A 135,559-nucleotide genomic window follows, 5' to 3' on the forward strand; every position below is an offset into this window, starting at 1 on the left:
GCTTTTGCAATCTTATCTTAACCACGTGCTGAGCAACATCCGAGAGGCCTGCTATCACACTACTGACACCATACATCACCATCTGCAGTAGCTAACAAAAAATTGTACCATGCATGGTACCAATGGCACCCTGCGGATGAAGTCAGCATTAAGCTACATTCATGAAATTTGGTAGAGATGTAGAGGCCAGCGCTATTTTTAAACTTGAAAAGGGTTTTTTTATCATCAAAACGTCTGCAAAACCAAATTATTGGTGTAACACTTAAAACCGCTCACTGTCACCTTGGTACCACAGAGCAAAATCACCGCAGGGGTTTATTCCCCCCAGCCAGCAGTGTCATACAGTGATACAAGTGGGAATATTCATAGGGACTATGAAATCATTTCTATATAAGATAAATATGTTAATACAATTAATAGATAGAAAAATGCTCACAGTAGCGTGGTGGGGATGTACTAAAGAACTTCAATTCCAGCTCCTCTGAACTGGTAATTGTTATTTTCACTAGTTCAGCTGAAGGCCACTCACAACATTCATCCATGGCAGATATCTGTACATTTCAACAGGCACAACTCAAGAGGAAATTCTTACTGAAGTTTCTCTCTCATAACTTCCTTTATTATGCACAGGATGTACTGAACACCAATTAACGGCTAATGCTCTGAGAAATCTGCCAACGTCTCACAGTCTTCAGTTTCTGCACAATCGTCTTTTTATCTTTTTTTTTTTTATCTTCGTGACCATAATCATTGGCTTATATTATATATTACATTGGCAGTCATATATAGCTAAGATCCCAATAGCAACAAGAGCAGAGTGTAAAAACACAATAAGTGACTTTTCTTTGGTATTCAGCCCCATTGTCTTCTATGAATAGCCATGGCAGAATACCATGTCTGCTGTCTGTCAGCGCTGGGTGTGATCTGGCCGTCTGGTGCCCAGTGAGTCAGATCCACAAGGCCAAGCCATGAGGAAGTTGAACTGACTTCCTCTGCCTCACGGCCGGACTTGTTTTGAACAAAGGAAGGTTGTGGTCAATAAAAAAAACTGAATATGATTCTTGTAGATATATTTCATTTGTACTATCAGCCCAATACTCCGCACTCCCCATACAGAAACGTTTTTACTGTACTGTCTACACGTACTGTAATTCAGTCGCAAGCACGTCTATTCATTTTTCTCTGTTAGCAGCGTAGTACGACTTTCCCAGACAAATCAGCGGACTGATTGGCAAAACTAAATGTGCAGGTAAACGTTCATACATGTGCCCCCACAGTGCATATCCTGTAGCAAAGATGGTAATACTCAAAAGGGCGGGAGTGATACAAAGGTGCGAAAACCACAGGATAACAGTTTGTGCACTGAACTTTAGCGTGAGATTAACAGCCACTGATTGAAATATTGTGAGCGGTTAAGCTACTTCCGGGTACACAACCTTTTCCCTAACGTAATGAAACATTTTCTAAAATCATCCGCTCATTCTGAAAGCGTAGCTGTTGGATTCACATTTTCTTTCTTCCATGTAATGTGTCAAGACTTGACCACATCTTACATTCAGGTGTTCTCTGATCTCTCACACCAAAGCGTATCTGTGCTTTGACAGCGTGCTGCTACTGCTGCACCTTAAACCGGCCCTTTCTCAGTAATTCTGAGCTCAAAAATCAAAACAAAGGTGTTTCTGGAATAAAGGGGGAGTTCCTCATTTCTGCCGTCACTCATTTGCATACTCTAAAGGGAAAATGATCTGAAACTGAGAAAGAGCCTGAATTTGAATAACATGGATTATCAGACAGTATTGCTACGTAATTACTGTGCCATAAAGAAAAGTCTCTTTATATCAATACAAGATAAGTGGATGGCAAAGACAACTGTGGATGGGCTCGTCCGCGCAGCTGAAGCCACATCCTCCCAAGAGTACACACATGGCATGCCATGCCGCATGAAACCTATCCTCTCCCAAAATATGTCACAGATGGCTCAACCCCCACAAATTTATCTACCTAAAAGGCCAAATGACATGTCCCATACGTCAGTTCAGCATCACGTGAGGTTGGAGCGATCAGTAGTTGTTTCAAAAGTGTGTTTCGAGAGACAGAACGTTTGAAAGGATTAGCAAAAAGGAAGAGAGTCACAGAGACAGACACAGACGAAGAGAGAGAGAGCAACAGGATATTTTGTCACTATGGTTACTGGCAGCAGATTGGGAGCTTGACTGCCGTCCTCATTCAGGGCAGAGTGCGGCTACAGTGCTCTCAGGACAGAACCGTATAACTGAGATAAACTTTGTACAAGGAGTGTCATGCTGTCTGGATCAATGTGGCTTCAGTAAATATCAAGAACAGCTTGTTCCATCTGTGAGGTGAGTTCCCTCTACAAACTCGGTGAACGGGTTGATCATTCATGGTTACATAGATGAGGCGTCATGCGGGATAACGTATGTGCATGGTGTACGCAGCTGTTTGAGTTTGCCAGTTTAACCTTTGATGGATTTGTGTTGTGAAAAATGTTTTATATTCCAGAGTCGGATATGTACTACATCTGAAACCTGCTCGTGCAAAACCAGTGAACGACAGAGTGGCACTTTCAAATGGCAAATCATCACACCTTTACGAACTCCATTTCAACAGTCAAACAAAATGAGTACTGGATAATGAAATAACATGGGTTTTCTAGGGGAATTCAGAACTAAAAGTACCCCTTTCTACCAGAATGAGAACAATCAATCACAGCTGGGACGCTCACAGTTAGAAGGGACTTTCACAGCAGTTTGAGCGCTAACAGAAAACTACAAAGTATACTCTTAAAACACAGATTTCTTTTCAAATAGCTACATTCTTGTATATAACTTTCTTTCTGATCATTTCGCAAGGCATTTGGAAAGTAGTGTTGCTGAATGTTTGCCCCAAATACCCTTTGAGTTGGGTTAATGGGCCAGGAAACGTGTTTCTCCGCTGCACCATGTGCTCGACCGGGTTATGATTTCGCCTCAAACAATACGGTTTTTCAGCTGCCTGCCATTCTGAGGCAGAGCGCCCTGGGGAAGCTGACTTCCTCATATGCATGGCCATCTCTCAACACCACATTTTTTTTGTGTGAAAGTGTTGCAGCTGCATTCAGAAACAGCAAAGACCTCTTATTGTTCACAGACTTCCTTCATGTCACTTTTTGGCGTAAATGGCATGAAGAAAACAGCCATGTCCTGTGAGTCAAATGCAACACATACACTAGTGGTTGAATGGGCTGTAATTGCGGAGGATGCTGACTGTATCCTTCCTAACTCCTGTTTTGTCATCTTGGTGTGTAAACAAGCTGAGAAATATACTCAGAATTATCTAAATGATGCCTTGGTGCTCAAATAATAAGCTTCATATGTCAAACTACAGAATGAAAAGCTGAAAAAGTATTTAAGTCAAAAGGCAGCAGAACATATCAGATCTATTTGACCTTTTACTTGACATTTCATTTTAGGAAACCTGAAGTCTTGATTATGTAAAGCTGTGGCTATTGAAACTGGGACAAGCAAAGGCAGAGGTTGGTCTCTGCTGGGCTCAAAAAGAACCACAAGGTGGCACTACACACCTCAAAAACAACTTCTACAGTATTTGACAGGACAGGTTGTCAGCTACTGATGATAAATCAGCTGAGAGTTCACCTGCTTGAAAGCCCAAATAGCTTCAAATAAATATAATTAAAAAAAATTAAAAAAAAATAAAAGTACAAATAAATTCATATCATCCTTGCACAGTTTAGCATATGGTGAAATCATCAATATCATGTTTTGTATGTTTTATAATTTATTACAATTGAAAGAAACCATCTCTGTTACCACAAGCAGACATTGTCAGTCATTTCCTTATGAAACTGGCAGTACGTGCCACCAGGAGTAATGAGAAATACTCTAAGTTCTTTCACTTCCTTCTTGAAATCACATTCTTATATTTCTAACTCTGCATGCTCTCTTGTACCGGCGCAGTCCTAGACAATAGATTTTCATTTCAACATAGACAGAGAGTCATTGTTTCATTGCTTTTTTAGGGACTCCCCACAATGTAAATCATTTGATTTGTATGGTGAAGACTTTGGTTTAGGTTAAGGTTAGGGTTAGGGTTGACCAACACATGTGATTGGTTTCCTTTAAATACACACATTTTTTGTATCAAATTTTTTGATAAGATGAGAAAGAAAATAAGAAAATGTACAAAGAAATGAAAATCATTCACACATTTTATTTTCCTTTCTGCAGTTATTGGTTCCTAAAACGTCAAGATGGGGTCAACCACTGTGCCTGTGACCTTTACCTCCACACACACCAGCAACGACTCTAAAAATTCTGCCTGTGACACCCTGTACGCCCACCGGGACTATGCCAGGGTCCTCATGCCTCTTTTCTATTGCGTTGTGTTCATCGTGGGACTGTTCGGTAACAGCCTCGCCCTCCACGTCATCCGTCCCAATCTGAAGAAGATGAACTCCACCACCTTGTACTCTCTTAACCTGGTCATTTCTGACATCCTCTTCACCCTGTCCCTGCCTGTGAGGATTGTCTACTATGCTCTGGGCTTCCACTGGCCTCTGGGTGAGGTGCTGTGCAAGACCTCAGGCCTCATCTTCTATATCAACACCTATGCAGGGGTCAATTTCATGACCTGCCTCAGTGTAGACCGCTTCATTGCTGTGGTCCTTCCTCTGCGCTTCGGCCGACTCAGGAAGGTCAGTAACGTGCGCTACATTTGTGTAGTTGTGTGGCTGGTGGTCCTGGCGCAGACCCTCCCCCTGCTGAGCATGGATATGGCCAACGAGGAACCTGATGGCTACATCACCTGTATGGAATACCCCAACTTTGAGAAGGTCGACCACATTGCCACGATCCTGATTGGTGCTGTCTTCCTTGGGTATGTCATCCCTGTGGTGACCATCCTTGTGTGTTACTCCATCTTGTGCTCCAAACTCCACTTCACAGCCAAGAACAACCACTTGACAGAAAAGTCTGGCCGGAGCCGCAAGGCCATCGGTGTGATCTGCTGTGTAGCCCTGGTGTTTGTTCTCTGCTTCAGCCCTTATCACATTAACCTCCTGCAGTACATGGTCCGCAAGCTGGTGTCGAGCCCCGACTGCACCGATCTCACCGCCTTTCAGGTGTCGCTGCACATCACTGTGTGTCTGATGAACCTCAACTCCTGTTTGGATCCTTTTATCTACTTCTTCGCCTGCAAAGGCTACAAGAGGAAAGTTCTGAAGCTGCTGAAGCTACAGGTCAGCATGTCCTTCTCCAGTGCGGTGAGGACGTCACCTGAAGGCTCCTCTAAGGATGTAATTGATGGCAACAAGTTCCAACTAGGTTCCACGATAGGTTCAACCAGTGAGAGACTCACAGAAAGGAGAGTACTGCGGCATGAGTAAATGAGAGAACTGAGGCACAACATGAAGAACCTTTTACACGTGGGCCTACTTTAATCAAGACCAGTCAAAAAATGTGACTCATGCCAACAGCTACTCCGCATCTGGATCTACAGAAATTCAGCTCTTTTGGACAGATTAATTTACACCAGGGAAAGTTTTTAAATGAACATTAACAGAATGACTCAGCCCTTATACTGTTCTGTATAGATTTTTTCTTATTGATATCAGTGAGTTACTCAGGAAAGCAGAGATTGTTGCAGCTAAGGAAAGAAAGGAGGATACTTCTTTATAAAGTGTGCTAGTCTCCTGCCCGTAGACCATAGTGTCGATGGAGTGGCGCATTAGCGCAGAAGTGGACAGTCAACTGATAGCGACTGAGAGTTGAAAGAGACATTGATGACCACCAGACATAAAGTATGTTACAGTATGTGTACTTATATCCCTAAATGCAGTATACTCGCCAGAAAGAAACATTTTTTGAAATATTTGCAACCGAATAATGACCTCACATCTAATCCCATCCTGCAGTGTTACCTTTACGAACTGGGATGTTAAGGTGCAAGTAGATATGAGTTTCACTTCAAAATGAAATCGGACTAATTTTTGTTTACCTAAAGTTTGAATTCAGCACACAGTTGTAGTATCTCAGGATCGAGAGGATTGATATTGACAAACTGTACACTCATCGTTTCAGCTGCCTGCCAACCGATTAACCTTATTTTGTTGAAGGGGCACCACGTTTGTCTGCATTCATTTGCTCATGATAAAAGTCATGATTTCTTGTAAACAGACAGAAGTTATGCTTAAAATCAGCGTTATTCATAATAACGCATGGTGCATATCCCTGAGGTCTAAACAACATGTCGAGTGTATTTCACTCCTCATAAAATATTTGCAAAGATGAATGTATTCATAATCCAGCACTGTTTACATCCATGTTTTCCAGCTTGCAGCCTTTGTCCTTGGCTTTTGCTGGCGCTGTGAGGAGAGGGTGTGTTACCGCCACCTGTAGATCAGTGGAATATATGACACCACTGGCAGGACTGTGAAATTGCATCATACATGCGTGCATGCTGACGAGATAAGTAAAACAGGGAACCTCTCTTCGTAGCACTACTAGAGGTCTAAAACGTCCTTGTATATTGTTGCTTTTGGAGTGCTACCAAAAGCATTTTTTGTTTTAATTGTAATTTTCTTGAGAGAGCTGTAGCAACACTCATGCTTATGAAAATCAGGTGTCATTTCATTGGTCCAGAAAGCTAAATCTGTCCACATATTTAAGTGTTCAGAAAATGAATCAAACAAGATATAGTAGGGGTCATTTTCAAAAACATGTATGCTTGTTCTGATTTATTTTCCTAAATTATGTCTTTTTGTGCAGTAAAGTTAATCACACTGGTGTTCGTCATGCCAAAAATGCCTTTTATCTGTTTTTGTAAATGAACTTTTTCAAATGTCACACTGCTTTTCAGTGTGCCTAAGGCCAGACAAACCTCAAACGCCGATTTGTCCATGCTGAACAACTTTGAGGAGGGTCTCAACATGTTATCCGAGCACATAAAGAGTCAAAACAACATAAGAAATAAACTCAAAGGAAGTTGATAATCATTTCTCTGCTTTTCTGTCCGGAAAAACTCCATTAGAGTCACATCTAACTGTTGAAAATACAAGTTCAGTTTGCATTAGACAACAAAAAGGGGCGTGGGGGCCGACTGGTGGAGGCCATAATCTGTAATGCATCAAAAACGTGTCCAGTATGATATTTAACAGGCGCCGCTGTTGTCGACTGTCTGATTGACACCTCCAAATCATAGTCTGCTCTTAGATCCTGTTTATCCTCCGGACGTCTCTCTCAGCTCTCTCAGTTGAAGATCGTCAGATAACTCTATTTTCACTTTCTCCTTTTCTGCTAAACATCGTGATAAAGGTAGCAAATGACTTTTTTTTTTCATTACATTTTACTTTTATCATCCGTCTTTAGATTCAGGTGGTGCAGATGATATCGTTTTATATTGTGTTGCTGATTTATCCGATCCAAGATGCTCTTTTTGGTGTAAAATTGGTACTTGCCTTTTGTGAGCTGTAGGAAGAGGATTGCTGGAACAGGTCTTCTTTCACTTCTGGATTTTGAAGAGGTTTTTCGTAGACATAGCTTCCACTCATAGGTTTAAAATTTGTTTAACATTTTGCTCTCAAGTACAGCTGGTAAATACAAGACTCAGCTCTGCACTCATTATGATTAGGCTGGTCGGTTTGACTGAGAGAGGAAACAACAGTGGAATGGCCTCACCACAAAATGTGACTTTGTTACATGTTTCGCTGCAAAAACTTCCAAAACATCAGGGGAAGAACAGCAGCATTCTTCTTGTTTCATCGCACTCAACAACAGATGGCACAAAGACAAGACATAGGTGGAGATACAGCCAGGAGAAAAGTTCAGCAGAGTTCATGTCACCATGTTGATGGTAAAGCTCATCATCCAGCATAACCACAGCCAAGGCTCCAACAAAACCACAGAAGAAAACATGCGCCTACCGTGAGCAAGATATCAGCCAGTACTTCCTGCTCATAAAACCCTATACTGAACAACAGAAGTTATTTTTCCCGAATGATTAGTGGGGTTTTTTTTTTTTTCTTTTTTTGCTGCATGATGGGAGGGTTATTAAAAATCAACCAAAATTGACTGAAATCTTCAATTCCGGGAACTGTTGATGTGAAGTTCGTAGAAACATGAGCACAACCACAGCACAAATACCAGTGAGGGAACTGGAGCACAAATGAGTCAATTAATTGATTAGTCAATCGACGGGAAATTAATCAGCAACTGTCTTGATAATCAATTCATTATTATTTAAGCAAAAGTGCGATTAACATTTTTCACTATTTTCTGACATTTGTTAGAGCAAACGGTTAATCGTAAAATTTATCAGCAGATTAATAAACACTGACAGTGATTGTTAGTTGCAGCACTTAAAGGGAAATTACAGAGTGATTATTAGCATCTTGACCTCTTCGTATGCTTTTTTCAGGTGAAACAGGTGCAATGAACACTGTATTTCACATATATAGTATGATTGCCATGCTTTATCACTCCTTTTGTTTCTGTCATGTGACTTCTTTAGGGATTAAAGGAAAGTGCCTGCTTTAAAGGGATGGGCTGGAAGCATCTGAGAACTTTACATAGTGCATGTACACATTTGAAAGATGGAAGAGGCGTAGATTCATTTGGATTATTTTAATAATCTCATTATGGCAACAATATGATTGTCCAGAAAGTGAGTTCTGCAGCTTTGATTTGACGTTAAGGCCAGTCCCTCTCAAAAGTTGTTCCTTCACTGTGCAGAATGATGACTGTGGTTGACACTACATTGTTGTTTTCACACTCATCAGCTGAACGTGGAACGTTTCTCTGTGCTCACCTTAGTGAGTTTAAGACAATGTGATACCACAAGTAGTTTCAAGACATTGTGGTTCAATATGTAACTTATGCAAGTGTGAAGCCTCCAGTGCACATATACTGAGAAGAGACTTCCACAGACAGAGGCCCCCACCCACACTAAATTGTTGAATCTTATCACACTAACCTCTGTAACGACTGAAGCTGCTTCTCTTTGGCGAGGCCTCTGATGTCAGTGATAGCAGTGGTTGTGATGATGATGATGATGATGATGATGATGATGATGCCACTCGCAGCTGGTTTTCCAGGTTTGACTCTGTCAGTCTTGAGAGGAACTGGGTCTTTGCAGCTGAGAAGCGGCTGGAGCTTGAGGTCCGGCTCTGAGAGGTTCTTGGTAATGTCCTCCATGAAGGCCAAAGCACACAGACTGACTGTCACTGAGTTTCCACATCAGGTTTTCCTTCATCTCTGTGAATTCTTCTGGACAGAAAGACACTCTGGAACTGTTCTGCTCTGTCTGGTATTAGCAGCATTCACAATGTCTCCTTCTGAATGAGGTTTTAGCTTCTTAGCTATTAGCTCGTTTGCTAAAGCTGCTTGTTGGGCATCCGAACTCTGCCAAGGACCGCTAACTTAATGCATGTTTGCAGCTGTACGGACTGTATGACGCTCGACATTAGCCTTCTCCTTCACTGTGAGCTTGTCTCCAAAAACTAACTTCAACACACTGGTTTGTTTCTTTCTTCAACAACAAAAAGCGCAACAGCTGACAGGCGCCATGACGCTTTGACGGGATATCAACCGCGACCAGTGTTGCGTTCAGGGACAGCTCAGAAAAATGAGTATCCTAGAAAAAAGTTGCTTTTTGTATTAATGAATTGTCTCGCGGGCCTGATGAAACGGTCTCGGGGAACCAGGAGGTTCCCCACCCCTGCTTTATAATGAAGATGGACACATCTTGTGTCCAACTTTTGAAATGAACACTGTTCACATAGTCATACTGTGGATTCTGGATTTTTCAATGAGGGAGAAGGACTGCATGTAATTTTAAGAGTGTTTAACTCTGTAAATGAAGTTTCTGTGGAATATCTATGCCACACACAGATTATTATTCAAAGAAGAATGTTTTTATTTCTGTTGAATTAAAACAACCAAGTTCAGTTACCAACTCTAATCAGTGATGGAGAGAAGGAAAAAGAGAAGATGGGCAGAAAGGAGATAACAGAACTACACATGAAATGATTGATTACATACATGTCTATTCTGTCTATATTTTGGACTATAAAAGGTTTGTTAAACTTTTTTTTTGCAATAATTGCCAGAGATAAAATTTTATTTAATGCATGATAATAGCTTTGTCTTACTTGCAGAAATAAAAAATTGATTATTCCAAGACTAAATCAATCATTAGGCACAGGCTGCCACCAAAACCTGTGTACTCTTGTAGTGATTATTTTCAGCCTCTAGAGGACAGTATGAAACAGAGCAAAGAGGTGATGTTAGAGGAAGTTAAATGGGCTTTTCACAGGCAACATACTGAACACCAAAACTAAATACTGACAGATGTAGGAAGAGTATCACTTCATCTTTTCTTCTTTTTTTTAATTGCACCTTTGCCTGTTTTATATTTAAGACGAATGTCAGAGTGTAAAATAAAACGATGTAAGGACATAACGAAAAGACAGAAGTGGATGTTGTCTAAACAGATATCTGTGCGTAAAAATGCACTTGTATAGTTTATGATGAAGGTGACAATAAACACTTGAATTTATGTGGAGGACTTGCCGAGGCAACCACATGACAAATATCAAAGAGAGGAAAACATCACACAGACTGTTGTCATAACAACATATTGCGATGAACACAAAGTACCATCTGGCATGAAATTTTTAAGACACATCGAGAGGACAAGCCGATAGATAATTATTTCCCAGGAATAAGAATTAGACTGAATGAGCAGCTTCCATATCAACAGTGTGACAAAAAAAAAAAAAGTGTAGTGAGCGTGGAAAGAAGTTGAGCATCAAAGCAGTCAGACAAAAGAGGAAATAGTATAAGTCATGGGAAAGTTTGATTTGCTCTCCGTTTTACAAGATCTCCTGCATAATGGGAATGGAAAGTACCAGTTACGAGAGAAAGGGAAGAAGTTTTGATTGCACTGTGTTCTTTGTGCCAAACGTCCTAATTCATAGTTGTTAGCAGCTCACACACACATTAATCACACACATTAATCTGTATTCAGCCCAGGTCCGGCCTGACCTTGAGCTTTTCACCTGAGGTATGCGCTTTGCATCCATTAAGTCGACGTGGTGTAAAACCATCTCACAGCATCAGCGTGAAGTGTCTATTACCACCGTCTTATTTCCTGTTTATATGGCAACTGCCTCAACATCCTGTTTTTAATTACTTCTCTCCAGCAGCAGATGCTTCTCACAGCAACCTGCTGTGGATTACTCCCCTGAGAACTAATGTGCTGTGACAGACCCCACTTTTCCAATCAATAACTCGCCCTAAATCTGCCATCTCTCTGCCTGCCAAACACACTCCCACTTCTAATGGCACATCATTTTCTTTAAGGGGGTGTAATTGCAGACGGTGGAAAGCTGTAGCCCTTTGTGTTCCAACTACGCAGATACTGTAAAGGAATCTAAAGTGCAGAAACTACAGCACAGGAAGTGATGGGGGCTTTACACTGTGCTCAGTCTCGCCACCATTTCCATCACAATACCCTCAGAGAAAGCGTTCACTTCCCTGTTTTGGCTGAGGGCTCAGATAAATCGCTGCGCCGCTTCATAAACCTGTTGGCGCAAGCTTGTCGAGATGTTTGTGTGATTTCCGTGGTAAGTGCAGTCTTTTATCGTTCAGGCGAGGCTAGCTGATCCGTCTGACCTTTCAGACGGAGAGGGGGAAGTCATTTTGGCAGACATGTTTTACAGTCACATGCCGCGTGGTTGTTTCGCTGCGAGTTTTGGGACAGGCTTATTTCAGTCACTCCGCGAATTTGTTTTACTCTGCAGCTTTGCATGAATCGGTTTCCTGATTTCAAATGATCAGCTACAATACACATAACAGACAGCTGAGCACAGTTCTGTGGTGAATAAGAATACTTCAGTGTGAAAGGTGGACATCACATGATTTACTATCAATCCACAGCATCAGTGTCTCAAGAATAAAAATCTCACTTCCTCATTGTTTAACCTGTCCAAAGGTTACATTAAGTTTTTTTAATAGTAAATTTTAATTATGGAACAACAAGTCTAGACTGACATGGTCTGTTTGTCTTTCTCCGTCTTTCAAAGCGCAGCTGCTCAGCTTTTAAAAATACGTATTCAAATGATGGAGCAGCAGGTTCTGCAAACTGTAAAACACAGATCTGAGCACATTCATGAGCAGCCGGTGGCTAATTCAAACCCAGTGTTTCTTCTGGAGACCTTGCCGTGCTACTACGGTTTTTCTCTCAAACGCAGAACATTTGTCTGTGCCTACACTTGTCATTTGTTTCTTGATTGCTTTTTTCCTTAGATCAAACTCAAGGACCAGTGAGGGAGTCTTCTACATAATGATCAAAAGTAAGTTGCATTGCCGAGTCTTCGCTCCTGGCATCGTTTAACACTTGAAATCTAACAGATTATTTTAGTCAAGATGGTGAACAATCAGAATCAGTAAATAAATCCTTATGGTTTCTCTAACATTTTTGTGGCTGACAGTAAATTACAGAACTACTCATCTTAGATTTAATCAGTTTTTGTACTTATTGTACATGTGATCAAAAGAAAGTAGTAGTATGTGACCTTAATTAATTATTCAACTAACATAATGCAAACAAATAGGCTAAAAGGGCAAAAAAGAATCTGAAAAGGGAATCAACACAGATATCCTGCTGTGCTCTGTAAGTTTCAGAATGAAACTGGATCTAAACTCCTCCAACATGTCTGTGGAGTCTGGTGCTGTCAGGCCGGAGCAGGGCCCGGTGGAGTACCGCATTGCAGGCCTGATCTTCTACTGCTTCGTCTTCATCATAGGCATCATAGTCAATGTCACAGCTTTATGGGTGTTCGCCCTCACCACCAAGAAGAGGAACTCTGTCACGGTCTACATGATAAACGTGGCGGTGGTGGACCTCACCTTCATCCTGCTGCTTCTCTTCAGGATGGTTTACCACCACCACGACTACTGGCCCTTTGGAGATCTTTTCTGCAGAATCAGTGCAGCTCTCACCATCTTCTACCCCTGCATGGCTCTGTGGCTGTTCGCTCTGATCAGCGCAGACCGCTACATGGCCATAGTCCAGCCGAAGCACGGCAAAGAGCTGAGGAACGTCCCGAAGGCCGTGGTGGCGAGTCTCGGGGTGTGGCTCATGACTCTCGGCTGCACTGTACCCCTGCTCTTCTCTGAGGAAGACCCCGATCGCATCTCCAACTTCACCACCTGCATCAAGATGCAAGACATCATCTACATGCGCCACGACAACCCCGTCAACTTTGTGCGGCTCATCTTCTTCTTCCTGGTTCCCATATGCATCATGATAGGCTGCTACATTGTCATTGTGGACAATCTGATGCATGGCCGCACCTCTAAACTCAAACCTAAAGTGAAGCAGAAGTCCATCCGGATTATCATCACACTGATTATCCAAGTGTTGGTGTGTTTTGTGCCTTTCCACGTGTGCCTGGTGCTCCGTTTGCTGGGGAAAGGCAAAGACGGGGGGTTTAGCACAGGGGCAGTCTTCACCACGTTCCTGATGAACATGAGCACAGTGTTAGATATCATTCTGTACTACATCGTCTCCAAGCAGTTCCAGGACAGGGTGATCAGCGTGATCCTGTACAGGAACTATCTGCGAAGTGTGAGACGCAAGAGCAGGCACACGCACACAGGCAGCGTCCGATCAATGAGCAACCTGACCAGCGCAATGATATGAAGCCGCCGTCAAACGTCCATGTAGAACAGTGCGCTGATATGCACTGTGCACGCTTTGGCACAATGTAACACTGAATGCATCACTGTGTACATGGTTCATTATCAAAAGGATCAAAACTTGCAATTAATTTCCAAGGTGTAATTTGCACTCACAGTATGGGAGTGCTGCTGTTGTGGCAAAAACATCTGTGTTCAGAGCTGATTGACTTGCCCATGAGACTTGAGATGTTTTCTGTGCATCTTTGCTCTGGCAGACAAAGCACGGGTGGCTCAGGTGTAATACATGAAGGCGTAAATAAAGCTCCTAATTATTAAAAACATAGCCCACAGTATCTCAGCGTTTGCTTTGTTACTATGTAGAAATACTGAAACCACTTTCAGCTTTGCCACTGCATCAACCAGCATCTATAAAGGGCCTGACTGCCTCCAAAACCTACAGGAAACAATGGTGGGTTTTTAAAGGGGGTTGCTGCTTTTGTTTGGTGCTGCACCACATTTGCAACGTCGCCTCTGTAGCACCTCGATGCAGCATCATGACTTAAATATAGCCATCAACGCATGCAGGACGTGATGAGGTGCAAATAAACCAGTTTATCTGACGGGCAACACTTCACAATGTCATATGTGTGGAGTCTCACTAGACATAGGACATAATTATAACACCCACAGGCGCCCTGGAAGCTGCTGTAAACGTATCGACCAGGTGATGGCAGCATGGCACAGCTAGAGCCCAGCCACCTGCCAGAGCAAGACAAAACAGTGCTCTCTTTACCTGTGAAGTGCATAGTAAAGATTTCCCATTCTCTGCTTTAGTTCTTTATACTCTTAATGTTTTTTTTATATATATATATGTGCATTTCATTGCATTTCAGCTGGCTTTATAAAAGCAAATATTTTCACTTCTAGTTCTGTGAAGTAATCATTCCACCTCATCACAGAGAAGCTGCAAACGACAGTCGTAACAGCCTCCTCGACCACGAATCAGACCGAAGTGTGTTTATGGCGCAATGCGAATCGTATTGATTAGATGTTAAATGATTCAGTCACTTAAAGTGCATTTACAGTAACATCCTCAAGAGATGTCAGCGAGGCTATTTACTAGATTTAAAGCAACCTTAACCTTAAAAGAGAAAACCTTTTCTGCACGGGGATGCTTTAATGTCAGGTCTCTGCTGCGAGTGTACATCCTGAAATTCATCATCAATTTATTCCTCAAATGACGGCCAAGTTAGAGGACAGCGAACGCAGTGACAGTTCCAGCTCCACGAAGACACTGTTTAATTTAAACGTGGGAGAAAATGTCAGGTTTGAATGTGACGGCTTTGATAGGTGTCCTGCACAAACACCACCAGAGCTGAGGATTGATTTGGTGTTGCCAGTCGCTAAAATAATCAAGTTAGTGTGTCTGTCACACAGCGCAGTCTTAACCGGATTAGACAGTGAGTCAGTGTAGCTGAGTAACTATGCAGTGTCTCATGCAATTAGACAGTCAAGGCACCCTGTGGTGTAACCGCATGTACCATAGCAGTTCTCAGAATGGTTATCTTATGGATGATCAATTGCAAACAAAATGAAATAAAGTGATTTACACTCTGCAAAGCTGCAAAGAGACGCTTTCTGTAGCCTGTTAATGTTTCCCACATCTCCACAAGCATGCCCAGTTAAACTCTCACTGAGATGTGTAAGACGGTGGTTAAAGGATAAACTGTACTGGGAGTCCATATGGTTCTTGGCTGGTTTGTCCAGTGCTCATAGGTCAAGCAGTGGTCAGGCCGTGGAGTACAGACGGGCGAGATTTACACTGTTTTAATAAGAGGAGGCAGACTACGAGATTTCCATCTCACGCGGAATTCTGGGAACTGCAGTTCATCACATGATGATAGGTTTATTGGCCGGTGGACTACAAGTGGATTTATAACCAAGGGGTCAAAGGTCAAATGAAACATCAGAGAGTCGTCTATCTGTCCCACCTGTTAGACATCAAAGAAAAACCAGCCACGCTGCTCACAGCAACTGGCATTTAAAACAATTAAGTTTCCTGTCAAGTCCCTGTGATGAATTATCCGGAAGCTTTGCCCGCTGTAATTCTAAATCTTCCCAACAAGTGCCTTTGTTGTAGAGAAATTAATGAAAACAAGATTGTCTTTCATAGGAGCTGATCTAACAGCGCGACAGCCAGCTGCTCTTCTTTGGGAATAAAAACAGTCAGCATTAAACACAGCTCACGCAAAATACTTTCTTTTTTTTTTTTTCTACCACTCGTGTGGAAAACAAATCAGGCGGCGAGCGCAGTGGCCATCTGTTTTGTTATTTGATATGTGTGAATACATGTTGTAATGACTTTGTTTGTGAATCACTCTCCGCGGCAGAACACACGAGAGCTCTCGAAGTGCTGGAGTGTTCAAAGCTAATCATATAATTGGACACAATAGTCGATGACAAATGGAGACGCTTGGAGCCAGCCAGCTGGGGAAGTGAATATGTAATCATTGTAAAATCATATCATTTTTGCATATTTGAAGACAGCTTAATAGAGTTTGCGTGTCAGCACACGATCAAGTGATGATCAGAGACAGTGTGGCTGTATTTGTTTTTCCAAATAGTGCTTTGGTAGACTATCCATCTTTATCACAATTAAAAGTGTTTCTCCGGAGTTTGCGTCTTACATATTCATTCATGCTCCGTGCAAACAGATTTGGGACAAATGACCAGTCTGAATATGAAGACAGAAATATGGCGCAGCAGCTTACAGCCTACAGCAGTGACTCAACGGAGGTACTTGTACCCCAGGGGTACTATCGCAGTTGCCAGGAGGTGTGTGCAAAGACTGTGGAATAGCTCAACTACTTTGAAAAAAGTTGAATTTACAATTACACATATTGAGTCAGCTGGAATACCTGGACAGGACATTGTTGACACTCGCCGTGCTCACAAACCAGCGGAGTCGAAACCATCGGCTAAAGTGAAACTGATATGTAGAAGTAATGAATAGATCGTTTAAATCGATAGCTAAAAGCAAAATATTTGCAATATTTAGATAAGAGAGTATTGCATAAAGGGTGAAAAGGCTAAAAGTGATTGATTTATGGTCGAAACAGCAAACAGTAAAGGATTAATGGTTGAAATAATGACTAAAAGTAAAGGATAAATTCCAGCTTCTGCATCTTCCAAAAGGGAGTGGTATGAATGCAATCAAACTAAGCTTAACACAGACAGTTACATTGTATGAAATAATGAAATAATGTAACATTTATTAAAACAATATACTCATAATAAATAATGTTTAAAAGCAATTCAAATGAACATATTTGGAATGACATGTGGTGTCAGCGGTCAACCCCGTCTATTTATATTCAACATTTCTCTTCGTAATGGCGTAAACATTTCTTTGAGTGAATGAAACACTACATTTCATGCACTTGGTCGGGTTGGACGTCAGCTGAAGTGCAGGACTGTGACACCAGGATCCAGACTTCATGTCCACGCTGCGGTCAGGTGCAGGCAACAACAGCGCTCTGGTGATGGATCCTGATTGCTACTGACTTTGTCTGCATTAGAACAGACCATGATGTTTCCCTACTATTCACCAAGCGCTGTCAGTGATTAAACACAACCCCCCAAAAAAAGATGAATAACGCTGCTGTCAGTACAAGAGGATAGTGCAATGCAAGCTCGCCTATTTTGAGGGAGGTCAAAATTAAACGTGTTGTCAGTAAACAAACGTTCAGAATCAGATTATGCCTTTCTGTTTCCTTCAAAACGTACTTCCTGTTGCTAATTAGTCGTAAATATACGTAATTTCTGGGGGACAGATTTCCAACAGAGGGAGCATGTGGGGGAATATCACAGAAAAAAGGAAGGAAGCACTAGATTTATAGTATAAGCTCAAAAACACAGAACTGCAGCAGCTTCTGTCACCCAAACGCGTTGTTGCTGCAGAAGCAGAATATGTCACAGTTTGGTTTGGAGCACTGTTCCGCACACTTTTACTCTCCCATTAGTCTTCATGTTGTTCCCATTAGAGAGCAGGAGGACATGAAAGAGAGCCCATAACGTTATATAGATACTGTACACATCCAGCCTCGCCTGGGCCTCCTCGTCTACTGTACAGCATTAGCAACAAGCAGCTGCCTGCATTTACATCGTTTAGCCTTTCTCTCAGGGCACTTTAATACACCGAACCTCTCCCCTGGTAAACTTTACAATAGGATGTTGAAGGATACTTCTGGACTGCCATAGGAAATGAGAGGCACATGTGCGTCTATGTAGCAGCGCAACAGCGGGTTCCCCCCTGTGATGCTCAGCTTAAGGGCTGCACAATAAGACTAATGGATTCCTTTTGTGGACAAAACTGGGTTAAGCACATGAGCTATTGTTCTTATCTGTGGTAGATGTACGACGATATCTAAAGTACGGCAGGAGCTGCGTGAGGTGTGCCTTTTGCGCACGTATTTACCCAGAATAGCTCCGCAGAGGTAATCTTTTCCTTCGGCGATCGCGGTCTGCTCCTGCATTGTCTTTCGTCTCCATTAAAAGGAGATAATCCACAGCGAGAGTTTGAAATGCTACTAAACTGACTCCAATTGACCCCGCAGTTAGCAGGGAACAGCAGGCGGAGAGGAAATGTATGGCCTTGATTACAGCTGTGTGTCTATTTTAGCAGATTGTTCTGTTGCTGATTCACACACAGACAGCCACCATTAGCACATATAAATAATGTAAGGCTCCTCAACTCTCTCTGTTTTTTTTTCCATCTCTCTACTCAGCTAAGTGCCTGCATGGAAACCTTGGCCTCCTCCTTGTCAGGTTCTCCATAGATTAGCATGAGATTTATTTTAAGTCAGTAAAGCAGCATGTTCTTGACAAGTGTTCCGCTCAATGCATGTGGGAATGTTTTTAATTGTATCACGTGAAGTGGAATGGGAGCTCCGGCGGGGACTGCGTCAGGCTGTGTTAATATTTAATCCGGTCTCACTTCAGGTTTCCTCATGATCCACGGTGTCGTAAGAGCAGAAGGAGAAAGAAACATTACAAGGCGGATAAAGAGACACGAGTAAAGACATCGGAGCTCCTCACTCAGGACGCGGCGCCGCGAAAAGCTCGTGAAGACGCCACTCGTGCCTCTCTCCTGCGCCCAGGCCTGGCCCTTTGTGCCCTGAACAGCGAGCGATATGATGGCAGCTAACGCTAATGCACTCATTTCAACTGTTGTGCATCTAAAGAGAGCTGACTGACAAATGCATTGTAAAAGCAGGTAGAGAGGAGGAGTTGTGTGTGCCCGGAGGGGGGGGCACAGCGTCAGCCTGTGGTTAGTGTGTGTGTGTGTGTGTGTGAGAGAGAGAGAGAGAAAGAGGGAAGGAGGGAGGGAGGGAAAGAGCAAGAGAGGCCTTTCACTTCCTCTGTGTGCACATCACGTCTCCTCTCCCTGAGCTCAATTACAGGATTGATACTCAGAGAGGAAACTTCATCATGTCGTACAGATGTCTTCACTGGGAGAAAGAGGGAGACGATGCATGTTGTCATTTAACGTGACATGGTCCGCGTCCATTCAAAACAAACAGAATGAGAAACAGTTGGACTATAGATTTCATTACAGGCTAATAATAAATACGGCGCACCGGCGAGGAGCGGGAACTCGCAGGAGGAGGAAGAGCAAATACTCACTGACGGCGGACTGAACCGGAGGTGGCCGTGCCTGTTAGACGGAGAATTTAACAATTCTGCTGAGTGAATTAATCTAAAACAATAACTTGTAAACAATAATACTCTTTCAGCAAGCCATTCAGCTCCATCACAGTAAACATTTTTTACAACCCAGACAGCTCTATAAAGTGCTTCAGGCATCATTGGGCACAGCCATCATTAGTCAGTGCCTGCGCGTAAATGTGAATAAAACCACTGTGTCGGTGATGCTGCGCAGACACGAGCCCGTATCCATTTTACACTGTTTCATTTCAAACATGACACAGGCAGAGAACACACTCCACAACAATGGCCGTGTTTTGCTTTAATTTGATTAGGTTTTGTCTCAGCAAATGCCAAGTCCTGTTTTGCCTCAAGAACATATCTCTTAATCACGTTCCATCCAGGCTGCGTCTTTCATCTAAATCTCACAGCCGTGGCTCACACCCAACTTTATTTCGCTGAAAGGTAGAGGAAAAAAAAAGAGCACACACATACACACACACACACACACAGGGAGAGAGAGACACACACGCAAGCATGTGCACACACACATCCAACAAGGGGGAATACAATGACAAAAGCCTAGCTCTCATCTCTGTCACATAAAGTGATGTGTTTAGCTGTGTGCAACTGAGGTGTGCGTGTGTGTGTGCGCGCGCGCATGTGTGTGTGTCTGTCTGCAGGGCTCAGATCCATGTTGTTTGGTTTGCTTCTCCATTAAGAGAGCTGTAAAGGAGAGGGAACAGATGGCTGCTGGCCCGCTCTGTCCTGCATCCTCTCACAACTGCCACACTTCCTGTGCGTCCATTAATCTTCTCTCACTACTCCTGCAGCACAACTTTATTAAAACAACTCAGGAGAGAGCGAACAACAAGCCCGCGCAGCTGTCAGGAGCGCGAGACAGAACCATCCGTCCACAGAAGAAACGGCCCCGGATTTCGAGACGCATCTGTAAAACAGCTCGGGTAGAATGGGGCCGGCTTTGAAGCGGGCTCGGCAAAGCGCTCGCCGCAGTAGAGACACAATAAATGCTCATTAGAACGCAGCTGGAGCTGCTGTTGTTGCGGAGTTCATGGGCATAGTTTGTCAGGCTTAAACATGTGAGGCCCGAGCTCCCTGCCTGGGACAGACTACTGTTTCCTCTTGCTGGGAACATGTGGGAAACGCTGCGTAATAGCAAAGTTTGGCCCGAGTGTTGGTTGCGAGTGCAGAGAAGCCCGTAAACACCAAATCTACAAGCATCAGTCTGAACTTTACTGTGATAGAACATGTCCGTTCTCAGAAATGAACAGAATGGTTCCCCTGGCTAATTAGCGCGGACCTATTAGAGATAACTTTTCCCGAACACGCCACGCAAAGTGAGAGATAGCCTACCCGAAGCTTTAATCACACGTGGTCTAAATGTGCTGTCCCGCCTGATTGTCCTCACAGGAGGAAATATATTGCTACTTCGGAGGCCTGCGCAGAGTCACATGTAGCGCGCCGTTATGACAAATATTCTGGGAGCGCAGCTCTATTTGGCCCATGTGCGTGTCCGTAGCAGTCAGTGGGTAAATTGAAAAATCAATTCCAATTTAAATTATTGGAATAAAGAACTCCAGGAGCCAGAGATAAAAAAAAGAAGAAGAAAGAAAAAAAAGTCTTCTTCTAGATCCCCTTTAATTGGAAAGTCATTTCTTCAGGGTATTCTAATGGTTCTGAGGGAAGATTGCAAAATAAAGTTGATGAGCTGGGGGGGGGGGGTTAATAGAACAGGCTCGTGTTTGTGTGTGTTCCACTGACCCTGTGTGTTTTCTTTGCTCGGCCACGCGGTGCTCAGTCTTCCCCTCCCTTATGACAGAGGAGCCAAATGAAGACTAATCCAGCGGGCTCACACACACTCAGACACACACCCCCCTCGCGCCCGTGGTCACTCGTCTCATCCATCTGCTATCTGGGGGAGTGTCGGGGGCTCTCGGGTCAAACTGAATTAACCATCCCTCGCTCACAATTGTAGAAATGTAATTGACTTAATACGAGCAACCCCGGTGATTTGGAAAGTCTGTGAGTAACGCTGTCAGAGCGTGCAGGCGCCGCTTCAGACGTGAAGCGTCCTCACGGGCTGCGGTGATCCATCGTGACAGCTGAGTGGCTGCTGAGAGAGTCTAAAACGAAGACTGCTGTGAGAGCCACCTAAGTTATTGATATTGGAACAATTCATTTATTGATGTTTACTGTGATGACAGACAATTCAAATGGTGACTCCAAACGCTGGAGAGGGATGCCCACACTTTTCCCTTTGGAGGGCCAAAAGCTGAAGCTTAATGGCGGGCCGCGGGCCAGAAGTTCCCTTAACTGAGTGACTTCCTGCGGCGGAGTCACTCTGTCTGCCGTGCTCACATTATGAAAAGAATCACAAATTAGGGATCTTACATATTTAAAGAGCATCTTTACGTCACGGAAGAAACCACAGCAAAAACAGCGATTTATGTTTTAATATTTTAAAATGAATTGGAAACATCTGGTGGGCCAAATCAAACCTCATGGTGAGCCCACTTTGCCCCGGGGGCCCCACTTTGAACGGCCGTGATTTAAATTCTTCTTATTTCAAGGTGTGGATGTTAGGAACTACTGAACGCTGCTGTAATCAATATCTGTATCTGAACAACTACCATCCAGTTCTTCCCCAGCTGCACTGACTTTTGTAGCATCTCTCTGCTCATATTTTGGATTTTATGAGGCACAACTTTGGTTCACTCTCATCTCTTTTCAACCTGAACAGGCAGCTTTTCTGCGAAAAACTGAAAAAGATCCCAGCTGTAAACGACCTCCCCAACACCGAACAACAGACAAAGCCAGCGACTGCCTGCTAAACGCAGCTACAAAGCCAGATCTTTCCTCCAGGAGCTGGTGATGACCAAAAACAGAGCTAAAAGAGAGCGACACGACTTTAAATGCATGTGTGAACACTTAAAATTCAGCTGCTTGCTAACAAGTTTGCCTGATCAACCTATAAGAGGATTATACTGTATGTCAATGTCGAATTTACAGCTTGTTTTTGCTGACCCCAAGTGGCCAAAAGAAGAAAAAAGGGTTATTGTATATATTATTACACATCCTGTACGCAGAAAAGTGATCTATTGTGCTGTTTGTATTGTTGCAGCAGTTAAAGGTCCTCACACCTCACCACACACCCGCCCTCCAAGCGTGTAGGTCCTACACATTGCTGCTAAAAAGGCAAAAAAACACTCTCTAGAGCCGGTGTTTGGTTTGTCCGTCCTGGGCTACTGTAGAAACACTCGGTGGAAGAGGATCAGCTCGCTCTGCAGATATGAAGAGCTCATTCCAAGGTAAAAAAAACCCCACAACAATTCCTATTTTGAGGCGATCGTGCACAAATAAAAACATGATTTTGAACATTTAATCAAATTTCTTCCAACATGCCCTCCTGAATCCTTCACACCGGAGCTTTAAAGTTTCTGGGAGCCATTAAAAGTGGAACAAGCTGGAGATGAGTAGCTGTTTCTGTGCGCTGGTTCACCAACAAACTGAAAAAAACTGAAATGAATGAACTTGTTTGACAACCTGTTAAACAGAAGGCAGAATTACGACATGCAGGAATATCGTGAGCCTGAATGAAATCCTTACCAAATCAGATGGAAATGATCATCTCTGCATATGTCTGTGCAAAGACCCTTATCACCTCCATCCTTCCCGCTGTTCAACCATTATCACATCAGTATAGCAGGAAGTGTAAGCCTTAAATTGGCATGTCACAATCCACAGAGATCAGCACTCCCAGCGTCTGCCCGGGGGAAAAAAAAACTTGTCTTTTATTATATCAACAAGGCATTATACTTCATACAATCTTGTGTAAATCAATCTACCTTTCTCTCTACCTTCTCCCCACCGCATGCCAACCTGGCCCGAGACCTTTCTGCGGCGCCTTGTTGACATTAAAGAAACGCCGTGCGGAGACATTTCCATTCAAGAAACTTGTTGACATAGTTATCACACATCAAAGAGCCTCGTGTCATTTTGAAAAGGCCTTACGAGAGTAATGGAGATGTTAAAGGGCGTGTTGGCCCCAAATATCACAAAAAGGATGAGAGGATATGAACACGCATTGACGGAGAGACTGAGAGGAGAGCGAGCACGGGAAAAAAGAAAAGCAGCGAGACGCGTTCTCCGGAGAGAGAGGGGGGAAGCGCTCGGCTCCATTTCCGCCTAAGAAGCGCAGAGTTAAAAGGTGGACCCTGTACAAATGAAACTCAATTTCACGCCACATTATCCCTCCCTGTTCTCTTTCCTGGCTTTCATTTTCATTAAGGCCAGAGACAATCATAAATTAATAATTACTGCCGAATGTCTAAGCGCAGGCCGCAGTCCTCGCCCTCCCCTCGCCTCTGTGGTCTTCCATGTTCACGCTTGCAAAATGTTAATTTAGGTAATGTGGCCTGGCCCTTGTCAGATAAAACTGTTTTGTAGTTTCGCTAATACATAATGGTCTATCTGATTAGGTGACATTAGTCCTATCTTTCAGACGATCAGTCTGCACCTTCCTAATGTCTCTCCGCAGACTCAGGGCACCGACGACTTATCAGGGGACGCGCAGTGAATGGCCGCCTCCTGCTCGCGATGATGAGCAAAGAATTAGCTCCGCCGGGGTTAACAACGCAGCGCTGAAGTATAAATGCAACTTCATGTCTACCTTGTGAAACTTTTTTTTCAATCCTCGTCAACAAATACGGCGTTTCTTACTCGCTACGTCACATCATCAGCAAAACAAGCAGTTTTGAAATTTGAAAACGGATTTGTGGCGACTTTCACTCATCCTGAGGACGCGGCGGGTGCGAGCTAACAGGTTGGCAAGCTCGCCTTTTATCCGCTGACTTTGAGCAATCCGCATCGAGCTAGATAACATTAGCCAACGTTAGCGTGCCAGGTTACGTGATGATTCGTGCCAAATGCTGACAGGACAAATTTCACAACTTGAGGGCGTTGACTAAGAAAGTTTGCGACTCAAAGGAGTTCGTCAGACGAGCTGCGAAATTATTCGATGGTTAAACTTGTTCTGATAATTCCGACAGAAAGTTTGCAAAGAATATACATAAAAGTTACCTGAATAAGGTGCTAGTATAGCGTTAGCAGGTAAGGTCGGGTTAATCAGGTGCATATTGAGGGCTTTCTGCCAGGAAGCGTTGTTTGTGTGCTTGATGAGCAGAGCTGAAGGTGAGCAAAGAGGCGGGGACTATTTAAATACATGCATATTGAACGCAGGTAAAGGTGTAGAGTTACATCCAAGCCATTTTAAGGCATGAGGGGTTTTTTTCATGGAAAAAAACTTCTAAAAATATCATTTTGATGAACAGAGATGAGTCTGTCGGGCGTTAATCAGCCCGGGGGGGAACTCCAAGTGTCAAAAAGTGTAAAAAATTCCGCCAGCAGTGTCAGGAAACGTGTTTCTTCAGCCGGTCGAGCGAGCGCAAAACAACAAGAAATTGTGCAACGTGACGTTCTGCAAACAGCGAAAAGCAGAGGCGGGATCATGCGGAATAATCAAGTCTGGATGATGTCTTCATGAGCACGTCTCCACGTCAAGCCGAGTAGATAAAGCGCACGACTCGCTTCCAGTGCTTTGAATATGCAGTCGGCACTGCTGCTTTCCTGTGAAGTGGAATGCAACACAGCTATAATGCACATTTGGTATTTAAAGTCTCCGTGCCTCATGGTCATATTTGTACTGAATTGAATTTATTACAAAATGTGCAGTGATATGAAACATGTAGCTGCGGGGCCTCTTCTCTCAAGACGCCCGTGCAGGAAAAGGCATCAGATAGAGAAATAAACAGAATATCTGAGTAACAGCTCCTAACAGACGATGTCTCACGAGCTCATTGGAGGCGAGCGGAGTGAAGCTTTCAGCGCCGCAGAGAGAGGGAAGGATCGAGCCATTAAATGCATGCAGCGGACGTGATGTCAGAGTTTCTGAGAGTCGGCGTGAGCTCGACGGGAAGCGTGGTTTCACAATTGATTGCCCATTGTGTGTCATATTGTTCTTTCAAGGCTGATTGAAACTTTAACCTCATTTTTAATAATAAGGACAAAAAAAAAAAAAGAAGCTTGAAATATTTCAGGCCTTGAATTTTCACAATGCAGCATTGAATTATGCAGCAATCAGTCAATTATTCATCTCCGTGGCTGTGTTACGGCCATGCTTTAAAAAGCATGCAAAATGGGAATGGGCCGAGCGTGCTGTGTCAACACATTTCACTCAGAATTGCTTACTAGAGAAATTTGTCTCTCAATGTCGATTTCTTATTTTTTTATGCGTCTTAAGAGCTGTACCTGTTACAGCTGCTCTGAAGTGATCCCTGCGGATGACTGTTGTGTCCCGGGAGGAGAAACAAATAACAACACTCAGGAACGGTCAGTACAGATCATCATAAAAAAAAAAAAAAACGGCGGAAAAACAGGTGACGTCAACATTTACAAACGTGAACAGCGTGAGCTTCATAATTTCTTAACGACTCCCCCCAAAGCTCGAGTGTTTTATATAAAGCAGATATTACGATGCATGACCCCGCAGAACGTACAGCTGCTTAGAGCAGCGCTGTTTATTTTATGGTGATATATCGTGAATTAGTGTCATACACTTGAAAGTACACATGAAATAATTTATTTACAGTGAGCTTGGTCACACCCTCATTTACATAGTTGAGCTAGGATTAGCCTGCGCATTTAAAACAAAACAAAAAAAAAAGAAGCAAAAAACACACACTCACACATGCAAAGGGTGCACACACACACACACACACACACTTGCATCCACACTCAGTGAAAAGAAAGGAAACCGTACACAAGATATTCTCATCATTTGATTACTCATACATTTTTTTTTCTGCTATACAAGGTGAAGAACAATATGCTCATTTATTTTTCTACAGCACAGTATACCTGCAATGTTTTTTAGGCCATTCATAATACACAGAAAAGGGTTAAAAGACCGAGGGCTGATTGGAAAAGTCTCAGCAACCAATACGCCAAAAACACAACAAAGATTCAGAATCTCAAAAAAAAAAAAAGAAAGAAAGAAAGAAAAAAAAAAAGAGCTGCCCCCAACACTCGCTCACATTTGCATCAGATCCTGATAAACTGTTACGATTGGCCGTCTCGGCGGCGACCGGCTACATGTTTGCGTGTTGGCGGCCTTTCCCGGTACAAAATCGGATCGGCGTGCGACTCGTCAGCAGCGAGACCCCGGGCAACACAGTTAACTCACATAGTTTATCATCAACATGTTAACTTTATTTGAATTTGAAGTACAATGAAGAGATGATTCGAGAAGCTATATAAGTTATCAGTGACAACAGACCTAGACACTCCATCGAGAACAAAAAGAACAAATACATCGTGAACATGGGACACTCCTCCTCTCCTGATTGTAACACATAAGCTCTAAACTGGTTTGCAGTTGAAGGACTGACATCAGCTCATGTCTAGAGAATATACACAGGTGTCTCTGCACCCAAATTCAAAAGTCTTCAGGGAAAGAAACAGGAGAACCAGAACTGAACTTTTTTTTTTCTCTCACCGGGATATCATGAAACACTCTAGAGTAAAGAAAAGTGTGTCTGTGGAGGTTCAACAGGGATTTGAGCGATGTAGTTAAAAGGCATTCAGTCGAAAAGTTGTGTCATGGCTGATTGTTTCTCGAGCTGACACGTGATCAGAATTAGCCTGCATCTTTTTTCTTTTCTTTTTTTAAAAAAAGCATTGAGAGGTGCTGATTTTGAGTGTGTCTCATGACAAAAATGTACAGTAAATTCCAAGAAATATTACCTCTGTTACAAAGATTACAGTACTATTGACAGCAAAAGTCTTCATTTTGAAAGTGAAATGTCTGATAGTTATGTTTTCAAAACCGTCTGGGCTCGAGTGAGTCAACCCTAGTATTTGTTCAGCACAATATAGGATTTATTAAATATCATAATTCCAGGACAAACATTTACATGCCTGCATGCTTTCTCACCAAAATGGCAGCTATAGGAAAGAATGATGGCTCAGAAATAGAACAAAACAAAACTGTAGGTTTATATAAATGGTGGTATTGTTTGCCTAATAGCTCTACTGCATACACAATACCTCTTAACGTTATATACACATACCTCATCAATCCGCTCGGGTTCGATAGAGTGAGTATCATCAGACCTTGTATATACAACAATGGTAAAAATGAAACTTGATTGTATTGTCATCTAATTTAGAAAACATGAAAATCAAACATCAGTCTCCTCTTTTTTGATGAACACGTGGATCATTCACATTTTGTTTGTTTTTTTTTTCTCTTCTGCACAAGGTTCATCTCCACGCGTCACTTTTAGCGTCTCGAAATTCAATTTGAAATACAAAACAGAACTTCAGTCGGATTTCTTTTTCGAAGCTTTCTCGCTGGCTGAGATACAGTATAAAAATCTTCAGTGCTGAGAATTTATGAGTTATTACCAACAGTGTACCACGGGTACATTTTTACTGTGCTCAATATATGTGTTTATCCTTCACGCTGGCCAACCCGCTACGTCAGAACCTGCTTTATCAAACTACTGAACACTGGCCTCTGTGAGAAAAAGACGTCTTATTCTAGATTCGGACTCAACCTCCTCCAGCATTTGGGTGAACACAGCATTTCCACTGAACTCCTACAAGCAGCTTGACTCCTTCCCTCTACTAAATCAGCCTGGATAAGGGCTCTTGAGAATCTTCATGGGTTTTCTTTTTCTTTCTCTCTCCCTTTTTTTTCTTTTTTTTTCAGAATTTTTTATTTCCTCCAGCTCCTCGCGGCCTTATCAGTACATCACTGTGGTTTTCAGGAACAGTCTCCCATCTGCAACAGAGGACACACAGGAGCCGAGAATTAGCCGACAGCGAACATCCTGCTGACGCACGCGCGCTGTTCAGGATGTGATTGTTGATGAAACGTAACTTCAAAATGTTGCCCTCTGGTCTCTCGGTTTCAGCAGCGACGCTGTGGACCCAGAAACCGATTCGAGGGTACGATTAAGTTAGCAACCGTGACAAATGTGGTTAAACATCATGTACAGTCATATACATTAATACTGGCAACGAACACTTATGACGCTTAATGATGCTGAAGTCAGGTAGAAGGAAAATACTTTTAGCTTCGTATTGAAACTCATGCACAGCACATCAGTCAGCACGTACAAATATAATTACATTGTTACATGCATATTTTATTACCAACCGGGCACACACTGTAAAAGCAGCTATGATAACCACACTCCAGGCATCAGAACTGTATGTCACATGTGTTTAAGACATCTCCACTGATACGCTTGTTTGAACATAATACTGCACTCGTGATGTAGAGCGCTCTCTAAGTGACATTTCCTGCGCGGGAATAGTGTTTATTGAAAACGGCAGACATTCCTGCGCCGCGTTATCTCCAGACACCTCCAACCTAACGAGCTTTGTCCATTTCCAGCGAAACACTCTTGTCTGAGTGTTCGCCTGAGCGAGCAGTGCTGCTCCGACGCTGAGCTGGTAAAAGCATCTGTTAGGCACAGCTCAGGAGCGTGTTTGACGTTTATTACCTTCACAGTTCCTCTGCCGGAGAACGCTACAGTAATGCCTTTAAGGAAGCACACCTCTCTATGGCAGCGCGCCTAAATAATTCAACGTTAAAGAGAAACGCACACAAAGACGTTTAGCAGCGCGAGTTGTCGGACATGACACAAGCCGCGCAGGACATCAGAGACGGCGATTGACTCCTATTGCTCAGAGACGTGGAGCATACGTCGGCTTACGCTGTCTGAAAGTGCATGTGTCTTTGATGGGAATCACACTTTAAGCATCAGGTTATTTTCTATAGTCAAAAACATCTTTCTTATTTAGGCAGAATTTAAAAGCTGCTCTCTTTACATTATCAATATTCTATCAATTACTGTTCTCCCTTTTAGCCTGTGTTTTATGCATTGTTGTGCATGGAGGGTGGAGACAACAAAGGCTTGTTGTGTGTGTGTGTGTGTGTGTGTGTGTGTGTGTGTTTACAGCATGTGTGTGTTGGGGGGGGGGGGCTGGGTGGCGTACAAACACACAGGCTAATTACCCAGCACTGCCGTAGGTCTCAAAGGCATTGCACTCTGGCTGCCTCTATTCAAGCAACAACCACCGAGTTCTGTGTAAAAGTCATTACAGCATGAATGCAGAGCTGCAGACAGACGGCCGAGGAGGGGGCCGCAGAGTGTGGGCCGGGATACGCAACTTGATACGCACATGCACGCCGTCCATAACGCGAGCAGCTGAAGCGTGGCACGCTCGCCTCACAGCCCGTCTACCTGCCCGCCCAGCTTCACACTTCGAGCGGTTTACAGGGGCGTTAATGAAAGCGAAGTCCCTCTGATTCCACGACGGGTGTCGCCGGAGCCTCGACGTCGCAGCGTTTTACCTCTAACAGATCGGATCGTCGCGAAAGACGGGGAACGAGCGAGGGGGTCTGATAAGCAAATCTCACCGAGTCAAACATCAGCGCGAACGCTGAAACATCTGCTCCGCGATACTTGACTGGAAAAAAAACAGTGACGTCCTGACACATTGTTCTCTGAAAGGCCGTCTCATTAAAATATGTTAAAACTTTAGTATTTTTATATTCAAATCAAGATGAAAAGTTCATTAAAGAGAATAAATATTTCATTAGATGCTAAATAAAACAAAGGGAATTTTTGGCTTCTCTCAGCATAAAATTCCTTTGAAAGATTAATTAATACATGTAAATTATGCAAATTATGCCCATGCAAATATTTTATGAAGACAATTAAGGGATCCATTAATTACAGTCTTTTTTGCTTCAGTGACATTCATTCATTTAATTTTAATTTCACTTTAACTGTTTTGATGTTTAATCTTGCAACAAAGAACTTTATCTCTGTGCACAGGGTCGTGTAAACTTGCCGAACACATCGAGTGGGAAGCGGCAGGGAACCAGAGAAGATACTGGGGGAAGATATTCACATGTGCACCGTTGCCAGGCAGTACTGGCGAGGTACGGTCCCAGTAGCTTGCCTGCCTGTGAAAAGAGCCACGTTCCCTCTTGGACCCGATTCAAAACACTGTAAAAGCAATTAATAAACACAGACTGTGTTAATATCGCAGAATTAGAGAAGTGTGACAAAAGACAAATAGAAATAATTAGTTCTCTAAAATTATGCCCTCATTATTTTTTTCCCCCTCTCTCTCTCTCTCTCTCTCCATTCGCCTCCCTTAGTTCGGAGTTGAGAATGTACCCACACATTTCTCTCGGCTTTCATGCGAGTGATAGGCTTGTTTTTTCCCCTTCTGCTTGTGTAATTTATCAACATCATTTTTTGCCATTTGAGGTTAATTATACAGTGAGGCTCGCAGAGTGGAGCAGAGGAGACATGGGTGGCAGACAAATGCTTCTCTAATTGAACAAAAACACAAAATGCAGCCTAGTTATTCAGTTTCCTCCTTCACTCCACTCTTCAAGGCAATGATCAGAGTGATGGAGAGACTGCAGACGTGTGCATGCTCTGTGGCTGCATCAAACTGCTCCTAACAGGGATTACATGAAGAAAAAAATCCTGTTTCAAGCCAGACTATACATTTGAGCAGGACAATGGCTGCTGTCACTGTAAGTGCAAAGCTTTAACACATTTAATTTGATGCAATTACACTACAAAAGGGCCAGCTCTTCATATAAGTGTAAAGAAATTTAAGTGGCTAAATATACTAATTTGGTATGAAATAGGGTACTATAATTATGCTGTATCTGGAAGTTATCTTTGTATTTAAATGATGACATATGGATTTCCTTTTTTTGGACATCAAACTGTTTCAGATCCCCGCAGTGACTGAATGACATTTAATTAAGGAGCAGTCATCATTTCTCTTAGTACATTTTCCTTCTTTTTGCCCTTTCACAAAATATCAGTTCAAGTAGACTAATCAAACATTAAAGAGTTAAAGGGACCCAACTTATTCTTGCATACAAAGATGAATATTTCCCACTTTTCACAGCAAATTACACGGAGCATTTTCCCGGATAAATTGGGACCTCTCCCACTGATAAGGGCGGTTCTGGGCAGACGCAGCCGAGGCGCATTAAAGGAAGACGTTCGAGTAATAATGAGGATATTCAACCTCTGCGAGGTGTCTTGTATCTGGGTAAACACAGATAGCAGACAGTCTACAGAGGTTATCACTAGAGCGCCCTTCCCCAAACACATACTGCACCCCCAAGGCTAACAAACAAACAAACCATTAAAAATGTACAAGGCTTATTCATAAAATGGATTGATTTGCCCCGTTTATTACTATCAAAGGGGGGATTCCACTGCTTTTTGTGGTTTTATGACTCATTAATGCTTCCTGAGCTGTAAACAAACCACTTCTTTCACTCCGTCTCAGCGACCTTCTTGCTTAGCTCTTTCACTATTTACAATACAATCCTGTATCGTGCGCAGTTCGGTTCCAGCAGAGATCTGTTTCTGAAAAGCGTCGCAGCCGCGAAAAGTCAAGTAAAAGAACAATATTATTTCTGCAGAAAACCAATGATCTTGACCTAGTGCTGTGGCCCAGATGGTGAGCTGTATGCCTGAACAGCAGGCAGAGGAACACTAATGTTCATAAACTGAAGCAGTGTGTGTGTGAGGGAGAGTGAGAGAGGAAGCGGGGTGGGGGGTGGGGGGTGGTGGGAGGTGGGTGTGTGGGGGGGGGGCAGCAGAGAGAAAGAGAGCAAGAGTGAGAGCCAGAGGAAGAGAGAGAGATTTATTGTCTCATCTGAGCCCCTGTACCTTGTATTGTCCTTTCAGCATCTGTTCTTCCACTGCTGCGGTCACTCTCCATCTCAGGGGTCAGAGAGTCTGAGAGAAGAGAGGGATCACCGCCGTTAAACATCCCTGACATCCACCTATCACAACGCCAGCTTCACAGCATCGTTCATTCAAAACAAGAGGCTAAGCCTTCGAGCTGCATCTCCCCCCGCGTGTAAGCGAACGTGCGCACTGGGCGAACTGCGCTCCTCCGTGTGATTGTTGTCAGGAGTGAAAAAGAAAACAAACATCGCCGAATCCTTGATTTAACAGTCTGGAATTATTATCCATTAAAAGTGTGACCCTGCACCATTTGCTTAAATAAAGACGTGTCAGCGATTAACTGTCAAAGGTAAACATGTACCAAATACTAACAGTGGTGTTTGTAACTGGTCTAATAGCTCCGCACTGTTGGTGGCAGACTGCACCAGTGAGCTGATGATGAAACAATCCCTACAAACGCAGACTGAACACATTTTATGTATACCAAAGATCTGCATTACTCACTGACATATTAAAATGACATTTTCTGACACACTGGCTGGTTTAAACTCCGACAGTAAATCACGTTTTATGAGCCCATCATGTTTTGTATGCAACACCTAAACTCTGCAACCTGGTAGCTCCTGTCAGATAAAAGTAATGAACGATAACTGTGTTTAAGTTTAGTGCGGGAAATATATGTGGCTAGTTACTTTCCATCTCTCCCAGCCACTGAAATGTCCCGTAAATGAGGATCACATGATTTAACTCTGGATGAGACATCTTGATGTTTTGACGATTTGACTTCCAATCGCTCTCCAGCTCCTGCTTCTGAAATAAATGCTTCTCTTCTCTGTCTTCTGTCATTGTTAAGTGAACTTTTTGGGGGTTTTGGTCTGTTGGTTGGACAAAACAAGGTGAGGATGTCACCGTGGGATTTGAGGAACTGTAATGAGCATTTTTATTTAAATATAAAATCATAATTAGCTGCAGCCCTAGTGGACGGGGTGTGAAATGTAACAGGACATAATGAGAAAAGAAAGCAAACATGCACATTTTAACAGCTGAGATGTTGCACTTTAGGTAAGATACAGTATTTATAGCATATTTTGCAGCTATAAATGTAAAGCTCAGAATGAGACTTGATTGATTTCATCAGTATTCATTTGGAATAATCTTGTTTTTAAGGATAGGCAACTTTCAGCTCCTGAACAATCACATCTCACGTTTCGGATTGGCACGCTCGCTTCTTGCCCCCCCGTTTGCCCTACTAGAAACCCCACTAAATGTCTGAAAGCTCTGCAAGTGAAATGTGTCTCGCTGTGGAGCGCCTGACCGTTGAGTGAGCGCATGCTGTCAGAGGGCGACGGCTGCTTCAGACTCTGCTCGACCTGCTCTCTCCTCTTGGATTCGTACTCCAGGGCTTCTTGGAGTTTCCTCTTGGCCTTCTTCTCCTTCTTCAGACGCTTCTGAATGATTGCTAAGACGGGGAAAGACCACAGTGACAACAAATGAGCTACGGGGCAAATTAGTGGAGCCTTATTTTAGACTGATATCTGATTATTGAGATAATAACCTCATTTTAAAATCTAGCATACCCTAATAGAAAACGGGAAATCAATTAAACCTAAATATTTTATAATATATTAAGATCTTCCTTAATAAAAGAAAATACTGACTGTGACTTAACAAACTGCTAGAGGGAATTAAAGCAAATTGAAAAATTTATTGGAATATTTTTCATAAATTTCTCTCATTAAACATAAACGACACAGTTAGCATATGAAGCTGATGCATTTAACATGAGGCTGAGAGTGAATTTCTCTAAGTTAATGTGTATTACCAATTATGTTAACTGACAAAGAGCAGGGAAACCGGAGCTAAGCAGATCACCGTGTGTAACCAAAGAGGCATGTCAGTGTTTCAATAAGAAACATTAAGCATGCATGTGTATGTATGTAACATGTCTGTATGAGCACACACACACGCACACACACGCACGCACGGGGCTGACAGGCAGGATTCAGTGCCAGGTAGTCGTCAGGCAGTACCTCTGTTCTTCTGCTCCATGGCGAGCTGCTTCTCCAGAGTCTCCCTGAGCTCCCTCTCTCTGAACAGCTCCATCTTCAGCTCCGTCTTCTCCAGCTGCACCTGCTTCTCCTGAGCCCGCGCGTTGTCAATCGCCACTTTGAGCAGGCCCTGCACGCACGCGCGCGCACACACACACACACACGGATATAGAGAAAAAAGGGAGAGCAGGGAGCAGAGAGAGAGAGTGATGTGGGCTATTTAAGAGCTTCAAGATGAAGTGACAGCAAACCACACTGAAAGTATGTCACAGCAGCTCTTTGTGCTGCCCACAGTAGTGAAGCAGAACACAGGGCCAAAAGCTGACTGCTGCTACATGATTCCTTTCAGGCGTATAACCACCTTTGTGGGTCCTTTTATCTGCGACGATGTCATTATCTTTTAGCTGCTCCACAGCTCCCTCAAGATCTACAAACCTGGACACAGATCCAGCAGATTTTTTGTAATAATGATTTGTTTTTAATAATGAATAACGATGGGTATTGCTGGGTATGTCTGACCCCTTTTGGTCAAAGCTGTGAAATACAAGCATAGATAGACGTTGCACTCCAGAGCGATCTGAACCGAACCAGTGAGAAGTTCGCTGGACTGAGGCGGCTGGAGGAGGAAACACTGTTCAGCACTGTCACACTAAAAGATAAGATGGAGCTCAAAGCTCCAGTCTACTAAGTAGATGGTAAAAGCTTTATAGGCGAGGTCAGCGTTTTTACTCTGCAGAGTTTCTTTCTATGCTTGTCTCACATCAGTACACAGCTGATTCGTAACTGGACTCATATAAATATACAGAATTAGTCTCTGCAGCACGTTTTCAAGCGCACACAGTGCAGCAGGAATGAATAATACGAATGACAAGTATCCCATCATGTATCAATTACATTACTGCCATTCCAAATATACTCCTGACAGCCCTGAAATGAACGACACCGCATCCTCACGTGGAAACAGTGCAGCACCGCGGCCATTTTCCTCACAATTATTCCCCGTCCACGCGCAATTATATCAAATGCACTGGGCTATATCTTACTAATTGTTGATTCTTCTGACCCCAATTTATTCTAAGTTGCTTTATCTTAATTTTCTGCTTGGTTTCATTTTGTTGATTTGTATATAAATATTCAAGGCGAAGATCATTATCAAAGATGACTTAGTGGAGTGTTGGGAGCTTGCGACGGGTTTACTTGTGGCTTTCTAATTACCACACAGAGCCAAAGGAGAGGCAGGACTCTGATGCCAACGGTACAAGTGCAATGAGAAGGGCAGCAGTGTGCACACATCATTACACTCAGACAGAAGGCAAATACATTCATCTTTCTGACTGAGGGTGTTGGAGCTGAAGCCTAAACGGCACGCTGGGTGGATGGGTATTGTTAAGGCATGCAGATTTACTGATGGGGGTATCTGTCGTCCTAATGTTAATGTTAACTCTTTTTTTTAAACTAATGATAATGTGACTCTAGCTTTCTTTTGTGTTAATAACGAGGTTCTCGGTGGAGAATTTCTGGTTTGGTCCTCAATCATTGATGAGGAAATAGATGTGGATTTCGAGTTGACCCACAGGAGCATTTTCAGTGATTCCGAGAAGCTGCGTGTGCTTAGTTGAAGCAACTAATACTGTTTGGCTGAGTATGAGAAAAAATCGTCTTGCTAGCTATTTCTGGAGCTTTCAGACGAACCTCACTATCTTTTACAGCAGATGGAGTTTGCTTAATTGTCAAAGACAGCAGCAGTTAAACCGTGTGGAACAGGCTGGTGGTGGACCTTGAGTTAAGGTATTTTGTCAAAGCACTGTTTCCAAGGTCTAGAATGAACTTTCATGTCCCTCTTGGGAAATGTTTGGAAAAGACTGCAGTGGTGGTTATATTAATGGAAAGTTTGCCTTCAGGGTTAAAGCAGCAATGCTGTCTGTAGATGACAGACATACACAAATCTCTATTGTCAAAGTCAATTACTCTGTTGGCCCAATTCTGCAATCCGATCTCAACGCTCTGCCTTGACGGGAGAAAGTCACACTACTTTCTGCTGATCGTAAACATGTTTTACGCTGTTTGTAGCTCTCATTTTTCTGGACAGTGACGAGCAAGAACAACAGTATTTTTACTCTACACCACAACGTATGGAACTTAACAACATTCCACTTTGGCGCCCTCCGGTGGTAGTTAAAGCAAAGAAACACAGGCTGCGCCGAGATTGTCTTCTTGTTCTATAACAAACTTTTCTCCATAACAAAAATATGCCACAATCACATTAAATATAAACTGAACACCTAGCAGCTTTAGACAACCAGTATTGTGCATTGTAAGTTGAAAGGTTAAAGGTACAGCGCAGCGATCGTTTACTGTCTAAACCCTCTGAAGACGCGGAAGCCCTAACAGTGTGTTTTTAAGCAAGTTGCATTAACTCTGTCTTATTATGAGGGCACAACTCCGTCAGTGGACAATACCTGTATGTTGGTGAGGAGAGTCTCTATTGACGACAGGCCATCTGGGAAGAGAAATGGTGAGGGGAAGCCAGGGGGCAGAGCCTGTCCGGCCAATGACAACCTCTCGTAGCTATCTCTTGCTGTTGGGGTGCACATCGAGTTGTCTTCTGCAAAGAAAAATAACAACATCGAAAACGGATTAAATCATTCATAGAATACTATCTGTGCAACTTACGAAACACGCTAAGTGGTAGAATGTATAAGCGTTTTTTTGGCTATGTTGACACATATTGATCGTGACTTAAATTGACCAGCAGCGATGACCGGGTCTGTATTGATCTCCAGCAACCAATCGCTGCTCTCCCCTCCTCGCAGAAATTTAGTGGACTGACCGGTCCCTTGGAGATTCCATTGTATTTCTTCTTCTCAAGGCCTGTGTGCGTGTGGGGTTAAACAATATCAACCAGGACATAAATCCAGCTTCCCCCATTTAAGAGATGTCATGTGGACTCCAAAATCAGGAGCAGGCCCGCAGTTCGACCCCAGAGGCTCGGGCTTCCTTTGTGTATGCACGCACGGGCGCCTGTCAAACCGAAGATGACATCATCCTCCATTCATCACCGGCAGAGGGGTAGGGCCCTGCCATCTGCTGTCCAGCCTCTCCACCAGGCCTCAGAGGAGGGAAGAGGAGCAGAGGAGGGGAGGGAGAGAAAGCAGGAGGCAAACCGGCGGCAGGCACATATACAGCCTGGTCAAACTAGAACAGTATGTCAGACGCTGCCGTTTGTTGCCCCATCAGATCTGACACATGTTTTTGTCCAGTGAGCTTTTACGAAGCCAACAATTTGTAAGTGCTACCATCTTGCAGAGAGAGAGTTTATTAAACGCATCCAGTCTAAAAAGGTCTCCACAGGAAGTCTGCACCATCAGCTGTTTAATTGTTAATTTAATGAAAGGGGGGAAAAACTTTTATTTGTAATGTGGAACCCTGGCTGTGTTGGGCACAGCACCTCTCTGCTCTCATCCAGTATTCATATCTGTTTATGTGGCAGGCTGAATCTTGTACAAACAGCGAGCGGAGCTGAACAGCCCTGCCTCTCCCTCCCATCAATATTCACCAACGCCAGCCAAGTGCTGGGAACAGCTGGTCTTACATTAATTAGTTTAAAGTATTTATTTCACCCATCCTCAGAGCAGATTGAGCAAAAACATTGGAGATTATTTCAAGCATCTGCAAATGCCCTGGAAACATCTCCGCGCCAAAAGTCGAGTGTTAGGATTCACAGTTTAGGTTTGCAATTTGAAGAACGATTTCTTTTTTTTTTTTTTTCTGAGTGGGGAAGATGGTGAAGTATGCACCGCTGGTCCGTGGAGAGAGTAAACAACCTTTCTCCTTTTTCAGATGGAGTTCACTCCTGTTGATTAATTAGAATGGATGGTTGCCTAATGGATTAAAATTTGTTTATAATTTGACTTCATAAAAATAATGAATTGCCTTCTTTTAAGAAGCCACTCCTGTGGTAATTTGTTTTGTTTGGTGCAGTCCTGTCTGCATTTCGAGGTGGGCGTCTGGGTGGAGATATAAAATGCACTCTCCTTATACAGTGGCACAACATGAAAGTCCCATTTTATCTCAATAAAATAACTAATCAAAGATCAAAAGCATTACAGTTGGCTCCAGCTCAGGTTGATATAGATGTATTGCATGCATTATATGCTTGCATCACCCACCTCCAATAAAATCACCATAACAACTAGAGACGTTAGTAGACCTCGGGGAAAGGTCTGCTGTTGTAGCTTTGTAATTGATTTGTACTGTAGGCACTTTGTCCCTTATTTAGTGTTGGCATTAATCATAAATCATTGCTTTAACAAACTCCGGCTTCCCACTCAGCAGGCCTCCCCTCCAACACAATGTTGGATCACACAGAATATTTGATGGCTTTGTTGCAGGGGAAACAACCTGTCATGCTCTGGGAAAAGCAAACAGCGTGTTTTGTTCGACAGACTCCTACTGCCGTACAGCACCCCTTGTCAGATAACATTTCCACCAGGAGCTATGCATAAATACAGGCATTTTCAAAGAAAGAAATGGGAAGCTAATAAGTGACTAATTTAATCAATATAATCAAAACTGGCTTAATGAAACTCAAATGTAAATTCCAGCGGAACACGATCTAGATCTGTGGTTTCTGTGCTTCTAATGTTATTGCCCCCGCTCCCCCTGAACCCCCTCTCTTTTTCTCTGTTCCTGGCTGCAAACGCTGGCATGTGTTTGCATGTTTATTTCTCACCATCGCTCCAGAATCATTGACTTCAACTTAATTACAGCGACAGGCGTTGGAGTGATGGGGGCCGGTGGAATGGAGTACTCTGTTTCCAGGTGATATTTCTCCACTAGCAAGGCTGCCAACAGCAGCTGTGACAGCCTCTTGTGCTTACCGTACGGTAAAGGTACAGTTAAGGCCCCCCCGACTATGAAATACTGTGTGGAAAAACACTCGCAGGTCACCCCTGTCACAAATAACATTTCATGCACAACTGTTTCGGCGGATAATAGGAGCCACAAATAAAAATGGGACGCTGTAAATACAATGCATTCTGAATGAAATGCCATAATTTAAAACAACACCCCCCCCTCTCCGTCCTCCTCCTCCACCCTGCTCTCAATAGCTGCAGAGGGAGTCCTTGACAGTGTGCTAGCAATGATGAATCACCTATCCAGTTAATTTTCTCACTCCTCATGTGTTGTGCTGCTAAAACAGGGGCCCAGGAATTGACTTGACAAACTATGAATGTAAAAAATATCACTTGGAGGGATCTGGGCTTATCTCCAATTTACATGTTATTAGATTTGTGTTGCAAGCGGCACTTGGACCTTGCAAAGCTGAGGCAAAAAAAAGATGGGGCACATGATAACCAGAGATAAAACATGTCTAAAACCCACTTGAAAGCCTTTGAAATATTTGATGGAAAGTCGCAGGGAGCGGAGAGAAGCAGAGGAAACTGGCCTGATTTAAAATGTGACAGACACACATTGCAATCTGTGGTAAATCTAGAAGAAACCTTGGGAAATTTAGCTGCAATCTCTGGATAAATAGCTGTAATTGACCTTGGGAGTTGAAAATGTGCCATATGTTTCTGGTTCCTGTGTTTGAAACTGGGTCCCTCAGGACATTTCAGCTGAGTCCTCACACGGAGGCAGTGCGAGCAGGAGGAGAGGAAGATACAGAAAGACACACAAAGAGAGCGAGAAAGAGGATGAGAAGGATGCCAGGAACGAGAGATAGATGGTTGAAGACAGAAGATGGATGGATGGATAGATAGGTGAGGCAGAGTCTGAGGAAGAGGAGGCTGGAATAGAATGGGTGTGCAGAGAGTGAAAGGCTGACAGAGAGGAAGAGGGATAGGGGAGAGAGGGGGAAAGAGAGAGGGAGAGCAGAGGTGCATTTGGCTGGCCAGTCAGTGTGATATATTGACAGGTGAAGCCTTTGTCCTTGCAAACCTGTGTTCCTCCCAGCAGGAGAAGTGAATGCTAAACCTGGAGGTTGTCAGCACAGCCAACACAAAGCAAGGCACTGCTTTTCACTGCACAATTACATTTGATTTGACCTGCCAGGGCTGCGGAGAAACCAGCCTCCTTCAAATGGAGTAGTTATGACCTCTCGGACAGCCATTAGCAGCTAACGCAGCATTATTCTACCTGCACTTAAAGCGCTGGATTTGGATAATCTTGTCAAGGGAAATATCTGTCTTCTGCTACACATGCAGTGATGCAGAGCTGGGCAGAAAAAGCGGTTGCATGCAATTTGAGCACTTTAAAAAAACATGAGCCTAAGCTTATCTTGCAAATGATTTCTACACTCTGGAGGGTCTTTCAGATAAAAATAAATTTGGCTTGAACTGCATGATAGTTTCAAACAGGTACAACCCTGATTCCAGAGAAGTTGGGACACTGCATAAAACGTAAATACAAACAGAATGCAATCATTAGCAAATCATTTTCGACTTATATTCAGTTGAACGCAGTACAAAGCCAATTCCATTGATTTTTGTAAATATACACTCATTCTGAATTTTAAAATCGGTTTGGTACAACCCTGATTTCCAAAAAGTGTTCACAGAGCGGTGAACCTCGCTCCACCCTTGCTTGTTTTCATACCCAATCGTGATATCCTGTTACCAATCAACCTGTTTACCTGTGGAATGATCCAAACAGGTGTTTTTGGAGCGTTCCACAACTTTCCCAGTCTCTTGTTGCTCCAGTCCCAACTTGTTAGAAACATATTGCTGCATCATATTAATAATAAGCAGATATTTACAAAAGCCAAAAAAGTTGATGAGGTAAAACATTAAATACATTGTCTTAGTACTGTTTTCAACTGAGTGTATGTCTGATGGGATTAGCAAATGATCAGATTCTGTTTTATTTATGTTTTACACAGTGTTCGATCATTCCTGGAATTGGGGTTGTACTATGACGTCAATAGACTTATTTTAAAAACTTTAAATATAACATTATGTCTCTTGTTTTTAAATTTTAATTTCTGCACACTTGCAAAAGCAGACGTCTAAGTGTTGAAAAGGTTGAAATTCATTCATCTGTACAGAAGAGTTACACATAAGAACATAATCCAACTACTGGAGGGTTCGCAGACTCACTTTTCTTCAAGTAAGTAAGAGCCTGCAGGAAATACTGAGAGGATATGTGTGATGATCCATACGAGACAAATTCCTTTAGAATGACTATCTCTTGCACATGTTGTGCACATGTGTGCGTAACGTGCTGTATACACTGAGAAGAAAGAGAAAACACGCGTACGCGGATGCATGCAAACAAAAACCCTCAAACACATACACATTCATTAGGCGCACGCACGACACACACACTAATGTGCCCTCATCACATTTAAGCTAATTTCCTTTTCATCACGGAGAGAGGAAAATGAGTGTTTGCCCCATCCCTGCTGGGGGACAAAGTCAAGAGCCCTGGTCGGTTTGGGCTAGATTAACAGGTAACATTTGGCTCCCACTCTCTTATCACAGCATGAAAATCAAACCGCGTGTTTTCCTCTATCGCTCTCTCTTTCTCCCCTCCCTAATGTTCCCTTCACTTAGAGATGAAATCGCTTGCTGCACAAACCCATTTGGAGAGAGGAGAGAAGGTGAGCGGGATAATCAGGCTGGCCACTGGGCCGTGTTTCCTAAATGCTCTCCAAAACATTACTGTGCACAGGCATAAAATTAGCGCCGGGACCTTAAAATGTTGACATTTAGCATGACTTTTTGGAGAGTGACACCCTCATATTTTCTTGTAGGATATCATTAAATTTCAACTGCCCTATGGCTGTGCCTTTCCATTAATAACCAATTCAGTGTGTCACTTCTCCCTCTCTCTCCCTCTCTCTCTTGCCACCTTTTTAAAGTAATGAGTCCATTGCTTTGCCTTAATAAATTGAATCGTATTCTCAAGGCCATATGACGATAGAGCCACAGATGGACAGGCTGCATGGAGGAAATAACCATAAATCCTTTACTGTCAGAGAGGCGGTCTGAGATGACAAAAGAAGACAATCGTGATGCTCAATTGGGATCACACCAAGATCACAAAAGACAGAGTGAAAGGTTGATTCTCTCTGTTAAAACCATCTTTTCCTGGCGTGGATAAAGAATATTTTTTATTGCTTTCATTGCTGAGAAAACACCCTCTTGTGATTAAATTTAAGAATCTAATCATGCATGGAGATTAGAATACTGACAGATGATTGTCCGTAATGTGCGGCAATGTACGTTCTGCAGAACACTACCACAGCAGAGAAAATTATGAACTACAAATGGTGCTTTTGGAGCATAGATTACAATATTATGGCGCAAACAATTAAAATTGATTTCATGATTTGTTTAACTGTTAGCTGCATAAAGAGGGAGAGAAAAAACTGCAAGAGAGAGAGAGAGAGAGAGAGGAAGAGAGATGGAAACAGTAAGAGCAAGAGGCAAGGGAGCAGAATCCGTGTTGACTTCCATTCAGGAGGAAGATATCTTGTCTTTTTATGCGGCCCATGTCATATTTATTGCATAAAGGTCAGAGTGTTCATTTGTTCAAAGTCAGCGTTTTCCCTCTCTCCTCTCCTCCATGTAATAAATGCAGGGGCTATGTCATTATCGGACCTCTGAGGATTACAGGCTTGGCTGACTGTGATGACTGCATAAAAGCATACAGGACTTTTGTTTCTGCCAGCGCACACCTTCAAATGAGCTCTTAAAGCGAACAGCAGCGGGGACAAAATGGCATTTTGTAGAGAGACGATTCGCAGAGCGGTCGACACGGGACGGGGCAAGGTGATTAAAGGTCAGAGATCACTGTGCTAAACCCACGGCCTTCGGTTTCAGTCAAAGCAGGAGGGTGAGGCTCAGGCTGGAGGAGCAAAAATAAACTTGTGGCTCAGAAAAGAAAATGACGGCCGGGCAGCTTGAATAGATTTCTGTAATTCACCTATCGACTACGAGCACAAACTGTCGAGAAGGTAATACTGGAAGAAGGACATTACGCTGAGGCACTTTGAAGGTGTTTAGATTGTCTTTGCATATTGACCTCCGTAGACCGGGTCCAGTTATTGACAGAAGAATCCCAGAGATTAAATTGGCCTAAACTATTGATCGAGTATTTTGCCTGAATCATTCCCATTTCAGAGGGGGATCATTTGTACTGTATACCCCACTAATCTCTCTGACCCACTAATCATCAAGCCATTTATTGCTCCCTCTTTGTTTAGTTCGCCTTTGTTTAGCATTTATTAATTCATTAGAGCAACTTCTCATGCAGCTTAACTTAGACAGTGACTGGGGAGTCCTGTTTGCACCCGATAGCCATGTGCATTCCAGTAAAATATGCCACCGAATATGCACCCAACATCACAATACACATGCCAATTACATATTGATAATTAAGCATTCAAACAAACAAACAGAGAGGAAATCCCCCGTAATCACCAGGTTTTAATGGAACAAGCATTAGCTTGGTGTGGTTGGCCAGATAGCCTGCTGCTAGATCAGAGCTTCGCTGGGTTTGGGAGGGGGGGGGGGGGGTGAGGGGGGAGGGCAGGGAGACACATTGGTGTCATTGCCTGGCATTGAAATCCTACAGGGAGAGGCGATGCCGTTCTGTTGCTGCTGAACGAGCGGCGACGGCGGCTGGCGCTAATCCAGACTGGATATACTGAGCTGCTTTTAAATGAAGATGAAAGAACAAAAGAGGAAATGGGAAATGTAAACTTTAAAAGGCCTGGCTTAGGAGCGCTTGCTCTATGGCTGCCTGGTGTAGAGGCTCAAAAATGGATGCAAATCCATTAGTAGTCCTGGTTTCACAGTTATAAAAATACTTAAGGGGTTTTAATAGGAGCAACGTGTTAAACGTGTGGAAATCTGTTTTGATAACATTATTCATAACACTGGCTTTGCGCTGTGTGAATTAATAACACTTCATTTGCAGACGGAAGAAAGCTGGCATGGTATTTCCAGTTAAAGAGATTAATTTTTAAACACCTAATTGACAGGCTGGGGTTAGGCAGGATAAGCAACAGACTATAAGGCTGCAGCTGCAAAGTCAAGGTGACTGGAATACTCAGAGAAAGGCTTTCAAACAGCAGAATAGAGAGCAGAGAGGGAGGGAGTGAAGAGAATTAGTCCTCAAGCACTTTTCCCTCCGCCCACCATTCTTCCTCTCTTTATTAGGAATGATTTACTTTCTCAGTGAAAGGATATAAAAGCTCAAGTATAGCGGCGTAATTATCGCAGAGTGAAAATTTAAAGGTTTGACTCACAATGTCCTCAAGTCAGCGAGTAGACTGCCAGACGATAAGAGTGACTGTGTTCAACACTCGCCGTCCAATTGGTGGTGTTTTATGGGCTTTGCCAGGGAAGAGCACACAAACAGCACTCGGCTCTGCAAGTCTGTAAACATGATGGACTATGGCAAACTACTAGGGCTGGTGTTTACCTTGGCAGAGCCTGGCCCTGGCATGTCGGTAGCATCACTTAATTACTGTTTACATGTAAAAACTAAATTATACAAACAACCCCACAGAATGTCTCCAAAAGTACAGAAATACATATTCAGGGTCAACCTTATCTGTCTGCAACAGTTGCCGCTGCGAAGAAATGGATTGTTTTGAATCACAAATTTTCTGCATTGTACATAATCTTCATAATTGTTAAACGCTGTTGTCCAAGGGCATTCGTGTAAATATGTTCCCATAATCTGCATAACAGCAGATGCTCAGATATGTAAAACGCACCTTGTGCTCTCCGAGAGGAGGAGAGAAAAAAGAAAAGAGAGAGGAAAAAAAAAGGTTATTGTTCAAAACAGTTTTATCAGGAACGAGGACTGTGATCATTAATGTCTCCAGTCAAGACCGAGAGATGATTGCTTTGATTACAGACCTGCTTTCCTGACAGTCCGGAGCAGCGTATATAGTGGAGCACTGGTGCCTACTGTGCATCTCTGGTATGGCTGAGTAAAGCACTTGTTCATTTGCAGTGAAGGGTAACATGAAACAGGCCTCAGCCTTCTGATGGACAGGGAGATTTCACCTTCGCCAGTGAATGATAATGCATTATTAAATTTGCCTCTCTGCTCACTAGATACACTTAGCTGACCACAGCATATTTATCTCCCCATCCGAGGCTCACGTCTTGGCAGGAGAAAGCATTCTGTCACTTTTGAGGCATTTCAAAGATTAAAAAGAACCTCTCTCTTTTCAACGTCCCTAAAAGCATTCCCCCTTTTCAGTGAAATGTGATTAGCGGGAGATGGTGTCACGCAATGGAACATTCATGAGGGGGAGAACAAATATCCAAATGAACTCCCATGTCCTCGAGGAATAGCCCCTCTCTGCACCATCAGCAATCTCTCTCACATGGGCTGGGGAAATTTGATTGATCCTCTATTGAATTATTTTTTTGCACTCTTTCATTTCAACAGGACGCACTGACAAGTTGTTTGATCATAAAGCATTATTGTCTGCCAAGTCACATTTCAGGGTTGTGATGGCTAATGATCTTGCCTCCTGACTTAGGGAAAGTCAGGTAGTCAGCATGTGTTTGAAGCTTGCAACGCCAAGGACATCGGGAGGACTGAGCAAAACACTATGCATTAAAGTCAGGAAGATGAAGAGAAGGAGCTTACACCGAACATATCCAACTTTTAATGATACTGTACGGATACCATCAATGTCAGTGAAATATTTACAGCGCGGAAGGCGCACAAAACCGAGGCCGAAACTTTTGCCGGGCCCAAAGTCCCCAAACTCCCTTTTTATCATTGCAAACGCTTATGCAAAGAAGCAACAGAACAGTGACTACAAAGGCTGGGAATCCCTTTTTTGTCTTTTTCATCTTTTTTTCAAACTACAATTCCCTCTCTACATGAGCCCATCAGTGTCCACAGGTCCTTGCCCAAAGCAGCTGCATGTAATAGACTGTGACACTGGTACCTGCTCCACTTCATCATTCAGACAGTAAACTGGGACTGCAGACGGTGCACAGTGCACCAGCACATCAACTGGACATCTAGGCAGCACCCTGACAAAGAAAAGGCGTGGCAGATCAGCTTTGTCCACTGTAGGCGCAGCGTTGCTCGATGCATCAACTGCTGTCCAGTTGATAGCAGGTATGAGGGGATGCACCTCGAGGTGACATAATACACCCCAAGCATCCATTTGTGCTGGGGAGGACACTATGAGTGCATTTCCTGTTGTGTCAACAAGGCTATATAACGCTTACCAGGTGAGTGCCAATATCATTTTACCAGTGAATCACCCACTTTTAAAATACGGTTTAGAGAATCAGTTTTCATACTGTAGTAGCCTCCAACTCTCCTGTCAGGCATTTAGCTCAGCGTAAAAGAGATGTGGCATGTTTAACTGCAGTGAGAGGGCTGAGGTAAAGTGGTGAAATTTGTTGCTGGCAAAATGCTTAAACTGCCACATGGTATTTACAGAAAACTCTTATACTTGGATGTACATACATATGGCTTGCGTTTCAAACACCTTTTCCCCGAGGAAATAAAATGATGTCAAGTGTTTGATGTCCAAAGTGAGTCTACAGCCAAAGGCTTCCGTACCTTTCAAATTTTCCCTTGTTTGTCAGCTACCTGCTGTTTCACGAGACAGAGGCTTGTCGGAAGCTATCGCCACAGACTTTCTGTTTGAAGCAATTCAATTAGTCACATGTGAGATAACACTTAGCTTTCTACTAGCCTTTTTTCTCACACATCATCTAATCTCCCCACTTTTTCTCCGGCAAAATTTGGACAAAAAATAATCAAGTTCAAACAACAGCCCAAAAAAAAAAAAAACAGAGCAACCATCTGGCTACTCTGCACTGGGTGACACAACTTTGGAAACTGTCTTTTTTAGACAACAAACAAGCCTTTGTCCTTCATCAGCAGAGCTGACATGAAAAAGATGAGACATGTTCATAGGATATGAGTGATGTGACATTAATAGTGGGTGTCTCTGAGGTGTCTGGCTATTTAAATAGCCTCCATATGAGCCGGAGCACTGCATCCTTCCACGGTGCCCACTGTGCTCTCTTCTAAGAGTGCATTGCAAGAGATTAATTTAATGCTCTGCCAGGATCATAAAGATCAAACAAGTGGAGAGATATCATTAAACCATTGGAATGTTATCTCATTTATCTAAACAAACTGATGCGATGAACAAGCCTAATTAAAAAGCTCACCATAAACAAAGCTTCGGATGGTGAGGCCTCTCCCCTCTTTAACAATGGAACACATTTATTTTATTAATCTAATGCATCATGTATCATATCATTACAGTTCAATATATCTATCATTAATTTTATTCCCTTCACTTAAAGCTTTTATTGGAATTACTTTGGTTATTAGTTGGTTCTAATGTATTGGTTACCTCTGAATCTGGCTGCTACAATCTCTCTTATCTCGCTGCATAAACCTGTGCATGTTATTCAAATTGCCTCATTTATTATGATAGCTTCCTCATGTAAATTGTGCTGACTGCTCGCCCTTGCACAGTCCTCATTAGACTAATGAAAACCTTCAAACGAAAAAACTAAACAACCTGCCAAATAAAGGTCTGGGGTTATTATGAAAATTACAACTGTGGGAGCCGGGAGAAGCTCTCTTCATTAATTCATGCTCAGCAAATTGGTAACTAATTTAGTTGCACTCCTCTGCATTAATGGGTTATTTTATAAAAATGTTTTCCACAGCCAGAGACCTCTGGTGCACACGCTGGAGAGCTCAGAATCCTAATCAAGTCCAGTGACATATTAGGAATTGACAATCTCAAAGATAATACAGCGTGTGTTTGCGGGTAGATGTGTGTGGGTCAACTAGCTAGAATTGGTGTGGATTGCTAGGTCATTTGCTTTCTCCTCTAATATTGCGGAGAAATTACAGTCCATTTATGTTGATTATCTGAGTATGGAGGAGGCACTTCAGTTAGGATGCAAGATTTCTGCTGCTGAGGAACAGTCAGATGATTTAGTATGTGGATACTTGGTTAATTCTCCTTCTTTCTCTGTTTGTGTTGCTCTGGATGCCTGACTCACTCACACACACACACACGCACGCTCACACGCGTGCATAGACAGTTAGACAGTTTGTGACCCATAAATTCAGCTCATGATCCTGCTAATTATTACTATTCACTGCTTCACACCCTGTGAGTGAAGGTCCAACACTGATCTTCACGTCAGCCTAGCCAACAGGGAACATACAGCCCAATGATTTCCATAGTGGTTTTAATATCATTATCAGCCTCACCCCACCCTGCACCACCCGGCACAGCACAGCTCAGCACAGCTCAGCACAGCTCAGCACCGCCTGCCCCTGCTCTGCTCAAAACCAACAGAGAATACTAAAATCTATTATTTGCTTCATTTTGTATTTAATCTGTCTTGCTTAGTAGATTTCTATCTTTTCTCTGTTCTTCTTTTTTTTTTTTTTAACAAGGACTGCTAAATCCTAATGAAATAATGCCAGCAATTAATAATACATGCATTTACTCTGTACAATGTGACTGAGGTTCAGTGTGTTATGACAGGAAATAGCACATGTGAGCAAGTCTATTGCTGTAAACAAAGAGCTCATTATTTTACATATTTATGCATAAACATCAGTATTAATTTGGGGTATTAAAAATACTTTTTTATCAGTAATGTAATATCTGTGTGCAATTGTGAACATCCAGTTGTCACACTGTTTAATGGTTTTCGGAGCAGCTCTTTTACTTTTTTCCACCCATTTTTTCCTGTTAACAGAGTTGTCCACATCTGTTTACTGCAACTGTTGTGAACAGTGTCCTGTTACAGCGGAGCACATAAGTGCATGGGAATGTAAAATCGACTAATATGAGCCTTTCAAAAAAAGGTTATTTTATTATAAGATGGCTAAAAACAATTCAGCTGATCTACAGTTTAAATGTCTTCGCATCATGTGTAATACAGCATAAATGTAAATGTAAAGCATTTAAACACAGTGACGCCAAAAAAAAAAAGAGATAGCTCCAGCAAGCAAAATGTGTGGCATTTCATTCAAACATTTTGACACATACACACACATACACACATCTTCACACTCACACACACTCGGAGGTAAATGCATATTTGATTTCTGGTCTCTAAAACTTCAGGAGTCTTGTCATAGTGACACAGTCAACAAATTGAAGGGTGACTGCAAATCCTGTCAAAGGCTTAACATTCATGAAATTGTATTATAAATATTCAAGGCCTTAAGTTTTAGCAGCCTTAAGTGTTCCTTTTGGGGAGAAAAAGCACGAGGCACGCAGGACATTTTCTGGCGGGTGTACGGTTAAATGTTATCTTCCGCTTCAGTTGGTACAAAAAAAGGAACTTTCTATCTACGCTGATTCCACTTGAAGGCAACCTGACCAACAATAGTCTCAGACAGCTGTTCTGCCTTTGGTGACACATTAACCTTGGCTCCTTGTCTCCAGTATTAGCTCAGCTGGTCCCTCTGCCTCCACTGATATTAACTTGGAGGTTCAGCTCTCCTGAAAGCCTTCGTCTTTGTCATCAGGCTTCCCAGAATTACAATATTAAAGGCTCTTGGAGTGGAGAATGTCATAAAATAATTTTCATACATTGTGAAGACTGAATTGAAGGAACTAAAAGCTAAATTATAAGTCCTGAACTTAAAATGCAACATTTTCTGATATTGAGTCAGTTAATTTTGTCAGGTGGATCAATTCAGCTGCACCACCTGATCAAACTTTTATTTTTCAAATGAAACCTGACTCACCTTTGTCAGTGTGCATCCTCTTGTGTGCAGCTGCTTCGTGGCTCATGTCGTGGGCCAGGTCTCCCTCTTTAGGTCCAGGGGGGATGTTGGGGGACAGGCCTAGCAGGGCGTGGTTCATGGACAGGCCATTGTGGTGTGCCGCTTAACAGAAGACGACAAAACAGGAGTGACTTTATAGACGTACTTCTCGTCTGTCTTAACACAGAACAAATATAAAGTCTGCACAGCACATTTGGCTTATCTTCGTCACCATTTATCTGTGCAGCTAAGTGCGTTGTGAGGTCATAAAGGGACGTACGTATCCTGTCTGAGGAGCTTTCTGTGTGGGCTGGGGAGCTGGACACACTGCTGCTGCGGTGGGACGATGGGTGACTGCCTGGCCTCCTGTGGTCTTCTAAGGAGGGAGCAGGGGAGGGACTGTCCGGCACACGTTCCTGCAACCCCAGCAGCGACAGAAACACACACGCACACACCCAAAATAAATATCCAGCGCAGACGGAAACATTGCACCACAGGAAGGGGGAAGTTACGTTTGAACCATTGTGACATTGCTGCTTTCTGTTTTAAAAGTTACCTTTATAACAGAGGTGACCATTCTGGAGGGCAGACTCTGGCCCTGTGCTGCTGCGGCCATGTTTGCGATGGTGCTGAGGTGGTTCATCTGGCTCATCGCCATAGTGACAGAGGCTGGGGGCAGGCTGACTGGGATCAGGGGGTGTGGCATCATCATGAAGGGGAGTTCCAGGCCTGAGACACATGAAGAGGTCGTTGGTTACTCAATGATGCATATTATGAGTGAGATATTCACAGGGGAAACTTCTGAGGGTCTGGCTGGAAACTCAAAACCTGCTGCTGTTAATTCAGCAATCAGCAATTCCCACCACTGAGATACCCTTTAAAATTGGTGCCCAATAACACTAAAGCTTTACACTGCCATCCATTAGAAAAAAAATGGAATAATTCAAATTAATCGCGTCTCTGGTATCTTTCCATGTTAACATAATACACATAAATGTTTTACAACACATGTTAATAATAGATACTACTGCAATAATAATAAAGAAAACGGGGATGATAACTATATACACAGTCATTCAAAGACCAAAGTTTACACAGCAATAAAGATGCATCAATTATTCTATGCTGAATAAAAAGGGCACATTATGGAAATTATCTCAATATTTACATATAAAAAATATCTCTGTAAAAACAAAGGCAATCTTGAAAGCCATTACCCAAATGACTAGTTAAATGTGCTAATGACAAACAAGTACCGTCAGACCACAGTATGGCAATGACTTTAGGCTAATTACAGCAGCCTATATTCCAGACCAGTGAGAGAGAAGAAGACGAAAGCGAGACCAAAAGGAGTAAAGTCACTTTCAGCTCGCGCAATAATGGGATTTTCATTTCTTTCTCTTTTATATGCACAGAAATTATTCCATTACAACATCAGAGATATCGTACAAATGTTTTAAATTATTCAATTGCTGTCTAGCAATAGACGCCTAATTGGGAAAATTGAACCATTAGTAGTCCGAAAATGTAAAGAATGTCTAATAAAGATACCATAGGGGGTTAGTAGTTAGTCAAACTGTGGCCCTGCACTGAGCTTCTGAATGGCTTAATGAAAACAAGCCAACTTTCAAAGGACAAGAGCGCAGACAGAAGGTCAAAGCTAGGTGTCTGTACCCCCCCGCCAACCGCGGCACCCCCTCCCTCCCCCTCTGCTCTATGGGGACTTTGAACTGGCAGGATCAAAAGTGACTGGGAACAGTTTGGTCTCATTCCTCCGCCACTCAGATGCTTTTCCTCAAATGCTTTAAAGAAAACCTCATAGACACTATTGGATCTGATTGAGCCTCTCTGTTGATTTTTCACTCCTTTTTTTTCTTCTCGCTTTTTCTTGGCAGCCCAGTTCAAGGTAAAAAAAAAAAAAAAAAAAAGCGTGAAAGAAAGAGGGAAAAAAGGATACTGCACTACAGAAAGCTGATCCACAAAACAACTCCACTCTTCTTTTCTGACAAAACATCAGTAGCCAAAGGGCAAGGAGATCTGCATGGCGAAGCCTCTAAAGAGAAGGACACTGGTTGAAAATGAAAGGACATGAGAAGTACTCCTCTCTGTCATTCCCCTCCTTCCAAAAGAAGCATTGATTTCCATAAGAAAGATGGCATGCAGTTTCTCAGTGGCGAGTATTCCCAAACAATATAAAGCAGGGGAGATTAAAGAAAGGCGGAAGCCAAGCAGCACCTTGTATCAGCGCCTCTGCTGTAGCTCAGACTGAATCAATTACCACTCAGCAGGCTAAGCTCAATTAAAAAACACCACAGAGGGCCTGATTGCAGGGGTACTTACTGTAGGACAACATGGAGAGGTTTAGGCTACCTATCAGCCTTTCAAGGCCACTCAAGGGCCAGAGTGAAGAGACTTATTCTGCCTTTGAGGTGGATACATTACACCCATCCAATCAAACACAGCCACATTCATAAAGACACATGGACTCAAAGCAGACAAATTTGCACCAGATCGATAATGAAGAAAAAGCGGAGGATCCGGGTGACTTGCATCTCTGCTACACCTTGTACATGCTGCTGTATGAATTTTGGTGATGTGTCTCCACCTGACAGGCAACCTGGTGGGGAAACACTGGGCCTCTGTTCGCTCTAAGGGGTATTAGTCTCGCTTTCGGTGCCTGTCCAGCCCCTTTCATGTCACCCCATCCCAAAGCGGTGTTTCTCCCATAAAGGCCCATTCAGGCCACTGTAGGGGAATGTGCCACAGACCAACAAGGGTCCACCAAATCCCTTTATTTGTTGCTGAAAGGAGCCAGGTGAGGAGGATATTGGTTTATTCAAGGAATCTGGCATTTTTGCCAGACAGTTAAGTGTTCTTCGCTTCATTCATATGCAATTTCTCCCCATTTGCTAGATTTAGTCTTGCTAAATAAAAGGATCTCGAGTAACTGTAGGTCACAATCCTGAACAATTTGCAACTTGGTAACAATAATACGCAGGGATTTTTGTGTTTTTCTTCTCCACAAAAACAGAATCAACAAGCATTAGTCAGACTCATTAATCACCTAGATATTGTTTAGATATTCCAGTGGGCAAAGCGTTAGCAACATATTTGTCAGTTTGTGTTTATCTCTGATACAGAAGTTCAGACTTGATGAGAGGTGAATTCCCACAAGCCCCCACCCTCCCCCTCCGAAGGGCATAAACAATGCATTTGGAGTAATTTACCTGAAGTAAGCCTAAGGGACCTGCAAAGGTGAACTCCTATTTACCATCATTAAAACTACAAATCACTTAATACCAATATAAACAGCTCAGCTATTATGTGCTGCAGTGCTTGGGAGTTCACGCATGGATAAGCAAAGATCTGAATCACGGAGGATGAATTGAAATGAATTAAAACAGCCCTTGGTAACAACATGATTAAAAAGCTGTTACATCAGAACCAAACGGCACGGCTGACGGTAGGTCAGACACTTAAAAGAATCACACCGAAAAAAGATTGAATGTTGAATGTTTTAAAATGATTAAAAACAGAGCAGTAATTTATTTTGATGACAGATATGATAACCTGCAGTGATTTGTGCAGCAGTTAATCTTCATCCAAACAGGACTTCAGCCTTTTCTGGCCGTCTAACCCTACAGAGGAAAATAAGAAAAAAGCAACTAAGCCATTGTCATTGAGAATGGTATGGAGGTAGCAGCCAGCCCCTTACCCTTAACTCTGTTGTGGACAGATTTCCCCTGACAAAAATTAAACTAGCTCCTACTTGGCACTTTATTATCTCTTCAACTGAATGATTTATTGTTTGTGGAGCAAAAGAACCAAAGAGAGGGGGAAGATTACATTTCCAGCCAAAGCTCAGGCCTGATCTCGTTTTTTACTCCCTCTGTCCAGGAAAAAAGCTCCCGACAAACAATAATGTCAGCTGTAATTGATCGGAGGTCGCCGGCTGGGCCTGCAGTAAAAGCGCACTATTTAAGCGACAATCGGCCCCGCGCTCTTCAGACGCTGGCTAATGAAGCTGTCTGTCTGGGCTATTTACCTTCTCTTAAATGGAAGGGGAGAGATGTACTGTAAGAGACAGGCTGGAGAGGATCTGCCTCTCGCTCCTGTGAAATAGGACCTGCACATGCCTCAGGAATGTATAATTGGTTGGCGCAGCCAAAGCTGGGGATCCGGTGCTAATTAAATGACTTGTTTAAAGCCTATCTGTCTTTGTTTGGGAGGCTCTGGGCTTCAGAACAATGCATTGTAAATGCTGTTGTCAAACAAACATTCCTGGTTATCCTTTGATTTGAATTGAACAAGACAAAGGGCTGATTTGCTCCGCGCTAAGCCTTTGGTTTTCATGGCGTTGAGATATTTTTTCCTCTTCTGATCCGTCAAACTGAACAGAACCATTCCAGTCGAGCAGCTAAATGAACTGACTCACTGCACAATGCATATGCAGCCCGCCGCTGCAAAACAATCTCGGTTTTCCTCCTAATTGCGCTTGTAAAATGCCCCCATGTCGTGTATGTATTTCTCCAACAAAGGTGAGACGGCGGCGCGCACACATGGAGAGTATTTGTTGTGGTCGTATCGAGGGTTTGCACACCAGTCCCAAAAGGAAATGAACGGCTCATGACAAAGTGTCTGTCATGCGGCAAGACATTCAGAGGTCTTTCCATAGCACTAATCAGCTATTTATCTTTACCATAACTGTTAATCTCCTCCAAAATCAGAAGCCACGTCTGCCATGTGAGATGGAGGGGAGCCTTATGGCCATTAGATCAAACATACGACACAGCCTCCATAAATATGTTGCCTGGCATCGCGGTGCCACTTTACACAACACAAGCACATGCTTACATATGCACGGAAACACAACTGCTCCCACATTCGCACACACACACACACACACACACATGCAAGCAAGAAAAAAACAGACACACGCAGATGGCAGGTTCAGTCAAGGCTGGTGAGTCCTGTTTCTCATTAAAATGGGGGGAGAGAGGAAGGTATTGAGCTTTGATGTAGCCACCCACAGCCCCTCAGTGTCATTGAATGAAACTTTGAAGCCTTTTGTGTTTACGCAGTTAATGTTGATAATAAAGCAAACATCTTGCCTTTGTTAAATACCTGCTGTACACTCTCATACGCGCATGCACCCCCCCCCCCCCCACACACACACACACACACAAGCAAGCGGACACATAAAAAGAATGCATTGCGCCGTAACAAGGACAGGCAAACATGAAAACACACTCAGCACACACTCAGACTATGGGACCGTATAGATAATGCTGCATAGGTACGCACACACGGAGTCAGCCAGACATAAAAACACATGCAAACAATATCTTTTTTACGTTCCAAGAGCCACGATGATTGGACACATTTCAATCTAATTCACATCAACAAACACAATGTGTTTAGCATGCCAGAGTAAAGAGATACTCTTTCCAGTGATTCAGGTGGGCAAAGATTTCCTGCCAAGATGCCTAATGTAATGTAATGTAGGAGAAACCATGATAAGAAAACATTTCTGGTTTGATGAGGTAACATAATTGCTTCCCTACCCAAACCACTGGAGTGTAACATGTGGTAGAAATTATCAAGGAGACAGACAGAGGTGTTTGTCCTTTAAGTGTACAAAATCTAAGCAAGGCAACTTTTATAGGATAATTTAAATCCTTGCCTCTAATGGCACGCATTCCTTATGAAAATTGAAAGATCAATCATCTCTGTGGCAGATCTGTTGTGGAAAAAAAGTTCTTCCTACCTTTGAAGAGAAAATGCTAAACACGTTTCGCAGTCCCCCCCTGCACCGGCCCCAGTTTTAGCTGTCTATTTGTCTCTTTGCTGAAAATGTTAACGAACAGGGCAATAATCAAGCCATATGCTTGCATGTGGCAAATCTCATTACAGTAAATGACCTTTACCAACCAATGCCAACATCCTTGTGCTTGATAACACAGAGCGTATAGAGCGGGGGGAGACAATGGTGGGCTTAGTTAACGCAATCATGCACATGGCTGGGGGTGGCCAGGACGGCCAGGCCTTCAGGACACATTAGCGGATGCCGTCCGCTTGTTTAATTTGGGTCGGAACCGGGCTCACTTCACATTTGTCACACATCACTCTTGATGAATGCGCAACATCGGCACGAGAGCACCGACATCTGATCGCTGACAATAAGCGGCACAGAAAGTGCTGCGAGCAGAAGAGGAGAGCAGAAGGAGAGGAGAGATATTACTAGCAGCTGTTACTACTGCGGGTGCAATATATTCAAGCCCAATCAATAAAGCTCCTACAGACAGTGACACCCAAGCAGACAGAGGAATCATTTTCATCTGATACTTAGCAAAGGCTCCCCTTTTAAAAAGATTGCTTTCAGTCAATGACAACCAGTTGTCATTTGACTAGGGCTTCTGAAATGAAATATATTGACGAGCGTTATCAATCACGGCCCACTCTGCCGTCATATCACTTCGGTTGGGGGCGGAGGGGCGGGGAGGGGGATCAGTTTGCATGTGGTCATCAGATCATCCGTTTTAATTACGAAATTAGCATCACTACCTCCCATGCTCTCGCTTCCTCCGTTACAATCACCTCTTGAGAGAAAATCAGTAATGCAGCCTATAGCTTACAGTTTACAGCAGTGCTAATGAGTTCAAGGTGAACTGACTGTAACATGTGAATTTTATTTCATCGCTGCAGTCCCAAACATGTCGTTAGCTTGGATTGAATTGGAACGTGGATAAAATCTAAAAATAAAAACATTACACTGGGGTTATTTCGATTGTTTTGTTAGGGATTCTAAACACAATTCATCAAGAAATACCTTCCTCTGTTTGTTTGCGCTATGAAGGACATGCTGAGATTGTGAAATTCCTTAACATTTGTTTGAACTTGCTCACTCTCTGCCGCTTTATCTTAGTCCCAGAGGAGAGGCTGTGCGATGGTGAAGATGTCTGGGCTCAGTGTGGCTGATAGCTCTATTTGGATGAGGGTTCCCATATCATAATTGAGAAGAAACACCTTTCGGTTCAGGCGACCGACAGAGTGCCTCCGTGGAACAGAACCAACAATTCGGATCAGGCAAACGCTCTTTGATTCTCCTCCCTGACTGCGGCGCAGTCGGCCAGTGGAGCATTTTTGCGGGGTAATCACAGTAAAAGAGCTCGTTTTGTTGTTCATCACTGCGCTGTCATTATGTTACTGTGTACACGGCAATATTATTACTCTATGCTAATGTTTCCTCTTAGATGTAATCATGGTGGAAAGAGAGCGCATGATATCCAGCCTCTAATGCTGCACCATCTTAGCTGTCTATGCGCAAACTACTCCACATTCTATGCAATTACACGCCGTGCATATTTCACATTACTCCAACCTGCGAAAGCTCATCATCACTGAAAGGTTGAATGTCATTTATTACACGTATCACATTTACACCAAGTGACATTGTCTTTTCAAATTGTGTTGATCTCTTCACTTTCAAAGGTCAGCCCCTTCCCGGGCTAAATTCAACCTGACAGAGAATAGTGAGGAGGGGACAGCCGAACGCATGCATCACCCCCGCATCAAAGCGCTCCAAATTAATCTATCCAATTAATGAAGAATGAGGCCTAATGTTGATGAGGGATGACAACTCGACTGGTCAGTTGTTTTTTATAGCTCTGCTCCTGCTATTGTGAAGTAACCGCAAGAGACAATCATACAAATATGTCCATGACAGTAGGTTTGTCTCTCCTTGTGTCTATCCCTCTCCATAAGGCTGCAACTCTGCTGCCACTCAAACATGATAGAACTTGATATGGATCATTACGGAAATAATGTTTAATCAATTCCCCCTGTTATTGTAATCTATTTCTGCAGTTGTCTGCGTTTGTGTATTTTGTAGCTACATCAGTGTGCCTCACAATTTCCCAATCATGCATATTCAAGTATTACGCTGATGCTTAACAGCCGACGCAACTGGAATTAGAACGAGGACATTAGACTTCATTAAAAAGAGAAATGATTATCAGGTTTATCTTTTGAAATGTCTATTAAAATGTGTGTGTCGTTCTTCACTTATCTGTCACCTGGCTCCCATGAGCCTGGCAGACTAATAGAGAGATGGTGAGGGCCAAAGCCCAAGAGAGAGACAGAGACCCATCAAGCTCTTTACTCAGGCTGGAAGGCTGTCTGTCTGCTCTGCCACTCTCTTGTCTAGCTCAGTGTGTCGGATTCAGTTACTCCCACTACTCCCCTCTTCCCCAGCAACTCGCAGCTCAAACGGACCCTATTTTGTCCAGCGCGGCCTTAATATCAGAATAAAGGAAATCCAAACAACCCACATTGTAATTGCATAAATCAGACAAGACAATAATCTGTCGCCGTGAAAGAGGTGTTATGATATGTTCGTGAAATGAATTCCATTCAGCCCATGGCTACAATCTAGTCTCTCTCTAGAGCTTCGGCTGACAAAGGCTCCCACAAGAGAGCTAGAGAGGAAGATGGATGAAGTTGCCCCTAGACACTCATATCAGGTCAGTATGTGCTTTATCCCCTAATGGTTAAGGTTAGGATTGAGTAGGGGGTGATACCAGATCTGAGCCTGAGGGCCATTGTTCTGTCTAGAGGAGCAGGAAGTAGCCACCATCCTCCATCATGGCCCACATTTAGCTGTGCTGGGCCACCAGCACTAGCACAGCTAGCAGGTTGGAGCACGCAGCTAGCTAGTTGGATGTGTCCTTCCACCCAGAGAGCTTTATTATTAGAAAGGACATAAACAGACTAATTAAATCGCAGCAGTGGAGCTGGGCTGACAGCTGGCGCAGAGAGTGTGACCAAACAGATCCCTATCAAAGTGCAGGAGCAGTGTCTCTATATGTGTCCTGCTTTTGTGTGCATGACTGTCTGTGTCTGCTGACACGCATGCCTGTGTGTTCTGTAAGTATACGTACGCGTGTGGCTGTACATTTTACCCATTTCAGACTCGTGTTTATTTCATAATTGATGACTATCATTTTTTCCACTGTAATTTCATTCATACACACTGTCATCTTAATGTCTTATTTATCTGTCTAGTGCAGAGCACATTGACTCACTGATATGATCCAAAATGGTACAAATGCTATCCAGCAGAGCAGTAAACACTCCAGTAATTAGTGCGTGGTCTCCAGGCTGACTCCACTCGGCTCTGCAGCATGGCCAAGCACAGACCCCATATAGAGAGGAGCCTAGTTATGCATTGATCTTAGGAAATTAAGGCTAACTGCCCCAGATTGCGGCGTCTTGATGTACCTTCTGGATAAGCAATGTACTATACTTGTATTGTTTGTAGAGTAAACAGGATGATTTGGACTCGCTGTGCTTTAAAATGAATACATCTTGAATAATTAATGACGGCCCCTTAAAGCGTTGTTATCTGTGTGACCGCAAACGCAAAACCACTGATGATGAGAAAATATGGTTTTAACAAGTCAATAATGGTGAGTGCAACAAGAACAGCCTAATCAATGAGGCTGCAACGTTTGCAAACAAGGACTTGAATTATAACGCCGATAATTGATCTCTTCCATTTTTCCCTCTCTCCTTCGCGTGATGTCATTGTTTATTGATTGCTTCCTGCCAGTGAAGGATGATGGGAAGTTTCAGAGTTTGTTTTTTCTATGACTTTTGCCTCCCCCTCCCCTTCCCCTCCACCTTTCCCTCCTTTCTGCCCCCCCCTCACACCCTCCTCCCTGTCTCCATTTGAAATTTGCAAGCTGTAGCACCAGCTTAACCAAAAAGGATTAAGTCCCATACCCAACTGAGAACACAGATAATGCTCAGTAATTGGTAAAAAATGAAGATGAATGGGACAGCTAGATAAGGACCAATTAGCTGCTGGGAGTGTACAGCTGTGGTCTCCTCACAGAGCGCTCTCAGGGGCCAAGGCCCCCTCTTTCCCTCTCACGCGAGCATGCACACACGCGCGCACGCTAACGCACACACGCAAACATACGAGCGTGAGGGTGGGGTTTGCAGAAATTAGCCTGATGACCCTGGGAAGAGAGAATGATGCCTCCTCATCATCTCACCCAGAACCTCTTCTCGCAGCTCTCAGTCAGGCAACACTCCAGGTACCTGTCACCATCCGTCCGGCCTCAGCCTAGCATGTGGCTCTCCACTCCCCGTTGGGCGCAGGCAGCCTGGACCGAAGCCACAGATGTGAGACAAAGGGCTTTCAGGTTTTGAAGTAATGCGTGTAGAAAAAAAACTGCTCTTATAGCTTAGGTGTGGTGTTGCAGGTTTAGGGCTGATTCAAAAATGCACAGCTGAATCCGACAGTTAGCAGTGGTTGTTGTGTCTCCTCCTTTCGCCGCGGCCCTGTCTGTCTGCGAGCTACTTGGTCGGCGTTGTCGTGGCATCATCTGGCTGATGACAGTGGAATTCCCATATCTAATTACAAACAGGATTTCGGCTCCATTAGAGTTGTGCGGTGAGGAGTCAGATGAGTGGCAGGGCAGCACCCAGTGGCCAAAGAGAGACAGAGGGCAAAAGACAGAGAAGCAAGTGAGACAAAAGTGAGCCGAAAAAAGAGACAGAGGAAAAAGAGGACAAGGGTGAACGGCGCCTTATCTTTTCTTCCCACACCTCTTCCGCGGGTCTAAGAAACACTTTATTTTCCTTCCTCGGCTGGAAAAAAAGCAATTCTTTCTCTTGAAATTGGCAGGTGTTTGTTAGTGGGCAGCTGACAATATTTTCTCTCCCAGTAATGAAGGTTGTGGCTGGGGTCAATGCACTGGGAGGGAATGGCGGGCTGTTTATCCCCCTCAAGGCCCAGCGCCACACGTGTTTTGCTTGGTCTGTGATCTGTAATTGTGGCATTTCCTGAGAGGCGCAGGAACAATCCACATTGTGCTTTGAGAGGGCTCCCTCTGCCCAACTAAAGAGCGTGAGGGAAAATCAAAGACACACAACTCCAACTCTTTCTCTTTTTACATTTTTCTGTCGCCCCGTCGTGAAGACTCCCTCTCATCTTTTCATCCGCCTCTCTCCGACAAACATATCTATTTCGTTCTCTCGCTCGGGATGTTTGGTTATTTTAGCTGAGAGTTGAACTGACTGTTTTTTCCCTCATAATTAATAACATTGATGCAAACAGGAAGGTCTAATTGTGATGAATATTTAATGCGAGGGAGAAATATTAGCCTGTTCAATTTACATCAACACAAAGACAGCGACAGGCAATCCGACTCTACAAACAGAACAGAGTGTCCTTCACTGGCTGCCTCCGCTTTGCTTTGCTTTGCTTTAAGCGCCTCACAAAGATCTGCTTCAGACAAACACTGAGATGAGGCACCTGTATTTTAGGCTGAGGAGGATTTTTTCAATGGGTTTATGTAGTAGCTCTTTCTGATTAAATGGATCCGTGTCCTTAGTGGTATTATCTGAAGCACGCTCATTATCATATCAATTCCTATCATGGTCGGTAACATCATTTGTGTGAGTAAACACATCTGTTTGTTGAGTCTTAGTTTAAGCTGGATGATTATAAAACTCCGGTCCATTTCCTCAGAGCAGCTGTGGTCTGAGTCTCTTAAAAAACAACATGAAGTCATAGCCTAGCAGCAGTGGGAACAACAGTCAGTCCAGTCCCAACAAAGCTACAGCCAAATACAGTTCCCCTTCTGCCCACTCCATGCTATATCAGTCAAGTGATTTATATGTTTGGATTCCTATTGGATAACAGGCTCGAGAGGTGGACATATTAGGCATTCACACTCTAAAATAGTTTGTGAGTGAGTGAGAGTGAGTGAGACGCTTTTGGAATGTTAAATAAATCTGCAATCGTGCTTTCTCTTAAGTCACTTCATGCTTTTTTGTGAAATTACAAAACGCTTTCATTAAAAATAAACACGCGAGCGGAATGAAGAGGAAGGCAGCATGCTGCTCGCCGTGTTTCATGGCCCCGCGCCGCCGAGCAGGCCATATTTCTCCGGCGTATTATCAGGATGACTCCTGCTGGCCACCCTGTCACAGGAGAGTGCTTGATATAAACAAGAGATTGCTGCGACACCCAGTAATCAATATTAGGATGGTTTCAGTACCAAACATCATTTGTCTCTGCGACCATTCCTTTGACCAAACGAAGCATTAATTCAAATCATAAATCTGAGCTGATTTAAATCCGAGGAGAGTGAGGGAGAGAGAGAGGCCCCTGTCTGACTGCCTGCCCCTAATGATTTATTTTCTACATTTCTGCGAGCGAGAGATTTGTCCATACTCACTGACAGGTCACCTTCAAACGCCAGTGGCAGACTGTTCATCACCATGCAGACGAGCATCTCATCGCTGCGAGTAAATATTAAAGGAAAAGAATCCAATTGATTGTGGATGGGGCCGAGAGGCGTCACTGCCATATATTTCACTCAGAGAGCTAATGCTGTGGCCCGTGCACCCACACCTAGAGCTGCTCCCCCTTGCCAGAATTATGATTCTACTGGGAGCCTGTGTGGCTGGCTGTGGGCTCAAGGTTACAATTTAAATTGTAAAAAGATAAAACAGTTTCTTATTAGCTCCACTGCCATAGCCTTGCTGTTGGTACTCACATTTATCTTTATTTCCGTGACCTCGTAGGCTCATATTCTTTTTTTTTTTTTTCTTAACGTACTCCATTCTCTTGGAGTGATGACCTCACACTTTATGCATTTTGCATTGTTAAATCTGCTTAGAAACACATCCTGTTTTCATCCCGCACACCATAAGCTCCATGGTGTCAAGTATTACTGATGAAATGTATTCAGGAGTCAAGCCATTTATTACAATAAGTGAATGAAAACCTCCGTTTAGAACCAAAGCTACAAGGATTACGTTTGGTTTATAATTTGGAAAGGGCTCATGAATCCGCACTAACATACATTATCATTCTCTTTAATGCACTAAGTGGTTCTTTGTGATATTATGAAAATCCTTCTGCATTTTCGGGCTAATAATTAATTGAAATGGCACATAGTGAAAAAACCAATGCTCTCAGAGCAATTCAATTAGACCTTGTTAAAAGCTGATAGCTTTGGGAAACTGTGTTCACAGTTTCTATTTAGAAGAAGTTACTAGAAGTTTTTTTTTCTTTCAACAAAAAAGTGGAACACTTCAAGACATTTACAGTTCGTACAAGCTGAACAAAAGCAATACTTCGCCGATTCATTAGGAAAACAGCAGTATAGTGGAGACAGTCATGCAGTCTTTGGTTTAAGTCAAGCTGTATGTATAATATCATTTATTACCTCTGGCAAAGAGGTTTTCCTTTGTTGGTCCTGTTACTTATTTGGCTGTTATTCAAGCAAGATATCAAAAAGTACTTAAAAAACACTTCAATGAAACTTGGTGGAAAGTCAGGGAATGCGTCAAGGAACGAGTGATAAGGTTTTTGATGTGACTCAGAGAAATAATGTGACCATGTGCCAATTTAAAAAAACACGTTTGCCTCAAAACTACTGAACCAACAGAAGCAAATATTTCTTTCTGGACCAATCTACGGGTACAGTCTACATGCACTGTCTCATAAATCAGTTGAAAAATCATTTTTTCCTAGTAGATGTTTAATCAACTGAAGTCACCAAAGTTAGTACTTAAACATTTGCATGGGAAAAAAAACAAACGTATTTGTTTTATGATACGTGCAACCATTTTCCAATTTCCAGTTTCCAGTTGCCAATTTCTTGTGAGGGAGGCAACAAATAAGTTGACAGGCACACACTAGCGGCCATGCATAATTTAATGGTATTCTGTCTATAGGTGGCGCTAACGATCATTTCCTCAACAAACCCCTAATTTTCATACAAGATTTAAGATTTGCTAACCGGTCAATCTGTACAATTCCAAATCAATAGGAGGTTTTTGTCGCAGATGCGGCTCTAGATGCAGATTTATAAGTGTCTAAACATTTTCTATCTATTATTAAAATAGCACATGGATGATTTGCAGTCTGGGAAGAGATCTGGGTGTGTCAAAATGGTGATGAAGTATGTAAATTGTAATGTGTGTGTGTGTGTGTCTGTGCAGGCACATAAAACATGCATTTGTCTTCCGTTCGCGTGAGTGTGAACGTGTTTGTGACAGCGCGTGTGAAGGGGATCCTCACCGACGCTGGAGCTGAGGTCTCCATTCTCTCCGTCGGCCCCATGGTGGTTGGCGTTGCTGTGGTAGCTGCTCATCGCCTCCAGCTTGATCTTCTTGACCTTCATGGCCTCTGCGATGGCTGCGTTGGCAGCTGCCGCCGCCGCTGCTGTCAGGCCTGGGGAGGGGAGGCAGAGGAGACAGAGCGCTTACAGACCACTACATGTCTGCTGGGGCTGAGCCACTGCACCTGCAAAACCTTTCAGAAACCTGCCCCGGTGAATGAAAAACAGCAAAGAAAAAAGACTTCTGAAATAATAAAACAATGAATAATTTTATACACTACGGGGAATAAGCGCCCATGAGATCACAGCTTGGTTTTTCATCTTCTGACAGGGGATATCTTCACAGCAGGTTATCACGCTGATGGGTTGGATCCCTGTGTGTGTGGCAGCATATGATTTTTATGAATGTTTCACTGACTCTGGTATTACTTGCCACTATATTGATGTATTTGTACCTTGATAGGAACAGATGCAGTCAAGATAATAGTGCATGATGCAAGCATTTTGTGTGTACAACTTACAATACACAGAGTATGTGTATATATAATAGAGGCATAGTGATACAGTGTGACACCAGATGGGTGAGGGGGAGAAAAAATGAGACAGAAGCTGAGGCAGGTTCAATATGTGACCAAACGCAGAAAGAACTGTGTCTTAAAAATCTTCTCATTGAGTGTATTTCAATGATGCCTTCTAATGTATTCAGCACATTTCATCGCCCTGAATAATGCCTAACATTGGTATTCAAATTCTTCACAGCTACTGTATGTACTGTAGTGTCACATAATAACAGGGCTCTTCTGAGAGTCAAGGCCAGTCATCAAACAGAATGGAAAACTACAAAACAATGCACCAAGGATTTAAGTTCTTTTTGTTCTTTAACACTTCTAAATGCCTTTGAGTGTATTAAATACTTGGTGGGTCACGTTTTTTTTTTACTGCTTTTTAGATACCAACAACGTGCTAGGATCTGCAGATGAAAGTTAGCCCATACGGCTAAATCTAGCACATTTATATGATGGACCTAAGAGCTTGTGTTAATTAATGTAAATTCTTCCTCTTAAATAAATAAACACAACATAGGGAATATGGTCCATGAAAATCGTGAAGGAATCTATGCAATTCAGTATAATCGCTATCACATTCTGAAAAAACCCCAACATACTCAGGACCTTTGATGTAGGAAATTAATGAGGCAATAGGCAAAAAGACCCTATTGGGCATATGGGCACCTAAAAAATCTCAGTAAAAATGAGGGCAGATTATAACATAATGCAATGCTTTTTGCTTTGTTGTATTTTCATGATATTAAAAGACTGGTGCTTTGTTTTTGCTGCCCAGAAAAAATGCAAAACAGAAAAAAAAAGATGGAAATAACGGTATAAAAAGTAATGTTTTACCTCTGCACTCTGAGATATAGGTTGCACAAACGATGGTACTTTTTCTTACAATACAGCATTTCTAACACATTTGTTTAGCATGCATATCACTAGCAAAATCCAACATGCCAAACATCTTTGAGAATTTGACATGGATTCGCCCCGAGCCCGAGGCAGCGGTTTTCATGAGCAGACTAAATGACTATTGACATCACATTTGAAATGATCATTCACATTTCCACTGCCATCTCTGACTATATACTGGAATAGCAATATTTGACATGGCCATCTGCCTCGATCAAAATGGGCTTGATATGATTGATATAGTAAGCCGGAGATTATAGACATACATATGCTGAGCACACTGCAGAGATCATAAAGCACTGGTTTGTCATTGTGGTATTTCCAGGGTTCTGGTGTGTTGAACGTGACTGAAATCTTTATTCATGAGGCTGGTCTCAAACAGCAGGGACAGATAGTGCTAAAGCTCCTCTAGGCCTGGCATGTCTCAGGAGAGTCCCACAACTCCTCTTGCCAACCCCAGCAACAAAATCAAAGATGCAAGGCGAGAAGACGATATGTACCTATTAGTGGAATCACTCACATCCACAATACGGTATATCACCTGCCCTTTTACAGAGGCTGCTTATACTGGATATGCAGGCTTGCCTTACGTTTGACGCAGAACAAGGCAACGTCTGCGTTTATCATCACTAAGCTGTCACATCGCCGTGATGGGACTCAAGAGCAGCTATTAGCCATGCATCTGAGGGGAGACACGAGTACAAGGAGAGGTAGAAATCGAACATGTGGCTCGAACAGATACATGCGAGCATGCGCACACACACAGACACAAACACACGCCGGCAAACGCGCACGCGAGAACATACCGGCCTGGGCACCCTCTCCTCTCATCCCCAGCTGATAGGCAGATGGCGAGAGTCACTCTGAGCCACTGACATGGAGGTGCATATAATTTAAAGCCTTGTTTGCATCTTAAAATACATCAGGACCATATTGACGTACAGTATACATCATGTCAGCGAGGGCCCTCTCGTTTGCAATGGGCCCTGGCTGCTGTTCAATATGCATGGGCAGAGCAGGGGGGGAAAAAAAAGCGCCACTGCCTCATAAGAAGGTGATACTTCTCCACATAATGAATGTGGCCTCTGCCCAGTCTGAAGGTCAGCCTTCATTTGTGTATAATGGGCAAGAGTCAACTGTTTTCCAAATGAGACGTATGCAGAACAGACTGCCGAGTAAATATTGAAATCACCTCTGGGCTGTTTGTGTGATAAATTCCCCCCACAAATCAGGTGCCGCTCAAAGGAGTGCCGCAGTGGTGCTTTCTGATGCTCTCTAACTTTGGTTGTGAGAACACTGTGGTTTATTGCACTGCAGCCTGCGTGTCCTAAAGCACTCCGGACTATGTAAGAACAAAAGAAAGAAAAAACAGGAAATGAATCCATGAAGAAGAAGGTGAAAGGTTTTGGTCAAATGTGCACTGAGTAAATAAAGGCTGAAAAATTGATTTGAAACAGATGAAATGATCACTTTTATAACATTTTTCATTTATCATTCTGCTCCAACCTCCACCCTGTCTTGACTAAGTGACACTCTCCATAAATCGAAATCTTTGTTCTGATAATTGTTTCATTTCACCAGATCAATTGTCATATCCACATAACACACACCTCAATAGAGTGGATGTAATAAGGAAGCCAGGGAGATGTTGGCGCCCAGCAACAAGTCTATTAAGCCACTAGAAGTCTAAACGTCAACAAGACCAATCCCGCTCAGTGCTAATCTGCATTCATTACTATGCAAACAAAACAATCCAGCCTCATATATTCTTTCAAAGTCACCTTTAGATTCAGACACTTTTCTTATATGGACGCACGGGCAAGTCACAATCCTCCTGAGCACCAAACAAACAGCGCATCACGGCCGCATGTAGAGAGTCGTACCAGTCAGAGAACAGAAAAGGGAACATTTCAACAAATAGAGAATAGCATGGCACTGTCACATGGGGAGCACAAAACAGCAAATAACAGAGACAAGGTCTGATGGTAGCCCTTGGAGCAGCTGTCATATTAAATAATAATGAAGGATCTATTAATATGCAAAGGAAGCAGCAGCCGACTGGCTTAACGCTGTCATGCCTCTGCATATTGTCAGGATCTTCATCATTAATTAACATGCTAGCTGCCCCATACCTGCGCCAATGTCAGAACATTCTTACAACAAACACCCCAATGCCTGTGCCCTCCGCAACTAACTCGTATAATTAAATTAAAATCAGATTAACTTCACATCAGTACACAAAAGACTGACTTTTACGACTTTCTCTAGCAGCGATTACTTAAAAAAAAAAAAAAAAAACAAAAAAACAGAGCTTATCTGTTGTGTTTCTGTTCGGTCTCTGTTAGGGACGGCACCATGGGCAACAATGAAAACACACTTTATTTATCGGGCGAGCGGGATAAGCAGGGAAGAGACACTCCATGTCAATGAGCATGGCCGCCTAATTTTATGCATGGACTGGTGGCAGCACAGCAATGACAAACTGGGGTTGGGAACAACGCGACTCTTAGGTACACTGCGCCACTTGAACTGTGCTATCCACATCATGACAAATTTAGTATCAATTACACAGCGCGCTAACCTTATGACAAGCAGCGGACTGGAAGAGGAGGGGCAGCGACACAAAGAACTGACACTAAATTACCTGGTGCATACTGGATCTATTTTAAAGCGGCTTGAAGTGCCACCGGATTAGATGATCCACTCTAGAAGCTGACGTGCTAATTGTACATCAAAAGAACATAAATATTGCAATGTGTCTCCACCTACAGTGCTCGTATGGAGAACCAGCTCTCTGAGGCACTGGGATCCACACACACACTCGGCCAGTAAGCCAGAGCCAGACAGCATTAGAAAATATTGTTTTTATCAGTAAAGTACAGGATGCACCCTGGTTAGATGTAGGTGACATTCATTTCTCTAATGGTAAATGCAGTACTCTTGCGTTATTCAAAAGGTTGAAGCCATATCCAGGACATAAATGAATTATATCGAAGCTGCTGCTTAAGTAGTGGCCAGAGTGTGAGTGGAGGCCCTCTCCACTTTAAAGGAGATGTCATCTCAGTGTGGTGTCAGTCCACAGCAAATAATCCGATTTGGGGGCCAATCTGCCTGTAATGCATCAGCAACTGGAAAGGCTCCAGCACAACCCCCCTCCCCTCGGGGGGGCATGGACGCATGCATTCAGACACTCGCACGTACACACATGTGCTTTCACACACATATGTGGGTATTTCCTTAAATGGAAACCTAAGCATGTTAAGATGTCCTTTTCTAAATGGAACTGGTGTCAAGGGCAAAGATACATATGTTAACAATGTGTTTCACATAGGCCTCCCTGGTCCTGTTAGAGTGTGAAGACGCCATCTTTCCACTGTGTTGAAAATGGGCATTGATTTGAATCTAATACGATTTGAGACGATGTCTAATGTCTAATATCTAAAAAAATTCCACTTCTGTAATCTAACTGACAACCCTGCCGGTGGTCACCTGGAGGGAGGGTGGGGGGTGGTGGTGGATGGGGGAAACGCTCATGTCCTGATTACTCCAGCATTCAGATATTTTGTACTGGTGTGATAAAAATATTTTAAAAAATGGCTGATTACATGAAGAAATCACAGCAAACAAAATCCTTAAAAGAGAGTAAATTGAGTGAAGAATTGGTTCCGTCACATCATGGTGCCCTCTAAGGCTGTGAGATTAGATAATTAAAAAACTTGCTGTATCTATCATAAGGTGAGACCTTTTGCCAATTCTGAGCTGCAATCAGCCACTCCTGAGCAATAAGGAGCTGGGGAAGAAGCACCAGCATAGAAAATTTGCAAATGTAACACCGGGAGAGAAATGACATGGTACTGTGTGAACAAAACATTTCACGGAGTGTTTCGCTTTCTCTCTGCAGCCCAAATTAAACGGCACAGTGGCTTTTTCGTGGAGTCTGGGAGGACTGGGGAAGCCTCGGGAAAAGCCGTCTGCCCACATTCTGCCTGTGTGTGCAGGCGCTAACTCATCTGAAAAATGAACTAATATGACATGACATGATAGTATAACTATTTAAGACAGTTTCTCAGTGTCGTTTTTATTTTTAATCATCAATCAGGATATTTGGACATGACAGGGGGATCAATTAGTCGCCTCCTTGGATGCTAACTTATGTGTGGTCAATTATACTTAATCACTAATCTGTCAAAATCTGTAAATTCCTTGACGTTTAATGCTTAATACCATAATCGAAACAATAAAGGGTTTAATCATAACGCAGAAACTGATGGGAAAGTTCTGTCTTGCCACAGTTAGGAGGCTTACGGCAGTTATGAGAAGACCAAAAACCTCAATTACTTTATCTCTGCCCCCTGAATACCCTGACTAAATGTCAAGATCATAGAGTCCCTCTGGGCTTAAAGGGGATGATATCAAAAGGCTTTTCTGTTGCTTTATGTTCCACTAAATAACACAGCTCTTTCTCATCATTGTCCTTCTCTGTGTTCACTTCGGCCTTTAAGTTCGCCTTCTGTACTATGGCGCAGATAGCCAGTGACCTCACCCCATTCCCAGGGTTCAAAGCACTAGCCTGTGAGCCTCTATTGTACTGAATCACACGGATGGCCCAATCTGTGTTTAATATTGAATTTCAAACACCTCACAGATGCTGCTGTGCTGCCTCTTGAAGAGAGAGGAAAAGAGAGAGAGACAGAAAAACACACTTCCAGACTGTTTTTACAGGCAGGATAATTATAAGTCTGTAAAAAATTGTTATACACTGAAGTTTAGCATGGAAAAACAGTTGTGGTGCTTTATCTCTTTGTGAAGTACTACAGTTAATAGTTGGTCAAATATAATGTGTACTGTACATTCAAAGAGCTCTGTTGGATGGTACAATATCATTAAAGACATACTATATCAAGAAGGAGAGCAAAATATGCAAATCAGAGCACTTAGAGCCACCGACATCAAAGCAGCCACAATGAAGCCAGCCACAAATAGAACAAAAGCATTAGTTGCAATAAGACTTGGCCCAGGGGTAAGTTAGGGCACAAACGGTTGTTGTTGATTCTTGTGGCGATAAGCTTGCTTTAGCATCACCACTGCCTATGTACATATACCAGTGGAGTGGATTTAATCGCACTAATTAGAATGCACTCAAGGCAAAATGCAACATCTACTGGAATAATCTGAGAGAAAAGATCTCCACTCCAATTTATTCTCCCCCTCTTGGTTTCCGGGCGTTGAGCAGAGGATCTGTTTTTGGTAAACGAGTGAGCGGCTGGTGTCTGGTGGTTGGGTGCATGTGTCACTTTGGACTGGCTGCCATTTCGAGGACAAGCTGCAGGGAGGCCACTGGTGGGGAGGTTTTGTGTGTGTGTGTGTGTGTGTGTGACAGAAAGAAAGAGAGACAGAAAGGACCCAGACCCAGAGTGAATCAGAGCCTTAGCAACAATGACAGAGCGCTGCAGACTAAGGCCAAACCATACCTGTGGGTGGGATCATGCCAGGGGACATGAGGCCAGGGACTGAGTGGGGCATGATGTGGGGGTTCTCCGGTGATGTCACGCTCTGGGTCCTCTTCGGGGGCCGGCCAGGTCTGGAGCTGAAACACCGGGCAGAGAGAAGGAGGAGAGCGCGGGTGAGAGACGAGGAGGAGATTGGCAGAGGGAGGAGGAGTGGTGTGGGTGGTGGTGGAGGTGGCGGGTGGGGGGTGTTAACATTTGAAGCACTCCAGAATGCAATTCCATTCCAAATAGCTAACATGTACTGTAAATAAATTTCTTTTCAAGGACAGTTGCTTTCTGCAGCTCAACATAATAGACTTCCATAACTAATTAGATTACACGGTGAATTCATTTCCTTTATTGAAGATCAACCACTTTTTGATGCATAATTCATAACCCGTACCTCGTTACCTGTTCCTCCGTATTAATATCCCCACACTATTTGAATTGCCTCGTTTGCATATGCTAAAATCCAGTGCGCGGCCCTCGGCCTGGAAATTACATGTTAACTTGTTATAATTATTGCAGTCAGGCCACTATTGATTTATGAGACTTTTAAAAACCAAATATGTGTAGTTCTGGTAATGAATGATATTTTAAGGTTCTTCAGGAAATTAAAAGGCAATGGCTGCCTTAGGAAATGTTCTGCTTGCTTGATTTAATGCGTGCCTTAGCTGGAAGGTGGTGTGACAGAGTGATTCAGACCTGTTGGACGGTTCTGATGGGGGAGTTTTATTACACCAAACGAGGGGCACAGATCCAGCCGTGATAAATGACTGTGCCACCTTACTGTGGAGGAGAAAAGGCCTTCAAAGCAGATACACCCCTGACTCGCCACACATCTTACTCATTCACTTATTAATACAGCTTTGAGTTGCAATCAATACCTACTTTGCTACCTTATAGTAACAAAGAAAAACCTACAGGGTGAAAAAAAAAATTCAATGAGCACATAATGAGGAGGCCAGAATCCTATATAGGTATATTCTTTATGAACAAGGAGCTGGATGTCTCAGCTGAAGATGAATTATGGTGACTTGACACAGGTGACATATTGGCTTCATACATTATTTCACATACATTTTTAAGCTTTACCAGGATACTAAGTTCTCTCTAATATGAACTGACGTTAATCCATCTTTAAAACACCAAAGGGTTTCCGTAGCGTGCTGGAACTACGGGAGGACAAACAGGACTCGGCTTTCCAAAGAGAGAACAGGGTCGGAAATCAAACCCGCGACGTGTTGGCTGAGCCTCTGTCCAGCTCTTTTTTATCTTCTGTTAATAAGGTCTGGGGGGTGTGCCAACATGCTCGCACTGTGATGTCAAGTTTGTTCAAAGGTGTAATTTCTTTTGTCTACTCTGGAGCAGAATGTCTCCACAAATATATCTTAATGCTAATTATGCTAATTATGCTGGTGGCATGATACGTTGCTGTGGTCACAACAATCACAAAATGGAAAATCAGTATCACTGCGTCATGACGGGAATCATTGTCAAACGATTGCCCATATGACTACTGACTCACGGGTTCATTTTAAAGTTTACGAGGTGTTTATGAACAACAAATGTTTAAAATTAAATCAATGTAACCAACTGATGAGCTGTTCAGATGTTTTGAAGGCTCATTCTGGACTTTATCAACCAGTACAGTATATGAGGCTGTTTGCGTTACAGTACATTTCACTACATTTCCCAAAGGCAGCATCTACAGAGTGATGCAGTGTTTTAGTTCAGATACTACACAGCCTTAGCAGTTGGATTTATTCAGCCGTGTCTTGTGAGGTTTATTTACCTCAGTCCTGCTAATAGAGTGCACTCGCTCTATCTGTCTGAATGTGCTGACTCTCTCATATACCGGCTCTGGAGGTTTTAGGACTAAAAGCAGACCTTCACCCAACTGTGTCCCTTCGGAGGGAAAATACAAACGTGATAGAAAGAAGTAGCAAGGGGGAGAGCGAATGACAGCTAGTGAGAGGAGGATCGGAGGGAGAGAGAGAGGGAGGCAGAAAGAGAAATGAGTGCCGGCTCAACCTAGGAACGTCTGGAAATGTAATTCCTATTTCTATAGAAGCACCTCTTTGATCTTATGAGAGGGAGAGATCGCACACAGTTTTGCTGTCATCACTTTCACTTGTACTCTGGCTGAATTATTTATGAAAGACCTCAATAGAGGGTATGTGATGGGTAAAAGGCTTTTTTACCAACAATACTAAAAGCAAAAAGGCCCTCGAATGGACAAAAAAATGTCACATCAACCTTAGATCATGTCAAAGGATGTGAACCCAGGTACAAAGACCCAGTTAAGTAAAGGTAATGTTTAGATAGGCTGCAAGGGAATCTGTCTGTGTGTTTAAAGGGATAGCATTTCAGCTACTCCCTGCACACAAATAACACTGACTCGCCATGAAAGCAATACGCCAACTGAACAGCAGCTTTGAACTGAGGAACCTCCGAGCAGCAGGAAAGCCTCTCAGAAATGAAGGCTATTGTCTCCTTTTCTTATGGCCGAGTCGGTGCCTAAATGTACAGAAACAGCAAGCGCTTTACGTGTGCCGTGCCTATTTTCCTCTTTTATTACACGTTTTCACAGCCTTGTCATTCGCTTAGTTTGCCCTTAATGTCTCTCAGCAATATGTAATTTAGTTCTTTGAAATGCCACAGCTGAGGCGTGCATGCTAACACCACTGCAGATCTGCTGTGGTCAGAGACATCCAGGCTAATACGCTGGGTCCAGAGAGGAACTCAACCTGGCCTCAAACAAAAGAGCCAGGCTATTTATCAAGCAGCAGATGCTGATTCCCTAAATAGCCTGGCACAGAAACTGCTCCAAACTAGGCCATTATTGCACAAAAAACACAGCACAACTGGATTTATGATTGGAATTTTGGTACTCCTCGTGTCTTATCCGCTGTTGTCTTTTCTAATCTCGCTCACCTTTTTTTTTCCATTTTCTCTTCTCCGCTTTAAAATGTTTAGGAAAATAAGAACCTCTGGGTTTTAAAGTTGGACTTATTTGGACAATATTATTTCTGTATTGGAGGTCAATCATGAAAGAATTTTATTCCCTGCTTTGTTTATATTTATACTAAAGACAGTCGGGGCCTTCATATCTCTGGCTTCAATTAAGGAAACAAAATAGGCCCCACCAGCTTTGGGCTGGGGCCACAAATATGTTACACATCTATTCTCTCTTTTTTGTTTCGCTACCATGGTGAAAAGAAAATAGCGGTGAACTTTCCCTGAACCAGACTTCCTTTAATGGCCCGGCCGTGTGTTGACCCAGCAGAGTCGGCTGGAACCTGATACTATCCAACACACTACACTGCGCAGGCAATCAGATTACATGGGGCCCAACAATACACTCCACACGAGTCCAATTTCAGCGGTACAATGCAATAAAAGCACAATAATTAAATTCACGTTCTCACCCCGTTTACAGGAAGCCAATGCGAGGTGATAGGTATAATAAGAGGTATAATATCGCATGAGATATCAGGACGGTTTTTGATCTCGTGGCAAAATTCTGACATCTCACTATCAGACTCTTTTCTGTCGACGGAAGCAGTGACTGAGATCTTATTACCCAGAACGCCGTTAATGCAGTGATTATGATCTGTTATAAATCAATTGAAACCACAAATGTAATGTTTAGCCCAAGTGAGCACACTCCCTCAGTGGATTCAGTTACACACAAAAATCATCTGCGCCTCCCATCTTCGGATATCTTTAGGAATTCAACCTGATTATGTCAATAGTGAGTCCAGTTTGCAGAGAAAGAGCATAATATTATTTCCCGGTGGTTATGATTGAGCCATTAACCTTTTATCTCGGTCTTTTGTTTGACGTTTCTAAAAGGTAAGGATGAAGATATTTATTCCATTTCCGCCCAGTCGGCCAAAACAAGCGAGTGAATCATTCCGTCTGGGGCTTGTGTAAACAAAAGGCCTCTCCAGGTCTCTGCCAATCAGGCCTTATAAAATATTAACCCAATGTCATTGCCCTTTTAAAATCTCTCACCTAGAATTCCCTAATTGTTCCTTTTCTTTATCTCTCCAGTGCAGAGAGTAAATAAATTAACAAAATAGCTTTTATCGCCCTGAGTAACCTTTTAACTGAAGGATTATCGGGGGTTTATTTTTCATTTCTCTCACAGCGATAGCAGAGCATGCCCCATTGATTGGTTTGCTGGGGTGGTGACCAGCCATGAAAACAAGGTCTTATTGATAAAACAAAGCAGCTCCTTACCTTTTAAGTGCCAGGTCAGGCAGAAATTCAGAGGCCTCAGACCATCAGGGGGCCTGAATATGCTGAGTTTATTCTTTTTTCTTTTCTTTTTTTAAAATTCGGTTCAATCAAACAGTTTAACAATATGCGTAAACCTCCCCTGAGAGGTTAACTGTGTTTGTGGAAAGACAGGGATAACATGGCTGTGGCGCATTACTACCAATTTAAAATCCCCACAGATAAGACAACGGGGCTGGTCGAGGCAAAAACACGAAATGTTTAACTGGAATCCAAGAAACGACTTATTCTAGAAACAAGCTCCGCTGTTTGTTTTCGCCACTTTGAAGAAAAAGCTGCCTTGTGGCAGGATGACGATGACTGATGCGCAAGTGTGAAAATGAAACTCAAGCTACGTTCAGAAATGAACTAATGCTGATGCCCCACTGTGGATTGGTGGTGATAACATATATGTCTAATTAATCATCAGCTGATTTGAATGTGATCTCAGTTCTCTGGGTCCCAGCTGCGTTTAGCTCTGCTATCGAGAACACAATAATGTCAGCAAACACAGAAGCACAGATAACATCCCTGCCCATGCAAACTAACAGAAGAGGAAACAAGAAGAGTTTTTTTAATTAACAACATGTTTCCTTTAGAAGAGGGCACCTTTTTTTTAAACGTCTTACAAAATTAAACGCCATTTAAAAACTAATCAGCAACTACTTGATGACTGATTTATCATTGAAGCTATTTCTCGAGCAAGGATGTCAAGCGTTCTCTGGTTTTTGCATCCTAAATGCTGCTTTTCTCTGCTTTTGTAAGAATGTAAACGAATATCTTTGAGTTTTAGTCTGAGCAGGCAAAACACACAATTTGAGGATGTCAGCTCGGGCTTTAGGGGCTCGGGCTGTAATTAAACTGAACAAAATAACAGAGGGGTTTTTTATAAACCAAACAGTCAACTTATTAAACAACTGTCAGATTAATTGATAATGAAAACAACTGTTGCATAATAGTAATGTGAAATAATAATCATAATAATGCCACAAAACAATAGCTGTGAGAACGACAGGAATATATGTTGCCTTCAACCAAAAGGGGGGAAAAAAAACATGATTTATACTTCCTGCTGACCTTGGCAGTCTATTGGTTGTGATGATCATAATCTCAGAGTCACAGTGTGATACATGGGAATGTATTCACTCATCCATCTTTTTCATGCATCCATCTATCCTCACCCTCATCTTGTATCTGTATTTGCATTGAACCTATTCTTGGATTATCTCAATCAGCTTCCCCTTGCACCTGTCAAACACCACCTCGCACAGGTAGCCCCATCATGCTTATCTGATCTAGATAGCTGGATTACAGCGAGTTTGTGAGTGCGAGGAGAGAGAAAAAAAAAACACACTTTTATTTATTAGGGGTAGGAACAGCTGCATCCGCCTGCAAACTGTGAACCTTTGTTACGGAACAATATATCACAGATCAAATGGTGTGAAATCAAAGGCGGGAGAGAGTTAGCATCAATCCCACTAAAACCCCTTTTAAAGTGCTGTCTGTGCTCTGATCCCTGTGTGGACTAATGTGCAGGGTTGAGATCAGTAGTAGTTGAGAGAGTGGGTGCCTTCCTGGTGCCTTTGTCTGGGCTCAGGCCTGATTAGAACCACGCTGGGAGAGACCATCGCAGAGTCTGATGGTACGGAGGAACCCGGAGCCAGTCGCAGTTTTTCCGCTGTCCTCGAGCCTATGTCATGAAACCACAGCCCGGGTCAGGAGAAAACCGCTGTTGCGGTTGCTACAAAGAGCTTACTCCTGTAATCACATTCTATTAGAGCTGTTTGAAGCCTCTCAGCTGTGAAATAGAATCTAAAAAAGATCTAAAACACGATAAATTGCTGATTATTCCCATGCATCATTAATGTTAAAAGCTGATTTCATAATTGTATGTCCCATAACTACAGAGTCCAAGATTGTTTAGTATCACATCAACAGACTGTGATAATGAGTAAGCAGACTTCCTACATCGCGGGAACTGATGAGGAAAGCCTAATTGGTTGACTTTTCCATGCCTAATGGATGATTCTCTTAATTAAAAAGATACTGTACCAAATGTTAGAAATCAGATAGTGCTTAAAGTAAATGCAGTTAATCAAATGTATGAGAATGAGCAGTTCCAGGAAAGCCTAAATGAGATTGGTAGATATGATTTTGCTCCAATATTTATTAATTGCAAGTGCCTTTGGTTAGCAAAACAGAACAGGTCTTATCTTCAAACCGCGAGGAAATTTCATCTAACCACTCTCACTGATCTCTCTTTTTCATGAACTGCGATGCATATGAAACAAGTCTTCAAAACAAGGCTTTAAAAACTTACCCAGTCAGGGTGCCTTTGAGGATATTTAATTAAAATCTAATCCTGCATTCATTAAGGCTCACATAAATTAAGCTGTCATTCATAAGATTTATGGATTCTCATTTGCATATTGCATACAATTCATCAATTACTCAAGTATGAAAGGAGCGCATTTCCCTTGGAGCTGCCTGCTAGCCTGCCAACATTTGAAATGAGAGAAAGAGCACGACTGTCAGGCATTCACTGCAAACTTTTCCCCACAATGTCTGTGCACTGATTAATCTCATTTTCTAGGCATCCCTTACAAGATTGTACACAGTCCAGCTGCACTTTTCAATTATTTCTCCTGTCCTCTCAACTAACTTTGAAAGCAGGACGGGCTAAATGTGGACTGGGGGCTACTTTAGTCTTTATGTATATAACATGTCTTTTTGCCAGGGTAATCATAAATTAGAGAGAGGGGTTTCAGAGATCCTAATGGAAAGGAAATGTAGTAATTTTATTGCAAATCCCATCAGGCAAATATTCTGCATGCTATAATAGCATATTTCCTGTCACATTTAGAGAGGAATACATCCAGCAGGCATTCTGACAGAGGGAGAAAGAGCAAGAGAAAGATAGAGGGGGAGGGTGGACAGACGAGAGAGCGGGAGAGTTGCAGAGAGAAAACAAAAGAGAGGGGGAGAATCTTAGTGCTAAACACATAAAAACTCCCTTTTTGGACGTGAGGCTATGGGAAACACAGTATGGTGTAAGTGCTTAAACCAAGCGAAGCGTGAACGCATCTAAGATAAAAGGTCAGGCAAAAACAAACAGACCACTCGCGAGGACGAATGGAATTAATTGACTCATTAATATGCATGGCTAATAAAGCTCAAAATCCTAAAACAAAAATCATTGTCAACCATTCCCTTTTAATGGCTCTTATTTTCAGCTTGAGAAGAGCTAGTCTACAGGGTGTATCAATCTTAGGAGGGGTGGAGTTCCTCCACCAAACAGGCTTGGGGTAACCTCGGTGTTGTATGCTCATGTCCTCCCCAGCAGACAAAGGCAGAGTTGTTCTGGTGGAGGGATTAATTGAGAATTAATCCCAGTTTCTGGCAGTGGAACAGACCAGCAGTTAGAAGTGAAAGTCATCCTGAAGGGTAGTTAATTGGTTCCCCATAGCAAAAGCTTTGGAGAACAGAAATCAAGCTGCATTTTCATTAATCCTCCCCATTGTTTTGTGAAATTGTTGTGGAGAGTGACTTCAGATAGAGTCAATAGTTAAGGCTTTTAATTTGCTTTTAATTCTGCCAGTGGGGTGACAATTAACAAACCCCAAAGAACAATAGCTGTGAAAATTATGCGTTCGATTGACTCTAAATGACTCTGAAATCAAAAACCGATAAGCAATTAATATACTGTACTCTACAAATGGTAAGTACCTCCAACATGCTTGATGCGCTCCATCTCGCCCCGTCTCTTCTCCCTGCAGCTCTCTCTCTCTCTCTCTCTCTCTCTATCACTCTCTCACCACTAAAGCTTTTGAACTTTGGGAATAGCACCACCAGATTGTCGGATGTGATTAATTTCAGGTCTAAATGGACACAACAGACAGAAAGGGTGATGTAATCATAACACGAGGAGACACGGTGACTAACAGCAGAGGTGGAGCAGGGAGGAAGAGCGAGGCAGAGCAAAAGATGAAGACAAGGGAGACAGCAGCGGCTCGCAAACACACTCCAAGTTCAAGCTAAACAGGAAGACCGTGGTGATTAGCATTAATTGCACTGAGGATTGGAATCCTGTGTGAAACATTAAACAAAAATTATCTACTGTTTATTCACTGTTTTTCCTGATTTTCCTTTTTTTCAATAATTAATGAAAAGTAAATACGTGGAGGAGTCCAAAAATGATCTAGGGAGGAAAAGAAATGTTTACATAATCGGGAAAAATGTTCCTGTCTTCCCTCTCTCTCTGTATACATGGAAAGGTTAGGGCTTGAGTCTGTTTCTCACTGTTTCCCCATCAGAAGTAACAGTGTCTGTTCCCCCGAGTGTCGACTGCTGTGAGAGTGTTTGCATATTTAGATACAAGCAGCCCTGTTTATGCAGCCCCACTCTCTGCTGCTCAAGTTCACTCCAACGCAAGCCCTGATCAATTTGGCCAGCTGTGCTTTAAATGCTGTTTACAACAATAACATCGCGGCTAACAGAGCAGAGCCTGGCGTGCAAACACACACACACACACACACATACTTCCCGGCGAGAGACAGAACTTCAGAGGAAGCCCCCAGCCTGCACGTTCCCAGACGAGCATTTGTACTGAGTTAAAGACGAATCAAAGTCTGACTCCTCTGCAAGACACGGAAGAATTGGATTCCGTCTGCGTACGTCTCTGTGATCCTCCCGGAAGAATCTCTGACTGCGAGCAAAGACAGGAAATAACAGGAACTCAAACTGGAGTCCCACCCTGAAGTGGGGCAAATTGAAGGTGGCACGTACCAGTTACAGGCTTTATTCCTGATGAGTGACTGGCGTTGAGCACAAAACATAATGTCAGGCTCGCTGAAATAGCCGCATACGAAACAATTGCTTTCGACAAGCTGTCGCACGATTCACAAATAACTCTGTTTGGGTGAGATACTACATTCCCTCAGACTTCAGATTTCTCTTAAAAGTTTCATGAGAGATAGGAAAAAAAAAACTCCATTTAAGCCTGGCAGGAGAGCAAATAGGCCTGCTCAGCAGATAGCAGTGAAGCTGCTGGTGTCCTCTTGCTTGATGATATAATTCTTAATGTACAGCCTGACTAGACATAAATCTTTACCCAAGCATCACCTCACCTGAATTCTTTTCTCTCTCCCTCTCTCTTTCTCTCTCTCTCATGATGAATTGTTTGCTACATCTCGGGGACTAAAACCCTTCAACCTCTTCAAACCCGGGTTTCTAATAACGCGTAGGTGTTGGGGAGAGGTGACAGCATGATGAATATCACAACAGACAGTTCCAATATGGGACAATTTTACCAGATCGATATCTCACTGCAATATCAGAGAAAAGGAGCTGATATTAGTCTACACAGTGTATTACAGATGGGGTACATTTCTTCTCCCTGCACTCCCAGTGAACCTAGGCTATATTTCATCCATGTCGGCAATGGTTTACACACTCACAAATGCTCTGGAAACTAATCATAGCATGGTAGCCACGCCAGATGCATCTGCTTAAAATTATCCATATGTGTGACGCGCCCATAACCCCCTGTTCAACACGGCAATGGACTTGCAAATAAACTGTGAATCACATTAGAGGATGTTACAGACCATTATTTCTGGTGAGAACAAATGTTTTGTCACATTCTAATAGAGAGATCACGGGTCTCATGTGGGAGAAAGGAAAAGCTGAGGCAAAAAGCTCTCCTCTCGTTCGAGAAGAAAAAAAAAACATGACACGTGCAGTCGGGCCACAGTCAAAGTTTGTTTGAGTAAAATGTTGAAATAAAGGAGAAAACACAGAACACAGCAGTTGCCGCAGATGTCACGAACTATTCGGCACATCAGTGACGATTTCACATTACAATGTCATTGTGAAGATCCATATCAGTTTTTTCAAATTGTGTTGGACAGCGACAGTGAGATTAATTAGGTCAACAGCCATCCAACACAAACAAAAGAAAAAAAGTTGGGTTAAAAATGTATCTATCTATAATTATATAATTAAATAAGCATGTCAATGTTGCACAAAATATTCTAAAATCTATATTTTCTGATGGGCTTTGGTGTGATTACAACTTTTTCTGCTTCATAAATCTTCTGAAAAGTGCTTTTTTTTTTTAAATCAAAAGGTTCATACATACATACCTGTGTATGTGTGTGTGTGTGTGTGTGTGTGCATGTGTGTGTGCGTGTGTGTGTGTGTGTGTGTGTGTCATTAGAGGGCTGAATTTAATTTGCAGTAAATTACGGTTCAGGGGATTCATCGCAGTACAAACATTTGTTGAGCCCTAGATGAATAAATCAATCACAAACACTCTCTGACAAATTAACTGACAGTTCTCTTTGTCAGGCTCCGTGCGAAACACCGTGGTCAAGTAACGTGTGCCTGAAGAAATAGAATGAGACACCTTTTACTTCCAAGGGAGACAGATGCATATTGGGAAGGAGGATGGGGGGGTGGGAGAAGGAGAGAAAGAGAGAGAGAGAGAGGGAATGACAAAGAGACTGAAGGAGAGAGTGCAGGCCTTGCTAATATCTTCCCTCTCCAGGGGGCTGGGGCTGAGGGCCCCTCTGCTGTCAGCTGCAATAGGACCAGTCTTTTTGTGAGTGCCCAAGGTTCCTTAAGGGCTATTAATGGAACACAGTATCCCTTGTGCAGAGAACTTGTCAGTGTTTCATTAGAGACTGATAAACATATAATACATAAGTGTCAAACAGTGTGTGTGCAGTGCGATGCCACGGCAGGAGGGGAACAGGATTTTGGGATTGCAGCACAACAGTCATTCCCATGCTCTACACTGACAATATTAATGATTCCACAAAGAGGGAGGAGTGCGGGGGACACATCAAGACCTGTGGAGCCTGCTGTTTGCATCACAGAGAGGAAGTCTATAACTGTGGCGCAGCTTGGCAAACACTGAACTGTATTATGGTCTTGAACAGTGATCTAAGTAAAGAAAAGTATTCTTGGGTCGACATCTAGCCAAGATAAGACAAGCTGGCATATCTCTGTTGTTCTCTTCTGGCAGACTGGGCCCAAAAGTACAAGAAAAAGAAATACATCATATTCAATTAAAGTTCTTTTTTCACCACTACTGAACAAATCAGCCCACAGCTGGGACTCTGGGTCTAGTTCACAAAGTCCTTTTGATCATTTTGTGGCAGTAAGAGAGTTTGGAGTCCCATGGAGTATGGGACCAAGCTGATCTTATTATGATAATTGGGATACATCAACTTCAGATAGCACTAATGGAGTGAGATTTCAGTGATCAAGAGCACATATTTGACTGTAGAAGCAAGTTCACTTTTATTATTATGCAATGCTCTGGTTGTGTTCCCAGTAGGCAGCTACTGAGACCGCCAGCACAACCGAGAGTATGCTTTTAGCTTCGGTGCTGGAAGCGATGCTACACTCTCTGACGTTTAGTGCTGGAGAGGAGTGTTACTGCGGTGAAGTTACATCTATTTCCCTGTGAGTGAGTAATTGGTTACCATGACCATTAATCAGTTAATCTTCTCTTTTTTACCCCCTCTCTTCAACAGAGAAATATCAGAGGTTCAATAATTAAAAACGTGTCAGGTGAAAGTCCAACGTGCTTCCTCACACTGTATGTTCTCACATTCCCTGCTTTGTTCATCTTATTAACCTCCTCTCCGCTCGCCGCGCCTTTAAATGAAATCTTTAGCCCCTTACATGTGAAATTAAAACTGCCCTCCCTTGAGCGCTTTTAATTATTCTTCTTCAGGAGAAACTTCCACTTCCACTTTTGTCAGGGCGGCCTTCTTTCTTCCCAGTCGCCCTTTCCTCACTCCCACTCACTGCCCAGGTCTGTCATGCTTCACTCCTCCCTCCAGCCCGTTGCTCCCCCCTTTTTTTTTTCCTTTTCTCTTCTTCTGCGGGTCTGTTTAATTCTCACCTTGCTCTGCCCTTGTCATCAAGCCGTTGAAGCACAAAGCCAGGAGCAAGGGAGTGTTTACTCATTTCCCCACTACATTACCCCTCCTATTAATCACCACATGGAAACTTCTGGACACTGAAACATCTCTGCAGTCGCTGCCCCAGCTGCCCCCGATGCTAACAGGGCCAACTTTAAATAACTGGCATTCTGAAAATCATTTCGGATTATTTTAAAGTCACTAACACGGTCGACGTGACCACCAAGTCCTGGACGACTTGTTTATCCAAGTAAACTCCCTCAAGCCAAGACTGTCACAACGTTGAAGGGTTCAGTATGTCAAATATTCCAAAGTCATTTTTTTCTGAAATGCCTCAAATGATGTCTTTGTGGAGACTAAAACACAATGATGGCTCCTGATAACACAAAGTTGAAGTAAATATGAGTTGGCTGACATTGAAATGCATGATACATTATTTGCACACAGGACGGGCAGAGGTTAGTGTCTCTAATTAATCAAATTTAATTGGATGTAAATTGTATTTTAAATGCAGATGAGGAAAAAAGGCAGTTTTTTTTTTGTGGAGGAGGAGAACGCACCCTCTTGTTACTCTTCACTTGTTTTATTTGCTGAGATCAGAGAGTAGAAAAATTAACAGTTGTTAAAAAATAAGCTACGTCTCCAGCTGCTCTCCAACATGAAGGCTTCTACAGAGAAATACTTTTTTCTGTTAGGTCTTTAAAAAAAAAGGGGGAAAAAACTAAATAATGAGAGCGAATGTGACTCAGAGCCCTACGTGTCCACGCTGGCCTGTGAGCGAGACAAAGCTGCTGCAAAGGATTCTTATGAAATTCAATTAACACACCACCAGCTTTCCTTTTCTCTCCTGCCCTAATTCCCACATTCCCACTGAAATGACTGCATTCCCAGCGATTATGCTAACCGCTTGGAGTGCGCCATAAATTCACAGGTCTGGGAAAGGCTGTAACGAGAGCTCCTTAAATATGGGAAGGAGACGTTTGAGAAGATGGATCGCCGTGGGCTAGCGGTGGACCGGCGGTGGGCAGGGGGAACTTGTTTGTGAAACACATGCTACTGGCTGCTATACTGCCTCTAATGAGGCTATGGACATAAGCAACATTATCATTAATGATTGAACCCCTCCTTTTCCGGCTTTTGCCTCATTCTTTTTTTTTTTTTTTTTTTCCTTTTTCTGCCACAGCCCCTGTCCTTTTGCAATTACTGTTTTACTGGATAGCCCAAGGCGTCAGGCTGCGTGTTTGTCGGCTATATATGGGCGAAAGAAAGAACCCAAAATATTTGAAATTCAAATAAATGAGTAATGTAAATAGTTTTGAGAGAGTTTACCCAGTGAACAATGGCCCCTTATGAGACACAAGTGCGACAGAGGGAGAGAGAACAGGACTGGCGGTGTGGGGATTGGAGTGGTGGGGGTTGGAGGGATGATCCAACACAATGTGGCCCTTCTCCTAAAGCAACTTGTTATCAGGCGCTACGCAGAGCCCCCCATTCAATCTGCATTTAAATACATTTCAGTCCACTCACTCATTTGCATTCATTTCTCCCATTATATTTGAAAATGGCCAAATGTCTAGCCAGCACAATGTGGGAGCCTATCACCAGGCAGGGGAAGCCCACACCTGATGCCAATTTAGCCCGCTTGGATCTATTCATTGCCATGGCCTGATCTGACAACTCCAGCTCTTCCCCATCCAGGAGACTTTTCAATTGGATCTGCTTGTGGTGACAAAATTGTTTTGCTCATTGAGTTTCTCTTTCTTCTTCTGCCCCCCCTCCCCTCCCGCCCCACCCTCCATCTCGCATCGTCACTCCCTCCGTCTGTGAGTCTGGGTGTCTATTTGGGAGCCATGGGAAAAGGAGAGGCAAATGATTCTCAGTGGCTTCTGATTTCCACTATTTGTTCAGCATTAGGCCCACTTATCTCTGAAAGAAAAAGCAACATGTGGAGAGAAAGTGACAGGCAGAAACTCAGCCTCGCTAACAGGCCTATTGTGTGCTGAAGATCTGCATTCAAACATGAGGGGCCCTCTAACTCTTTCTCTCTCTCGCTCACTCTCTCTCTCTCTCGCGCGCGCTATAAAACGCACACATACTTGTGCACAGACCTCTGTCGCAGTCAATTACTGCTGCTAATCTGTACTGCAATGGAGAGTAAATATTTCATTACTTTTTCAAATAAACAGTTGGTCTGAGCCCATGAAGTGTCCATCTATCCTGTGAAAGGAGCGGAGACGTTCACATTCAATTGCACCAAGAAAAACCGCCAAGCTTCTGAAGTGGAGTTTTTTGTGCTGAGAGCACACTACTTAAATCATTAGACTTGGTCGCAACATCTTGAGATGAAAAGCTGAGTGGAGAGCCCACCATTTACACTACGGCACCTTTTCTTTGGCCCAAAAACACTGTGTGAGCGCTGCCGCCACCTCCCCTTCCTCAATAATGCCCTCTTCCCTTGCTTTTATGCCTCACAGAAAAGTTCATCGGCGCTGGTGTCTACGCGGCTCGACAGAGACACGCAAAGCTGTTTTCTCCGCGACTAACTAAGTAGTGTTGTGTGAGATTAGCAGATGAAATAATGCAAGGAGCGGGGAGGGCAGGAGGGGAGGGGGACTGGCGGGGGGTTGACAGAGAGATCCCAGAGTCTACTGCTCATTAATCACTGCAGCGTCTTTGACCTTTCATTTGCCAAGGGCGCAAAAAGAGGAGGAGGAGGGTGGCCGCTGCTGCTAACGCTGCCCAGGAAAGAAGCAAGGCGAGCTCGAGCGAGGGAAACGGCTGGAGAAGAAGCAAAAAAGATGACCGGGGAGGCTGAGTGGTGGTAGAAAGATATGCTCAAGTCCAGAGAAGACATCACAACACATTCTTAATGAAGAGTGAAATTAATCAGCTTCACGGGCTGTTAGATGAATCAGGCATTTCCCAGCCCCTAGGTGGTATCAGCTGCTCTGCTTCGCTCGCCAGGCCTGATAAAGACCGATAGGCCCCTTGCCCATTTACACATGTTATTAAAAGAATTACAAAGATGTCTGCTCGGCCCCCTCCCTTCACACCAGCCCGGGCTTTGGGAAGCGGGTGCTGGAAATGGCAGGGGGATGTGACATTAGCGGCAGGCGTATTTTTAGCGTCTGGATGCTCAGCTCTTAGCCACCAGGTGGGATGAGATCACTGACAGCAGCCAGGCAGTAGTGGTGGTGGTGAGAAAAGCTTGACACACTCCAGCTATGGAAGGGACGCGAGCGTGTGTGTTTGTATGCGCATTGTCTGACAGCGAGAGAGTGAAAGAGAAGGGAGTAAGTGACAGAGAGAGAAGTTGTGCTGCTGTAAAAAGCTGGATTGTGACCCTGCTTTCGACACTTGTGTTGACAGATATGTAGAACGATGCCTGTTATACATCATTACATCTCCATTGTCTACTGTAACTTGGAAGCACACTCCTGTAATTAGATAATGAAGTCTCAATGTTTCACGACAAGAGTGCCATAAAGAATACTCCGGTCTAAATAATTAAGCTGAAAAGAAGCACGAGAGAAAATAACTGATAACGAGGGCTAATCAAGTGACAATAACGACACAGAATCAATACGAGAGAAATGAGTGATACAAGTGTAGTATAGTTCAGCATCAAATATGGTGGGCAGTTATTAAAATACATTTAAGCTTATTTTTAACCCTAATTGATGTTCAAGGTTAATCTAATCAGACCAATTGTACCTCTGAAGAGCCTGCTCCAATTTAATTGGCTATTTTTATTGCCTCAGCGAGATTTTAATTGAAACCAAAGGGGATCTAACAACAACTGTGACATGTTGATGTCTGGGGGATAGTTATAAATATGTGACAAAATATGTGCATTATTAATGTGATTTCTTAATGCATTATTGTAATGTGTCCCCAGAAACACAGCGATATTACTTCACGCAACAAGGAGGGGGGGGCAGAAAAATCATTTCATCCTGAATATGTCAACAAAATAATACAGAGACATTTTCCTCTGACTGCAGGCAAATCGAGGGATTTAAATCATTAACATCGCAAAGAAAATTTGAATTTGTCAAAAGCAAAGCTAGGGGTTATGCACGGTGCCACGAACACTGTGGAGGCACAAATCTTTAATGTACATCTCGAGACTGTTAAGAACGCCGGCCTTCATCAAGTTTGTACAACGCTGATTAAAGCGCTAACTCGGCTGTCAGCATTTTCAAAGCTTTTTCGAGGGCTTTAAGATCATGCGATTTAAGAATAGTGTTACCATCTGCGTCTGGAACGGAGATGAGACCATAAGAAAAAGTGTCAATGATTCAAAAGAAGAGATTACATTGTGACTGACACAGGTGCGAACATTAGCATGAGACTCCCGGATCAAATTCTGCACGGCAGCAGTCGCCATTGATGATATCGATCAGAATCCGCGGCTACTACGACTGTGCTCGGGCCATCAGCGCTATGGGAATGTGCTTCCTCTCCTCATTTGTGGAAATTTTTTCTCATATCTGTAGGAATGTCTCTTCATTTTTTTCCCACTTGGCAGAACTGTGATATTAGAGGTAAAAGGCTTATTAATTGCATGCCTGCTTCCTGCTGACAGATCCACTGAGAATTTAGAGCCGCGCAGGATTCAGTGCTGGTAGAGTGTTGTTATTTGTCCTCTAATGGATGATGGTTACTCTTTACCAGGGCTTTAAATACCAGACCTATTTCCAGACCTGCAATGACAGAGGCTAAGATAAGGAAAGACAAAGGGAGAGGCAAATGCACAGACTAAGAGTGAGAAAAATCTTAATATTGCTCTCTCCTCTCCGGTTGAAAAGGGAGTACAACGGGGCCCAAAGCCCCACAGAAAGAGTGGAAAACACCACCTACTCAAGCCTGACATCTGTATAAAAACAAAAATAATCTGCTGTCAGCAGAATGTTCAATGACTCCTATCACCCGGGTGCTGATAAAGACTCTGGCCGCTGTAAGGATTGGGCTGTTATGCGAGGGGCTCAGTGGATCGGAATGCATGCTAATTGCCATCAGAAATATGTGGTGAGCCTTACAATTTCTGGCACTGCTCCGCACCTTGGCGAAGGACATGCCAGAAGGGTTCTAGCAAAACAAAGATTAATGAACAGTGTTGAATCGCTGTAATGCCATGTCAACAGTACCATACATTTCATTACAGAGGTCACCAGTGCTTCTGTGTTAACGCCATGCGAAAAATTTTCACAGCACAAGTCTTAGTCCCTCCAACAAGCTGAAAACAGGAGATAAACATTTTACTTGTTGGATGATATTACACCGTTGATGTGATTACACGGACCCATTTACAGTGGCCAAATGCACATTCACTCAGCAAAAGGTAGAAAAAAAGGGTGTTGAAAATGGAAAAGTTCACAGCATCACTACAGTGGCTGCAGAGAAATATATTCACAGTGTCAGTATAATCCAGTGTGTCAGTAAAACCTGATGCTCTAAACAGGAGCAAACCTCCCCTTTTAAATAATTGATATTTTCTGATTAAATGTGGCAGTTTGGAGATAATGAATTCTTTATAGTGTGCCTTGAGCAACTCAACAGCTTTGCCCTGCATGACAGCTTTATGGGGCGTCTTTTTGCCCAAATTTTGAAAGTTTAACCTATGTAGATCAATGTGCTTCCTTAAAAGAGTTTAATAAATTAAAGTGCAGGGGGCTTTTTTTTCCTCAGTGAGCAGAAAAAGCTGATGAGACAGGTTTAGTTTAATCTCAGGCAATAGAAGTCATTAACCATTCTCCCAGGAATTAAAATATAGCTTGCCCTTTTCTTCTCTCACTTATCATTAGCATCACTTTAATCTCCCCGCGTTTCACACTGCTATTTTAATCATTACTTACTGCCTTTTGACAACTGAAGAACATGGCTTCTCCCCGCTCAGGCAATATCCTGATTTTAGCTGACAAAATGTAGGACATCATTTAAAAATATCTAAATTTCCTCTTCCTTTTTTATTCTTCTAACTTCCACTCTTCAGACCCCTGAATGTCTGTCTATTTATATCAAAGAAAGCACAAAAGACGAGAGGAGATTGAGTGGACGACATTCAAAATGTAATTTGAGTTAGCTGCAAGGGTAACGAAATGTATAATACAGTTTATTTGTGCCTATCATGTTATTTTAATGGATGGTGAACTGCACATATTGCTCTATGTGGGTCATGTAGGGTGTTGGGGGTATATTTGTCTGCCCTTGAATCAATGAACATTTACAACAGAAACCACATATCTCCAGAGCAGAATATAAATAAAGTATTACGGCCAGTCTCTCAATGACAATGACAGATGTAGGGCAAGCAATTTCTTGAACTTTTGTTTCTTTATTGTTACTGTTAACAGTAAAAGTGAACAATAGGAGTGGATCTGGAGCATGATTAATTTGGAAATGATGAAAAAAAAAGATACAATGGCTAACAACTGATTGCTTTATATTTCTAAATCTGGTATTGTGAGACATTTGTAGTTTGGGGGATTCCATGATGGAAATTCAGCACTCGTAATTTTATTTTTGGACAAAATTGTACATCACCATGGCTTCTGTTTTAATAGCTTTCCATGACACGGAAGCACAGTGCAGACAACCCACATAATTCCCATGATCCAGTTTTTGCTGTTAATTTGCAAAGACGAAGTTGAAACAGCTGCATGTTTATGCAAATATACATTTTTGCGTCATTACATTTCAATTCACTGATTCAACAGTAATCCATCTAAGCTAGTGTAGTTCTCCCCTAAAATACATGAAATTGAACTAATCTGCTTTTCCCTCAGTGACTGAGTACTTCACTGCCTTTTCTAAAACTGTGCCAAGATTAAAGGCATTACCAAAGAACAGAAACCTCAAGTCTTTTAGATTAGTGTTCAATTACTTAATCCTTTAATAGAATTTGAGTTTTGTCCAAAACAACAAAGTACCTCAAATGCACATTATTACTGCTGTCAAAAGCAACAAGCAGATTAAGTATAACTGTTACAGGAAGGTTTAACTCCTCAGATTCTGTGCACGTGCATGTCTTTTACAAGCGGGAAAACTAATATAGCCATCATTTAGTGAAACATATGGATGGCATATTGTCCTAACGAGCCACACAAGCAAATGTGGAGCTTGAGACTTTGGACTAACTTGAAATCTGCACATAAGAACTCTCCTCTTCTGAGGGGAATAAAAGCCGCTGTTTTCCTTCCCTTGTCATTGGGTGCACGTGAACATGAAACCAGCACCCTCCCTCCTTTCCTGTCTTCAAACCCCCGTGCCTCCCTCCCCTCCCCTCTCTCCTGCCTCAATTTAAAAATCAACACTGAACTTGTTCTCTAAACGGTTGGAAGCAGTTTACGAACATTTCAACAATAAAATCCCCTCCTCTTACATCAAAAAGAGGCTCAATTCATTTCTGATCTCTATCCAAGTTCAAAGGCTAAGTTAAAGTGATACTTCAAAGAAGCGTGTAATCAAAGACATGCAGCTGTTAAAACAATCTTTTGTTAGTTCATTGTCTTCAAACCAAACTCTTCACAAAATCCCCAAATGAAGGGAAGCAGAATCAAATAAGTTACATTCAATCATTCTGAGTGGGAGGCTTTGGTGTCATGCTAGAATAAATGCAACGCTAAAGATTTACTACTATTTACAGCAGCTGAAGCAGTACAATAAGGCTGGTATCCTGCCGCAGGAAAAACTACCACGGTCCTCTTAAATATGCCAAGGGCTCGAGGCACTGTAAAATATGCCCTAGACAAAAGAGAGGCATTTTGACAAATTAAGCAGCTAGTTATGAAGGCTACATTGTTATATTTGATGTTGTATCCTTGCCTCTCTACTGCAAGGCTCTGTGGCTGTGTGTGAGCAGTATAATGTCCTATCAGTCTTTTCCTCTGTGGCCTGCTGCACTGTGTCATTTGATTTCCTCCACAAGGGCAAGTTGCGACTGTATTAACAAGTCCCTATCACTACTTGATGCCATTGAAATTTTAATGTTAGACCATCCAAAAGGAGGTGCACGGAACAGAGGGGAAAAAGGGGGGAGAAAAAAAGGAGCTTTGCCAGTCCACTGGCTTGGCTTAATTTTTTAATATGCGTTAGCACCTTGCCTTAATCCGACTCTAATGTACATCGTCAGGGGTTACTGTTGAGATAGAGAAAGGGGCTGTCAATCAAGGCTTGGTCAAATTATACCCAGACTCCATTAGATTTAAAATAGAGCGATGAGGTCTAGCGTGAGTCAATCAAATCATTTAAGGATGGCTGTTAGGGTTATTACGTTCCACTTGTTATGGAACCTGCTCTTACCTTTATTACCATCGCTGGCAAGTGAAAGTGAACGACCACTGAATTGCACCTGTTGTTGTCATGTTAAAATGTTATTGTAAATTGGAAGTCCTGGAAGTGTGCTTTATATTCACTCTAATGCAGAGAAACTGAAACTGTGCACTGCCAAGCCATCTGTCTGGTCCAAACAGTCACAGGACATAATAGAAGTACTATGTCAGGAAATGAGTGGGGTTTTTTTTGTTTGCATTTGTTTATGCAGTGGCTTATGAAATAGTAGAAAGTGTGGAAAAGGTAGTCAGTTTAAAAACTGAGTGACATATAATATGGAAAATCAATATACTAAAAACATAAATAGTTAAATAATCATTTAAAAATGTAAGAATATAAAGTAATGATATATCAGAGGATTGGGTGTAGTTGTAATTAGGCGTACTTAGGTGTGCGTAGAGGCTACTTACCTGTACATCAGAGGATCCAACCAGGAACAGAGCAGGACGCCACATGGAAAAAGAGAGAAAAAGGGAAACAAACGAGAGAAAAAGTCAGTATAATGATGAAAGGGACCTATTTTTCGAAGCGTATAACTTAGTAACTGTATTTAGAGAGTGAAGGAGAGGGACCATAATGTGTTTCATCTCCAGAATAAAGAGTTCCACATTGCATTTTTGCTTTTTGGGCATAACTCCTTAGATGAGTGTAATTGCCAAATAAGACAAAGCCCGTGCATCTGTTCTGAGGAGCGTCCACAAATTTTTGGAGAGAAAATCTGTAAGTGAATAACAGACCAAGTGACAATATGTGTAAAATGAGAATGCTGTTGTGAAACACTTTCATTTGGACTGTTTGTAAACATGACATGAGCTGTATTACTGCCAGGCAGCTCTTTACAGCCACATTTCCAACCAATAGAAAAGTAGAGGAAAGACAAATTGCCAAAAATGACATTATCATTTCCGTATATGTCACAAGGCAAGGAGATCTATGTCAACCATTGAAAAGAAAGTGTGTGAACCTGCCTGTGAGTGTGTGTGTGTGAGTGTGTGTGTGTGTAAGTGAGCGAGTCTGTGTGTGTCTGACCTGCTCCATCTGGAGGATTCGAGCACTCTGGGGCTGTCACACAATAGGGAGACGAAAGCCCGCTGAAGGATAACAAATGACTTCATGGCAAAACAGCCATTGAAATTCTTTCAGTATGTGGCATTAAAAACAACTGAACAAATAGAGATAAGAAGGTGGGTAGGATTTGAAATGAGATTTTTTTTTTTCGCTCTCCCCTCTCCCTTCCTCTCCCTCAGCTTAAAAGCTAAACAAAACAAATGGGGCTTATTACTGCAGATTACCTTACACTGGACAGATTCACCGCATGAGGCCCAGTGTAAACAATGTCTTTCTCTCCGTGTACTAACTATGTACCATTTATAACAGTGAGCAATCATATCCACAGCGTCCATAGATAAAGCAAAATATATCCTGGCCAGCAGTTTAAAAATATAATTGTTTAAGAGGCTGTTTCCATGTATGTTACCATAGCAAACACTGATAAACCAATTAGAGGCTGTTATATTATTGCTTATATTACCTCTGCATAAACAGCGGCTGCCATAGGAGACTGACTGGGTGCCTATGAGCCAAGGGAAAAGCTGAGTCCTCTCTCACGGTGTCACTCAGAGGGTGTCAGGACACGTTGGCCAGGCCCAAAACAGCCTTTTCTATTTCCACTTACTAATTAATTTTATAAAAAAAAAGATAATAGCACTAAATGTGCTGCATTGTCCTTTTGGCGATTTTAACCATAACTTTTCTCGTTTCTCTGGTTAACTTTCCATGCAAATTTTCATCATCAAAAGAAAATGCAAATTAATGCGCGTTTCCATCCACTATTGCTATGTGAGTGTTACGAGGTTGGAGACATCAAACACACAGCTGGTGGCGCTAATTCTCCAGTCGGTTGACATTAAACAGTCGCAGGAGAAGAGGGCGCAACGAGATGACGTCATTTAAAGAGCGCGAGTCAAAGCTCAAACAAACGAACCAATGTGGAAAACATGATGAAAAAATGCCATTTCTGTTTTTTCAGTTGCCTATTGCAATTTGTTTGTCTCTTCAGTGGAGCCTCAGTGGATGTTTAAGTCACATGCTTCATGTACATCATGATTAATTCACAAAGCTTGTTTCCATTGCACTTGGTCGCATTTAGCTCTACCCGACACACCAACTTTTCTACCTCCGCCAAGCATAAAAACTTTTTCAATGTCTCAACTTTTAATGCAAAAATTTTAAATGTTCACGAAAACTGCAGGATGGAAACACAGTTTAAGACTGAAACACCACAATCTTTTTATTTCCTTTACATTTCTCCCATGAAATGATCTGTACATTGGGTGTAAATGGAAAGGAGTGGAGTTTAAAGGCAGTATGATTCACGTTAGGTACAGGGGGCAACAAACACACAGCCATTACACAGAAACAACCAGCTCAAAATTTATCATGCGACCTAGTCGGCCTAACAATCAGGCGTTAAAGAGAACAAAAGCCCATTCCAAATAAATTCCCACTGTATTTGTGCTGGGATTTGATTTACTGGCCTGTGGGGAGGCACCATTTGGTAGCACAAGAAGAGGCGGGGAGAGGTAGGTGGTGTCTGAGAAGAGAGTGTGTGTACATGTATGTGTGTTTGTGTGTATGTGTGTGAGGGGGCTGGGCACCAGGGGATGGTGGGTAGGGGGGTGCTCATGTGCCAGAAGTGTTTATTGTGTCATGGTGATTTATTGAGTGAGCTTCATTTCACTGAATGTTCTCAGATATTTATTTCCCTAAAGGCCCCACAAAGATATGAACAGGCCTGCATCCACATATGTCATCATTGCCCATTTTACAGCGTCAGGAGATTTCTCTCAAACTAAGAGGGGGAAGAAAAAGAGAGAGGGAGAGAAACAGCTAGTGGCGATCAGGGCACCTCTCCATCAAAGCCCTGTAAACAATGGTACCTCAGCAACACGGAAATGGCATTTTGGAATATGGCTGATGACTTTTCAGCGTTCATCCCTCCGCCTCTCCCCACTCTTTCCTGCCAAATACATACTTACAGAGCATACATAATTTAAATCAAGACTTTGAAGGTCTACTCAGCAAGACTGGTTCAATGTTAAAGAACTCCTTTAAGATTTAAGTTTTCATTGTGTTACAGTTTCTGGCTCCTTAAACAGAACTTCTGGCTTCACTAAAGTATCAAGGACAAAACCATCACTGATCCTCGGCATCACAGGTCAAGAAGTCACAGGTTGTGATTTCATTTGAGCACTGGCTTATTCAGATTTTTTTTGTTAATTGTCAGTAAATGTAATCAAAACTGATATATGGCTAGAAAAAATGAACATGCTGTTGTTCTCCATTTTGCAGCGTGAGGACAATGGGACAAACACCTTTATCCCAAAACTTTTCTGTGCATACTTCAAACATATCCTGCAGATCTGAAAAACAAACGTGCAAGCAGATGTGAGACGGATTCAAAACGCTAGTTGGAATTAGTAAATATTAAGTTTGGCAGTAGAGAGAGCATATGTTTATTTCAAAGTCGGATTTTAACGTATGATGGATTGACGAGTGAGGGTCAATCCTATCTCCCCATTGCTTAAAAAAAAAAAGAAGAAACGCCTGTTTTCTTTTACAGTGTTCACGAACGTTGACAGGCGTTATTTTTTTAACCCGAATGCAATTTTACCTGACTTTTTTTTTCCCCTCCAAAAGGCCAAGGAGTGTTATGGCAAAGCACTATCTGGTTGATTCTTATTCTGTGGGGGTAGAGAGTGGGTGAGGCAGCCAGATGGTAGGAGTCTTTGATTCTCCAGATGGCTGTTCTGTGTGGTGCTCAGTGACACTGGGCAGGCTCATTGACATGCTGCCTCCCTCCCCTCCATCTCTTCGCCTCCTCTTCCTTCACCTCCTCCTCCAACATAGTCACTGTTACGAAGATGGATACCAGCCCCCTGGCCTCTAGCTGCAGATCTTGAGAGGATGGGATGGGACTTTCCACTTAGCCCACCAAAGAAAATGTCAATGTTTGGGATCATATTGATGACACCCATTTGCCACTGTCAAATCTACCTAAATTGTCTATGGGAGGTGACTGCTATTGAAACTAGAATGATTTGAAGGATGAGCAAGCATTGATCTTAGGTCAGCTGCAGCATGTCTGCGGGGTAAGTTTTGTATTAGGGCATAAAGTACAGCTCTCGGTTCTGTAAATCTTCATTCTCACCTAGCAGCATGTCAAAGAACACATGTTCAGTGTCTCTGTTTTGACTCTGTCTTCTTGTTTTTAAAATTCTGAGTGATCTGGTGGTGTTTATGTGATTATTAATTCCGTGTAACAGTGCATGAAAATCTTTTAAATGAAAATAAAACACTATCACATTATTATTAGGTCATTTCGTCCGTGTGTATAAATTATCAGGCCTTGACTGCTGACATAAGAGAAAATTGTCATTGACCCTTATCATTATTTTTATGGGAGGACAAAACACACCCTAACCATACTCACTGCTGGAAATGAATCTATATTCATGCACATCTAAATTAGCCAGTTAAGAAAATCTTGGCCTAATTTGAATTGGACCAGTTAAGACCGTGTTTCTGCAGATCAGCCAAGCTCTGGCATTAAACGCTCCCTGCTTTTATTCCCTGACCCCTGGTGCACCTCTCCTTTTGGGGTCATATCATCATTACCATAGTGCAAGCTCAGAGACTGTGTTTCTGTGTGCCTTAATTAATGTGTGTTTATAGGGGGCCACAGGAGTGAGTGCACTTAATGAAACATTGCTACGGTAGCCTCCGGGGTCCAGAAGAGACAGCTTCTCTATTGTGCTGCTGATTCTTACAGGCTGTAAACACTTAATTGATCTGAGGAGCATATTTCACCGCACATTCTAGGGAAATCCTTTTCGAATTGGGACCGTTCATGATTACTTTTTAACGTCTCTTTAAGGGGGTTTGAAAAAAACATCATCACTGTCTGGTGCCTGTTTATTTGTGCAAAGCAAGGGTTAATTTGCAGTAACTCTGTACACAAACTGAAATCTAAATAAAAAATGATAAACAGTAAATTAAGACACAGAAACAAATCAGGGGAAAGAATGTGGGTATCTTTCTAAGCGTGCGTGTGGTTATGATGATACCGCTGAAAACGATCTCTGATTGTTGTGATGTCACGTCTGGGAGTCTGGCGGGGGGGGTAGTATTGGAGCTATAAAAAGGCCTGGAGGTCCCTCTCCTGTGGTGGATTGCTTTCCTCTTGCAAAGAGTGATCCCGTGTGTGTGTGTATGTCTGCGTGTGTGTGTGTCTGTGTGCACTGGGGCCGATGACAGGGGCCATGGCCTCCACACCCGGGGGACCGCCAATGAGAAAGAAGCATTTCCTCTAACATTCCATGGGTCACAAAAACAATTTGCCCAGAGAAAAGTGGCTAAACAGCCGCAATGCTACTCAGTGGAGCTGCGGGTGGAAAAAAAAAGCTAAAACTCACTGCCGGCGTTTTCTTTCACTCTTCAGCTTTAATGGGAAGAAACTGTGTGCAAGACCTCACAATTAAGCAGACAAAACATGACAGCATTTAAAAATATCATTCTGGTAGCTCAACAGCACAGTAATAATTAACAAGTTTGCCGTGTGTGTTCTGAAGCTGTTCTGCATTGGAAGAAACAAATTCATTTTTCACGCTTCAATTGCTTTGTGATTACTGTTAATCGAGAACACAGAATGATTCCCTACTTCATTACCCTGTACACATACCATGTCTGCTACAAAAACGTAACTACGTGACTAACCCCTCTGAAGTGTCCCCATCCCAGCAAATCCTATTCTAAATGTGTCCACTTCAGTTGGCCATATCATCTAAATATAAACGTAGATGATTAGCAGCTCGCACACATACACACGCACACACACACACACACACACACACGTGCATACACGTGATTATCTGCTGTCCTTTAATCAGCACAGAGTCTGGACCCCCAGAGAACGTTCGTGATGACATAACATCAGGTCAAGTGAAACCCGGAGAAGATATGCCAGGCTAGGCCCACCACAAATAAGCCGTGGTTGATAGAGACACAGCTTGAATGCTGCTGGAGCACACAGACCACTTTCTCTTTCGCTCTTACAACCCACATGAGCTGACTTCTGGGACAGGTGCAGAGAACAGAGCGGACATTCCTCAAAATACTCCCGATCTAGGACAAGTGAAAAACAGACAATGACAAGTGGCTGGCGCAGTGTTACGAGGACAGTAATCTGAGGACGGGAAAAAAATAAAATAAATAACCTCTGTCAAATGACCGCGAGGCCTGCCCATGATAAACTGCTGTGTTGTGGGACACTGTGTGTTTAGGGAAACAGCCCAGCTCGGCTTATCCTTTTCACTCATCCAGATAAAAGTTGGCCAGAGCGTGAAGAGGAGTTCTCTTTCTGGCTAAGTATGAAAATGTGTTTAGCAGCAGTCTTAAGAGGAGTTGATTGGGGGGGGGGGATTCTCCCTGAACACAGTGCTTTCCCTGGGAGAGTGAGGCCAGGTAGTTAATAGGGGTCAGAGCCAGGGCTGAAGTGTAAATTGGCAGGGGTGCATCAATTAGAGGGTGGCAGAGGCTAGGATAAGGAGAGGAGAGAAGAGCTAGATGGAGCAGGAGACAAGCATGTAATCTTTATCACCACTGTGAGATGCTGCAGGAGGTCTGTCCAAAGAAAAAAAAGAAGAAAAAAAAACTAAAATATTGCGCAAATGAATGGGACAAAGCACTGGCTTTATATTCGTGTCCAGAATAAGATTTGAGTAATCACTGTATAGCAAAAAGTAGCGTGTCAGGCTTAGACTGGTGAAATTATGCTTAGCTGTATCATGCATCTTTCTCCGAAGAAATACAAATGCTTTTTCTGCTTCTCGAGTGTCTGCTTTCTATTTGCATGAAAGGGAAAGAAGCGACCACCCTGCCCACCTAGATACAGAAGAAGCACTTCAACATATGTAGAACTGCACAGGCAGCCAGGAGAAAACAACTCAAGTAGGCTCTTTTTCTCTTGCACAAAGCAACTGAATGGGTCTGTTTGTGCGCATATGTATGTGCATGTGTATGTCAGTGTGCCCTCATGTCAGCTAACATACGTGTCCTTGTGCACACGTGCAGGAGTTATTCAAAAGGAGAGATATTTGATTATATTGTGTTCACCTATCCAAGTGATCCAAATGATTTGAACATTGAGCATTGGAGCAGACGGGCACTACGGAGCTTACATTTGCAATCTTATACCGTTTAAGTGTATATTGGAAAAAAGACAATCTCGCTTATTGAACACATTCACCCTGGAGGGCAAACTGCTACGGTAATGAACACCACACTCTCAGAGAATTACAGTGTCCTTTATCCCGCTGTAGTGGAGGATGAAAAAGGATCTGGCCGACACGTAGACACACAGACATGCACGCACGCTCGCGCAGAACGAGGGAGGGAGGAGAGAAGAAACGGCAGAAGAGAGCAAACACGCATTTCAAGACCCCATAAACCTGTAAACAAAATCTGTGGAGCAGATAAATTATAAACGCCACAATGCAATTAAAGCCAAATTCAATTTGAGCACACACTGTCCATCTGTCACGCTGAAACAAAAGCCGAGAACCTCCATTATTACCAAATCCCTGCTCCCGTTAATTTGCTTGCTGGGAGATTTTTAGTTTCTAGGAGCGGGCCGTACTTAAATGCCAGGGTTGCTCACTCAGGGCTATGTCCTCTGAAAACAGCCTCCAGATGCTCCCAATCAGCCTTCATCAAACTGCCACCTCGTTTCCCCCAAAAAGAAAATTTTCCTTTTTTTCCCCCTCTGATCTTAATGAGGTTTTTTGTTCGACAACAATACAGCAAAACAAGGATACCTCTGGAGAACGCCGCCATAATCTGCATTCTCCAGCATTTGCTAATGGTGCGACAGAAATTAGTCACGAAAGACACGGAGAGGAAATAGAAACATCTAAATACGAGTTTGTACTGGGGTTTGCTTTTGAAAAATGCTCTTTTGATCACATCAGCATGTCTTACAGAGGATGTCTAAAAGCCCCTCTAACAGGTGAGAAAATAACAGCTGATACAGTCGCAGAGTGCATCTAAGATCTTTAGTCAAGCTCTGGTGAATCATTGTGTACGCTTCCTTGGTCCTGGTGAAATAGAAGCGCTCCTCTTCCTAATCCTGTTTGGCCACTTTAGAATGGGAGATAGAGATCTGTGCCCCAGAATCTGAGAGTGGGGTTCAAGGGACCGAGCTTTCGCTGCTTTAAGCCAGCGGGGTTGAGGGGCGAAGCGCGGGGAGGGGGAACTATCATCTTCAAAGGTGTAAGAGTGTGTCAATTTAAAATCAGAAATGTATCTGGCATCTTTATGCTTCTTAAACTACAATACATCTCGGCTGATTAAAGCACATCAAAGACGGCTCATTCATTCCTCAGAGCAATGAGGGGAGATTTTAATTGCAAAATGTTAAACCTCACAATTAAAGGCTTTGTGCTACTCAGAACTAACCCAAACACAACCATTAAGGACAGCATACAAATTAGCCGCAACACAAATTAGACTCAGGGACAAGGATAAGAGTGCTAAGAAGTGTGCTGCACAAATGATAATCTTCCATCAGAACCATCTCAAGGCACCGTCCATGCTATTAGAGACCGAAGCTACAGCTGGAGACGGCTTTTCATTTCTCTGTGACACTTTCTCTGAGGGGCGAGTCTGCTAACAAGGGGAGAAAAATCACTTCATCTTTTTCTTAGAACAACAGATTTTGACAGTGGTCCTAAATATACGCAGAGGCAAAAAAGTACGTATAAACATTCAAATTATTTGCAGACGTAGATGCATGCATGCAAACAAGTGCACAAACACACACAAAGATACACACACACACACCATTGAGGTGTCAGTGTGTCAGAAATGGCTGTGCCTGCCATGATAAGAGGCTGACAATGATACTGTACAGCTATTAGGCTGGAAATAACCTGCCAGTACAAACAGTTGTCGGGCCAGCCCATTGTCAGCCTCTGGATTTACAGTGAAGCCCAAAGAATTTAGTCAACTGCACTTTTGTAGGTAGTTTCCTGAAGCCGTTAACGACATTGTTTTGCTTCAAAATACTGGAGCATTAATAAAGAAAAATAAACACACTGGAAAGGTGCGACAGTAGGTGAATATATAAAGCTCGCAGTTACCTTGCGCACACACACGACGCACACACATGCCTCCTTGTAACAAGCACAGAGCCCCCTTTTACAACCCCTCAGAGTAACAACCGTGTCTAATTAAAATTCACATTTCAACCAAAAAGGGAAAACAAGCCATCTTTGAACAATCCCGTCCGTCCTCGCCCTGGTCATGAATTTCAGATAAACACTGTGATACACAGAGAGCAGTGCCACATTAATTAAAAGCCTTGATAGACACAGCTTCCATCTAACAGACCTATCAGGAATTAAATTTGTATCAGCGGCAGAAAGAGCAGTTGAGGGGACCCTCAGGGGGATTAATGAAACAGACTTTCATAGAGGAGTCATCAGAGCCCTGGACTGAGGAGAGGAGGCAGGGAAGAAAGGGCCAGCAGCAGGATGTCATGTGTGGGACCGTCGCGTCACTGACCTCTCATTTCATACTTTAATAAAGTCGCACCCAGGTGTCCTTGATGCCTTCCAGTCGCCCGGGGCTCTGGGAAAAGCTAAACAGGAGGCAGCCATAACATAATTCTGAATGCTCACCCCTCCCTTTCTGTGTTCCCTCTGTGGTGTTATGTTATACATCCATGGGCATGCACACACAAGCGCTCCTGTAAGCGCACACAATGCAGACACTCGATATGCTTTGTGTTACCTGGATGGTACAGATTTTGGCCTTTTTATCAAGATGAAACTGTGCTTTGGTTGAGAAACATACGCCGATTTCCTCATTGAGCTATTTATCTTGTGCAATACGAAGTAACAGTGTTACATCAATTCTGGCGAAAAAGCCTCACATTCTGTGGGAGTTGGTGCAGCCTTTGCCATGTCACTTCAGCCTCATGATTTACTATCGCGTGCAGTTGGTTACAGGAAATTGGAACAGCGCTGACTTGCTTTTGAATTGTGGCCGAGACAGTTTTCTGTTGAAAACAGAAGCAGATTATCTCGACGAGAAGGCAGCAGATTTAGAGATGTACAGTATGCAATATGTTATCACAACACAGTCAGCCCAGACAGCTGCTATCTGTCATAAACTCTGGCTATTGTTGGCCACACTACACAGCAACATGTGACCTAATCTAGATGAGCAGCCACTGAGCAAATACAGAGTGGAATGGTGTCATTTTTAATAAAGCTGTTTTATGGACTCCAGTCAACAGAGCCAGAGGAACAGGCTGAAACTTCCTTGTGCAAATGATATGGCAGTAGGAGTTTCATAACTTCCTCTGCTCAGACAAGCCTGTGGCAAGTCTCCTAACAGAGCACACAGTTCAGCAGTCGGAGAGAGAAAGGAAGAAAAAAATAACCTCAGCCTTATCAAGATTTTACAGAGACATTTCTTTAATTAGTTTTAATATTTCTTGTTTAGATAATGTCAGCCAATTGACAATTTGGTCCCAAACGGAACAGGGGGGGGAACTCTGCTCTCTCTGATACAGAGAAAATAGCTGATTAAAAAGATTGCTTTCTTCATTTGATTTAAATGCATATGCACATTTTGGACAGGAATCAAATACCTTCGCATGCACAAACTCTCAGTGCCGATCTTATCACCAATGGTATCGCGCTATAGTATTTGTTAAATCCACGAGTAAAATGTTGCAGAAAGAAAGCTATCTCGGAAATCATTAATTGTGCAAACACGCTCACAACAGCTTCGTGCTCTCCCAGTGTTATGTGCTCTATTTGCTGCCTGGGAGGCGATGTGGACATGAAGAGTTCTCGCTGGTGACGGCTTGGTGATGGAAAAATAATTAGCGTAGCTGAGGAAAAGTTTCCTCTCTCTGAGATCTCAGACAAACACGCTGGGCCTCAACCCCAAAACAATGTTGATCAAAGCACGTAAACATCTGGAGCAATGAGACTACTGCCTTCGGAACAAAGATATTTATATTTTTCCAAGATTAACACTAAAGATAACCAGACTGTGCGCATGAGGGAGCACTTAGAATACCAAAGGTTTAGAGTGTGATACTGTAGCCTACCTGCATATCCCCCCACCTGTCTCTCCTCTAATCTTTGTTTTTTTCACAATCCTCACTCCCACATTAACACATTCTCAGGCTTTTGTGCTCATGTCGCCTCTCCCTAACCACCTATCTCTGTGCCCCCCCTCTACCCTCTCTCCTGCACACACCTTTTCTCTTCACCGGGCAGCAGGTGTTGAGTGGTTGTGTTTACTCCCCCCGCCTCCTTCCTACCCTTCCCTCTCACTAAGGCTCTCTTTCCCTTTCTCTCTCTGTCTTTCTATGTGTGTGTGTCTCTCTATCTGGCAGCTGGTAGGAGGAGGGAGGATGCTATAACAGCTGCACATGAGGGTGGGTGGAAAAAAAAAAAAAGCACACAAGGCAAACAGCTCCAATCCCCTCAGGGTTGTCAACTCCAATCCCCCCAACCTCTGGCGTTTTTTAAGCAGGCAAACAGAGGGAAAACTGTTGCAGTCGGAAGACATCAGGGTCCCCGTTCCATTAGCCCTACCTGGTGATCTCAGCCACAGCGAGCAGAGCTTGCGCTCCCAGAGGGTGTCTGTGCGGAGCGGCCTAGTAGCCTGCATGAGAAGTATCCACTTAAATCCACTTACTACCATTTAATAATTTCGAGTTTGAAAAACATGTCACTTCCAAATGGAAATTTTGCTCGAGGTACTTACATCTGTTGTAGAAAAACACAAAACAACGGACACCATCAGGCTGCTTTTTTCTCTCTTTTTTTTCCAGCCCTCTCAAAGTCTGAGCTCTGTGTGTGTGTATATGTGTGCATCAAAATACATGAGATCAGCTCTCGGGCTTTGTTTGGCCCTGGCAAGGTTAGGCCAGCCTCATTCCAAATTTCCTGAGGGGGAACAGAGAGAAAAACGATTCCATGCAGATAAATCACTCGCACAGATCAAAAGACAAATCAGTGGCAAAGACAAAAGATGCTGACTTGCAGAGAACAATGGAGACAGGGAGACGTAGGTATCAGAGGAGCCGGCCCTAAGATCCTCGGCTCCGCTCAATCAAACCTGCTAACCAGGGTTTGCATACTAGGTCAAACAAACTCTGCTTCTGCAAGAGAGAGAGTGTATTTAAACTGATCGGGTTGAACTATTTTCTTTCCTTTTTTTAGGAGCAGGGAGGCTGCTGAGCTCTGAATGTTTAGTTTTGGATAGTACAAGTAAGACTGAGTTTCTGGCTTCGCAAACTCATCTTCTGGGTTTGATTTAATAGCTACCCTGAGAGTGGGATATGCCCTGGTTTGAAAAGAAAAATGGGAAGAGAAAGAAAGCGAGGGGGTAAACTATTTGATATAGAGCGTGGATGTGCGTGTGTGTGTGTCGGTAGTTGTGCACATGCACGTCTGTGTGGTTTGATGTATGTGTTCAGCCCGGCTTTCTATAGTTCTGCATCTAAGACAAGAAGTCCTGTCCCATGCAGCCCTTCACGCATCACAGCCCACAGTCTTCTATTAACTTCTTCAATACGAGCAATAAATAAATATATGGAATCCACAACTCTTTATCATCCACTCATCGCTTTAGAGAATCGAGGTGTCACAGAGAAAAGAGCCCTTTGGGAAGTAACGTGTAGGAGACAAGAACCAGCAGCGCCCCTCTCCAATATTACCTTTTGATCAAACTGCTTCACAGATATCAGAGGAAGCAACGCATCACTTTTACAGCTCTGTTCTCAGTTTAAAAAACAATTCTCACAAAGGAAAGGGTCATATGAAAATCACCTTGCGGTTTGGCTTTAAAGCATATTTTATAATGTAGAGGACCAAATTATGTTCAAAAACACAGTTCACCATGCACCACTGACAGTCATTATTTGATCCCCTCCTCTGAGATCCATGTATGATAACACATCAATTTAGATTAAGGTGATATGAAAGAGAAATGTAAAATAGGTTTCAAAGGGGAGGAGCTGATGCATTTGAGATGAATAAAATGATATTAAAATTAACACGTTGAGCTGCGGCACAGTCACAATTGACCTGTGAAGTGTGCTTAACAAGAAAATATTTTAAATTGAAGCGCCGGGTCCACGTAGGCTGTAATAGCTGCCCATAAAATCTGCTGAACTCGTCAAAAAATGTCACACATGTCCTGACATCAGGCTTTATTCAAATATCGGGGGGGATAAGGAGCCCGATAAGGTCAAAGGATTTACCTAATAGATTTGGATGGAGGGTTAGAGCCCCATTCAGGTGTCACGGGGAAGAGAGGGAGAAGCATTAAAATATAACCGTTAAACCGAGCTGGGTCGAGCCCCCGATGAAACTAACCCACGTTCCACACTCGAGTCGCTATCTCCAGTCCAGACAAGTGAGATTTGATACCGCTGTTCTGGCCTGGAACAGAGGGAAAAAACAAACCCACTGCCACAACAAAGACAGGAAATTCAGCATAGATTCCTACTTCTCTCTTTTCTCCTGCCTCTCTATACCTAACAATGCTGGTAATGGAGAAAGAACAGTGCCCGGGGCTGGCAGAGACACCTGCGACATATTTTCTCCCCCACACCACCCCCCCCCCCCCCCCCCACCCCGCCCGCCAACACCCCCGTCCACCCTCCCGCTCTTCCCACCCCCTCGACATTAAAGTCCTTCACAGAAATCAGAATTTAATAAATCACCCCAGAGCCTGACAGAGTTTATCTCCGGGGGTCGCCTCCACTGTGCAGAGACTCACAGACAGACAAAGCCCGGCCCGATAAGATGTGAAATTAAATACAGTTAGCAGTTTGAGACAAAGGAGGGAGAGTGTCACACCGAGCTTTGTACGGTGTAAACGGCTGGCTGCTAGTCGGGGCACATACACGTGCACGCGCGCGCACACACACAAACGCCACTGAGACAGCGGGGTGATTCATTTCAGGTTTCCTCTCACATTTAGCCTCATTTGCATCATCCACTGTCAACATATCGCCTCTCCCAGATATGTTCAAGAGCTTTCATTAGACGTCCAGGGGATGACATCCTTTTTACCCAGATGCACCATTATTAATCACTAGCTCTACTCCTATGTGGACTCATCTCCATCACGGATCAAACGCTATCTGCCTGTGTTGCCTTTCATTCAGCAGACATCCCTGACATCAGCCATCACTACAGCTAAAGGAGACTTATGGGAGTGTGTTGGGGCTCAGACGACCTTATGAATGCGGTACATAAGCATTTAGCACTGAGAGGATATAAATGTGAGGATTTGTTCGACACTGGTAGGATCTGTCAGAGCAAACTTCTGGCAGCCTGGCGCACATACTGTACAGCATACTAACTTGAGGGCTCTGTAAAACAATTAGCAGCGCTTTAAATGTGAAACATGCCATGTGAAATGGCTGCCTGGTGTGCTAAAGAAGCATGACTGCAATGCTTTCATATGAGTATACAGTTATATTCTTTTCAATTAGCTGTGGTCTCCAATTCACATCAGGATATGGCCGACCTCAGCTGTTCAAAGCTGATTTTTCCCCTGTTCGGTAGTTAAGAGAAAGCACAGTCAGGTTTCCAGGAAGAAGCAGTGCGGGCTGTTTAATAGGCTTAGCCTGGTCGTTGGACCTGACCTTTCCCTTTAACAATACTGAGGCCGGCGGGCTCGGGCCTGCTCTGGGAACACAATGACCCGTGGGTGAAGCCTAATCTTCTCCAACTCCATTCTCTGTGCTGACCAGACGGCCTTCATCCACGGCCTCTCTGTTGCTCCAACTGATGTCTTCCTGCTGAGACAACAGTGCCAAGGAACTGTCAACAGGCCTGGGCCAGCAGGACCCCAACTGGGCCTCTTACACAGAGCCCTTCAGGGTCCACAGGCACCGACACTCCACACTCACAGTGCGAGTGCCGCTCGGTAGAATGTGGAGAATGACAGGAATGCTGGGTGCCATCACAGATTCTGATAACGTCTACGTCTAAGGGCATGATTAGCGATCTCTGCAGTCAGCCCGTTTATGGACATGATTGAAAAAAATGGGCTGCTGGGTATTGTAGGCCTGTCATTACAATGCTGCACCTTGTCATTTTGATAAACCCGCGTCTGAACCTCCCACATCACGCCTATATCCATCAACTATAAATCGTGTCACAGTAGCCATATTAAAGCAAAACAATCATATGTGTAAGTTGAGGCTTTAAGACTTCAGAGTACAGTACATATAGGCTCAGAAACTTATTAACTATTAATAGAAGTGCAGTGGACTTGAGATCTTACAGCCACGCATCAATTTCATCTCAAGCCTCACCATTCTTTGGTTTGTGAAAGGCTTTCTGGTGGACAGCATCAATCGGAATAATTTAGCCTAACATGCAACAACAGGAAACGCAAAGAGCACAGCTCTGTGAAAATGTTTCTTTACATTGTTATGTTAATGACATAATGTAAAAAGCAACTCACAGTACTGTAAATGCATGTGCACACGCACGCATGCACGCACACACGCATTCAAGAGCCCAGTCCCAGATGACTCATACAAAGCCCACTGCTGTGGCAAGAGCATATCAGATAAAGGAAGAAATAAAGAAATGCATCCGTTGCTGCATTACTTGAACTTTTTTAAGTGTTTGATCTGTGCAGGTGCTGACAAGGCAGTTCATTCTATTCCAAAATATTTTTGGGTTTTGTTTTTCCTGTGTTCAAATGATGGACTGTGAAAGGTTGTTCTTTATTCTCCATGCAAGTAAACTATACAAAGAGGTGTTTGATCTCTGAAATCCGATCTGTATTTCTAGCATTGTCTCCAGTTCCTACTGTGGCATCTTAAAGGTCAGGAGTGAAAGGCCATTTGATAACTACAGAAAGACCTTTTGGCTTTATTACACTGCCTTTCATCTCCTTTCCGGCAGAGGTTAAAACAAAGCATCGCATCCTTTGAAAAAGAAAGGATAAAATGGATCGCTTTGGAGCCTCAAGCCTTTTTCTTGTCATTGGGGGAAGTCTGGCATCCAGTGTACAAGGAAAACTCTGGTGGGATGTGTTTCTGAGAGACGAGCCTTCTCCGCCACAATTAGCATATGTCCTCTCAACCTTCTACCAAACCTCTCAATGAGACCCTGAAATCCTATTGAGATATTATTACCACTCAAACAGGGCATTACACAAAACATCTAAAGCATCCCCGCACACGCTCATACAGGTGCACACATGGAAAAACACACACACACAATCACAGCTCAATGACACCCACTTCCCACTGATTATTCCTTTCTTTTTAATGGTAACCTTGGGAGACGGGCCGCACCGGCGCAACACTTAACAGCCACTAGTCTGAGAAAAATGTTTTTGATATGCTTGTGTCATTTAATCATCCACATTCTGCCGAGGCTGTGCAGGACAATTTTGCAGGATATTAACTCCCAACTAAACCCTGGCTTGTATCATTTGTGGGGCCAGTCAAGCAGGAGTCCCAGGAGGTGCAGAGACTTCCTCCTCACAGTCGTAGTAATCTAAGCTTGACTGGGCGCGCACGCTCACTCGCGCACATGGAGAAAAGACACAGCTAATAGACAGGTAGAATGAACTATAAAGGAATAAAAGAATTGGGAAATGTAAGGCACAAATTAAGCTCTTTACTGACAGTCACAACAGCTAAAGAGTGAGTGTATTTGTGATTTGGGTGATCAGGTAACAACAATAATACGGTCAGAGATACTGTGCAGTAAGAGGTGACAGAAAATGGCTCATCCTGTGTGCTGAGGATATATATGCATATATGTGTGTGTGTGAGTATGACCACAGACAGCGAAATTACTTCCTTTTCTTTTTATTTCTACACCAAAGTTGGAGATTGAAGAGCATTCGTAAAAATGTCACTTTAACGTGATCCATTTAGACAGCTCACATTGCTTAATGGGGTAGGAAATTCATTTTTTCTGCTGTGGAACAGACATAGTGGATGATGTGATTCTATGCAAAATATATGAAGCCATTACGAGAAAAACGCATGAGTTTCAATAGTTGGAGGGGGGAAAAGTGTTTCATTGCATGGAGGCTATCCCTATTCTTTACCAGGGAGCGTCACATACACACACACACACACACACAATGCAAAAGACAGCAAAGGCAACTGATGAAAACCATTTTTGTTCCATCACAAAGAACTAGGTCACCCTCTCATAATTGTCAATCATGCAATAAATCTCTCTGTGGCACAAATGAATACGGCATTGGAAATGAGACAAAGCTTATTGGCATGCTATGTCAGCTTGACTCAATTCATCCTCCTTTTCACACAAGACCATTCATATGTGAAGTAGTGCGAGGGTGTCTCTCTCTCTCTCTCACACACACACACACACACACACTCTCTCTCTCTCTCTCTCACTGAGCATCTCACACACACTTGCACAGAAGCAAACACGCTCACACAATCCTCATGTGAAAGTTGCAGAGGGTTAATGTATGTGGACATTTCAGCCAAGGGCTGCTTTATTACCATAAGCATGTTTAGTTCCATAGAGAACATGTCTCACTGTATTTTCTGCACTACTGTGGAACGACTAGGAGCAGACACAAGTAACTGTTACAACACATTGCTTCCAAGGCATTTAGCATGGACTGAGTTTGACAACTTAAGATCACAGCTAAAAAGTGACTCTTACCACACAAGCTTTACTTAATTTACAAAAGTCTATGATTTAGATTTTGTATCTTAAAGTAAAGGCATGCAGAAGTCAGGTTTTAATGTGCGAAAATGAACTGCACTGAGCTGACTCCTGACTTTTCTGCTAACCTCCTAGCATGCCAGGAGTACAGTGGTCGCTTCCGTGCTATCTGATTGGCTGGGAGCGTCGGCTTGACACAGCACTACAGCTCCATCCACAGAGGTTTGTGTCACGTCTCTGAGGACCCGACTGTCACTCTTTAAGAGGAGGGTAATAATAGCCGGGCGCCACAGCAAGTGGTGGCACAGGCGATTTTAAAGAAACATCAGGGAGACGGTGACATTTGAGTCTACGCGGAGAGAAACCCAAGCGCTGCAACCAATAAAGACTCCCACCAATATTCTCACTAGGCTTAGAGGGGGAGAGAGACAGAAGCAGAGAGAGAGAGAGGGTGAAAGGCAAAGAGAGATGTCAGTGTTAGATGAAAATGTGTTGACCTGGTGATATTGATACCCCGCTCATAACCTCTACAGGTGTGCAATGCCGTCAGGAAGCAGCTCTGGGTGTGGCTATCTCTATGGATAGCAGCCAAAATTGCAGACCTTATCGTTTTACAGTGCACCGAGCGAGCTGCTTCATTCACTTTGAGCTGCTGACAACCGAAATGATTCTGTCCTGAAAACAGAGCTACAGGACAAACAACACCACAGAATATCTTTCTGTCATCAACATTGTTTTTTATTTTAAATGTTAATTTTCAAAAACCTAAGCAGTGTTTAAAAGTTAATATATCAGCTAACAAAAATCATATTTTCTCGTTTATTTGACTTTTTTCTTGATTTTCTCATCTTAGAAATACAATGACCTTAAGATTAATGACTGAATTTTGATTGAGCAGATTTAGCAAGGTTATGGTTGAGGGTTTTTTTTTTTTTTTTTCCATTATTTGAAAGACAGATCTGGAACAATCTGCTGATCAGTGTCCAATGCTGTTGCTAGAACCAATCATCTAGATATGACCTATAAATGTATATTAAGAGAACAATTTAAATTGGTAATTTAGCATTTGTGCACACTGACTTCATAATGCACTGATTGTACAGAAATGAGTAAAAAAGGAAAGAGGCATGCTGATAAGAGTAAATCATCCTAATTGTTGTCTTGTGCTGGTATAGTTTAACTTCAATTTCAATGCTTTATTTACTTCAAAATGATTTTTTCTGGACACTAAAACCTGAATTGAACATCAGAGTCTCCGAAGCTCCAAATCCAGGCACAGGAGAGCAGTTTAGTGTCTAGCCTGCTGGCTCGACGGGAACTCATTTTATGCACATTGTTAGTTATAATTCAACGCAACAAACTGACTGCATAAAGTGTTTCTGGTGTTTAAGTGAATTCAGGCTTCACATAAATAGCTGTGGGGCCGTTTTCTTAGTTTTTCATCAGAAGGTATTGACTGAGCAGACACTTTGAACCACCACCGAATGTGCTGCTAGTCTCAAGTGTCATTAGCTTCAGGGCTTTTCCAGCTAGCGCCAGGTAAAGATTAGATAACAATCAGCCCTTTAATAGATACTGTTGGAGGCACTGGAGCCGCTCCTGTGCTGTGCCGTTCATCTGAAGCTAACAACAGAAGAAGAGAGAGTGGAAACCGATGTCATTTCCTCCCTGATTTCTTCTCTGTGATGTACCGCTGAGCCCGGCAAGGAACACGGCTGTTGTTAAATTACATGTAACTGTGGGCTCAAACTAGTGTCAATGTACAGTGTGTCTGTCTGGCAGTCTCTGTTATGGTAAGTCCAACTAGAATTTGAAACGGCACATTTCTAGTGCAGGATTTATTAAATATGAATAAACTGCAATATATTGACGACTTGGGAAAATCACTTATATATGATCACTCTGATACATTTGATTATTCTGGCATTCTTTCTCTGGAGTCTTTGCATGTACCTACTCTGCCATCACCTGCCATAAACACATGGTAGCTAACTCTTAACAGTCGACGACATATTAAACTTGACAACTGCATGATGATGTTGGACAAAAATTCTCTTTACAAGGTGCATCTGCATGAGTGTTTCCTAGCTTTCAGTAAAAGAAAAAAAGTTGATCTATCATAATATGATGTGCAATACTTCACTGAAATTCCAAAAGTACAAAGGGCTTTTTGTTGGATGACATTCCTTTCTTAATATATTTCAATTATTAGGAGGAGTCTTTTGTATTGAGTAGAGAGCTCCAAAAACACTGACACTGGAGGAATAACATCTGCATGTTTACTCAGGAGAAGATTCATCCCTGATAGCCTCCACGAAAATGAGGAGGGGGAGAAAAAACAAGTGGAGGAAATTTGTGGAATCCCATCTGAGATTGCTTCCCTGATGGATTCCTTTTCCTGTCAGCTCAGACGAGAAATGAAGCCGGGGAAAATTAACTCCTGATACAGTTACGCTGAATTAGACAGAGAAGGGGAGGGGGGGGGGCCCTACACACTTTTTAAGGATTCCAGCCTTGTCATTTTCAATTTTCTGCTCTTTGGACATGCTTGTATTCAGATTCCCCAACATCTATTCGCCATATCAATCCTAATTAGACAATCTGGGCCCACGAAGGATGGGAGCGGAGTTATTTGCATAATTTAATCATAAATACTCAGTGATACATATTTCCAAATGCATTTGTACAATTATCTTTTCATCCTTGGGGCAAAAGTATTAATATGATTAGGCAATAATTCTTTAAAAAAGGGGGAAAATAGGAAACCAGCAAGTGTGCACTCTTTTTTAAACTCCAGCTTTGGGCTATATGAAAAATTAATTAATTTCTGAGGAAAATCAATTTCTCTATGTGACCATATTAGACAGAGCCAGGCAAGGACCTGCATTCCTTCTCCAATCAGGAAATCTCATCTGCTCCCTCTAACTTCTGTCAGTAGCATTTAACATCCTGGTGCGAGCGTCACTGACTTCCGCCATGCTCCCTAAATGTGCTGTAATGTGAAGGAGCCCGTGAGTAAAGACAAGCAAAGGAGCTCTGACTGGGGAGAGAGGAGGGTGGAAATCAGAGTGACCCAAAATCTATTGCTGGCCTGTCAGGCAATCAGTCTCAAGTGTAAAATCATCAGGTAAAATCAGTGTTAACAAATCTAGTTTAATATGCTTGATAAGTCTTATTGACAGATAGATTTTAAACAGCTTAAGTCTGTTGTCTATAAAAATCAAAGCTAAAAACCCTTTATGGTCGGCGAACATCATAAAAATAGGTCGTTTTAATAAACTGATCAACGTGAAAAGACCTGATGTCCATGTGCGATTCTTCACCATTTCATTTGGTAGAAGAATTAATTGGTGATTCAATTGCTGTTGCAGCGGATCCAGTAAAGGCATGCAAATAAGATAGGAGCTTGGACAACTAATGCATCCAACGGGCAAATTAACAATACAGGCCTCTTCGCCATGCAAATAGCCTCTAAATCCACAAATGACATTAGACAGTGTCAAACAAAGCCTCTTTAACAAGTGAAATCTGTGCTTTCCACAGTCTTGGTTCAGCTTCATTGAAAAGCTGTAAAAAAAAAAAAAAAAAAAAACTGCACTTAAAAGAAATGAAGGAAATGTATGTTACTTTTGTCAACTGAGCCAGTCTGTGGATTTTTCTAAAAAATGTTGTAATTTGCACTTGTTCCAGCTGAGTGAATGTCAAGTCAATAAAGCAATTCTGATTTTCAAGGAGACTATTTGTTTGTTAAAAAAAAGAAAACACCTTGCCGCCATCTGCCAACTGCACAGTTGACTTGAGCACATGTACTGTACCTAATCAAATTTAGCAGAGCCCCACTGAAGGATTAAAAATGTAAAAAAAAAAAAAAGAGGGGAGAAAGAGAGAGAAACTTAAAATGCTTAAAATGCTTTTCTCCCTCCAATAAAGAAACAACACACAATATGAGGGCCAATTTGACTTTCAAGAAAGTACTTGAATAGATTTGGATTTTAAACAGCTTTGTATACCATTCTCTCTCTCTCTATCCCTCTCTCTCTAATCAGGCATCTGTCACTCTGTTTTTGAAGTTATTATCGCCCAAGCTCCCTCTTGGATGTGGTTGCTGGGTGACGGGTATCTTAGCACCCACTCTGACTGGGAATGATTTGAATGGAATCCAGAAATCTCCCCTGAGTACCTGTAAACACATCCGTGCCTTGTAGAAAACAAATATATTATAAGAGAGCTCAGCAGAGGAGAGGAGGGAGAGAGACAAGCTGGCACCCTCAGTGGCAGCTCACACTGAGCGCTAAACAAAACAATTACCGTCATTTGCAAATATGTGTGTTTAGGCATAAACACTCTTGAAATAAGAACAAAAGAGGTGATAGCTCTCATAACACTCTCTGTCATATCACTATCAATTAAATATATCTGTTAAAGAAAAAGTCGTTTCACCGTGACCTGTCACTCGTAACATTTCAGGGTAAGATCTGCTTGACTGAAACGAGCCGGGGAAAATCTATTTAAGAAGGGCATGTAAGTGAAAAGCCGTCCCATTCCCAGTGGTGGGACATTGTCTGGGGCGTGTGGTTAACCTTCAAGGGTAGACAATGATTGTCAATTAACTGCTGCATTTCTGCGCCCCAGCATCGGATAGCCTGCCTCCACAAAGCAGACCAATGAGAGATATGTGATATCTCTGCACCGCCCCCTGTGTTATAATAACCTTTCAGAGAGTTCAAGTGTCACAAAGCAATAAGAACCTTTTCCACCCCACCACAGGGAAAATGAAAAGGAAAACAAGTAGCTGGAACAGGGGGCTCCTGGAGGGCCAGAGTCATAATGTAGGGGAGATTACTAACCTGGATCAGTCTGGGAGCGAGAGTGAACACTGCTAATCTCGCACGAGAGTCCTTAAGAAAATGAAGGGGTCAAGAATGACTATATACCCAGCATCTTTAAAGACAAGCAATAATTACTAAAATACTGTGCCGCTTATTAGGCAAAGCACACGCAGTTCAACCACTCACTGTAAAAGTACGTAAAAAGAATTTTCCCTTATAAATTCTCATTTTTTAATCCATCACCACAGAACCAAAAAGCTCCTGCACTACATTTCTGAGCGGCATTTAATGTGTTCAAAAAGTGTTATGCAAAAGTAAGCATGGTGGGGAACAATTTGGTTGGAGCTTTGTTTGTGTCCACATCCAAACTAAATCAGCGGGATGCAGCGGTGCTCTGTGATGCTATTCACATTCACACTGTGTGCAAAATGAGAGTAGTGTTGTTTTAGCACAATAGACCGCGAGAGGGAAAAAAACAGCATGTGGAATAGTAAGACCCATTGTACAGGAGTATTATTCACGTCATTGTTACCACTCTGCCGCTGTATAAAAAGAGTAGTGACATTGTGGTAATAGGGCGAGATGAAAAGCTAAACTATCTCAGGCTGCAGGGTGTTGTTGTGTAACCTGAGCAGGTTAACTGGTGAACTCAAATACTTTTTCACTGACACTAAGTCGGAGCAAAACGGAACATCGACTTTGGAGAGGGAACTCGTTTTCACCTACAGGGCAACCTGTGTCCTGTTTACTCAGACTGATCATTTTGTCAGCAGCAATTCAATGACAGACGGTGTAAAGCACACATCCCTGCAAATAAAATCAACTCTTTCTAAGTAACAGAAGCCTTTTATCCAGCGGATGCCTCACTGTTCCATGATGTAATTCTCCAAATGGGGCAGGCAGGCGGGCAGGCCGGGTCTGAGTGATTGATTTTAGCCCAGCACCGGGAGTACCTGGCTGCTTTCAGAGACAATTACAGTCCTGTCCATGTGCCCGTAATAGCCCAGCACTTTAGCGTCATTAAAGCGACGCGAGGCACTGCATTATCCTTTAACCCCATCGCTGGCCATCCCCCCATTGACAACCCGGAGAGTTCAACCACATACTTTGTCACCTGAAGCCCCACGCCAGGCTTGAGAGGAGGATCACCGCATGGTGTGTCTTTCTCTATTGAGAGAGGAGGAGGGGGGGGGTGTTCTGCTCCCTTGGTGCTTTATGTAAATGATGCTTAAGCACCAAAGTGCACAGGTGAGTTGTTGAGACGATTGCTACTGCAGTGGAAATATGGAGCTGAAGCATATTCATAAGCTCCAAATATCACACGTAGATGCGTGAGTCTGACTGTTTTTAAGCAAGCATAAAGAGACGAGGAACTATGTTTACTGATAGAAAAACTGTAGGCTATTAAAATTGAAATAATGAACATCATGAGAAAAAAGCTTCAGAATAATGTTTCATGGTAATAATATTCCTCTCAGGGTCTTCCTCAAATGTTGTGAGTTATCTGATTTTGCATTTTCTGACAAGGCCTAACAGTCTACTTTGCAGAAAAAGCAATGCATTGAGGGTCAAGACGTATTAAACCTCAGCATACACATTGATCTTAATAGTGCAGATTTTTTTTTCTGTTTGCAACTTCTGTCTGCGTGTCTGAGTGCGTTTTCACACGTGCTTGTGATATCAAGCATGCATCGAATCATCAGAATTAAGTTTAATCTCACACTATGTTTTTGCAAAAGGCTGTATGCTTTCAAACTGAGACAACCAAGTGACTCAAAGTGTTTATTGCTATTCCCCACTGAGCTTTTCCATCATATTTGCATTTCCAGCTCATTTCTGGGTAGGAGATCAATATGGAATCAATCATGGTGACAGGTAAGATGGTAAATTTGACCAGGCTGAACTATCCTGTGAGACTGAGCGATACATCAAAGCTAGGAGCAACAGGACAGCAAAAATGGCTTTTAATCAAATATTGATCCTCACTTAAATCACTCCATATTAAAACATTTAAAGCTCAAAATATTTTACTTGGTAATATGGGTAAACGCACTAAATTTCACATATATGGCTCAGTCACTTTATATATTAATTTCCTTGTTTAATAGAAATCAAGAATGTTTGATTAAGACACATTTGTGTGTGTGTGTGTGTGAGAGAGAGAGAGACAATTATCTACAGCATTTACAGTGTGAAAAAATGGCTTCACACACCCTTTTTCACCAGGAGCCGTGAGTGTACTGCAGCCTCCTTAAGAAATGCGCTGGCTGTCAATACTAAGAAAAAATGAATAAAAAAAATATTCCATGTCTTCTAATTATGATATTCTGAGTTTGTCTTGTTTACTTTCTGAAAATCAAAGCTGTCATAATTGAAAATGTATTCCCCCTGTAGCAAGGGCACATAACAAGACACAACCTAGTTTTATTCCAGAGTCATTTGAAAATAAAGTTGAGCCAAAAGTTTCCTTAAATTAAGGATTCCAGTAAAGTAAGGCTCAGGAAAGACGCCTGGGCTCTTGTCTCCGGGATTGCTCTTGTTGTGGCACCTCGACACACCTGACGTTTATTCAGCAGCATTGTGAAACTCAGCCGAGGTGTAGCCTACATTATCGATTCATTTGTTCTCAAGCAGACAGCCTATCCATCATGGCACAGCTTTGCCCTGCACGTGTTAAAAACTTTCACTGAACTTTTTCACTGATGGTGCGCGCTGGCCTCTTCCCGTCCAACAGCTAACGAGGAGCACGCTGTCAGGTTGTACGCCCACGCGTATTAATAATTTCACAATCTGTAACAAATAATTATTAAATCTGTCTGATAAGTTCATCACATCGCTTGAACCACTTGTTTTAGAAAAGGAAAAATGTCTCCCCCTTCCTTGCTCCCGTGTCTTTACGCACGGCTGTCCGTAAAGACATTTAAGCCAAAATGCCGTACAGAGCTCGCCACTAACCTCGCATTGGTGCAGTCGTTGTACAGAGTCTCGAAGTCTTTTCTGGAGATGAGTTTACAGCGGTTCACCCCGGGTTGGATGGCGCCGAGCCCTCTGAGGATGCGGACCTGCTCCACATTGCACACCACCGGCGTGATCTCCAGCCGCTTCAGCTTGGTGTAGACCGTGTGCAGTCCGCCGACCAGGTGCTTCAGGAACAGGTCGAAAGCCTGAGGAAGGCAGATGAGCTCGCAGCCGTCCACGGTGAAAGAAGCCACTTTGGCACCGCGCAACTCGACCATCTTGCACTCATTGTTTTGTGGTATGTTTTCAACAGGCGACGGGGTCGAGTACACGGGTTTGCTGGGGGGTAGAGCCGCGGTCGGGATGCCCGGGCTGCTGGTGGCGAGGAGCTCTGATCTGAACAGGTTCTGTCCGGGTCCGGATGGGGGGGCCAGGGATGGAGACGGTGATGAAGTTGTCGACGGCGGGGACGTCGTCGCGGAGGGAGTCGAGATCGGAGGCGGTGGGACCAGAGGAGTTGGTGGGATCAGAGCAGCCGGTACGGCCATGGTCACCTACAGGAGGGGAAGAGAGTAGCCGAAGTTCAAAGTATAAAACCCAGCCTGCCGAGACACCCCTAAATGAAAGAATCCACGAGAGTTTAGCTCCTCAGATAAGTTGGGAAGTAAAAAGAGCTGCCGAAAAAAGGCGTGCTGAGTGAGGGTTTAGGGGGGGCTGAGCGGCGGGACAATGATCAAAGATAGGAGGAGGAATGACAGGAGGAAAATGAGCTGAAAAGTGCAGCTCCGCTCTGTGGATGAGTTGTTGTTGTCACACGGTACAGAGAGGGAGGAGCTAGGGGACAGTGGAAGCCTTTGAAGAACAGATAACTGGGCTTAGGCAACCACTGAAATGTTGCAGGTCTGTTAAAATGTTGCATTGTTTATGTCAAACAAGAGAGATCCGGTTATAGCCGATCATAATCATGTACAAATTGGCATGTTTTATTTTTATTCCTGTGGCTAAAAGAAAAACATGCACTCGCAAGTTACATCTGAAATTTCTGGTTCTAACACAATACAGCTCACACCTGCTATCCCACAGCATGCAAGCCCGCTGCATCGCAGGGATCTCCCTGAAAGTTATCATTTTAATCACCAAAATGTATAGAAACCGTTTGCACCTTGTCATTGTTTACATCCTGCAGCTGTTGCAAGCATTATGCAAGCATGCAACTTTTGTCTACCAGTCATTAAAATTGCAATGTTTTTTTAAACTGATTCTGATGTCATATTTTTCATATTTTCTTACTGAGCATGCAAGTATGAGTCACTGTCCAAGGTACACCCTTTCTGAGAGAGAGGAAAATATGTCTCATTTAATTAGTCCGCTCTGATTATTGTATTTACACAGCCAAAGAGGCTACAGACTTGTATGAAGAGACAGCCTGACACAACATAATGCAATGGTTGTTTTGGAGGAATGGAAGTTTCGTATGCAAACCAAAACACACCTTGGATTACAGTGTGTGCTGCATACGCATAAAAGTACAGTTTCTAGTTAATGTTTGAGTGTAATCACTAATCTCCGATCATCCGACACATGTCAGCAGTTGTTTTCCACTTACTAAGTGTTCAATATGCATGATAATTATTACCTTATTATGTAAGAATTACAGGTGAGCCGGTGAAAATGGCAAAGTGTCCAATGGCAAAGTGTTAATAGTGTTAATGAACTGAAATTTCCTTTAAGGAGGAACTACCAGAGAGAAACCAACCAGTCCTCATACTGCCAGAGCCCACTGCATTAAAGAATATGAAGTTGTGTGAAAACGCTGGTAAATTTTAAGTTCAAACCTAAAAAAAAAAATTATTAAACACTGTGTACTTTCTGGGTGACCTGCAGGGTGTTGCAGTGTCAACTTTAGCCGCCGTGCACATGCTGGCAACCCTCCAGACAGAACCCCATCTTATTCAGGGGTTGCACTATTTTATGATGCTGCGTACTGAACAAAGCTTGACCCATCTGGAACATGAACTCTCAAACTTTCTCTCGTTCTCAGACAGCACAGCAAAGAAAGATAAAGGCAGAGGGAGGAAATGTGGCTCTGTATCATGGCGTACTGTGAAGTCCATGTACAAGCAAGCATTCATACAGAGTTTACACATGTATTCAACTGGTGTGGCACATCATGAATTACCATGTCTTTCTTCCTGCCTTTTCTTACCATATCAATCAGTTTGTGTAAGACTTAAAGTTGGGACTTTTATGTTAGGAGCAGTAAAAAAAATCGTACCTTTTACACGTTATTCAAGATATGGCAGAAAAGTGTGAAAGGACTTATCGATTTGCAGGAAGCTTTTTTGAAGTTTTGCAGTAATCAAACTGTTTAAAATTAGATTAGATGTGATTTCCAAATAACCAGCGGGTCACGAGACACATACATGAAAGAGCAAGTCACAGCTTTCTTAGTTTTACAGTTTAGCACAGTTTTTATCAGGATTGTCTGGCTGCCGTTAAGACGTTCTTGTACTAGCTGAATTTTGGAGAGTGCATCAGCACTGACCGTGTATTCTCATAGGTGGAATGAGTGTGATGCACATCAAGGAGACCGTTGCTTATCACAGTCTGCCTTCGCCTTAATATTCTGTGTATTTCTGTTGTCCTGTTGTGTCAGATCAGCTTTAAGATAAGCAGTATGCCATTTCAAAATTATCATTCAGGGAAAGAGGTAGCTTGTAGTGTAAAATCAATAGCTGCTTAAAATTCATTGCCAGGCAATCCATTTGCCCTTTATGTTGCTAACCTTTCACTTAAATATGCACCATATTAAGATTTCATTATATACAATGAATGTCACAACAGTTTGCCCACTATTTCTCTTGTTTGCATGGGTTAACTGCAAATCATTGTGCTTGTAATGTCTGAAAAATGACTTTCATTAACATTATGCAGGAAAAAAGGAAAGTATATGAGCCTGAGTGGCTTAATAGGTATTAAAAGGCACCACAGGATATGTATGATGTTTGAGATACAAAGGCCTTTCAACAGACTGGGTGGGCTGCATGTGTCCGACCACAGTTATGAAAACACGGCGAAACACAAAAATAAAGTCTGTATACTGGTGCTGCACACTCCACCACAATACTTTGTTCATACAGGTCAGCACAACTACAAAATCATTACTGCATGTTAAATCCTGTTTGGGAGCCTATCTTTAAAGGAAACAGCTTACTAAGAAAACTGTTTACTTGTTGCAAAAAATGCCATATCTTCCTTCAGGCACAGTGGAACTAAGTAGCGGTAGCTTCAAACGGCCCTTGCAAAAATAGTTGGAAATTTGTACCGTGAAAGAAGTTTCCAGGGTGACTAAATACTTGGTCAACTAACATAAACCGTTAACAGAGTTTTCCTAAAAGTACAAAGAAGTACAGTACATGTGGATGAGATTGCAGTAAACAAATGACTATGTCAAAATGTAATCACCCAGCATGATGCATGGCATCAGGAAAGTGTTTCAAAATGTATGGATATGGGACAAGACTTGTGTATGATCAATGACACAGTATATTGTTTGATGTAATAATTTATTCACCCCATAAAGCTTTGATAAAACAATGTTGAAAAGCAATTTAAATTGAATTCATTTAAATGTCAATTCTCATGGTTAGGACTTTTCTATAATTGGCTATTTAATTAAAATAATTTTCATAGTCATTAATACAGCCAGCAACTTGTAGCGCACTGACGTGTTTTAATTACATGGTATTAACAAAATTGATATGCTTTAGAAAGCATGGTGAATAAGAAATAATTAGACCAATCATACATCATCCTCTTATGGACATTAAGTGTATCACAATATAATTGATGAACTTAAAAAACAAGAGAGATAAATAACTTTAATTGAACAGAGTTGGTGTACAGAGCTTGGAACAAAGAATCATACTCACGATGTATTATATTTCAGAGGCAATTCATTATCTGTAGCATCACTTAGCTCTCTGTGCCCAGCACTCTCCCCTAACCTATGATTACATGACATTTGAAAGCAGTGATACTGTGTAGTCTTTTAAAATGTCCTTTTACCTAGTCTGCATAAATCTTCGAACTGCTTTTACGCATGGGGGAGAGAAGCAGCCTCAGACATAAGAATCATTGAGATGCTTGGAATAACGCACTTATTGATCATGAATATTTGTTTCTCCAAGGTTACACTGCCTTGACCCCATCTATTCTTAGACACCGGCCAACACAAACATGCCACTTGGGGTGAAGGGGAGATGTCAGAGAGCACGCTGATGGTGGAGGGTGTGTGATCATGTTCTACACTGGCCTCATCAATTTTTTTTAAATTTACAAACAAGTTGTAGGACTTTGCTGTTAACACTTCCTCATTGAGTGATTACAGCTTCAATATATTCTTCTGATCGCAACCAATAACTTTTCAGTCAGAGTCCAGAATGTTCCTTACAAAAACCTACAATAACACATGTACACAAACAAACAGGCATCATCATTTAGTACCAGTAGCTATTTGAACACCTACACTAGGGTTAACCTGGACAGACTTGAGCTGTGAACATGGGCAATCAGCATGTACAGTCTTCCACGTCTTGATACAAGTGCTACAGGCGGGACTTGCATTCAGCGGAGCTAATAGAATTCTCCTTCACACAAAGTATGTAAAGTATGTAACAGCTTTCTGGTAATATAACTGCTCAAAAGAGGAGCAAATGGAGCTCACTCCATTTTCAAAGACCCAGCCTCGCCGATAGTCTCACAATTAGAGCGGTCACGGCCCACATCCTACAGTACTTCATTTGATGCCACGCAGCTTCCAATATAACTGTGCTGCAAGAAACAGAGAGATTTGTGGATATCTAAATTGCTAAAGCAGAAACCTGTATAAACAGCGGTAATTACCGGCCCATTGACAGTCTCTCAGTGTTGTGCTCATTCTGCCACAGCCGCAGTGATTAAAATGAATCCTCATCGACTTCTCCATTAAAGCGCTGGCAGGAGCGATCCCGTGACCTTTCCCCATTGATTGAACATAACAATCACAATTCAATTGTAATGCAAAGAGAACATTTGTTATAATGTACACGAGATGCATGAGCCATTTCCTGGGAGCGGGGAAGGGTAATCAATGGAGTGACTCTTGGCGTGATGCAAGGAGAATGAGGCTGTGTTTGCAGGCCCTAATTCATACAGCCTGCAGTGTATGATGGAAGGCAATGATATGCATGTAAACACTCTGATTTCTCTCTGCTCATCGTTCAATAGGATAACAACAAATTGTGATTTCTATATCCATATAGGCTAACAGGCCAGCGCTGCTGTGATTGGCAGTGATGTGCGTGCACACACAGTCTGATACACTTCTGTTTGGATCTGAGATCAAAGTTGGATTCATATATCATGACACATGGTGATATCTCTTCCAAATTAGAACAGCAACTGCCATCTTTCAAGAGGAGTGACTTAATCTAACATATAACATCAGAGACTTCCATAACACTCGTAGAATTACCAAGCAGAACACGCGGTACCCACGTAAACCTATATACTATTGGGACCATCTAAAATGCTGCATGTTCTGGTGATAGTCAAGCAAGGACGAGATAATTACCAATGTTTAGCTAAACTCAGGCGAGTGAAACTACAACTTGCACAATCCACGTGCCACAGAAAAGAAAAGCATGATAGGCATAACAACCCATCACTGTTCAATCCCTCTTTAAAAGCTGCACTCGATCATGTCTTTCAAAAACTGTCTTATGAAGAGTGTATGCGAATGATGTCCTTAAGGGATTTCTTTTTAGAATCAAGAGATTATAGTTTACACGGACATTAAACAGATTAAACCAGCCAGCTCTCTAAAGGCAGTTTATCTAATGGAGAAAATGTGGTATGCTAATTGAGAAATTCCGATGGTAAAATTATATTTAAACCCCTCTCTCTCCCTCTCTCTTCGTCTCTCTCTCTCTCTCTCTCTCTCTCTCTCTCTCTCTCTCTCTCTCTCTCTGCTGGAGGATTTTAGTTTGGCTTGATGAAATCAAATGGCTAATCACAGCCATAAGCTGTGAGACGTTAGCTGAGTGAAACAGTGTTTGCCATGCTAAAAGGTAATTGTCTCAGAAAACTTCATCGATGACAGATTCAATTCCATTTAGTAAATGTTTAATAAATGCTGTACAAACAGTCAGGCCTATCTCGCTGTGCTTAGAAAACAAAGGGAAACTTTAATTGCTTTAATCATCCCCAGCTTTGACGTTGTTATTGGCCTTAAAAATAGCGGTTAACAGAAACTGTCCTGCTGAGGAAATTGAACCACATTTGGAGTATGATCCGTAATTAAGATAGGGGCATCCCGAGCAGCTAGGTCCGGGGAAACTGTTGTGACTAGGAAAAACATTCCAAGTCATACAAAGCTATTCAATTAACAGAAGGACCCAAGGAAAACAACCTCCCTATTATGTATCACTTACTTTAATCAGATTGAAAGCGATTGTATCCGTTTTTGAAAATCCCTTTACACAAACATGTTAATTAACAGATAGGAGGGTGGAAAGATGTATTTTTCATTAGTGGGTGAAATAATGTTCCCCTTTAACATCAAGGAAAATCAACTGCTTACTGCAGTTAAACCAGTCAGCGGTGTAAATTCCCTGCCAGCATTTTTATTTAAAACCTCATTAATGTGTTTCAACCCAGCATAGCTGTACCTTTAATCTGCACTAAAAGGAAATAATGCGTTTCCTGCTTTATTTACCAGCCTTACTTAACAAGTGTTCCTGTACAATTAGAATTGTTAATAGATCTGGAAACAAAAGGACTTTGAAGGTGGGAAAGTGCTGACATTATTTCACAGGGGAAAAACACTCTTGAGAAAAAAGATCTGCTGTAAATGTAGTTTCCTGGAACACAGGCGCACTGCAATGTTGGTCTCTCTCATTAGAAATGCCATGCACAGGGCATAAATCAAGGCCCGTAAAACATTTCATTGCCACACCACACTAAATTACACACTTGCTGGTTTGCCACACTGATTGTGTTTAAACATTGTAATTTTACTTTATTCCCATTAAATCTATGCAGAGCTTTACAATCCATAAACAGAGTATCTGTAATAAAAGTTAATAAATGTCAGAATTTGCATTTGGAAAAAAAAAACACCCTGCTACATTTTTGCAAATATCAATCTATGAACCTTTCAACATTTCGTCAAACAAAATGCTAATTGTACCTTCAGGAATTTAAGAGACAAGTGACAAGAAATGAGATGCGATGTCCTTTAGAATCAGGAAATCAGCTAAGCTGGAATACATTAAGTGTGAGGCCAAAGCAAAGTGAAGGACGACGGTTATTGTTTAGAACAAAAGACAATGACCGGATATATTCATGTAATAAGTTGTAATTCCAAAGGTTTTTCTATGTTCAGCTGTAATTTCATTGCACTTAAGTAGTGTACGCACCAGTTTTGCCATTTGAATGTTTCTTCTTGTACCCTCTTTCCTCTTCAACACATTATTGAATGAAATCAATATAAGATACACAGAATTTTTCATGGTAATGCTACTGATGAAAATAACAATAAAATAAAAATATGACAATCATTACAGCTGAAAATAACTAACCAACTGTGTCAGTGTGACCTTTCGTTGACTGGATTTTCAGCCATTAATCTGTTATCTTAATTGTCACTGATTGTAAAATGAGCGCATCAAGATCTAGGACTTAATGCAAGCAGTCTTGTGCTGCTTTATGAACTATGGAAGCACCAATCCTACTTTCTATCACCCCATACTGATTCCGATCAAGGTACTACCCCTATCCATACCAGTGTTTGTTTTTGTTTTCAGTTCAAAATATGTATGTGTGGAACTAACTGATTGCGAATATTCTTCTGCCTGTAAGGTAAAGCTGTAGCTACACACCTGATTCCAAAAAAGCTAAAACATAACTAAAAACAGAATGTGATCACTTGCTGGTCCTTTCTCACATATACTCAGTTGAAAACAGTACAAAGACAATATATTTAACATTTAACCTCATCAGCTTCATTGATTTTTGTAAACATCTGCTTATTCTGAATTTGATGCAGCAAAACATTCCAAACAAGTTGTGACAGGAGCAACTAAAGACTGAGAAAGCTGTGGAATGCTCCAAAAACACCTGTTTGGATCATTCCACAGGTAAACAGGTTGACTGGTAACAGGTGATAGTATCATGACTGGGTGTGAAAGGAGCATCCTGGAAAGGCTCAATTGCTCACAAGCGAGGATGGAGGGAGGTTCACCACTTTGTGAACACATGATTGGATAGAGGATGTTACTACATGGACTTCGTAAAACTGTTGTCAGTAAACAGTTTGTTTTTATTTACGTTTAACACGGCGTCCTAACTTTTTTGGAATGGGGCTTGTACACTTCATTTCTTAGCTATTGCAGGCTAAGATTGTCCAAATTTAATGACAATGTTCGTCAATAAGTATTGAAACTAAACTGGTGGAATTTTTAAAGAAAACTGGACAAAAAAAGGTATTTAATGTGGATTGCTCATGTCTGGCCAACACCTAGTTAGTTAAGGTCAGTATTAGCCCTGACACCAATCCAGTACATCAGATAATTGTGTCATTAACCTGAACACCAAAAGACAAACTTTAAATGACTCTACTGTTAAGAAAGCCGAGATGAGCAGAAGCTGATCACAAGTGCGACAGCTTAAACAGGCTGCAACAGTGGCAGGAATCAGTGATGTGTGACCATTATCCGTGTGTCACACTGGTCGTGTTTATGTTTAGTTATCATGATTACCGTGTGATACTGATATTACGGTGCATGATATGATACTAAAATTTTATATTATTTGTTTGTTCAAGAAGTCATTCTTCATTTTAGTATCCAAGGTGTAATACATCAAAAAGTCGAGGCAGGGCAGCGCCATGTGCTATAATATCTCTCAGTTTGCAGTAGGTCACTATGCTCTGCTGACTTAATAAACTATGCATCCAACAACAATGATTATTCATGTCATTCTTCAAAGGTCCTTGAGAGGATCTCGATGCAGCAGCGAATCAACCTTTCGTATTAATTCAAGCTTGGCTAAGATTGTACCATCTGGGCCCTTGTACTTCATGATTAATGCCAAAGAGTTGATTCATATGTGCAATTGGAGTTTAATAAACAAGGATTTCAGAGTTAAATGGCACATACAAATGCTTGGGATGAACTCATTCATACTATCTAATTTGTGTTCTTGGTAATAAAGCCCACTCATAATCATCTCCCAGATACACAAATATGGGGATTTTGTGATTAACATAATGTGTTTCTTCCAGACAGGAAATAATCCTACAATTCTAATACGTCTTCAGACATATGTACATAAGGTTCTTTATTTGGTCCCAATTAACTTACTACTGGTACAGCATGATTAACACTGGCACAAAAAATAATTACTGTTCATCATTGTACAGATTAAGCATCAACAAACTTTTCCTTTTTAAAACCATGTTGTTTACTAGACATTATGGCTTTGCAAACAAAATTAACTTTGTAATTCTTTTCTTGCTCACATTCTCTCAGCCTATTTCAATGTCACAGTGCTTGGTGCAGACTTCATAAAGGAATGCATAAGACCGGCTGATAGTAGTCCAATCTGACACAAAGGCACCACACAACAGTGACCTCTACAGGAACTCAGAACACATCAACTGCAACCCAGTTCATGCTTATGCTAATGCAGTTAGGTGCCTCTGCAAGTCTTGCAATGTTTTTAGGTCATGGACCCTAAAACTGATGCATTAAGCCTTTAATTTTCCAGATTATGTTCTACAACAGAAAGATCTTTGTTACAGATATAGAAATAGATTTTATTCAACAAAGTGGAAAATCCTTTTCAAAGATGCCTTAGCTATAGATAGTGTATGAATTCATTATGAAAGAGTCCTCATTTACCTTGGACTCCCTTTAAATCTGGCTCAACAGGGACCCACTGACTGCTCTTTGAGAAACACTGAGGATTTTTTTTAAAGCTACTGTTACAAATTTTGTTTAGAAAAAACTTTACACATAAATAAATGACTGTACTGTTGATGTCCTAGTTTTACTATAAGCTGCACAAAGACATTATAGCAAGGTGCACTGCAAACAGGTGAAGCTGCTGCATGTCAACAAGTAATTCCCTCACACACCACCCAACCCCTCTGCTTTTACTTGAAGACAAAGAACAGTGCAGAGCAGTGTCTTTAGTGGGGTAGAGGAGGAATGGGAGGGTGCCAAGCCATGCAGACCACAGCCAAGTGCAGGATCACGGAGGAGGAATGAATGATGCTTAGATAAGGGACAAAGTAAAGAGGGCAGACCAAACAGGAAAACTAAGACGGGAGAATATGCGGGGCGTCGCCTGCCTGAGCAGGAAAACGTGCTGATATGAATATGTTCTCTGTTTTTGGTTGTTTTTTGTGTTGAGTAATGTTGCACCGTATGTTTTTTTTTCACTTAAGCAATCACAGAAAACATCCCAGCAAGTTCATTTGCAAGACAAAAGCCATTCTTAAACCAACACCAGTGTGATTGATATTCCCTGGAGTGTACACACAAAAAGACATGATTTAGGAAAATAAATAAAAGCCTGTTTTTGCAAATGAGTGCTTCATACACAATCAGGGTATGAGTAGAACTATGAGACACATGGACAGTGCAAACCTCAAACGACATTAAATAGGCTTGCATCAGGAAATCCTAGACCCTGAACACTACCAGCATCTAATCCTTCGCTCTTTGGCACAAGGCCCACCTGTCCACCAAATTCTGCGCAAATCTGTTTAAGTTTTGACATATCTAACTGACAAAGAGGCAGAAAAATTAACTAACAAGGCGCAAACATGTAACGTCTTTAGCAGAGGCAATAAATCTGTGGAACACTTTAACTGCAATGCACTGTATCTGTAACAGGTCTGTGATGTGGTAATGGATACTTTCATTAGAAATAAATTAACTACCACTGAAGAGCAACACATTTGGCACTTGAAAGTGTGATGCTTGGAGGTAAAATATGCTATTCTTGAGCTAATGTACTCATGGCACAATTGCAGACCTTAAAATGCAAAATTAGTAATTGAGAATAGGGCCAGAATGAAAAAAAAAAAAAACCTAGGGTAATCTGCCTCTTTTCCCACACAAGGGACCAGGAGAACACAGGCTATGTTGTACCCCCCTTTCCTTTTTACCCGAGTTCTCCTTTATGTATTCAAATTCACTTCAGCAGCATAAAATTCTCCCAAGAGACAGCATTGTCCTCCTGCTTGTCCCTTGGGCTTCCCATCTCACAGTAACATCTCTTCACTCCACACAATTTAGCCCTACACCTAGCAGACAGACGTTTTCCACAGTACCCTCTTTTTAAATAGTTCAATGCAATTTGATGAAAATTAATTAAAAGGCTTTTAAAAACCACAGCTGAATGCATACAATGTTTAAAGGCTTTGTGCAAATTACTTCAGTTTTTTACTAGGACAGTCTGAAACAAATGCACTGAATAGCCTTTCACTGGTTTTACTCCCTGAATAATAATCTCTGTTGTGTTATTATGTGTGAAAATAAAGGGTACACACATTATTCCCGCTCTCTGTCTCGACGCATTCAAGAAACTTCGAATGGCAAATTTTACACTGATGGCTGAGTTGCAATTGCAGTTACAAATGTACGAACACTATACTTTCATAATAACGCGGTCCAAATGCTTCAAAAGGCGCGTAGGTCTGCTCTAGTGAACTTGAATATGTGGTCCTTGGTGCATAAAGTAAGCATAAGGCCAACTCTATAGCAATGAGGCTTTACTGAATGAAATGAAAAGCCTAAGGCATCAGAGTTAATACACAGTGGAGGACTAAGAGACCAAAAAAAAACACTAACAAGTGGAATAGAACAAATGATAGAGAACAGTCGTGAAATAATAATTATGCTGCCTTGTATTTTGACAAGTCTTTCATATGAAGTAGTGATCATAAGTTACAGTCTAAAGGTGTAGCTCTGTAATGTTCACGGTAAAAATAAATGAATATAAAAAGGTGGTGTGGCCTTATCTCTCTGATATCATGAGGGGTTCTGCCAGAGGCTCTCACCACATAAAAATCATCACATAAACCACTTTTGTGGGAGCGATTCCAAAGTATCACAATATTATCATATCTATTCATTGCTAGCATGATGCAAATAGGCTCAATGGTATGCTTGCCACTACAAAACTCTCCCACCGGGTTCTAATAAAACAGTACAATTTCCCACTCTCTCTTTCTCCCTCAGAAACATACCAGTCTGCAGCCCTGTGATCTGCGACAGACAAAATGAGACGCAGCAGCTACAACAGAACTGAGACACAGTCAGTATTCCCTGCGCTCCTTGAATAGATAATGCTTTTCCTTCACATTCCTTTATTCTTTCAAAAAGAATGCATCAGAGGCCAAATATTAATTCTTCTCGTCATATGGAGGAGCTACGCAAGTGGCATACTAGGATGGGTTTTTGAATGATTAAGGGAACACATAAAGGGTTTCTTGTGGCGCTTTGAACTTTCTGCAGAGTTCTGAGAACTCTCCACTTATTCCCCACTCTGCAGGAGACTTGATGTTAAAAGACAACATTAATGAAAGCTCTGTAACAGGTAGAGACAGAGGGATTAATGCAATCTAAACACAGCAAGCCTCTTAGAACTGGCTCTGGCTAGCAGGTGAACGGGGGACCACTTTTCCTCACGTTTCCTCTGTCCTCCCACCATGAATCTCCTTTAAAGAAATGCCAATAGATCTGATTGCCTAATTCTCTATTCCCTCCCTCTCTCCCCAGGCCCATGAAGATGCACGTGTGGGGGAATCACTTCAAGGAATGACATTGACTGGGGATGTGCTGACTTGCACCACTGTTTGTCTTTTGATGTGAGAGATCAAATCAATGTACACGCCGTTCTCCGAGCAATGCGCAGGCAGATTAGCATTAGCCCGAAGGTGCCTGCTTGCCCTCAATCATTAGCGTTTACGTCTGATTCTCCAAATAATCAGGATTTACTCAGTGCGCTGCATTGATAGGTGAAAGAAAAAACAGCCTAGCATTTAAGATGGAGGGTAATGTAAGGCTGTCGTAATGAGACTGACGCCTACATAAGCCATAGACACTGCCTGACACTGACATTTGTTACTGGTGTGAGCTGCATTATTTGTCACTGGTCTGGTGTGCGATGGTGCCTTCACATGGAAAATACCACGATGAGATCTCCTGAGGGCTTAAGTCAGATGGATTGAATGCTCTTGAACACTGATAAAGGTTGATTTCAGGTTGTGCAAACATTATTGTGGGCAAACTAATGCAGAATAATTGTCATATTTTGTCCTGTCAAAACCCAGAACAATGGCATCTTTACTGCTCTGAAGCTTGCCTTTGCATCACATGCCAGACATTATCACATTGTATCAATATTTGAGTATATTTGGACTTGTGTTTTTGTACACCTTCTGACTAATGCACATCCTAACTGTTCTGTCGGTGTTAAAACAGAGGTACTCGAACAATAATTGTGGAAAGAAACTATTAATGGGTGCAACTTTGAGATTAAGAAGGAATAAGGATCTTGGCAATGCATTTCTGCCACATTTGAATTCATACTGTTTGCCTGTAACTTCATGCTAATGATCAAAGTTGAGGGGGGGGGGATTCTCCTGAGTGCAAGTTATGAAGATGAGATGAGGAGAGAGAGAGGGAACGGGAGAGGGAGAGAGAAACTGCTTTGCTGCCCTGCTTTGAACACTTTTACACTTTCCAACAAGCTTTGTTTTTTAATTGGCTGAAATTAATCTTAGGGATGTAGATGCCTGATTTGCATTCATTAAAACCCAACCAAAAGAAGTCATGCTTAATTCCAATCAAATTTGCTTAATTATGCATGGCGAGATATTCCCAAATGAGCTGTGGATTTTTGTTAGACCCTTTTTTTGTTTCCTATAGCAAATAAAATGTAATGAAGCTGTCTTTTTGTGTTTTACTGAATGTTGAGGAGCATATGAGGAGCACCTTGAGCCTGGGCTGAAAACAATATTACTGCTAAAGTAATTATAAGAATCTGCATTTTTCATTGTTAATTGTGGATGTCAGCATCATTAATTTTAATTTACGGCAGGCAATAAAATTAAGAATACTTTGTGCTGATGTTTTAAATCATGCCTGTGAAGGGGACACATAATGCAACTTAAATCTCAAGTAGATATTGATTGGGGTGGATGGTCTTTTCTATGAATCTTAAATAGGCAGACGCTGGGAATCTGCTTGAGACTTCACTTTTACGAGTTAACTCCAGCACCAGATATCACAAGTGCAATACAATTAAAGAAGTGTCAGTTTATGCACATGAGCACAGTGCGCGTGCACACGCACACTTAATCAGCAAACTGCATGACAACAGAAAGATGTTGAACCAGATAACAGTAGGAGGAGCGAACGCAATGCAACATAATCTAACCATGACTAACTTCTTCATGAAGCTTTCAAATGAATATCCGAATGAAATAAATCTGCATCTCGCTACCTTTTCTGAGCAGTTTTCAATAGTCCTCCTTTTGATGTTTTGACAGACATATTAATTAGATTGTGTGACAGTGTAAGGCTGTTTGTACAGACAGAATGGAAGCAGAATGGAGGAGTTTGAGGTGCAGTGCTGTACAGTACGTGGTCTATGGGGGATGACATTATGTGTTTCTGCTCCAACACTTGATTTATAGCTTCATTTGGACCACGTTTGTACAAAACACATCCTGCTGCTGCAGAGGCTTTAGTGCATTGTAGTCTGAAAACAAAGGAAGAATAAAATTGATCTTTCTGGACACACACAAAATCAATGAATGGCTATTTCCTGTTCCATGGCATGTTAGTCCAACTGACTTGCTCAATCCTTGAACTTTCCTTGTGTCCTCTCTGCTAGAGAGGAAAGGTCTTCAGAGTTCAGTGGAAACTTCAGATGATGTCATTTTGGATCCTTTGAATCATAGAATTTTTGTTTTCACTCTCTGCTTGACCCTGAAAAAGAAGATATTAAAAGGGCACTGGGTTCATATCTATGCTATTGTTTGTTTTTCTTAACATAACTGACTTTTTCCATGTTTTAAATTGGTATTCTGTTGACTTTTGTGGTAGGTTACTTTTCTATGAAACAATGTTGAGGTAACTATTCCGGCCACGGGGGAAAAAACCTTACTCGTAAATGTATGCCTTGAAATGTGTGGACTGATTTGTTTAAATTCCACATGCGCGACTGTTATTCCAGAGGATGTGTTTGTACCTGTTGTACAATGCATTGTGTTCTCTAACAAGGTGATTGTGTTTCCAACACAAAAAGACTCTACAGTGATGTTCAATTGTTCTCTTTCAGGCTGGCTGTTAGCCAGCGGCTCCTTCATGACACATGGAGCTGGTACACTATCAGCTCCCCTCTCCTCTTCCTGTCTGCTTTCCTGGCGGTGACTGAAGCAAGTCACTCTAATGCAACAATGATGGTGATTTCACTCTGCTTATCGAAGCGAGTAAGTACTTAAGCAGCTGCTTGTACTTTGATCCAATTTACTTCCTGAATGTGTGCTTCCTCATGCACAGTAAACAGGCCTGCCTAAGTTGTCATTAGTTCAAAGCCAAGGCAAATAGTTCACATGATTATTGTTTGCTCATTTTTTGTTCTGTTTTGTACGGTAGCTCTGTTAACAGAAGTGAGTTAACTTTAGTGACGGGCCCTCTCAATATGGGGCGCATTTCAGGTATCAATTTGTACGTTATGGCAATGGCTGTAATTCAATATAGTCAGCGGAGCTCTGGAGGTTGGATGGAAAAGCCATAAGTTGAATACCGCAACCTTTAACATCATTGTGCGCTTGACTCATCCCCAAGGACAGGACAGATAAAAGATGATCAGTAAGAAAATTGATAGCACTGATTTAATAAACATCCTCAAAATGATCTCTGTGACCTGCAGGTAGCGCGGCAGTCACTCGTACTTCGCCTGGGTTAAAGAATCAAGTGAGATGATTCATTTGAGTGACTGAGGTAGTTGAGTTTGATGGATCATTCCTAAAAGCATCATTGCTAATCTTCAGCTCCTCTTTTTTAGGTTATTCACAGATCAGTGAGTTTTCCGGCTAATCCTGGACCTGACGCTGCTCTTGTCTGTGTACATGGTATTCATCATACGCTGACAGGGAGAGTCCTTCAGACGACAAATAACCTTCAGAGAGGGGAGGCAGGCAAGCAGTAGGTGTGCAGTTATTTTGGATACATTTCACAGTGGAGTAGGAAAGCTGCATGGGGAGATGTATGGTGTCCTTGTTGGGTGCGGAGAGATGGACCCCTCTCCGTTTCCTAGCATAATCATTCTGAGCCTCAGCCATGCCTTCGACAACTCAATCAGACAGCCCTCTACCTGTAAAGTGGCTGGGTTGATTTGATTGCCATTTTTATTGGATCCCGGTCACATAAATCAAACCAATGGGGACGGCTGTACAGACGTGACCACTCGTCATTCGCTAGTAGCCTTGGAAACATTGTTTCGGGGGCCGCGTGGCTGTCATTGGAGGTAAATCAGGGGTCTGAAGTTTCTTTCCTCCAACACAGGAGCATGGAGTTAAATCATCTTGAAAATTGATGTCACTGTGCCCAAGTGTTTTCACCTATCCCTTGGATAGAGTCCCATCAACTGGTGACAATGTCAGCACTTTTACCCTTCTCTCCAAAAAAGGATGTTTCCTGTCCTGGGGCGTAGAGGCCTGTTGTGGCTGATAAGAGCTGTTAGCAGTTAGTTTTGACCTTTTTCACAACTGATTTCTGTCTGCTTCTTTATATGTAATAAAATGTTTTGCTGCTAATCCATACAACTAGGGAGTTAAAGTTTAACAGGCAAATAGGCAATAAACTTTTAGTTGTAAATTTGTTTCCAATTTCTGATTTATATCTTGCCTCAGTAGCCTCAGAACAACTTAATCATATGGTTAAGTCATTTGTATTGTGAGAGTGACATATCCTGTAAAATAAAGTAGGCCTCCATTCTCGATGGTAAACTCAGAGACCCTGTCTTTGAAACTTAATACATTGTTCATTGCTAAGCGCTGTCTGGTGAGCTTTTTGATTCAGTGTGAACTGATTAAGTCTATCATGTCCACCAGCGCTTACAGTGGGAACATATTAGATTAAATACAGGTAGCTAATTTCCTCCTCTGCATGGGTGAGTGGGAGTATGAATGAAAGTGATGTAAAATTAATTTAGACCTCTAAAATTTTGATCACGCCGAGGCTATTTTGGTTCTCATGATGACAAGTAATAGGAGGTTGTTGCTTTCTAACCTCACAATATTACCACGTTTGCCTATAGGGCTTTCAGGATCAATTTCAGTCAGCATAAATATCACTTGATCTGTAAAACAAATTAGAAATAATAAAAGCAATAAAAATGCACCCAAGCTCTATTGAGATGTCCCTCCTAGCCATGTGTCAAGACTGAAGACATTAATGATACACGGAGGAGAGAAAATTACCATCTAGGATACGTCCGAACCAGTAAACTGGTAAACAAGCTGGCCGTTAGGAGTGGGGATGATTTGAATCAACAAGGGTGAACAGATATGGATACTCGGCGCATTAGTGTTAATAGGAATAGATTATGGAGGGATTTCGTGGAGTGACCTTCAGTGCACTAATTGAAATAGTATTCCGAGTCAGCAGTGGAGTAATCAACTTAAACACAGAATCATAAATCATCATGAATAGCGCTGTCACAACCAAGCCATTAGCCTCGTGTTTTTTCCCCAGCAACCTCATGAAAATATCTGCCACACCGATCCGTAGGTTAATAGGAACAGAAATGGCATTTAGAGTCTATTTGGATCAAATGTACTGTGAGCTTGAAAGTAGAACTTTGCTAATTTGCAGGTAATGTGAATTGATGTAGTAAGGGTTGAAGATAGTTCAGGCAACGAGTCCACACAATAACTCTGGAGAGACGCGAGAGCTTGGTAAGCCTCGATCACAGCGCTGCTTTGTCGTCGCTCTACTCTATGTGACCGAGGAGCGGAGTAGTGGCCAGATATGTTATCAGGCAGAGGTTAGGTAATCATGTTGGTTTGCCTTGTGACCTTTGTCTTTTGTTATTAATTATGGCTGCCAAAAACACAATAAATTATGGGAACTTAGAGTCACACTTGCAAGAATGTGCAGGGAGCAACTTGTGTGATCATTGCACGATTCACAACAGCACCGTGTTTGTGTGATATTGCAGGTTGTTAGTAACTACACTC

The 135,559-nt window shown here is 42.5% G+C and overlaps 3 protein-coding genes across 5 annotated transcripts; 2 read left to right on the plus strand and 1 right to left on the minus strand.

Annotated features, from left to right (window-relative positions):
* The first annotated feature begins 2,045 nt into the window (after positions 1–2,045).
* On the plus strand, positions 2,046–7,003 carry gpr183a (G protein-coupled receptor 183a). The gene is made up of 2 exons (XM_041950599.1): positions 2,046–2,360; positions 4,245–7,003. The coding sequence occupies exon 2, from the start codon at positions 4,268–4,270 to the stop codon at positions 5,399–5,401; it is 1,134 nt and encodes a 377-aa protein (XP_041806533.1). The 5' UTR covers positions 2,046–2,360; positions 4,245–4,267; the 3' UTR covers positions 5,402–7,003.
* Positions 7,004–7,137: 134 nt separating this feature from the next.
* gpr18 (G protein-coupled receptor 18) lies at positions 7,138–16,357 on the plus strand. Of its 2 annotated transcripts, none has more exons than XM_041950602.1 (3): positions 7,138–7,328; positions 12,321–12,367; positions 12,693–16,357. In XM_041950602.1, the coding sequence occupies exon 3, from the start codon at positions 12,700–12,702 to the stop codon at positions 13,717–13,719; it is 1,020 nt and encodes a 339-aa protein (XP_041806536.1). In that variant the 5' UTR covers positions 7,138–7,328; positions 12,321–12,367; positions 12,693–12,699; the 3' UTR covers positions 13,720–16,357. The 2 variants fall into 2 exon arrangements, with proteins under 2 accessions (XP_041806536.1, XP_041806534.1); XM_041950600.1 differs by lacking the exon at positions 7,138–7,328 and adding an exon at positions 11,490–11,638.
* Positions 16,358–26,505: 10,148 nt separating this feature from the next.
* Positions 26,506–117,976, minus strand: dachd (dachshund d). 2 transcript variants are annotated; one of them, XM_041950488.1, is made up of 11 exons: positions 117,250–117,976; positions 71,119–71,234; positions 64,145–64,297; positions 50,597–50,769; positions 50,321–50,456; positions 50,023–50,163; positions 36,741–36,886; positions 34,264–34,411; positions 33,549–33,692; positions 32,213–32,281; positions 26,506–28,266 (listed from the first exon to the last, which is right to left on the minus strand). In XM_041950488.1, exons 1-11 carry the CDS (start codon positions 117,798–117,800, stop codon positions 28,229–28,231), a joined length of 1,815 nt encoding a protein of 604 aa, XP_041806422.1. In that variant the 5' UTR covers positions 117,801–117,976; the 3' UTR covers positions 26,506–28,228. The 2 variants fall into 2 exon arrangements, with proteins under 2 accessions (XP_041806422.1, XP_041806421.1); XM_041950487.1 differs by having other exon boundaries at positions 50,321–50,465.
* Between the last annotated feature and the right edge of the window lie 17,583 nt (positions 117,977–135,559).

Source organism: Chelmon rostratus, chromosome 13, assembly GCF_017976325.1.
Source record: "Chelmon rostratus isolate fCheRos1 chromosome 13, fCheRos1.pri, whole genome shotgun sequence".
NCBI lineage: Eukaryota > Metazoa > Chordata > Actinopteri > Chaetodontiformes > Chaetodontidae > Chelmon > Chelmon rostratus.

What these genes read in the sequence shown, in the direction of transcription:
- gpr183a (XM_041950599.1), top strand. Translation starts at nt 4,268, where the DNA reads ATGGGGTCAACCACTGTGCCTGTGACCTTTACCTCCACACACACCAGC.
- gpr18 (XM_041950602.1), top strand. Translation starts at nt 12,700, where the DNA reads ATGAAACTGGATCTAAACTCCTCCAACATGTCTGTGGAGTCTGGTGCT.
- dachd (XM_041950487.1), bottom strand. Translation starts at nt 117,800, where the DNA reads ATGGCCGTACCGGCTGCTCTGATCCCACCAACTCCTCTGGTCCCACCG. An exon ending in AACGACTGCACCAATGCGAG is followed by an intron (nt 71,235 to 117,249) that starts GTTAGTGGCGAG and finishes CCGGTGTTTCAG; the next exon opens with CTCCAGACCTGGCCGGCCCC. An exon ending in CAGCATGCGCTCACTCAACG is followed by an intron (nt 32,282 to 33,548) that starts GTCAGGCGCTCC and finishes CTCTTCTCTCAG; the next exon opens with ACTCTCTGACCCCTGAGATG.